Here is a 124,842-nt window from a genome sequence, read left to right as displayed (position 1 = left end):
CTATTTTGATATAGTTAATCCTTCAATAAGGAAGAATAATATGGTACACATGTTAAAGAAACCAAAATATAATCAACCCAAATAATTGCATCATGATTAGGCCAGCATGTCCACTGTTGTCTAAGTCATTCCACATTATTCATCGTGAAAGCTGCATGAAACTATAGTGAAAATGACCACAGCAAGTTTTGCACAGAAACTGTGAACTATTGATATTTGTTTTAATTTAAAGTGTGCCTTGGCAAAAAAAATAATTTTTTGTTCAATCTATTTTTAAAGTAAAATGGACACAAAAGGACAAAAAAGAAGTGCATGTGTTCGCATACTTTAAAAAGCATCTGTAAGTACTCTTCATGTGTATTGATGTATTTATCCTGCTCCACTAGCAAATAGTGATATGGACAACAGAGTATATTAATCTCTGTACCTAGTGAATCTCAGTCTATATTTTTTCAGGATGCTCAAAGTCAATTTACACATTATTAAGCCATGAACATTCATCGGCACATCCTATGGCGTCAGAGAAAAAGCTTAAGTGGCAATAGACCCGTATAGTTTTCGATGGTGAAATTGTAACCATAGGACATTTTGAGACAAAGATCAAGTGAAAACTCATTATAAAATAGGCCCAAAACATTTTTTCTCAGATTGGAGATGCATGATATATTTGGTTTTTACTAGACATTATCAATTCAACCTTAGTTCTAATATTGTTAAATGGTAAGCATTAACAAGTGATGGCGATACCTCAACTCTTAGCTGCATCTTAGATCCACATCAGTGCATCATCGGTGGTGATGCCATAGTTTTTTCGCTTAAGCACCAATAAGAAGTACAGACGAAGCCAAGGAAGTGCCACTCTAATCTAATTATCATTCACAAGATGACTAACTGCCACTTAAAAGAAAAGTGAACAACATTTTCCAGGATCAAATCAACTAAGATTCATTCATAATAACACACTTGGGATCCCCTAGATATTAGGTGGTGAATTTGGAAGCTAAATTCATCCACTTTCTTAAAAGGAGGGCTTGTAAATAACCCAAAAGATTACCAAATTTTTAAAAACCAGCATTTTTTTGATGAGATCTGGGCAGATTATACATTCCTCTTTTATATGGTAATTATTTTTTCCTTGATTGTAAATAACTGCATCTGAAATTTAATTAGTACAGATTTTGCCAGTGATTTGTGCAGTCATTCAATCCTTTAATATTAGTTTCTATTCAGAATTATCTTACATATATGAAACAACTAAGACTAGAGATATTCCTCTCATTATGAGAGGCATCAGAGCATAGCCTTGACAACTGATCACAGCATTCAGAGTTCAAGTCCATAAATTACTCTACGCTGGATGAAAAGCATCACAGGGTACATGGTTTAACAATTAACATGAAGGGTTCCCCATTCGTGAATAAGCATGAGCAGACCAGAATACTAATCGCAACTGATAGATCTAACTGTCCCTCAGTGAAAGTAACCACTATGCAGACATAGTGCATATATAAATAAAAATAACAAGAGTTCATGACAACCATACCCCAAAGTAAATAAGTCTCATGACCGGGTGTCCACCATCTACCGGAAAGTCTTCTTTTCAAGATCCTCGACAAAGATACAACTAAAAGAACCTTGAGTAATCATCATGAACACTCAAAAATTATATCAATACAGAAAAGCAAGAAAAAACTGATTGTGAGATACTATAAACTTAACTGATTTGTCTTAAATGTCAAGCTGCAACGGAATTTTTTCTTAGGAAAAAGGCTTGCTTAGTGTAATTCTTAAAAATTTGAAAATCAAGCTGAAGACCTTTTTTAACCCATAATGAATTACTTTATTAATTTGTACACAGAATTAGGGTCCAAAATGTTTCTCTGCCTTTAAATTCTGCCCCAGACAATATGAAAAATCAGAGGCTGGCATATAAGGATGCATCCTCCTTCCCTCAAAACAATTTATTGCTCACTATAAACCCAAAGCATGTACTGAAATGTGTACTCCAATTACAGTCATTTTTAAGGAATTATATCACATTGGCAAGATGATTCACATTTATGAGGTCTGTTCAAAAGGTATCCAGCCATTAAACATTTTGAGAAATAGCCTACCTAGGACAATGAGGCCTTAGTCCCCTTAAAAGTACTCCCCTTAGGACCACACAAACTCATCCCAACATCTCTTCTGCTTCTCAAAACAATCGGCAAAGTCCTTTTTCGGAATGGTCATCAGCTGCCTTGTTGCATTCTATTTTATCTCATCAACCAACTGTAGGGAAGACTGGCCTTCTGTCCCAGGGTCATAGCCATAGACCCATAACTCATCTCCAGATATGACCATTTTTAAGAAAACCTAGGTCATCTTGAAATTGAAAAGTAACCAAACTGGCTTTTCCACATGGAAAATTTAATTTACGGCCTAGGTTTCATTATGGTATAACATCTTCAGGTTAAAATACAGGTCAAATACAGGATATATATCTCTGGGCAGAGGGGAAGAAGAGGGAGGAAGGAAATGATTGCTTGAGGTAGGAAGAGAGAGGGCTAAAAGTTTATGGCTAGAAGCGGAGGAGGATTGATAATGTTGACAAATTGGCAGGCTGGGAGGAGGGATTGATACAATGTTAAAAAAGGTTTGCTTGACATTGGTCACGTGATTAAGTAGCGGGCTGGGAGGGGTTACTACATTGTTGAAAAGGTTTGCTTGGTGTCAGGTTAGTTGGCAGAGGGGTGAGGGGAAATACAATAATGGGGAACGTGAAGGCTAAAAAAAATTGTCAGTCAAAACGTCTTCTCCGTAATTCGTGAACTGAAGGATTTCTAATTGCTCCAGCGCATCGAGGCGGTGGCCTTTCTTCTCAACGTGCAGGATTTCAGGGATGAAATTGCTGCTTTGGCCACAATCTCTCAGGTGTTTGCCAAAGAGTGACGTGGAGATGTTGTTTCTAAAGCATGCTCGGTGCTCCTTTACTCTCGAGCCAAGTTGGTTATTTTTCAATTTCAATATGACGATTTTCCGCCAAGTCACCCCAGAAGCAGTTTTATTTACCAAGATCATTGTTTGTGGGTTGGTACAAATACCCAGCAACTACAGGATGAAATTCTTGATATTGACGAGATAAAATAGAGTGCAACAAGGCAGCAGATGACCTCTCCAAAAAAGGGCTTAGTGGATTGTTTTGAAAAGTGGAAGAGACGCTGGGATATGTGTTGAGATCCCAAGGGGATTACTATGAAGGAAACTAAGATCTCATTGTTCAAGGTAGGGTATTTTTATTAAAAATATTGCACAGCTGGATACATTCTGGCCCAACCTCGTATTCAAGTAGTCGGGCAGCCCTGAGAGTGGATGATATTCTCCATGGCGCAAATTATACATGCTTAAGAGGGACATCAGTCACCAATTGATTTACTGAGGATGAGCACAATCAAAATTTTCGGGGCTCCAGGGTGTAAATGCAATGCAGAAAACTCTCACCACCACACCTTTAACATGGAAGGCAATAGGAGGAGGTTGGAGGGCAAGTATTCATTAATCAATATTCAACCCATAATTCACAAATATGGCCCTGGGCAGAGCAAATTCCAATTTGGAGGCCAAAGGTATTGCAAGGAGCTACATAAATGGATAAAAATCAACTGTAAACAAAGCGGGCATGATTACGGACTATTGCACAAAATGGTGCCTTAATCCCCTGGGAGTTTTGAATATAGTATACCCAGAAGTAGAAGTGAACAAAACAACACATCATAAATCATGCAAGTGGCCAAATATAATCTTCCTTTTTCACCATGATTAAGCTCAAAAAGGACAAACAGAAATTTTAAAGCAATGAGTTACTTTACAACAGATAGCAATGAAGCTGATTATTGTATTATTTGTATTCCCATAATTAATGATTAGCTAATCATCAATAATCAATAAAACAGTATCAATACTTATCCCAGATCCCAGTCATTATGCACTGTATATGCAGTAATTCAATATTTTGCATTGTATTCAAAATGGCTTCCACTGTGAATTGACTAGAAGAATTGAGAAATGGGCCCCTTTAGGCCCAAACACCACGGGGTCTCTTGTTTAGGGGATCTTAAACAATAAATCAAACCCTGGCATGGTTTCAAAAACAAATAAAAACTCATGCATATATTAATTTATTCATTCGCCCAAGGCACATATGAACAATTCATAAAATTTATTTCAATGATTATAAAGCAATGCCATAAGTAAAAATTCCTATTAAAGATAAACTTCCTTTTCTTCATAACATGAAATAATGGCATGTCAAAATATTTTTATCATCTTAATAATTTTTCAACAATCTCAGATTTTCCGGCCACACAAAAACAATTCAGCACCAAATTTTTTTTAAGGCCACATAAGGCACATTTAAAGTGTACTAGGAACGTTTGATTGTATTGCTGGACTTTGAGTAGAAATATGCCATTCATCACCGGTTGCAGTTATTACAGAAATCCAATGTAAATCTACATGAAGATATACAAAACAATCAAAGCATCTGTATACGTTGTGCTTGGGATATGTTCATATAGTATCTTAAAAGTGTAAACAATGGCATATCACCTTAGAAGATGTAAATTTGTAATGCATAAATTGTATTTACAGTGCTATACACAGTAAAAAAACCATGGGTGATGAAAACGCAGCATGCACACCATTATCAGATTCACCAAAAAGGAACACAGCATCCATACTTCACACAAAACTCCCTGCTGTGAGTATTTTAGGATTGCAATCTGCAAACCCATTGTTCTTTTCAGTTTAAATGACACTCAAAATAAATTATAAAGTCAATAACTCGATCAATAGGTTGAAAGAGAAAAATATGAGAAACTAAGAGACAACATTTTTACCCAGACTTAAAAATCTATCCAAGAAATGCATGCAATGACTTAAGTAGAAAGCCACAATTACTCTGTAATTATTTGTTCAGTACTTTTTAAAACTCCATACGGTTTCCCAACAGTTCATACATTGAAAGATGGAAAAACATTGTAGAATTTACAAAATTACTTATTCACTGTGTGACTGGTTTTGTTACAAGGCCACTCATCAGGTACAATAACTTTATCGCTAAACTGCCAATGTGACAAAATCAATCATGCCAAAAATCATTTTGTTAAATGTGCAAAGATTTTTCCAGCCTTCTATATGAATTGCATAAAGTAAGCCTAAAAACCACACGGTTCATACATTTAGGACAGCAAGTAAATTATCTTATGACAATCTACCCATTCAATCACCTTATTCAATTTACCACCAATTACCTATTGTAACCAGCCCAAAACCATCTATCTCAGGAAAATTTTAAAATGCTTAAGAAGCATCACAAAGGCATTTAAGGCAAGTAATTTAATATCCTCACCATTCACAGTTTGATGGCGAGGAAAAATTTATTCAAAAAGAGAAATATCCCTCAACGAATTCTTTCATGTCCCACCTATCAAGTCACCAAAATTCCAGACTCAAATTTATGGATTCACTTGAGAATGAATCGCTGAAGTGATAAGGAGTATATGCAGGTCCCGGCTGACTTACACAATATCTCAGTTCATGTCATCGTTTCGGAGCAAAATTGGAATGATGGCGGACAGGGCCACACTCAAAAGACATGGGAACTGCAGGGGAAGGTTTGGCCTCGTCAACACAGGAGAGACAGTGACACACACACAAAAAAAGCATACGAAGACATTGTAATATATAAATAAACTTTGGAGTGAGTGAGAAAGGTATTTTTTTGCGTGCGGCCCTCTCCAGTCGGAAGGAAACCCCCCTCTGAGCACCAATCGCATGCAGCGAGGAGTCTCTCCCACTCTGCCCTTTCTCAAGCATTCACTGCCATGGCGGTGCCTACTTGATTAGAAAAGGAGGGAGGGAGATATATATATGTATATGACTTGTTGTGCTGCACACAAGTGATGGATGGGGACACACTGTCGCCATAAGTGTCATGCACATTACTGTGCATACTCAACTCAGACTTGACCCCCTATGGAGGGCAGTAGCACTTCCTCTAGGTCACCGGATGACCTAGAGGGTGATGAAGGTGCCGCCAGTGCAGAGGTCATTGGGGATGCCCTTCTCCCACCTCCATTCTCCTGAAGAGATACAAGTGAGCATCATTTACTATTACTAATGAACCCATAGGAGGGGGACTGCACACCATAAAAATACTATTTAAGGCAATTACTTTAAGTGAAAGAAGGAAAAGACAAGGGCAAAATCACCAGGCAACCACAACTGTTTAAATTCATAAACTATTGGCATTTATTTCCACACAGGAATCGTTGAAGAACACGGACATTATTGCCCACTATGCATTTCTGTAAAACAAAGCATGCATTTCAACAACTAGACACTGAAACAAAGTTGAGTCATCAAGAAATGTATAATTGAACAAATAAGAGGACTTCATACATTTTATGTCATGCTGCCCCACAAAATCACACTTAAAGTTAAGTCCACTTTACCATTGGTTGGCCATATTGAGATAGGTTTTCATTATGGATGGGAAAAAGCTTGTCATGATTTTGAATTTTATATACAGAACGGCTTTAAAAATGAGCCTATTATTATCATTAATCATAGTCACCACACAATGCTACGTCTCTAAATCATTACTAACAGGACACAATATACCTTTAAACCCTAAACCAAGTAATATAATAACTCATTCTTCAGTTTTACATACTCCTTACCGCCCTTAATTACATCCCAAATATTTGTTCTTTTCCTCCTTCCCCTCACTGTACACCATTCTACCCTTCATTATCATCTTCAACATCCTAATGTCTTGAAAGGTAGAAGATGGTAATATAGGAGAGAATACTGGACAGTTATTGATGACTTCACTACCAAAAGTGACTCCACTTTCCAGACTTCCCCATGAATCTTTTGCTAATTCAGTCTAGTGTATATGAGATCTGTCCAAAAAGTAACACAAATTTTGTATTTCCGCAAGTTACACATATGTGATTTTAAATTTTTTTGTGGCATTATGAATGGAACCTATGTCTCTCTGTTATGCCGAAAAGGTCAGCCATTTTGAATGTTCAGTTAATATTTGCCAACTGTTTTGCTGGGACGTGTTTTGAATTGTCTTTGATTTTTGCCTGTTCCAAAAAATGGATCAAAGAATCTGTATCAAATTTTGTGGGAAAAACAAAATTAAGTTCGTGGATGAATTCCGAATGTTAACTGTGGCATATGGAGAAGCTACCTCTGACCGAAGCAACGTTTATCGGTGGTACAAAATGTTCTCCGAGGGCCGAGAAGATGTGAACGACTAAGAGTGTGTCGAATGCCCAAGCACATCAACAACACAAAAATATTGATGAAGTGAAGAAAATAGTATTGCCCAATCGTCCAATCACCATAAGAGAAGTTGCTGAGGACCTAATCATATCGATTGGCTTGTACTATTCGATTTTTATGAATGATTTGGGCAAGACATGGGTCGCCTCAAAATTCTAACCAAAATTGCTCAATTTCGACCAAAAACAGCAACGCATTAACATTGCTAATGAGATGTTGGACTCTGTCCACGATGACCCAAATTTGCTCCAGAGGGTCATAACTGGTGACAAATCATGGGTTTATGGTTATCATGTGGAAACTAAAGCTCAATCATCCCAATGGAAGCTGAAGCACGAGCCAAAACCGAAAAAAGTACGCCAAGTTCAGTCGAATGTGAAAGTTTTGCTCACAGTTTTCTTAAATTGCAGGGGCGTGGTTCATCATGAGTTCTTGCCACAGGGTATCACGGTAAATAAGGAATATTACCTGCAAGTTATGCGCAATTTTCGCAAAGCAATCCACCAAAACGCCCGGATTTGTGGAAGAACAAAAATTGGCTTTTGCATCATGACAACGCCCCTGCTCACACATCGTTACATGTTTGCAAATATTTGGCTAAAAACAACACACTAATGTTGCCACAGCCACTGTATTCCCCAGCGACTTTTTCTTGTTCCCAAAACTGAAGAGGCTCATGAAAGGATGAAGCTACGCTACGATTGACGAGATTAAAACTGCATCGAAGGAGGAGCTGAACAAGATCACACAAATGATTTTTTGAAGTGCTTCGAGGATTAGAAAAAACGTTGGCACAAGTGTATAAGATCTAATGGGGATTACTTTGAAGGGGACAAAAGAGATATTCATGAATAAATAAATAATTTTTGAAAAACATATAAGTTGTGGTACTTTTGAACAGACCTCGTACATGCAAATACAAGTACGTTGAAAAGCATAGGTAATAGCGAACAAACCCCCTTAAACCCACTGCCTAATGCTGCCATTTCAACTCTCCATTGCTATTTCCACTTTTACAGTCTCAGACAAGTAGAGGCTTCAGATAAGCCACCTACCCCTCAAGTCTACTCATATCTTTTGCAAAATGTTTATTAATTCCAAGCAATTCACTCTTTGATTACCTTCTTAAAATCTATGAGGCAAACAAATATATCCAGGTTAGATTCTATGAGGGTAATTAAGAAAGTCCTTGGAATGGAATAGAAATAAACATCTTACCTCGGTGAAACTTTAATATTTTTCAATGTGGTGTCCCTGTAAACTAATTCACTAGGTCCAGCGTTGTTCCAATGTCTTCATCCCATCTCAAAAATTAGATTCCTTCAGGCCTGCAACATACCTGTCTACTTTGGCTGTTAGTTCTTCGGTTGAAGAGAATCTCTATCCAACTAGGAAAATTTTGAGCTTGGAAAAGAGATGGAAATTTGATGGAGCCAAATCAGGTGAATAAAGCAGGTGTGGTAACAATTCATATCTTAGTTCACGTATTTTTGCCATGGTATTGACACTTGCATGTGGTTAGCATGCATTGTCTTGATGAAAGATGATGTTCTTCCCTGCCCAACCTGGCCTTTTTTCACGTATCTTCTGCTATAGTTGATCCAGATGGTTAGCGTAGCATTCTCCAGTAATCGTTTCACCGGTGGGAATATGATCTATCAGCAGATTCCCTTTCACATTCCAGAAAACTGAAGCCATCACCTTTCCTGTTGACCATATTGCCTTTGCTTTCTTTGGTGTTGGTGAATCAACATGTTTCCACTGCTTTGACTGCTGTTTTGTCTCTGAGGTTTAGTATTTGGACCAAATTTTCATCTGTGGTAACAAACTGCCTCAGAAAATCTTGTTGGTTGCTCTTAAAATGGATTAAACATTGTTTGGAAAATTCCATTCTGATATGTTTGTGATCCTGTGTCAATAGTCACGGCACCCATCAAGCGAATAATTTCCTCACATCTAAGTTCTCTGTTAAAATGTAATATGCCCATTCTCATGACATCCCTACAGTTTCAGCGACTTCTCGCACTTTCATTTGGCGATCATCCACGACCATTTAATGCACTTTTGCAATAATTTCTGAGGTAGTGAAACATTTTGGCCGGACAATATGCCAATCATCATCTAACCTATCCCGGCCAAACTTAAACCTGTTAGTCCACTTGGAAACAGTTAAATATGAAGGAGCACAGACCCCTGGAGTGTTCTGAAAGGCTGCATGAATTTCCTTTGCTTTCATACCCCTTTATTTTCATACCACTATTTATGAATTATTTCATAACTTCTCGAATCTCAATTTTTTCCATCTTCACAAATCACTACAAGGGAACAACAATATTCAGGTGTCTGCACCACAGATCTCTTCCCAGAGCACTGACACATTATGTGTTTACTCAATAAGGATTACCTTATGTAAACTATGTAAACGAAACTCATTGCATTAGTGCTGATATCTGGTGGCGATTCCAAGAACCTTTCAAACTAACCCCATATATTGCTTTCTATTAGTGACCTCATTACTGCTTTGACATAATATCCCCTCATCCTCCTCCTGAACCTAAATGATCTTCTCTCAACATGTCCTCTTCTCCATGATTTTGTTGAGGATCCTGCTAAGTTTGCTGCATGTGAAATCAAACGTATTGCCATGTATTCCACACATAATACTTATACCTTTTTTGACAAGGGAATCAATATTTATCAAATGAAATCGTCAAGCCAAATTTCTTCATCATAAATATTATGAATAAGCCCTTCCTTCTACATTTTCCAAAGCTCTGGAGTAGCTCTACAAGAACCTATTCCCACAGCCCTGATCAAATTCATTTCTTTTGATACCTTTAAGCCTTGTAGTCAAGTCCTTGTCCTTAGCCTATCACATCAAAATCACATTCCTTTTCTGTATCTAAACTCACAGGCCTAATATCTCTAGCTTATAGTTACTCTATTTATCTCCCATCTGGTCAGAATCTCTTCTGCTTTGATTAATATTTCTCCTGTCACATCTATAATAATACAAATGGAGTTTCCTTTCTTAGATCCTAGCAATCCTCACTTTCATCTGTGCATATTGCATCCATTTCACTGCCATTGTTAACTCTCAATATCCTCACAATACTTCTTAACTTCACATTCCTTTCACCATCTGAATGTATGATGATTAAACAGTGACTGTTTCAGAGAAGACCAAAAGGAGTATGATCCCAGCAAAAAGTTGCACATAGGTTCAAAGATAAGCACACATAAACACTTTAATGCACACACAAGTTCATTACAATCTTCCTCAGAATGAATAATGTAATAACATATTTTGTTTGGTGCTTACAACACCTATTATTCAAAAGATAAAGAAAAGATTTAGTCCTCCAGTGATCTCCTTTCAAAAAATTAAACTCACCAATGGATTGCGGATAGCCAGATGAACAAGCAGAGTGGCCAGCTCCAATTCTTCACCAAAGCCATTTCTGAGGGGGATGCTTCGACAGCCAGTCCGAAGGCACAACACCTAAAGCATATAAAATTGTCAGTGAGCATTGCTTACAGGAGTGCAAAACGATATATAATGAATGAATACCAAAACTTACAGGATAAGTAGCCTGGCCAATGAAGTTGGAATCACCAAAAATATCTTCATCTTGGACAACAAATCGAAGTAAAGCAAAGTGTGGGTTGAACACATCAAAGTCGCATATTTCATTCCAGATAGGATTAAAGCCATTGTCAGCTGAAATATAGGAAGAAAGCATGTCACAAAACCATAAGCAAAACATACACATGCAAAGAAGATTGCAGTTGTCATTTAAAAAAATAGATTAACAATTAAAAAATGGATGCCATTTGCTTATTTCAAAGATGTGATGTGCTGTCCAGGACTATTGGAAACACGTAGAGTTCAGTAAAATGGCTTCACTTTTTATGTAAAAGGCATAAATACAACTTTAGCCAGGTCAGAATTGGCCAAATTGAACAGAGTCACCAAGCAATCCATGATTCTAGATCTGATTTTTGATATTTTCTCTCTTATCACAGGACAACAGTAGGCAAGCACCTGATTTCGATCTCTTCACATGCTCAAATTTAACTTTGATCAAGACATAGTGATACCTTACTCATATAAATACGCAAGTCTAAATGCTGCAAACATAGAAACTTTGAGAAAGTATTCCAAGATATCTTTATGACACTGCTGAGAGATAGAGAGAGGGGGATTCATGTTTCCCGAAAATATTTTGCACTTCTACAAATGGCAAGAAAATTTTCATTAATAACTTTAGACCTTAAATTTGCTTTTATTTACAAGACATAATTGGTAAAACTCATCAGATTAACAAAATCTTGCAAGCATTTCTCAAATAAAAAGCATGATTTCTTTATGTAGGACACTGTCTCAGGCTTAACTATGAGGTTTTTCCCCAAATTGCAAGGAATTGCAGTGTTTTTTTTACAATTCCTTCAAATGATTTCTATAATTATGCCATGAAACTTAATTTTTCAATATTAGTGGTTTTGAATATTCATTACTCAATGGTCAATATGGTTCAACACTAAATGATAATTTTGCAATCACTTTTTATGAAAGATTTTCACTCTTAGTAGTAAAACTAGATGAGAAATTTCATTTGGCTCAAAAAAAAGTTCAATGTAACTAAATCTGAAAAAAGCATGCACTAATCATGCAAACAGAGCATACAATATAATTTGTCCTGATTGAAACAAAGATTTTGTATTTTTGGGAAGAGATATTGTGACTTCTATTGACAGAATTATGCATCCATTTTTTTCCCACAATAAAACTCACATATTGCTTTCGTAGTCAGCTTCACTCCACTGTCGAAGTCAGCACCAATAACTTCCACTTCCACAAAAGGACTAGCACTGCCCCTGCCTGTCTTGCTCAAATGTCTAGCACCAATAACCTGCAAAGAAGAAGTATAAATATTAATTACTTCAATGTTAACTTGCCTCCTTTTGTCCTAAGCATGACTTCTGTATTAAACTATTTTGGAATATGACAATCATTTTCACTCCTTTTGGGAAACTATTAAAAACCTCTTCAAGATTTCAAGGGAGAAACTATGAGAAATTTTCTAGATTTCAGTATTCACTATGCAATCAAGTCAAAATTTTGTAAAGCCTACAGCTACCGAGATACTTCAGTTAAAAATGGTCCATCAACAATGGCTACTGAAAAAATACCTTGTTAATGCATACTATGCATTTCTCAATTGTCATTTGTCATATGGATTGAAACTATGGGGCAATTCCTTTGGTGTCGAATCTATACTTTTTCTGCAAAAGAAAGCTCACAGAGCAATCTGTAATGGAAATTTTAGCGATAACTGCAAACCACTGTAAATAGTGAATTGTATTATGGCAGTTTATAGTCTATATATTTACGTTATCTAATGTGATGCAAAAGAAAATGTTGATCTCTTGACAAGATCAAATGTAAATGTAATTATGAAATAAGAAACAGACATAATTTAAACACAGTAAACCCTCAGTTATCACGGTACGGATTAGGTATCTGTGTTGTTCCATTTCCAGCACCTCCAAATTTCAATGAAATTACAGTTCTAAAGATAATTTAATTTTAAAACTTTGATATCCTTTTTTAAAATTACAAGTTTGAAATTCCTTGGCATTCCTAAAAGTTTTTAATTTAACAAAATAAAACATTGTCGATAGTATTTACAGTTTTGATTAAGACATTTTTGTACTATCCGTACTTCCTGATTATTATTTCCCTCACACTCATTAGTCTTGAGAATTCCATATTCTTCTTTAAGGCAAGAAATACATAGCTTTACTACGCAACAAATGAGTCATTAACTATCCACATGGCATTATTTTAATCGGTATCAAATGAGGCATATGAATCAGTATATCAGCAATCCTTTGTCTGCATACATCATTTACCAACCATTTGTATTTTCCTTGTTATGTAATCAGTTTAGCTTTCTGAGAAAAATATGTTTTGCTTTTCACATTATGATAGTTCTGTGTAATTGTAAATTTTACCCTAATAAAAATGACTGAAAGGGGAAAAACTGTACTCTCCATTGCAAAAAAAATTCAATAAATCACGTGGAATGAAAAAGAAGGGTTTTTGTAAATATCCATTTATATCACAACCATATTTTCCAAATATTTCGGTTATATGTGTTTTTCAAATTCATGCTTCATTTTGCATTCATTAACATGGATAATCAAGAGTTTACTGTATTTGTCATTGGATTTCTAACATGCTTGATATCAAGTATAGTAACTATAGATCTTGGGTAAATAAAGCATTATTATTATTGAATACAAGCCAAACCACAGTCTTAACCCCAAAGGCCACTTTGATAGTGGATGAGAGCCCACCACTGGTGCCCAGCCAAGGGCACATGGGATTCACATATTTATGAAATATAGCATATTCCTTTATTGATCAATAATTAATGGCAAAAAAACTGCATGATGTGGTTCCTGGATGTATTCATTCTTAATTCATATTAACATGACCATTAAAAGATACCCAATATTCTCAGTTGAGGTACTGTGCACTTTTCTCCAATGTCAATTAATTTTTTGCCAGTTTCATTACCACACAATACTCCCTGAAATCTCATAAACACTTACTCGTATGGACAAGGCCAAAGGCTCCACACCAACCAAAGCATTCTTGTAGCAAGGATCAAACTCACTCCGGAACATGAAATCAGGTCTCAGAAGGTAACCACAGAAACCATTTTCACGGAATTTGGCTTGGTTTAGGTGCATGGGTTTATCTGGAATATGAAAATGTCATTGCCATCGATTATTAAATATTCCTCCAAATACTCTGACTGCTGAATATTAACTATAAAGAATCAGCAAAAAATTGAACGGAGTCTTAGAATGTGGTTATAGTTGTGTACAGAAATCATTTAAGTTAAAAATTAATTCCTTTAAATTCTATGACCATGTAAACATTAAAATATTTCAAAATATATACTTTTGACTCTTAATATTGCTCGTGAATAACCAGATTAAAACCCCACATTTTCACAAATCATAATCCTAATGACAATAATCTTCAGTATCAATTTCAACTTTGATATTAAATTGGGAAAAATAGACAGTTTTTCAAATTTGAAGTTTTATCAGCCAGCAGGCGATAACTCAAATGAGGGGGCTAAATGAAGAGGATAGATAAGAGGGTGGGTGTGGCATTATGGAGTAAGAGCAATAACTATGAAAAGGGAAGAATGGACAGCTACAGTTAACAGAGAACTAGTGTGAACATATAATGAAATATTAACTTTGAAAAACTAGTACAAGCATTCCCAAAGTGAATCTAATCAAAGAAGAATCAGTACTAACTGCAATAAATGGCTGATTTCAGTGGCAAAAAGGTAATGTCTTCATCTATTGATCCAGAGGTTGCAGGTACAATTCCCACCTGGTTAGGTATCCTCCATCAATGTTTTCAATGTTTGCAATTTTCATAGTTTTTATATCCTGCTTAGTAATCCAATTTAAAGGCCAAACCATCTCTATTTGAAATGGTTGTTTAACAAAAAAATGGTGACTCACCAGGAGTTTGGTAATTCAAGGCAACCATTTGGCAACCTGAGTTCCATGAAGGTACTGGGTTGTAGTTCGAGGAGTCAATTCGTTGACCCTTGGGATACACTCGGCTGAATTGATACTGAAAAGCAGATATTTCATATCAATGGACTGGTTTTCACTGAGTGAAATTACTTTTTAAACATGAACATAATCATCCATTTAACCTCTAATAAAATACCATAAAAATATCTCATTCACATATAAAGATTTACATTTTACAATCCTTTTTTAAATAATCTATAATGATGCACAAAATAAAAGCCCAGCAAAATATACCACCTATTCAAGTCTCTACCTTGACCAGGAAGCTGTGTGTTTGCAGGCAAATTGATGGGATTTCATTATTTAGCTTTCTTTCTTCTTAAACTATTCCATGGTACTTAATATCAATATTTAATATAAAATTTACAAGAAACTTAATACTTTTTTGGAGACCGTAAGCACTGCTAACTAATATGGTATACAGTTATTTTAAGCATTTTGTTTAATGTATTTAACACCATCATGAGAATATAAGGTTTTCTCAGCAGATATGCTGTGCATTATAATGTCCAAACATAATGTCAACCATCAAAAAAATGAGTCCACTACCTTTATTGATAATTTGTCAAAAAAATTCAAATTTGTACACTGCAAAGGAACATGCCCTTCTGTGCAATACTCAGCATTTAAAAAAAAACTGGGAAAAGAGAGTGCAGACACTGCTTTTGTTTCAATGTACAGTGGATTATGAAAATTATATAAAAACTAACCTGGTGATATTTCAAAAAGAACTTATTTTCTTGAGCACAAATAAGTTTCTCTGCTTTGGTTTCGGGGAATGATGACATTTCATAGAAGATAAAACCCTGTCTCTTGATCCGTTCCATGTTGAAGGCCACAGACCGGCAGTAAACGATTAAATTTGACATCTCCTTTGCAATGCGCCATGCTTTTTCCATTTCCTTGTGCTGACTCTCCTGGAAATGTTGAAAATTAAACAAATTTTAGAATGCTCATTAACAAAAATATCAAACTTATGTGTACTTTAAACAAAGTACAATATCCACCCTAATTATTTCAAATCGCTCTACCTACAAACTACAAAAGTAGAATATTTTGTTCAAAATTCATTCAAGAAATATTATCAATTAATCCAGATTAGAAGAGTGGAGAAGCTAAACAATTAGTATGGCATATAGATTATTATTTTGCATTCCATTTAGACATGATTTGGTCAACAATAAAATATTGAAATTAAAATTACCCTCATTGTTGAAATTTCACCTATAATACCATGGTATGTAGTGTAAATACCAGATGATGGAATAATTACTGATTGAGTTAACACTTCTTCTGTTGACTGTTGACAATATTTTATGTGCGATCAATTTAATTAGGGATAATTTATTATGACAAGAAATGCAAATAAGCTAGTGACTTGAAATAACCTGCTATCTTTACTTGCATCATATTCTGATGGTACAAACTGTAGCATACAGTCCGAACAATCTGAAAATGCATATTTTGCAATTCATGGAAAAGTAAATAATTAAATAGCAGGAAAATGCAAAGGATAAATGGGAATGTTAGAAAATAGCCAGTATGCTATCACAAGGACTGAATAATTCAGTGCCGATACTACAAAGCTTTACCCTCTTACTTTGGGTAAAACACACCGCTAAGGTTTCAAGACAAGCCTTAAAAAAAAAACTCATACTTTCATACTTTAAAATGAGTAACAAAAATGGATATAATGGTTTGAATTTTTCAAGTTAAGTTATGTAAAAAATATGAAGAGGCAATGAATGTTTCCTTTTATCATTTTTATTACCTCGAGGCCAAGAGCTTATTAATGTACAGTCTTATTAGAGCCCGCGACTCATTGGGCATTCTTTAGAATGACATAAAACAATAAATATTATGAACTCCTCTCAGGTGTATTTTTATTTCATTAGGAGACACAAAAACTCTTGAGCAATTAACATAATTAATCCTGGACCCCATTAAGTGGACCGAAATCAGTTTAAATTATAAAAAATTGGGAAGTGCTAGCAATTAAAATAACTTGACATTTTCATCAGTGGGTGTTGTCATCGAGCTTTAAATAATTAAGTCTACTAATTGACTGTACAACTAACACTTGCAAGCCAGTGTCAAAAAAAAATATCATATAGTTAAAGATCAAGCAGTTATTTTCATACTGGCAACTGAGTGAGAGGGACTCAATGACTGAATACAAGTGCAAAACCATAATCAAAACAATAACAGTACCCTAAGTGATTTTAGAATGTTTCTTCAACTTTGGCACTAATAATTAAGTGACAATAATTTGCATGGAATGTTTCTCTGAAAAATCTTCCAACTTCAACTCAATTTCATGATATCCCTAAACTAGGACTGCTCAAGAGAAATTATCACGGAGCCATAATTGAAGTGGAAGCTAAAAAATGTAACTATATTGGAGAGGAATAATATTATGACCACAGACAAACTAATATGATCAGGTAAAAGATTAAAACTGAAGCAATCCATACCCGGACACTGGCATTTTGCGCTGTCTCTTTGATGGCAGCCATCCATGAGAGGGCATCTTCCTCGGAATGCGCAACGGCCTCAAATGGTGTACACATGTTGGGATTCTGTATACGCAGCACCCACCACTCACGACCTGGCCCTGGAACCCTCTCTACCACAGCTCCTGTCATGTCCAAACTGCCCTTCTGAAGATTGCCAAGCAGTAAGGAATCTGCAGACTGCATGAAAGAGAGGAGGAGGGCAAGAAGTGTCAGAGCATAGTCAATTTGTTGAAAAATGACCCTTCTTAGCAGTGATGTGCACCTCAGTTACATTCCACACTCACAAAACAATTGTGCTGGAACACTTGTTTTAACAAGTTAACTCTTCACTTTTCCAGGTCAAAATGGATTCAATGAACAAAATATGGTTGGGTATTTTTTATTAGTTGCACATCATCAAAGGTCTTTTGCGCCATATTGGATAGTGGGGAACTGGATGCACTCACCATCCAATTCCATGATTGAAGGCATCTTATCCAAGCATTTGGTCACCTAACCCAGTAAAGTCTGTTTGTTGGACTGAGTAAAAATCAGAGGAGAGTGAACGTGGCTGGCAGATGGATACTCACATTCTCGTCCGTCCGATTTTCCTGTGGCTCAATCTCCTCCACATAGTTTGATGGGAACCAATGCTGTTTGTTGCCGCCATAATCTCCACGCCACCAACCGCCATCCTGTTTGCTCACATTGGTTATGATGGCATGCTTACAAAAGGAAAGCTCATCATCATGGCGCGCCTGGTAGTCATACACAGCCTTCACCGTGATCTGTAAATTGAAGAGGTAAGTGAGATCCAAGAACACGAATGATCACAGAATCAGGGAGAAGATTTCCATTCTTTAACTGGTGGAAGTTAATGTAGCAAAACCACTACACCAATGCCATTATATTCATAGAAAAATATACATCATTAGACTTACTTTTGAAGTGAAACTGCTGGGGTCCATGTAGCCGGGTGTCCCATGAACAGATCCATCATCAGCATCCTGGAAAAGATCACAAATAGAACCTAATGTGAATAAGAATGATTGATATAAATTCAGATAAAAAATATTCACACAAGAGTAATTGAAGCAAAGTTATTTTACAGATGAAGATAATCTGAAACCTTTTAACAAAGAAGACGGCAAATAAAATAGTTCAGACCATGGCACAGCTTTGGGATAAACATACAAATTTGCATAGATCAAGAGTGTTTGCTTTCGGTAATTTAGCCATCAATGTGACTAAAATGCCCCACAAATGGACTTGAATAGAGAATCTCCTCAAACGTGAAGATCCATCACCATCTTGTCCTGAGGGCGGTTTCATAGTTAATGGAGTTATTCTGAGGCAGTTAACTGGCTAATTGAAAACCTGATAATACAATCTAGTAACACCACTGATGATCATGCACTTTCTCATCATGGAATGATGCACAGGGGGCAAAGGATACATGACCCTTAAGTGGAATGAAGCCAAGCATCACAACAAGCTCACCAAAATTATATTGCAATGATGAGTGAAAAAATTAACCAAAGGAAAAAAATTTCCAGATTTCAACAAAAGCTGCACAAAAACTTGAAGCCTTTCATGCCATGTTACACAGGGTATGTAATATCCCAATGTCACCACACCACAAACAAGGGGAAATCCGTATTATAAAACAAATTGTAGTCAACAATGGTTTCAGGGAAATAATGACTGACAACATGTACAACAGAAAATAAACACAGATAGCCCAGAAATCTATATACCACACATCTAAACTTGACGAGCACAGATGGTGAAGAATTCCATTTCTTGGCCACATTTCACTCAAGATACAACAAATACTCTCCATAAACAAGATCTAGACAGAGTTTTAAAACATACACATTTTAGAAAAACATAATGGGCTCACCCAAAGCCAAAATTGACATAATGCAACAAAGCAGGGTTTATAAACTCAATTGCATGGACTGCAATGCCATCTACATTAGACAGACAGGGAGGAAATTCAATATTAGTATTAAAGAACACCAATCATGCTTCACAAAAAAAGGCAACAGATCCCAATTCGCCAAACACCTCTTGGAATAGAATCATACCAGTAACTCCACAGCAGACATTCTTCACATAGAAATGCTTTGGAAGAATTTGGAAATTTGGCAATCCCTTTGGTCTAACAGTTTTGAGGTGGTCAACGAAACAATATACCTCTCCCGTTCCCACCTCTTAAAATTCCTAAAAAACTCCAACATCTTTCCGCACCAACTCCACCCCCACCAATGCAGGGTCGACCATCGAACGTCCCTTAATGAAGGTCAAACCATTGCAGACAAACACCCCTTAATTAAAAGTAGAATACAATGTGTTTTTTTTCCGCTGCTATTTCTAAGAATGGTGGAGTGTTACATTGTGTTCTTTATTTAATGGTAATTTAATGAACATTAACTTCAACAAATTTGAGCCAGAAACCTTCGAATACATACACTCCCCCTCCCCTATCCCACTAATAGGTTGCTGCACTTGCACTCCCTCCCTTACTCCCCCCTTGAAGCCAGGCCATATAAGTTGAAAATTTTTTTATGTATGTCACCTGATGATGATGCACAGCATCAAAACAATGGTTGTGAAATATTAAATCTTTATTTGAAAGCACAAGACTTCTTTTATTACCCTAATCAGGTCAACCTAATGTAAAATCAGCAGAATATACGGATCTGCTCTAAAGAAACTTGGCTTCATTAAACATTGGTGGGGAAATGTAATTTGATAGTGAAATAGGTGTTATTTCACTTTAGTTAGGCCACATTTGGAATATGCCACACGTATTTGGGATCTTTGGGAAAAATCGTTGATTAAAGAATTAGCTAACGTTCAAGGGAAACCCACTAGATTCATCAAACATTTTTTGATAAGAAGATAGTGTGACAGATTTTTTTGTGGAATTAGGCTGGGAACTGCTTGAAACATGAAGACAACAACCAAGACTTAGACTTTAAGCATGGTTCAGAACACACAAGTTCAACTATGAAACAAAGGGAATCATTATCGTCTCACTATTTGGGTACGTTACACCGCAAAGATAATGTAAGGGAGATAGACTCAAGTACAAATAAATATAAATATTCGTCCTTTCCTTGGGTAATCAAAAATAATAATAAATCAAATTCATAATACAGAGAAATAGTAAAGACATTCAAATTACAAGTGACGATAACATTAAACACTACATACACAGCTGGCATTTCGTAGGGCGCATGTGCATTTGCATGTGTGTAAGTTAAAATGGGTATAGCATGAATATATGCATCTGCGTGGGTGTGCATAAGTATGATTTTATTTATTTTGCATGCATTTGCATTTTACGGGTCTTGCCTTAACACCCCTCGCCGTATTGCTTGATTGAGGGATATTGAGTAGATGTGGATGAAATAATGGGCCTCTTTATCACGACAAGGGGACTGCCACATCTGCGCTGGTGTCGGAGGAGGTCGATACACCAGGGCAAAAACCGCAAACAAATAGACTCGGCCCTGCATTGGGGAAGACGGGCGCTCTCATGCATCGCCTTCTGTCGCCGGCTGCCGTCGCCATTGCCCCCTTTCTTCGCCGCCATCCTACCTGTCCCGCGTTCCCACACATGCCCTCGCCAGAGCGCCCTTCCTTCCTCGACCATCCCACCGCGGCGGTAGGCCTTTCCGAGAATCGCTTAAGGCTGCTCAAGACTATCTCTCACAAACTCTCGCACATGCTGGACACTCAGTTGACTTTTTAACCTCATCCACGCGCTAATGAAGGCTTAGTGGGGGAACAATTGTGCGTACCGTTCGCTCGGGCACCGGCGAACCGTCGACGATCCTCCGTTAAGGAATAGCACACGCACAGACCCTCGCGTATATAAACATGCGGACACACTTACGGGCTTTGTGTCGCGCCACCCCTACTGCGACGGGGAGAGGGATGACGGACAAGAGGGAGGGGTAAGGAGGGTGGCGCCCATTGTCCCCCGCGCGCAATGGTGCTTTCTCCTCGCCCTCGTGAGGGAGAGTCACTATCCTCTTCTCCGCGGGGCGCGACTAAAACATTTCAGTTGTCCCTTCAAGCAGCGGAAGGTGAGGGAGGGAGGGGTGGGCGACTACTTAATTAGGGACCCTACATTCTTAGCATTTATCAAGCACGGCCTAATAGGGGGACGTCTCTTAAAGCCCTTCCATCCTACGAATGCTGCGGCGCCGGCCGACGCGACACAACTCGCATCAACGTCGCCCTAACCTCCCTCCCCCCTTCCCCTCCCTCTGACGACAATATCTCGCCTTCATCATCATTTCTATTATTCACACATTCCTCTAAAATAGTGAAGGACCATTATAATGAGTCGGTTGTTACTAATGTTGAAGGTAATGTTATCGTTGTGATAATAGAGTTTATCAAAAGAAAAATGCGGAAATATTAGAAAGTTGGCATTTAGGAGACATGTAATTTCGCGTTGGTTAGACGTCAGCTTGAGATCGCATCGAGTATTTGGGACCCTCCGCAGAAGGTTTTATTTCGGAAATCAATAGAAACGTTAGTGAAGAACCCTTATAAAATAGGTAATTTGTGAATGAGATAGGGATGAATTACGATTTATTACAGCGTATTGGGAAAATTTGACGTGAAGGTTACGGAGCAATGTTATCTTTCGCTGGTTAGACTTCATTTAGTGTGAGTCATTTTCTACGCGGCACCCTGCAAGCCACCGCCAGGATGACAAGTGCGTGATTACACATCAGGCATGCAACATAAAAAATTGCGTTTTTTTAGTTTTACTTGTACTCGGAAGGTACAAAAGAACAGATGAAGTCACAGAAATGTTGGATATACTGAAATGGGAGAGTTTGACACAGAAGAAATAGGAGCAGGTCAGGCGCGATGTATAGAATTGTTAAAAAGGATGAAGCGTGGGAAGATTTATGGAAAGGGATAGAAAAACCAAACTTTAAGGGAAAAAATTACCACAGTCCTAAAATAAAAATAAGAACGCAAAAAAAATAAGAAAAAATACTCTTTTGTAGTCAGAACTATTGTTGATTGGAACCAGCTGCCTGGAGGTTTGTTAGGGCCCTTTCCATCCAATTTTAGGAGTTTTAAGAATAAGTGTAAAGCAACCACTGGGCGATGAACTTCATTGATACTATTGTACTTATTAAAATATTGTGTGTGTGTGTGTGTGTGTGATGTGGACGGCATTTTGTATGTGATGTGAAAGTTTGTACGTAAAATAATACAAATTTTGCATAGCATAACAACTACAGGAACAGTCAATAGCATCTAAGTGACATAAGATACACTTCTCTACGCATATGACAGGAAATGTTAGCAACAAGAAGGACAATAAATAAGGCTAGATGAGATAATGACGACATATTAGACTGCTTAGAATGAAATAAGAAAAATACTTCTTTTTTTATAAGCGGTCGCTAATAGGCATTCTGATTTCTTACAGTATATGGGAAAAATGGCATCTTAAAACTATCTGTTCCACACAAAATCTCTCCATTTTTATTGACATTTCTCCTACCGTAGTTTGATGAGGATAATAACACATTTTCAATATCACTGCGAAAGAGACGCCCTTCTCATTTACGCAAGAGCTTGAATCAGTAATTTTACCTTTGCTCCGTGAGTGATTGCCAGGCTAGCTGCTCTAACACTTTTGATACGCTACTCCATTTATCATAACAACGTTTTACTAAGCCATCTCCTTGGCGCTACACGTGATTTAATTCGGCGATCGATTCAACTTAGTGAGGATCCCATATACAAGCAGAATTTATAATGAGGCCCAACTAGTAAAAGACAAAATTGCTCCTTAACCATCTCGTTACACTTCTCCAATACTTTCCAATAAATCCTAATGTTTTGCTAGTATGTCCAAATATTCCACGCATATCTTTCACACACGAGAGGTTGCGAGTAAGGGTAACGATTGGGCATTTAATCGAGTCTGCACTTTCTATTTCGAAATTTCTGACGCAGTAGACGTTCGGGGGGGTTTATCTATTCCAAAAATTCATCAATGCACACTTTTATAAGGTTAATTATAATTTTTAGGTGTCTCACAAATGTTTTATAGCCTTCAGGTTACCTGCTCAAGCAACTGTATCCTCATGACAACAGATATCACTGTAAATCACTGCATCGTCGGCAAATGAATATAGCTTACTACTAACCACGGGGTTATTATCGTGGCCTTTTGATATACCTATATCTTCATAATACCCCGTAAGCCGTTGCAAGGGCGTGTGGCGGGGGATGTTAGGTCATTACCCATACATGCAAATTGACAATTACAACACTTCTACACAAATATCAGCTCGATCATGCACTAGAACAAAGTTAATTACACGAAAGAAAGTACATGCAAAAATATTCAATTTTAGGATATATTCAAATCATGTGGGAACAATGTTATAAAGATGGGTGCATTTAAAATACATGCAATATATCTACAAAATATACGTACATACTACCAATACTAATTATCCCCTTCGGATCGACGGTTATATCTATTACGATATTAAATCGTGAGAGAAAAATCGGCATACCAAATCCACCCGTTCTAACATCTATCTCCCTGATTTTACGCAGGTATTTTACCATAGTAAGTTGGGGCCCACAATATTCCTTTAACACCCTCGGATAAGTGACCAGCTTCAAATTTATACAATAAATTAAACCTGCATTTTAACTTACAGTCAACCATGCCCCCCTCATAATTCTTCCAATAGTGCCGCAACAAATACCAAATTATATCTCGTGCAGCGTAGGACAGCTAGATATTTAAAACTTTATTACGATAAAATTAGTAGCATATCAAAATTATTATAGGAACTAGGTTGGGAATTTCTCATGGAGTTAAGGTTAAATTACAGATTCATTGTCTTGCACTAATTGGAAGATATCTTTTGCGATTATATCGAAAATGCATCATTATTCCCATCTAACTATGGTAAGAAAGATAATTTGAATAACATTACATATATTAAGATTAGAACAGATAGATTTAAGATGTCATTTTTCCCGCGAACGACAAGGTATCAAAATGAATATCAGCGACCACCTATAAGAAAATAAGTTTTATTCCTAGTTCATTCTAAGTAGCCTAGTATGTTGCCATTATCTCATCTAGCCTAGTCGCACTATTTCGTCTAGAAGTTATCCCTCTTCTTATAATCAACAACTCATTAAAAGTTGCTCCAAAAGTTGGGAAGCTACAGGATTCTACTTCTACATACGTGTAATACCCCGCAATCCGCCGCAAGGGCGTGTAGCGGGGGGTGTTAGGCCACCACCCTTGTGGTGATTGATACATACTATATATAATACATTGGATTAATAATTTTTCTACAGGCCGCGAGCAAAGGGTCGTCATAGCCGGGGTATCATCGGACACCGCAAGCGTAACATCGAGTGTCCCACAAGAAAGTTTCATCGGTTCGCTATCGTTCCTTTTATACATTAATGACACCGGGTCTCATGTTTCCACTAAATTTCGTCTGTTTGCTGACGATGCCGTGATATATAGGGAAATATCCAGTCGGGAAAAAGAGTAGCATCATTAGTTGATGGCCTAAATGTAATGCAAAAGCGGTGCGAGACATGGGAGCTAGAATTTAATTAGAATAAACGTGTTTCGATAAAGTTTGGAGGAAAAGCAGTTCACCAGAAAACACACTATACAGGGAACCAACATAACACGCGTGGAATCGGTAAAATACTTGGGTACAACGATAACTAAGGATATATCCACGGGGAAAACAAATTCGTGACGTTTGTGGAATAGCTAATAAAAAGTTAGGATTCATAAAAAGAATACATGGGAATTGTAATGAAAGGGTTAAGGAGATAGGTTATTTCACGTTAGTTACGCCCCACCTTGAGTGTGCTGCAAGCTTATGGGATCCTCACGAAGAAGGATTCATTTTGAAACTAGAGTGCAACGTAGAGCAGCTAGGTCTGTGAAAAGTTATTGTGAACAAGGTAGCAGTGTCACGACACTATTGGAAGAATTAGGATGGGAGCCACTAATTGACCGTAAGCTTAAATACAGGGAAAATTTACTTCGTAAGTCTGAGGCTGGTTACTTACTTGAGGATGTTAAGGACATATTACTGGCTCAACTTACTATGGTAGATCAGATCACCAACGTAAAATTAGGTAGATTTATTGTAGAGCGGATAGATTTTAATTGTTGTTTTTTCCTCGTACCATTAGAGATCAAAATGGATATGACAGCATTCGCAAGAATGATTGTGACTGGGAAACTCGATGAAAAGACTAAAAACCCCTTAATAATCCCACATGCCGATGACCAGACATCCACTACCAGGTCGTCAATTTTCAATTATAAATAATAATAATATAAATAATCGTGGTAAACAAGACTGGCGATAATCACCGAGTCAAGAGGTTGCTTGTGGAGTTGGCATTAACTTGGATTCCTCGGGAGGATAGAGGAGAGACAGCACTCTCACCGGAGGCAGCAACTCGGACAAGCCCCAGATTATAGTGAGTGAGATAAGCCGGCGAGGGAAAATTCGCCCAGCACCCCCCCCCCCCCCACCCTCGTGAACATTCCCACCTTCGCTTTGTAGCGTAAACCCCTTCGTACATCCTCCATCCATCAACAAATCAGCTTCAGATCCTCCAGGCGACGGTTACCTTCGGTTGATTGATTAATTCTTTTCCCACAGTTATCTCAAAGTATCGTGAACAAAGCCCAACACACCTTCCAAACTAAATGCTATGCAAACATCTCGCATTCTAGCATGTATTTCTTCAGTTCCTGGTGCTTTGTTGACTTCGATACAATGGAGCTGTTGTTATATTTCTATCTTGGGTAGTGATTTCATTCATGAGTGTATATGTCTGTGTCTACACACCGACATGTACACTCATACCAACATATGTTCTCTGGGAAGTTGTCGAAGCTCGTTGTCGTCGCTTACGCTGTCCGTAATAAATTTGCCATTTTCTCCATCCAAGGAATGTACAGTTGGGAGTTTACCCTGTATTTCTCCAACATCAGACGAGAATGATTTTGTATTTTCTCCAAGGTTCTCAAGGAAAAAAAATGTTCTCTTTTACACGTGGCGACCTAACACCCCCCGCCACACGCCCTTGCGGGGTATTATGTAGATGTAGATTCCGATTGGCGATAATTAGAATTGGTAGCGCATATATTTTCCGATATCCAGCATGTTATTTTTTTATTTTATAGACCCATCTTTTCAACAGTTATGCAGCATGATTTGAACATGCGTATCCTATTATTGAATATTGTTGCATGTAAGTACTTTCTTTCGTGTGATTAACATTAATCGAGTGCATGATTAAACTAATATTCGTATAGAAGTAACATGACTTAGATTTGCAGGTGGTTTTATTCTGTTTTACGTGTGGTGACCTGACATCCTGCGCCACAGGCCCTTGCGGCGGCTCGCGGGGTATTGTGTAGATGTAGATCGGCATAGCTATCTCTGAATGAAATCCCGACAATAAACTCACTTCCTAAGGATTGATTTTTGCCTGATTAAATGAGAATATACACCCATGTGATACCCTCTCAGTCGCTATAGGGAGACGTAAAGGTATTTTAATTTTACTTTAAAGGCGTTTTACATTTAGACAACGCGTTGGATATACTTGCTGTACAAATTATTACCATCTAAAATTAAAGCAAATAATGATAACTAACATCTGCCAACTTTAATTCTGATGCTGCATGTCCGGTATGGAATATCCCCCTGCCACACACCTTAGCGGTGCCTTGTAGGGTACCAATTAATTCAGTAGAGAACTAGCCTTAATCACGCAATGAAAATTAAGTATGATGATGTGTTCGTAATAGGACTGGCAGATCACCGATACTTATATTTTCCATCATTAGTTTTTCATTTAACTGGTTTTAGTTATTGGCCCATAACGACCAGTCTACTCTATCAGAAACATCTCTGATTTTTCCTAACTTTTCTCACATTAAATTACTTCGTACCTTTCAATATCACAGACAATCCGTAGCATTACCGTTATTGATAGGAATATCAAGTTTAATTTTAAAAGTTATATGTTTTTAGGAGTCACACGAAATCCACTTTATAACCGAGATTTACCCATGGTATTTAGCAGAATCTAAGAGACTGAGAAACCATGAAAACCAAGAATTTAGCAGGTTGCAAGAAATGTTATATAACCATGGGAAACCGCATTGTGGGGCTACTTTCAACTTGGTAGACAATGTGCAGCAACGGCCCTCCTGCCACACACCTTCGGCTTGAAGGAAGAATTTTATACAGAAGAAGGACAGGGTGATCATAAAGTACTTAACGGTATACATACCCAAAAACTACCAGCGACTACTTCTCCTGCTCCTTCAGAATTTTCCATTCTTTTAGCTTTATCCCGTATAGCTCGTTAAGTTAAAAATAGATATCGTAACTGCTGAAGGCGACAGAGAATGTCGAAACTACCCCCTGCCACATACCGTAGCGGTGGCTAGCATTGGTACCTTGTTAAAGCGAAACTAACCGCACTCCCGATGGCTTGAAGGAAGAATTTTATATGGAATAAGGACAGGGCGATCATAACGCACTTAACGATAAGCATCCCTAAAAATTACAAGCGACTACTTCTCCTGTTCCTTCGGAATTCTCCTTTATTTCAGCTTACTCTCATATAGCTCGTTAAGTTAAAAATATATATCGTAACTGCTGAAGGCGCTAGAAAATGTCGAAACTAACCCCTGCCACAAATCCTAGCGGTGGCTTGCAGTGGTACCACGTATAAACAGAAGATAACTGCACTAAATGGAAATCTTCACGAAATCAGAAGTATAGTTTTCATTCATATTTTGATTTTTGTGCGTATGTGTTTGAGTGCGTGTGTGGTGGATTCCACCATTCCATCCCATCCAAAAAAAACACAAGCACATTAATTAACTTTCAGCTTACCATCTTTAAAATTGAAATTAATCTTACAGCATTTGTTAAAGACTACAAAACTGGGAAATCATGAACACGAATATTTTAACGCGTTGTTTTCACGGGAAACTGCAGAATAATACAAAAATTTGGTTTGAAGAATTCTCAAGAGAAATTAAGTGGCCATTCTTTGAATATGCGGCAAGAATTCGGCATAAGTCATGGAGAGGCTAACTCAATGAATGAGATACACTTAACAGATGTGCCGCCGAATTTCTGAAAATTCGTGACAGAAAGAATGTATGTTTGAAACGGAGGATATGGAATGAGAGTCCCTCCAAAATCGACGATAACAATCGATACCAACGCGTTTAGAAAGGTACGGGCCACTTGAGTTGACTTGCGACACCGAGGGCATCATTAGTCCCTCCCTCTCTATCGGCAGATCGGACCGCCCGGAGAAATTCACTCCGGCACGCCGAGATTTAAATAATCATTCTTCCTTCGCGCAACCGACTATCACAACAAATCCAAGGTCAATAGCCCGAAAACTAAGAGAAATACTTAATTTAACCTGCTAATTCTATTACTAACACATCACCTTAACCTGAAATTATATAAAGGTGCGTGTCCCCACACCTCCAACCACGGATTTGGTAGGCAGAGGATAAACTGCCACAGCCCTGGTCGTAGATGTAACAGGTTATTTGCTGAGCAGAACGTTGACTAGCGCGAAGGGACTTCTTTCTACCTTCTACATAATGCCCGTAAGCCGCCGCAAGGGCGTGTGGCGGGGGTGTTAGGTCTGTTAGGTCACCACTTGTAAGAGAAAAATATAACCGCATGCAAAACCAACATAACAAACCCACCGCAACAGTGGCCGTATATTCATGCGAAACCCTTCTCAACCGACACTTATGCAAATATACGACTATCGACGAAAGCTATCTGATAGACGTGTGGCAGAGGGTGAAAGTAATTATTTAACCGAATAAAACGGGACTGACGTCCGTCCGTTTCTTGGAAAGTACTGTGGTTCGTGAAACTAATCATCAATTTGAATCACATGAATTGAAACGAATCACCAGTCCTGGTCACAACATCTGCATCTACACAGTAACCCGCACACCGCCGCAAGGGCATGTGGCGAGGGGTGTTAGGTCACCACCCGTAAACTAGAATAACACCACATTCAAAACCAAAGCATGTTTCCTCTACGCACATATTAGTTTGTTCATGCCCTCGACAAACCTTAATCACACGAAAAAATCACTTGCATGCAATAATATTTTATAACAAGAAACGTGCCTTCAAATCATGCTGTAGAACTATTAAAAAGATGGGTCAATTAAATAAAAATAATAAGATGCAGGCAGAAACACGCAAGATATCGACTAGTATATATACTACCGATTCTAATTATCTCCTATGCAAATTCTGTCATCTCTATAATGATCTCTAATGGAACGAGGAAAAACACATTTTAAATCTATCCGTTCTACAATAAATCTCCCTGATTTTAAGTTGGTGATCTGATCTACTATTGTAAGTGGGGGCCTGTATAATGTCCTTAACATTCTTAGATAATTAATTAACCTAATTAAATCTAATATTAAAAACACTTGAGCATATACATATACATTCCAACAAACATTACGCAATAATTAGTGTCTGACGTAACCATTAAACTTAAGTTTTTCAGCTACTTCTCCATTTTATAAATTATATAATTAATCCATTGCTTTTTTTAATTGCGAAATGATAAGCTTTTCCGCAATAACTATTGTTACGAAATTTTCAACTAGACGGGACCTCGCATGATCCTAGCAAGGTGTTTGACAGGAGGGGACAACATAAAAGACTTGAAAAACCAATATTACTTGCAATAAATTATGACCAAGATGACAGGCACTAGGCGTAAAAATTAACTTCAAGATTTAAATTTAAAAATGTAGTCAAAGAACAATAAATTTAAGGTGCATGTTGGCATGAATGCGTGTACGTGCACAAGTTATTTTTTATACTAGCTAATATATATTATAATAATGTATGAGCTAACATTTATGCCTCATGTTTCGGGGGCTGTCGGGCACCCCCAGAGTAATATTTTTCAGGTAAGATGCAATAATTAAGGGATTTTTGCATGAGAATGTGCGCCACTGTGGGTATAGTTTTGCATGTGTGTGTTATTTTGCATGTGGTTTTATTCCTTTTTATGAGTGGTGACCTAACAGCCCCCGCCACACGCCTTTGCGGCGGCTTGCGGGGGATAATGTAGTCGTATATGTATAATAACTTTGAGCGCCGTCACTCATGCCCAGGATAGACGCGAGCAATGAAAACTAGACACGAGTTAAAGTAACACATTTGAAACAAATCATATAATTTCTAGATACACCACGACGCGATATTTTTATTAGAGAATGATGGATTGCACTCTGCTATCCCAATTGAATGCAATGATTGAAGGAAGAATAATCAAAATCTCAATTTGAAAATGGAATTCAGAGTTGAGCAGCCACCACAGTAGTTTATATCGACAGAAATCTAAGTAAGAAATGTTATGGGTACGGCTGATGGGCTGGTTATTTCTTCACATTTTTAAAAGACAGGGCAACAATGCAGAGAAACAAAACTCGGCTACCGTATATGCCAATGATTCCTCACTCATACCCTCGAGACAAAGGGTTGAGATGAGTCTCCTTTCTTGGCTCTTTTCTTCAAATGCTGTCCATCTTTTCTACTCAGATTGGCTTGAGCCGTGGGGAGTCCACCGCCGAGAGGTAAAGAAAGGGAGAATGGGAAAAGAAAGGAGAAACTCCAGTGAGAATGCGATAAGGAAGCTAAAGTGTTCACCACTCACAATGGGCTGTTTGGAGGCGAAGGCCAGCTGGCGGTCCCCTTCCCCCTTGCAAAAAAGACGGGAAAAAAATTCTGGATGGACGAGGTCTGTGCTGAACTTTGGAGGGGTCCCGAGACCCCCTCGGCGGCCACGCCCCTCGCAACCAACCGACCAATCGTGAGCCATTTTTCACTTCCCTTCTCCTCCTTGAACCCTTCTTGATATACGCAAGGGGACTTGGGATCATTAGTACACTTCGACACTCAATCTACACCAGTGGTGACGGAGACTTCAACTCGTGCTCACGGAGACGCCAACGCTCGATCGTGCCCCCGGAGATACCAACGCTCGGAGGAAACGCACACGGACTTCGAAGGCCGGTGATACCTATTGAATCCACTGACGAGACTCGCTCTTTCCCGGAGTCATCATGCAGTCGCTGACGGTAAGTGGGAGTAACTTGCTTTGCCGGTGAGCGATTATAGCGAGATTACGGTGAGCGATTACGAGCGAGACCAGTACTCATTTTTTATGCTTTAGTATTGTATTCATTAGTTTTTTACATTAAAATATTTGTGCCTTTTTCGCGCTATCTGTAATAAGTTCGCTGTTTTCCATCTTCAAAGAATGTAACACTTCGACATTAACCCTATATTTCTCTGGAATGACTTTGGATTTTCCTCAAGATATTTGCACAATATTTTAGATTTGAAGGAGTTTAGGGCTTTGCGCAGGATACTTTTCCTTTTGCCACCACATTATTTTAGTTTCTGTTTGAATCTATTCATATAAACAACATCGTCACTTTTAAACTCTTTTTAAAATCTGATATTAGCCTTCTTAATACCGATCTGACTTCTGATACTGATCCGTAATACCATTTAGGTTCCTTTCTGTCGCATTTAAGTTTTGATGGAATGTACGTCTTCATTCCTTCGCATATAATATCTAAGAAATATTTCCATTCTATGGTTGTCAGGGTGATTTGTCTTGCATTCTGGTAAATCTTTTTTTTTAATATTCTCATAGTCTTTAAAAATTTGCCTTCAGAGTAAGTATATTTTACGCGTTCCTTGGTCTATTTTCACGACATTAGTTTTTAATTCTACAAGCATAGCTTCATGGTCACTAATGTCGTCCGTTATTTCGATACTTGTAATGATTTCGGACGCAGATGTCGCGAAGATATCAGGTATGTTGTGGCCCCGTGTCGGTGATTAAACAATTTGTTCTAAGGAGTGTTTTGCAGAGTTCTTGGCATGAATTTCTGTTTTTGGCAGATTTTCCAACGAAGTACAAGTCCCAATCAACTGACGGTAGATCAATATCACCAGCAAGTGCTAGTGTTTCAACCCACTACATATGTTTTCTGGTATACTATTTTGAATGTGGTTTTGTTCTCTTTCACGGGTGGTGACCTCACATCCCGCCACACGCCCTTGCGTAGGCTTGCGGGGTATTATCTAAATGTATCGGAGGGGATGACAATTAACATCGTCCACTAATATAAGGGACCACCAAAATACTAAGACATTTTATAGAGAACTGGCGAGCAAGAAGAGTAAAACATTAATAATGATATGGCCATGCAACTTGTGGTCCCCTCTTCAGTCACCACAGGTAAAAAAAGTGGCACCGTTCTGATGGCAGCTGACCGCATAAGGCATCACCCCCGCGGAGAGGGACAAATGGTGAAGGGGAGCTTTGAAAGAACAATGAAGAGAGAATGATTTAATCTGCACTACGTTAGATGTTATTTCAGGCGTATTCGATCATGCGGGATATGTTCCCCAACAAAAATATGAATCAGTTGAGAATGCATGCATGCAAGTTAAACTATTTATTACCTCGAAGTTTCTGGTATCAAGTGGTATTCCTGTTGGTTGTAACCCTACAGTTATTATCCTACATTATCCGTGGAAATAACTCTTTGAATAAGCTAGTTCGGGCATCTATCAGATTTTATATTCATGATCGGAAAGATCAATATACGACTGTTGCGATATAAATAATTGACGATACCTCCGTATTGAATCTAACGGCTCAGAATTTATTCATACACTTGCATACATAACTTTTGCTTATAAAAATCCTTCAATTAATAACAAAATTAACTTTCAGGTTCATTTCCTGTTCATCTCAATGCTGACAGCAGTAGCACTTGCTGAGAACGAAACGCCATCCTCGAGTAGTCAAGCATCATCATTGGATTATGTAAGCATCAATTAGATTATTCTGAATATATATTATATACTTCTTTGTTGGAACTCAAGGCAGTTAATGTCTGTAATCATACATCCTGTAAAATGCTTCAACTCCAAAAGTACACACAGAAGTAGTTACTGTCGCTATTGACTATAATTTAGGCTTTTCATACTGCATTTTTGATGAATTGTATTTTCAAACGACATTGTCATAATGGGCTCTGATCAGTGACTTTGTGGTGATTTTTAATAAGGCAATGGATAAGAAATACAGCCTAAAACTACATTGACTTGTGTTACTTTTCACGATTTTCTTATTCTTCCTGTTAATAAAAGTAAAATTATTCCATTATCTCAGCTATTTGGGTTTCGTGTTACATTAACATAAATCTGCACCTTTAAAATGTTTTCAGCGATTTTTTACTATGGACAAGGTTTAATTTTCAAAATTTTAAATAATTTATCAGTAGCAAAAAATAGTATATTATAATTTGATCTGTCACACAGCTAATTTGTATGATTGCTTTAAATAAGTAATTGTGGCAATAATAAAGTAAACTACCGCATTATCCTCGCTCCTGTTATTAGGATCAACTAACTGCACTCTCAATTCTTATTCTTTTCATTATGATTAGATTCTAATAGTCCACTTCCCTGATTATAGTTGTAAAATAATTATAATAGGGCAAAGCAAGAATTAATGGATTTAGGATATTAGGAAATACAGTTTTGTGCGATGAAAGGTCTTGTGATTTCCCGATGTGTGTGAAATCCTCTCGGGTCTTGCTCCAGGTTACAGTCTCCATAGCTGCTGACATTTCGATAACTGACTTAGTCATTGTCCTCATTCAGAACCCCTGAGGACATCGACCAAATCAGTCATCAAAATGCCGGCAGCCCAGAAGACTAACCAGGTGGAAGACCCGAGAGGATTTCACTCAGTAGTTTTACGTGTTGATTGACATGAAAAATAAATTCAGGAAGTACTTATGAAGTCTACATTAGTTATAGGCTGTATAATATAAAGTATTTTAAGTAAACACTTGCTACCTTAATGTTTTAACTGCAAGTCACCACTGATGACAGCTGCTACAGACATTGATACGCCGATATTTTGTATTCATTCAAGATTGCCCATGGAAAGCTTTAACGATTTCTTTCACTGGAATTTATTCAATGCTTATTTATCCAGATTTAATTGGAGACCCCACTACTGGTAACAAACACTAATTAATATAATTGAGCTACCTAGAAAGAACCTTATAGCTTTATTTGGCACTAATATCGCGGCAGATGAAAGTATCAGCAGTGAATAATCTGACTTCATCAGTTCCTTTAAAGATAAATGTCCTTTACATAAATGAGAAAAGAGAGGGATCATGCTTTCCTGCAGCATACTAGAGCCTACATTAAAATAATCAGCACTAATTCCATTGATATTTACTTTTTGCTTTCAATCAGAATGAGAAATACTTAACTCAGGTCACCAATTTGTCATTATTTCCAGAGAAGTTTGTAAACCTGCTAGGTGTGTTGAACTTGAATAAATTCTTTTTTGGAGTCAGAAAAAACAGATCAACTTCTCTTCCTATTTTGCAGTAGTCGGAGATGACTAACTCAAGTAACGTTTCATAAGTTCTACTCTATCAGATCAATTTTTTTGATAGAAGAAACTACGATTATCTAGGATGGATGCCATTACAATGCTGTGCTCAAGAATTATGCATGTGGAGGATCTTAATGATTTCCATCTGTAATTATTACCGTGGTGTTTTTCTCCCTCAATTCTCCCTCAATGATTTGGGGTGATGTAGGCAATTTTCCTGGCTTTCAGCACTTATGATTGATATAAACTGATTAAATAGCCCATATAAATAGAGAAATTTCCAATACCACCTCTATCTGTGCTTGCACCACTAAAAGAAAATAATTTTTAAGTTGAGAACTAAATGCTAATCCTTAACTACATAACGCTGAAAAACATATTCACTGATTTTTTCAAAGGCAATCAACTAAACCTGTATGCATGAGGTTCCATTTGATTCATCTAACTATGGAAATTGTACATTAGTGCCTGAATCAATACTTTCTAATAAATGATATTATAACCTCAAATGATTGAAAGGTAAAAGAAATGAAATGAAAAATTCAGCCTGGCATCTATGTTCACTGTCAGCCCATGTTAAAAACAAAGTGACTTATTTAATCTTTCTGAAATTAAGGGCATTAGTTATAGTTTCTGTTACATAGTTAGTAGAAATATGGTTCTAGCGCCATTTATGGCTATAATCCCTAGATTTTCAAATGTAGATTTTGAGAGCATTACAGTTCATTTAAATTGTCATAAGAAACTTTGAAAGAGCTATGTTTGTTTGAATATGTTCTTCTGTACACACAAGTAAATCCCTAGGCCTTTAATTCAAGTTCTACAATTTCAAGTCAACCAAAATACATACATTTCATTTGACATTTTAATGCATTTTTTAATGATTTTTAAAGTTATATTTCTATCACATTTTTTACACGATCTAGAAATCATAATTTCAGTATCTTCCAACTATTTTTATATTTAATACTCTAACCATTAAGTAGATGAGCTATTTATGACATTTTGAAATTATTTATCTCATAAACATCTTTTATAAGATTCTAAGAAACTGCAGGAGAAGACTAGCAACAGTAACTTTTAACAGAGTCATCCAAACTTAACAATTTGAAATCATTGCATTATTTTTTCATAAGATTTCGAATTCAAGAAATAAAACTTTTAAAATCTAGCTTCTTCTCTTTCCTATGAAATAAGACTGCTTTTTACATTAAATTATAATCTCCCATGCAGATAGATTCTGTACAAACCACATTAAAATCGAGGGCTTATATGTTTGCACAATATTCATGCACAATACTCATGCCTGACAACATCCAGTTTCAATTTCGTGCTCCTAACAATATATTATGTCAAAAAAACAATAGGATGCTAAGGGGAAGATGAAGTCCTTAGGGTTCACCAACATTAAACATACTTTGTTTGCATCATATTTTGCAGGCAAAAAATAGTTTCTGTTGATGCAGGTGTAATTGAATTGCTGCATTAATCATCACAATTTAAATTCATTCCCTCATAAAATTTTAGATCCACCCTCACAGTACCCTCTATACTAACAGCTAAGAAAGCGAAAAGAAGAAAATTTGCGAGTAGTGATGTTTTTATAATAATTAAGATAAAGATTTCACTTGATTTATTGTGATACCATGAAATAGTATTTTAAAATTTGCAGTTTACTTTTTCGGATAAAAATAGTGGAATATGAGTGAATAACTTGAAATAAATATCTGATCTTAACTTAAACAATGTTTAGCGTGAATTCAACCTTGATACTTTTCTCATTTGCTTGCCAGGTACGTAACCTTTCAACTGCATCAGCTAACCATGACTTGACTGTTACCTTAAATCTTATCTGTGAATACATCTACACTTAAGCTGTTATTTGTTTCTTTTGGATTAATTGTGATTAAGAGAGAGAGAGTGGGATGAATGAGGGTGTGATACCTTCATACAAAAATGTGTTATGGGATCTTCAATATTCCATGATGTTATATTCTAATGGTTTTTCTGTGCAAAAATATCCTTAGGGTAAATATAAGTCCTACACCTAATATTTCTTTAATGGTACCTAATCATTCCATCAAGAGAAAATTAATTTATTGGGGGACTAATTAAATAGTCCATGTATTGGTTTCAGATTTGATTGAATCCTTGAATTCTGACCCCCCATCTTTGTGTAACTCAATACTTGTCCTCCTGTGAATCATGAAATGACCAAATAGCACCTCAAGAGTGAGCTTTGATGCCGCAAAATCAAATGCTAAGGAGAAAAAATTCTTCACATAATTCTATAAGTTTTTTATAGTATCAATGATGCTTTCACAATCCCTTGATATTCTGAATAATAATGGAAAAAGGGGAAAACATATAAATAATGCCATATGTGTATGTGTCTTTATGTTGCTAGCATTACACTAACAACATTTTGTGCTATCGATTTTTTTAATCAATTTATCTCGACCCTCACTTTATCACTTCAATATGCATTTCTTGGTGAGTTGGTATTTAAAAATTGGATACCCATATTTATATAACTCCAATGCTACAGTTCAACATACGATATACTACTACTGTCTGAACTGTAGTTTGGATAGGGCATTTAACACCCTTGGCCATCATTTGGGATCCCTGATCCATATTACCATGAAATGCTTAAAAAGTTTATAAAATGCAATTTGATCCCTTACACTGTCCATTTATATGTATGTATTGTTTATCTTGGTTTGGTTTTAATTTTAATACAAAACCTCTTCTCCTTCTAGGCATATACAAACTATGCTCTCCGATACCTTGGATTGGGTGACAACTCAAAGCAACAGTCTGCTGCTGGCAGCACTAATGACCCAGTCACCCAAACTGCTCCCGATCAACAGGGTTATGTCAAATACATCACATACACGAGTGATGGGTCCAATGTCTACCAGGTCACAGTTCGTGTGAAGCCTGGAACTTATCCCGTTATATGGTCGACTCCAGTCCAGTCTGAGCCTTCTGCAACCGATGGAAAGCCTGATGATGGCAAAAGTGTTTCAGACCTTCAGCCTACGCCGACCAAAATTGAAGGCCATCCTTCCGAAGATGCACTCCCTATGACCTTGCCGAACCATTCCGAAGGGCATGTGCCTGAGGTGACAACTTGCCACAATGACAATGCTAATGAGGGAACAGAACGGCCAGCCACAGCAGAGTCCCACAATGAAAATACAGATGGGGATGACAGCAAGAAAGGAGACTCCATCAATGCCATTCCTGTAGAAAACAGCCTTCACAAGGACCATGCCACTTTCCAGGGTGTCCGGACGACACTCCCACGATTTTTCCCCGGTCTCTATGGAGCAATGTCCTTCTATCCAGTGGGCTACAATCCCTACACTGGCCAGAGGCAGTATATTGCACAGCCAATGGGCTCACTGACTAATGCCATATTGCCGTCCGCATCACCAACTGTGGTGACAAAGGGGGAAAAGGCTACAACACTCAATCCAAAATCCATGGCTTCCACCATTGGGCCAATGGGCATCACGACTGCTGGAGTTCCTGTGCGAGTCCAGCCTATTCCCTACATGTACCCATATATGTCCTACCAATCTAAGAATTCAGGGGTCATATACCAAGTGCCAGCGCAACCGATTAGTGCTAGCTCTCCACAGGTCATACGATGGGTACAAGCACAGCCAGCAGCAAGATTCCAGGCACCATATGCTAGCCCCCAAGGGTACATGTCATACCAACCAGCAGTGCTTTCCCTCCAGAGTGCCATGCCTCTTCCGAGCCAAAACACCCCAAACATGCTGCAGGCAAAACACACCCCTGACACTGCAGGGCCACAATAATTGTGTCCATCCACATTTTGTTCGATTCCACATTTTGATTGAACAAATTTCCCACTCATGTTCCTGTATTTATGTACATATGTAATTATATCTTATGGATTGTTCAGTGATTCATTTGTTAACTATTTGAAAATTTATTTATATTGATGCATACTTATTTACTGTGTGTTTATTTTCTGTATATTAGTATTATAGAAAAGTGTTATTGGAATAAAACCAGTGTTTGTACTTACTGCTCCGAGTCTCCTTACAACCTCTTCACTCACTGGGTACCATAATTTTATTTTCTTGTACAGGGGGTGGTGCTCGTAATAATTAACTAGCTCGACAAGGCTTTCAAACTGCACCGTTCCAATTGCAAATAGCCTCCCCTCCAATTTGATTTTGCAATGCTTGATCTTCTTCTCGGCCCTGTTTGTTGCCATTAAAATGAGAAAAATGTAATACAGTATTAATGGTTATGATTTTCACATCAAATTCTATGAATTTTCATGGAAGGACATGCATTTGTCTGATATTTACTGTTACAGTTGGGCAACACGGAAGTGTCGCCAAATTCTGCTTCATTTCACAGGCCCTAAACTAGTGTTACTGACCATTCAAATGAAAGTACCATCCTAGCCTCTTGCATTGTCATCATAAATTATGACTGTCATCATAAAGTTAAAACTGGGATATACAACGGAGATATGTAGAGACAGCTAAATTTGTTTCAACTGCACCTATCATGGTCAACTCTTTGCACATATCAAAAGGATGTCTAGCTAGCAACTTATGAAGAAAGGTAGTAAATGCATTTCAACTCATTACAAAAAGAAACATTTGCTTCATTTCACTGCATCATTTTTATATTTTAATGCAGTGCATAGTCATAATGAGGTGTGTTGACTATTCTTGTGCAAACCAATTAAGGGTATAATCGAAGATATCTGTATGCATAATTATTTTCCATAATTTTTAATTCCTTCTATATTTTTCTACGATTAAAAGGCATTAGGAGAGCACCCATTATTGTAACATTAGTAAGAGCACTTTCTGTAAGTGCCTATAAAGTGAGATATCCTTATGCAGTTAGACGCAATAGATCATTGAATAATCAAGCATAATCATATTTCTCCCACACTTCTGGTTGCATTGCATGTTTTGCCAGTAAAGGAAAGTCAACTAGGTGACAGTGGATCTCTTTTCAAGTCAAGTATCCAGGAGGATACTCCTTTTCTGGGCCAATTTGCAATATAAATAATTAACACATAAAATTCAACTTTTCACAATCTGAGGGATCCTGGTCAATGCAAATAATTTTTTCATTGTTTATCAAGGGGTTCATGAAGCCAAATGGTATTTTCTTAAAGACACATTACGATAATTCTTAGCAAAATAAAATTCTTTAGATGAAAATATATTTAATAGTGTAGGTCAATGGATAATTTCCTCAAGTGTTCGCCACTGCCACAAGTATGAATTTATTGATAGTGATATTCTGGAGGAAAACTAGGTATCTTATGTAGTTAGATCAATGACCATGTAAAACTATGGTAGTCAAGGGAAATTGAATACACTTTTCTTAATTAGCTTTAAAATGAGTGCAACTTTTTATGCAACATAAAATATAATACAGATTGATTAACAATTGCTTTACCCACAAAGAGTGACAAATACTTTTTTGGCAGTAGTTCAAAGTTTTATTTTTTTGTCAGTACATTTCTATTGTTTTACAATGGTGTTTTTGTTTTGCATTATTTTGCAATTATGCTGAGAAAATGTATATAAATATACATTTTAAAGGCAGAATATATACTTTAACTCTCAACTTCAATTTACATAGTATACTGCCTTATTGATTTCTCAAATACACTTCCATCCAAAAAGTCTAACTATGTTGCCCCTGATGGAACACGTGTTTTTTTTCCATTGAGTCACTCGCTGGTGATCCCAACCACTCTTTTCTCACAACTTCTAACTTTTCTAAAAGTGAGGTTAGTTGAAAAATTGATAGCATTCTTTCAAATTATACTTCTATTCTATAAAGTTTTAATTTAGTTTCAGTAAACACTTCTCACTACCACATTTTGAGCTATCCTTGAATTTACACATTCATCGCCAAGTTCCTATCAATTCCCAATGAGAACTCTGCTGGTATGTCACAGATTTAAAACATCCTCAAATTCATTTCTTCCTTATTTATTATTAATGCAAGCATTAATTTAATCCTTCCCGAGTACAATTGCTTACTCAAAAGTTACACAAATTACTTTGGATGTTTTCCGGATGAAATGTTTTCTAGAGGATTAAATTTCCTTAGTCACTACGATTGCAGTGAATATGGAATGGCTAAGAGAAGGGGATGCCCCTTAATGGGTCCACTGGATAATGGGCTATCAGATAATGGTAGCCTACTGTATACACCAGTATTAATAAAATATTAATGTGTTTATTTTATCAGAAAATATTTGGAAAAAACTAATGTTACATTACAGTTGAGGTTTTTCCTGCATTAATCTCTAAGGACGCCAATTCAGACCATAAAATATTATTTTAAGCTGAAGATAACACAATGGGAGAGAGAAGATAAAAACAGGGAAAAATTCTTTTGTTTATATATTGTTTTGCTTATGCTAACAGCAGATATCATTTCATAATCCTACCAAAATTATAGAAATACAGACGGGAGCATGTGATAATAGGATTAGAAACATTTGAAAATTTAAAGCCCTTATTTTAACTGCATCTACTTACTGAAAAATGCTTTTACTGACCTGAATGAAATGGCAAACGAGTTGTTGGGGTCCTTTTCACTGGGTCGCACAAGAAAAGCACCATCTGAGGGCACACGTCTCAGCATTTCTTCAGCAAGGGCTCGTGTTGCATGTGCATGGTACCATTCCATGCCCTCATGCTTCTTTGGTTGTGGCACAGACTCTTGGAGGGTGATTAGAAACTCCTGGAGAAAGAATTACAGCATCAGCAATACATGCCTAACATTCAGTAACATACCTGTGCTTAATAACTGAAATCCACCAATCTACATGTAAAATCACTTCATATATATTGGTGAAGTCAGTCCGACTATAGACTCGGTTTCTGCCAGGACCTGCAAGTGTAATGGTCTGCAACAAACATTATCTAATATCAAAATTTTGAAAAACATTGTTCTCATTAGGAATTACCGATTGTTTCACATTCCTGAATTGCACAACATATTCCAGGCTTTTTTCAGTAAATTCAGCTCTTATTCCACATTTTTTTAAAGAGATTGAGTTATTCTTAAATTTTCCTGACTAAATGACTCCATGGACAAATTAAATAGGGATTTACAGTTCCTTTTTAGGAAACTGTGATCCTCATACTCCATAAACCATGGGATTGCATATCTATTCATTTTTAAGCTGCTCATATGGTGATTTCAGCAATATATGCAGCTCATCAAATTGTTCATACCTGTTTTATGAATCTAAAATAAGTATATATGACACAAATTTGAACAGAATACAGTTTTACCTATACTGTCAGTTGTTACAAGTTTAATTCTCCAATTTATAGTCAGCCAATTCATTCAATCCTGTAGTTCCAGCTCATATTTAAAATTCAGTATAGTTCTTCACAATTTTAGTAAATGACCAAAAAAATCAAATAAATGGAGATATTCACCCCAAAAAGATATAAAGGCTATGATTTGCTCACCTGGCTTCTCAGGGGATGGTTCCTATAGTGAGTGATGAGGCTGTACAGGCTGTCGAAGCAGTTTGTGTCAATCATGAAGAATTTTGTTTGTCCCCTGTCCTGCTTTGACTTTATTCGGCAGTGATTAACCTTCCCCTGCCGCCTACGGATCAACAGAGAGAAGCTAGAGTTAATGAAAATAGGTGAGTCCTGTACACACCTTTATTATTCATTCTATCAAACTACTTTCACACTACCATATTACGTAGATGAAAATTAAGCATATCAACATATTAGTTGTCCAAAGGAAACATTTGATATTCATCTATATTTTGTCCCTTGAGAACAGATCACATTTAGAATAGTATTGTTTTACTACTATATTCAATATTTCATCGGTTCAGTTATACTTTAAGATGCAGTGTAAGTATTTAGATTAAATCAACAGGCATATCGAATTGAATGACCAGATCAAGCCATTACAAATGAAGCATTTACTCTAGGATAAATATCATAGTCACTTACATACCAATAAATATAAATGTTTTAAACAGTGCATTTTTACATGGCTGTTTATTTTTATCATGTCATTGAATCTCCAGACATTTAGAATAGAGAATAAATTATGCTCATGCTATAGAGTAGCAATAAGGAACCAACAAGATGCAATTTAATTTTATAATTAATTTTAGAGGAGGATATTTACACATCCCTTTGCTTGAATGGAAGAAATCGCTTTGCCGAAATTTCATGTGATGAAGTTGAGGAGGCAACATCAGATCTCACAGAAAACTTCACATACAGCATACACCAATAAAAGATCCAGTTTATCTTTCCATGTACATATTATGGTCATGGTATTTATTTTCGATAATTATCATTTAAAAACTCCATTGCCCTAAAGAATATACCTTCTTTTTGTTTAGTCAACAACCATCATGAAATAATATCAGCTGCATCTTAACCATGAATTGCTACACATTTTATAAATTATTTTAATACCTTTGATTGGCTATGCAGTAGTTAGTCCAACTGTATACCCATCTCCACGGAGGAAAATGGAAGAGAGCTATCTTATGGCCACACCTATGTTGGTCAGATAACTTGCCTTCCACTTTTATTCTGATGCCCCAACTTGGTCAGTGGATTTGGTGGATGAAAGAGAAGTCATGGTTGCCATACCATCAAGATGGAGGGAGAGGAGGTGATGCAGGCAGAAAACTCATACTGAAACCCTGAATGGACAACCACCAAAATGATTCCGGTGTATTTGAAGACAGTAAGGGTCAGGATTTCTTTCATTAAGTATCTCATCATGCTCTGTCCTGAAGGTGCAAGTTGGATGGGAGGAGGAGCTTTTAAATTTGCCAAATACTTGGTGCTAACCAATCTCTCAAGTTGGACAAAGAATTATAAAGCATGTGTCACCTCATTTAAAGAATCATGGGGCAAATTCAATGCATGCTCTGGAAAGCATTGTACACAAAATTTGAAGATACCATACTCATAGTAATTCTTTGGGTCTTTTAGGTGCTGCAAAGGCGAAAAGCACATCATTTCCCACTCACTAGGATGATAAATGTCATAATGGCAATGATAGAACTCTTACTTCGACAATTATAACATCATGAAAAAATCTGTTTCACAACTGTATTTTACTTTCAATGTGTGTGCAGGATAAAATCATCAGATACAGGTTTGTCAGATATTCCATACACCATAATAATCATGAAACGAAACATCTAAAATATATAATCCATTGGTGATGAATAATGATTATTTTTTATCAACAGACACCTATCCCTTGTCCATGTTGGGGAACAGTTCAAATTACTTACTAAAAAAGCATTTGAGGGGGGGCTGTTCATGAATAGATAAGTTTACAACAAGAACCGGTATTCACATTATTGTTAGGCATGGTGAGGCAGCAAGTTCTGAGTCAAAGGCAGAAGAGAACTTCATTGGGGAATTAATGAAGCTCATCAATTCAAACGGTTACATACCCTGACAGGTTTTTAATTCTGATGAGATTAGTCTCTTCTGGAGAAAGATGGTGAAGTGAACCAGTATTAGTGAACATAACAGTAGAAGAGAAAGCATTGCATGATCACCAGCTAATGAAAGGCTGTCTCACGCTACTAAGTTGCAAAAATACATGCAGTGATTTGGTGAAGAATGATCTGGTACTTTCCCGGCGAATAATGTTTGCCAAGATTATTCGGGTCTCCCACCGGGTCCACGTTCGTAGGTTTGCCGACGTTTCGATGGCCGAGTCGTCCATCGTCTTCAGGGCATGTCGGTACTCAGGTATTTGGCCGCCTTATATAGTTTGGTCGGGAGTTCAGGTCACGTCTGATTGGTCAAACGCTTTCCGCCTCTTGTTTTCCTTGATGTTCCTCAAAATGGGTTTCCACGCGTTACTGAGGGAGTATCCGCTGTCTCGGTTAATGGATTTGTTTTCGAGCCGGATCGCTATTGCTTCCTTAGTCAATCTTTCCCAAAATTTCTCTTCTCGGCAAAGGACCCTTGTCTCCTCCCACCGAATGCTATGGTCGGAGATGATGCTGTGCTCTGCAATGGCCGACTTCTCAGGTTGGCACAGTCTGAGATGTCTCCGGTGTTCTTTTAACCTTGTAGCAATGGTCCTTCCGGTCTCTCCCACGTAGACTTGGCCGCACTCGCAGGGTATTCGGTATACTCCAGGGGTCATGAGGCCACAGGGGTCCTTTGCCCTTACTAATTCGTCCCTGAGTTTGTTACAGGGACGGAAGTAGGTGTCGATGTTGTACCTCTTCAGTATTCTCGTGACCTTGCCCGAGACCATGGAGACAAAGGGTAGACCCACCCTTGCCAGTGGTTTTGGTTCGGATTCCTTCGGTGTGGAGGCCCGAGGCTTGACGGTCCTTTTTAGCGCCAAGGCGATTTCTCTCTCGCTGTAGCCATTTTGCCTGAAAGTCTTCTTAAGGTGCAGCAGCTCCTTGTGAAGACTTTCTGTGTCAGATATTGCTCTTGCTCGGTGTATAAGCGTTGATAGAACCGCCATTCTCTGGGAGGGGTGATGGTGACTTCTTCCGTTGAGGTAAAGGTCTGTGTGCGTCGGTTTGCGGGTTCCTTTGCAGGGATTTGGAATGGATACAGCGCTCATATGATCCAAAAAAGGGCCGAGAAGGAAGAAAAGAAGAGACAAACCACCGCTGTTCCTGACAGGGAGGAAGACTCCAGACTACGACCGAAGGCTTACGTCACCATCCCCTTCATCGCAGGGACTTCGGAAAGAATCGCGAGGGCTTTAAGGAAACATGATGTGGTGACCAGATTCAACTGCGTCACCAAGATAGCTGACACCCTACCCGGACCCAAGGATGGAATTTCACCGTTAATATCAGAAGGCGTGTACCAAGTGCCATGCTCCTGTGGCAAATGGTACATCGGTGAAACATGCAGAGCGCTGAAAACACGCATGAGTGAACACCAGAGGGCAACCAAGGCCAAACAGTTTAGAGCATCGGCCATCGCTGAGCACGCCTGGAGTGAACCTGGACACTCTATTCTCTTCGACGACGCTAAAATAATAGCGAAAGAAGGAAAATACTTCCAGAGAATAATCAGAGAGGCCATTGAAATCGTTAAAAGGCCAGAAAATTTTAACAGAGAGGATGGATATCCACTCCACAGTGCGTGGAAAAGAATTATTCCGCGCAAATATGAGGACGTTCCCTGATTGGCCAAGAAATTTCCCGGTATTGGCGCCGGATTTTTCCTGTATAAGACGGGACAACAAGCTTCTTTTCATCCTTGACCTGAGGACGCCAGCAGGATAGCTGGCGAAACTGTTGTACATTTAAACGACATACGCGGACGCAGCCCGAAAAATGTGGAAATCACATAACTATTTATTTCATTTCTTTTTTACTTTTACGAATTGCGTTCACATTCCTTGTTCCTTTATTCCATGATCGAAGAAAATATAAACATGATCCACAATCCTAAACAATGCATCTATAATGTTCTTTGAAAAGATTTTGAATTTGATTTATTATTTTGGCATCGAATGCATTATCATATTTCACATTAACTTATAAGTGAAAAGCTGCTTCACTAAATGAGTGTTTTATGTGACGTGTGCTTTATGAGAAAGATTGCAGAACGAATTAAGCTCATTGTTAATTTCCATTCCAAACAAGGTAAAGATATTATATTTAATTTTGCTAGAACTATACCCAATAAGTTTGATTTTACATGCACCTACAGTGGTTCTTTGGATCATTAACAAATGGAGAAGAGGGCAAATGATTTCTAAGGGGATGATCAATTGGGGTTCAAGAAGTCGAGAAGCACACTTGATACTGTAGCAGTCTTGATTTCACTAATAGAGAAGAATGTAGAATACAATACGGAAGAATTAGCTTGTTTGGTGGATTTTAAGATTGTACTCAGGATAAGCAGTGATAGAAAGGAAAACTAGACAGGGTTGTCTATTACCACCCAGCATTTCAACATACACATAGAGGAAATTGTAAAAGACGAATGGAATGAACTAAAGATGGGAATAGTCGTTGGTGATAGGAATGATTGGTGGCGTTTGAAATGTGAGTTTGGACAAGGATGGAAAAGGTTGATGGATAGAAAAAACTGATGAACTGAACTGCATATAAAATATATACCCAGATTATATTTACCAGAAGGAAAGAGAGTAATCTCCAATAAATGTTTCACTTTCTCGGACCAAGAATGTTCCATCGCCAAGGTATGAATAAGTCTGCAATAATTTCTCTGCATCAGTCCTGCCATCTGCTAACTTCCCATGAAACCATTTCTCACTAAAGTGCAGCTCATCATTGGGAACTCCCTGCAATAAGACAAAGAGAAGAGGGAGAGCCTCAGTGAGACAACAGAGTTGTATTGTTTTTATCACAGCACTGTTGAAAAAGCCAATGAATATGCATTATTATTCAGTATATCAGGTTTCCCACCTGGCCGGCATCAGGACCAAGAGATGTGCTTTTCACATGGTGATTTAACTCTCTTAAGGGTATTTTACAACCCCCTTGGGACAGATTTTTCAGCAATATGAACCATATGGGAGAAACAAATATTCACAGGAACACAACCTGCTCGGCACTAGCAGCCACAGCACAACTCAGTCGTGGGGCATGCTGTGGACTAACAGTGGCAAAGGTTTCCCATCAAATAAGTCATATTTTGGGCATGAACATCTACATATGTGCCTCATATGTTAAAAATAAATGCTGAGGGGCAATTATTTCAATATTTTGTTATTAATTAATAATAATGAAATATATACTATTTTATTACTATTAAAGTGTCCCAATTACTGATTCACCAAAGATTACAACACTCATGCTAACTTGGCTGGATAATACTAAAGATGAGTTTGGGGGTTGAGAATGGGAGCCTTCTTCCTCCCCCCAGACGGGGAGTAACCAACACAAACCTCTTTGGGTCGGTGGAATGCTGCTCCCCCCTCCTCCTCCTCCTCATCCCCCTCGTCAGTGCCGTGGTTCTCCGGGAATGTGTCTGTGTAGAAGAGCTTGTTCTGAGTGAGAGCAAAGAAGTGTGGATTCCAATCTTTGTCAACTGGGTCCTGGAGGTAGAGAATGCCATTCTTCACGGTGGTACGAAGGTCCATCTCCTTTGCTGCAAATTAAACAACAATAGAACATCTGCTTTAAATGCTAATTACCTGGAACTAGGCCAATAGTTTAAAAAATTAAAGATTTCAAATCATAATCAATTGTCAAATTACAGCGACATGGTGTGCAATTCACTGCATAAATTTTATAATTTTATCTTTAACCATCAGATATATTCTTAACAAATTACAGCAGTTAAAGCTATGATATTCCATGCTATGGCATAATATTACACACATCATCATTCAGACAAAACTAACAGAACAAGTCCAAAAATCATTAGATAAAATTTGAGTGTTTTGCACACACAAACTATCTAGCACAACAGACTCAGACACCAAAAAATATCAGTTACAGAGTTAGCATCTGCAAGGAACAACACGTAAGAATATGGCACATTATTAATGATTTTACCAGAAATGATAGAGGAAATCAACATAAATATCAAAATCACTTCCAAATATTTGAGTCAAAATACTGTATGAACTTCCTCATGTTGTATAGAATACATTCACTGCCCAAATATCTCATCATCATATACATAATAATAACAATTATCAAATGGATATAAATATTTACTTCATTAAGTTTCACATTCATGGTAAACCATCATGGTTATATTCATTCCATATTCCTTCTAATGAGGATGCATAATGGATCAAGGAATGTTTGTGCAATTTTGGACATATTTTATAGAAGCATATTAGGAATGGCATTAACTCCACGGCCCCAAAATAACTTATTCTTAGATCATGATTTGATTTAGAACTGGAGGCACTATTGTAATATCACTTCATTCATGTTTCTAACCAATAAAAATGAAGCCACCTTAAGGGATACAATGCCAATAGTTTCAAATATTTAAATCAACCAGCAGAAGTATACCTGTAGATTTCAAAGAAACTGCAGGAGATGCCACAACAGTAACTTTTAACAGTCATCAGCCAACATGCATTTCAATGCAACAATTTCAGTGCATAAAAATCATTAGCCTTGACTGGGATTCAAACCCAGATCCCTCGATGTCCAGCAGAGTGCTTTAGCCAGTTCAGCTATCAAGGCGTCCTCTAAAACTCCAAAATTTTAGGGGCTTTAAAGGAACAGATGTTTTGTTGTAAGTTTAACAAATGTTGTTCCTTTAAAGCCCCCAAAATTTCAGAGTTTAATAGGATGCCTCGACAGCTTGACTGGCTAAAGGACTCAGCCGACATCAAGGGATCCAGATTTGAATCCTGGTCAAGGCAAATGATTTTTACCCTCTGAAATTGTTGCATTAATAATTACAGATCTTCAACTGTGAAATGCTTAATTTTAATTTACAGTTTGACCTTTTTCTATTTTTGTAGACCCAGTAGATTCCATTATAATGTCAATTCGGCAATTTATATCATGCATTTAGTATCCTCTAATACACTAAAATCCAGGATTTATATACATAATGGAATAATATTTATTCACCCAATGTAAACATTTAGATGAAGGATAAAATAGAAAGGGCACATGATGAACATAAGGCAAGAGCATAATTAGGCTTCCTCTCCAATAACCTTTCCCCACCCCAGTTGGTGCATGCATCTCCTATCATGCACCCTTTCAGCGGATCATGGGATATTTATGTAGATGTAGGTTAATCATATTGCATAACTTACTGAGGCACTTTAATATAAAAAAGAAAAAACCATAGCCCTAAAAAAAAACATAAACAACAGTAGTAGTAGTAGTTTTAGGGGAGGCGACTGACAGCTGAGGTCATTTGTGCCATTAGGGATGAATGGTAAAGGAGGAAGAGTGGAGAGAAACCCGGCATCAGCATTAGCCTACTCTTATAGTAAGGCACCAAGGGGTCCATAGTTTAATGTCCCATCCAACAGTCGGCATACTCTCTCAAAGTGCTCTTCACAAAGCACTTCAAGAAGGGATTGGGTTACCACTGCAAAATATCTGCAATCACCAGGATTCCAACCTGGAACTTCTGAGAGGGAAGCCAGTATGTTGGTCACCCCCCCATCCCTATCCCCAATATGCATAACATAACTTTTAAAAATGTCGAAAGTATATTTGAAATAAAAACCTTTTAACTTAGGAAAAATAATATTATCTTTGCTTTCTACAGAGTAAACTTTATTCGTTGACTAGTTTTGTTTACACTGTAACATCATCAGGACTAGTCTTATTCTGTAGAAAGCAAAGATAATATTATTTTTCCTAAGTTAAAAATGGAATTCTACAAAGTTAAGGCCTCAACCATTCATTGCATAAAAACCTTTTACCTTATTATAACATCATTTACACTTCACATACAATTTGAATAGCTGCACCCATTCAACCATTGACTGATTTTCCTCTATACTCAGTCTCAGTATTACTTATTGCTCAGGAAAGAGCTACTTGGGTTATGAAACTGTGGAATTTCATAGTCCAAGAAGCTTTTTCCAGTATCTCAGATTTTTACATTTGGCCAATAAATATCAAAATAATATAATGAAAAAAATTGCCTCATTTGAGTTTTTAATTATTCTTTGATCAAAAATAATTCAATCAATAATAGTGAATAACTTCATCAGAAAAAAAATTTTGAATTACTCACACCTGGTTGTAATATATCTTTATATTAATGAGTAATGGCTATGAGAGATGGAAACAATTCCCCAAATTTAAAAAAATCCATGGTAACATTTCTTTTGGTAGTTAACTAATTATCGGTAATGGATGTGTAAGATTCTTCAATTCCTGGTACCTGAGATAAGAATTAGAATAAAAATTAAAAACATTGGTTTCAGAACCAAGTTTGATTCTAAGGTGAGAGGTTTGAATACAACGAATCCTCTCGTCAGATCATTAGATCCACTCAAGAAAATTTTGGGTAATCAAGGATTAGTTTTGAAACTTAAAAACCATACAGATTGTGTATACTTTAACCTTAAGCTTTGTACTAGTATGATAAGTCTGAAAATTTCTAATATGGTGATAATTTATCTTAAGGTGATCAAGCTTCAGTTAACTATTACAACTGTGGATAACATGATATATTTTCATCCATCAGAACTATTGGATACTAATAGTCATCCCTCAGAAATAATAAATTTGTATTTTTCCATGACCATTAATTACATACAATGTTTCAATGCCAGTCCATCATCATCAAGCATTAAAATGCATTGTACACAATAAAGTAATGCGAAAAATTAAAATTTCCATTATTTCAGAACTAACAGTATTGAGAACTATTATTCGGAACTGAAGTGACACCTAACCAAATACAAGCAGAGCTTACCATCTGAATATTAATATTTCATAAAATTTAGTCACAGCGCAAAATGCATGGGCACAAAAACAACCACACAAAATTACAGCCTATGAACTGCAAATGAAAACTTACTAGCATAGAAGCACAATAGAGATGAATAACATGAAAGAATACAAACCATCATCATTTTTGATCATGAAAGATGCTTCATCAACACCCTCTGGAAGTTTTTTGTGCTTGAGGATGACCTTCTTCCGTAGTTGGTACGGCGACGGAAGTTGTGTTTCATTCTTTTCCACCGGATGTGCAAGCAGCATTTCCCCAAACACCTCTTGCATAGCAGAGGCCATCTTCCGCTGTTGTGGCAGTGAACAGTTGTCTTCAATTGACAGAATCACAGGATACCTTAGAAATATAGATTATAATTAAAGATCAAAAAAGATTCTCAGCATGTCCCACCTGCGTTTAATTAATCAATCTTGAAAAATGTTTTGATGAGGGTGAATCAAAATTTTAGTCCAAATACAGTGAGGTTCTTCCATGCATTCTTTCCTCAAGGTAACTTTCTCCTTTGTTCGAGAAGATGATTTCATTATTTCATTGATAATATACTGCATGCATGCAAGAACTGAAAAAACATCACTCATTATTGTATTAAAGAGACAATAATAATCATGACTGGATGACTTATTGTTTTAACCTGACATTCATTTAGTTTTAGACAACTATACTTATGCAGGAATGGGGGACAGTATAAGTGCGTAAGGAGAAAATCTGAAATGCATGGCGACTGAAATAGTGCACCTGTTAAATTTATGTTGCATATGCAGCAGAAGATGCCAGCATTACATATTTGTAATCACAAAAGAGAAGTATATCAGAATGTATAATGATCTACACTTAGAAACCCAACTGTTATACAATTAATATACAAAAGACTTAAGTGAGGAGAAATATGCCATCCTCCAATTAATCCTCAGCAAATGTCTCAATCTAAATTCAGCAGTTTATTTTTTCATTCATGTATGATATGATGGCGACATGAAAGACAAAACAGCTCAACTGGAACAGGTACCAAGCCAAGTATTTCAGAACTACTTTGCTCCCTCAACTCCAAGAATTACCCATTATATTTTTAGGTCCATACACAAAAATACACAATGATGGAGAGTTGTGATATCAGTAAAATAGTCCTCAATTAAGAGACATGATCAAAACCATTTCACCATGAGCAATAACCCATTATAACGTAAAACAAGTACAGGGGAATTCAAAATTCTATAACAAGTGATACCAAAGTTTTTCTGCTGACGTTTTATTTACTCATCATTCTAAATTCCTCATAGGAGCAATTGATTAAAACTAGATGTAACATGAAACGAAGTTCATTTTTGGTATATTCATTCCCAGTTGAAAGAGTTAATTTTAATAAATTATTTGAATTTTATAATCATACGAACATCAAGTACAATTCAGGTGAGCGCCATAATAGTATTTATAAATACCTAGCCAAAGGAATCAACGTATCAAGGATGACTCATTGAATTACTAATACACATTATGCTGAATACTTATACATTAATTAAGTCACTATCTCTCTCTAATCCATTCAGTTACCTCTCTTTTCTGTGTCAACAAATGTGTTCCACTTACCCAATGGATGACAGTGATTCCCTTACACAGCGGCGGTTACAATATAGATTAAACTTATTAAAAACATTTAAAGATGGGTCCATTTCCGATGACATCAAGAGCATAATACGAACCCCAACGTATTACAGGCAGTGGGATCATGAATATAAGATTAGAGAGATTGACTGCAAGACAGACAGGCTTAAATGGTCATTTTTTCCTAAAACAATAAGAGACCAGAATGCTTGTAATCGAAATCCCCCAGGAGCCATCTGGACATAATAAGTATTAAACTACAAGGCAGCGACTGCTCATGGTTATACGATTATAATTATATATTTTTTTGCAGGTTCCCCTCACCTTTCCCCATCCATTTGAAAAACCCTAACTCCCTCATCCCTTACCCTTTCCTCCTGGTGCTGCACCCCCTGCCACACACCTTTTTGGTGGCTTTCAGGGTATTGATGTAGATGTAGATGATAGTGGAATATTTTAAATTAAAGTTTCTTTGGCATTCCATATTTCAATTAGCTGTACCATGATAAAAACAAGGAGGCTTGATGCTGAAGTACTTACTCAGAGGTAACAAAGGCGTGCTCCTTAATCGTTTTGATTACATCCAAAAATTTAATCTTTGTGGTCAGTGTGTGACCGTGGTATATAAATGGCATTCCATCAGGGCCATCCCAGCAATCCAGCTCAATGCAACGACAGCCCATGCGCAGACACCTTGCATACGCCTCCACTGATGACTCACTTGAAAATTGATCTCCAGTCAGGTACCTGTAAAAGATTCATCATAGGAAGGCCAAGAATTAGATGGTTCCTGAATACTGGTTTTCAAGGATAAAAATTCTTTTTTCCAGGTTTAGTGCTACCATTTTCATCACCTTGTATTCATGATGCAATCCAATGAACACAGCTTAAGTTAAATGAACCAATATCTCAGCATTTTTTGTGGTATCATAGGCATTCACGTGCAGATAATTAATGGATAAAAATAGTTTCCAAAATCTGATGACTTGCCTAAGCAGAAATCCTCCTTATTGATGGAGAAATTACTTCAATACAAGTTTTTGATTCCTGCACTGAAGGTTTTGACTTTTTTTAAACAATATTAATGTTCCAAAGAAACTGCGGGAGATGCCGCAACAGTGACTTTTAATGGAATCATCCACTAATATACATTTCAATAACTACAAATGCCTGTGACATTGTATGTACGGCATTTCGTCACAAAATTTTGTTCCTTTAAAACCCTCGAAATTTCAGGGTTTGAGAGGACGCCTTGATAGTTTAACTGGCTAAAGCACTCGACCGGACATTGAGGGATCCGGATTCGAATCCCGGTCAAGTCAAATTATTTTTACACTGAAATTGTTGCATTGAATATCAATGTTATTCATGTCATGGCACCTTCTTGAGTATTTGTATTACTATCATACAGGAAATACAAATTTATAAACAAAGGACAATACGGGAGAATAACAGCAGGAAGCTGATGTTAGCAAACAATCATTCCTGTTAAGGAGAACTTATTCATTTAAAACTAAAAATTTTCAAATAACTAAAGCCAAAAAAATTACCATTGCCTTGTAGATAAGATTGAATTGTTGAAAGCTAAGGGAAGGAAACCTGCAGAAAAATTTAGCAGTCCCTAAATGCTCGGAGTTCGCCATTCATTCCTCAACCCTATAAAAAAATAGCATTGCTGCATTATCTTTTCAAATGCGTCAGATGCCAGACAGAATTGTGTATCATGGACCTAGGTCAAAACATAAGACCTGAGGTGTATGAGAATACATGGCAGGAGAAGAAAGGCTGACCAAAGGAATATATGGGAGCACATCATAATGCAAGCCGAGACTCGCAAACATGAATAAAAACAAGCATTAGAATGATAATAACTTGAAACCAAAGTACGAGTACTGATGACTTAAATTTTAAATTTTATTGCATTAAATTTTTAAATTGCAATTTTTATTATTGTGGAATAAAACTTTAACCTTTACCTTAAAACTCTACAAGACCTCAACTATGGTTCAATAGATACTTAATAATACTGAGCGAAAATAATAACATGTTCATTCACTCATGTGCTAAGTACAACTCCTCTTTCTAATCATGTCATGACTCTGATCAATGAGATATCTTTAAGTCATTTAAAGAAAGAAGAGAAAATTTGAAATGTGAAAGTACTGAGGCACATGGGCTATAAGTTGAAACACTAAATCTAAATATCCCAATGGATATCCCTCAATTCATTTAAAAAATCAAGTTCAACTGCTATCAGGTAAACTTTTTGGTTGGCTTTTATCAGGATGTTACAAAAATAATGTTATTACTCATTATTCAGGAAACATCTCCCATTATACTTTGGTGAAGTGAACCATTTATTATTAAAAATCTCTCCAAACTAGATCATACATACGTGTTGTGTGATGATGATATCCAGTAATGTGCCAGTGGACGGGTCATATCTTGATACACATGGTCAAATTGGTGATTCCAAATTTCATTTTGTTTTGAAAATAAAAAGTCCATAAACTGTAAACAAAATGCAAAAAAATACACAAAATCAGTTTAAAAAAATGGAAAGGAATTTTGAAAATTATGAACGAGGGAGTTTCCTTAATTTATGTGTATGATTTTTAACTAAAATATTGCCTGAAGGATAGAATATAAAATAGCCAATCGAAATCAATATTGCCCTAGTCAGTCAGATTATTTCTCTTTGAGTGGAATATGTATAAAACACCAGCATTGAGGAGGTAGGAAAGAAAGTAACAGGATATTGTCTCTTTTTGGGACCTATGGATAATTTGCCAATACGATAATGGGACATCAGATAACCAGGGCTCCACTTTTATGGATTTGATATTGCTAAACTTAAATAATTACATATGTCCTGTAATAACTTGATATCATAGCCCAATTTTAATGCCCTTCAATTCTGCGTACTTCAATGTGAGGCAAACATTTTTTTCAATATACTTATTCTCGTTTTTCTGTTTGCTAGTTACTAGAAATGAATGAGTCATGTGTGTCACAATTTTAGCTCAGTTACGAGGGTGGTCCCAGAAGCACCCGGCCTGACCTAGAGATGGCAGTAGTTGTTTGAAAAATATCACCGTATTAGAAAGTATGCAATCTATAAAGCATTTGAGGGGGGACCCAAAAATAACAGGAATGTTGTTATATTGTTTAGTTTTCAATATATTTACATTAAATTTTGTTCACCTTCAAAGTATTCCCCATTGACCACAATTCACTTCTCCAAACGATGCTTCCATTGTTAGTAACATTTCTGAAATTCATTTATCGGGATGTCCTTCAGGCCTTCTAGTGATTTTTGTTTTACCTCCTCCACAGTGTCAAAACGCTTTCCTTTCATGTCCCTTTTGAGTCTGGGGGAACAAAAAGAAGTCACAGAGAGCTAAATCTGGTGAGTAGGGGGGGTGTATAATCGATTTTATGCCGTTTTTTGTCAAAAACTGCATCACAGAGAGGGTGGTATGAGCCGGCAGTATGAGTTGTCATGATGGAAGAACCAGTCACCTGTGTGTCAAAGATCTGATCTAGAATCCTCTGAATTGATCTCTATGACACTACATCTCACAGAGTTGATCAATGATTCTGCAACGGTCGTCACCAATGAGGACATTGATTTTGTCGACGCTATCGTCAGTTCTTGATGTTGAAGGGCGGCCTGAATGGGGTTGGTTTTCAATTGACATTTCACCAATTTTAAAACGTGTGAACCACTCGTAGACTCTGGTTTTGCTTAGGGCAGCTTCCCCATAAGCAGTCTTGAGCAATTTGTCTCTCCTGTCCATGGCAGCATTTCTCGAACATAGAAGCCATAGTTGGAGGAGTCAAATAATCTTACTGATCCATCAGAGTTTTGTAGTCAATTACCAAAGCATCCAGTCTGGATTTTTTCATCATCTATTTGCTCCGCACTCTATCTCCCCTACTTTTACCATAAATACTCATCTGACATTCTGGTGAGTCAGTGCTCTGCATATAGCCCATTAGTTGTAGATCATGGGCGATAGTGGCTAATACTGGCTATTAAAGTAGTCTCTTCAGGAGTGATACTATGTCACTTGTTTAAAATAGTTAAAGCAGGCTTGGGGTTATGTTAATAATCTTTGGCTTGGCTTGTGACATGCAGGAAAAATGGGCAAAAACTGTAAAGGTGTCGCAACTCTTTGTCTCACAAATCTTTGCTTCATCATAACCCATTAGAACCCAACTAAATCTTAGGGAGATAATATAGGAGATTGTTCAAATAAACAGAAAGAGGGAATTGAAATGCTTCACCTCAGCAGTGGTGAAGTATGGCTCCTGAACGTTGCGCTGGGCGTCCTGAAGATAGTCCCGCATGAACTGAGACACTCCTCTCTCATCATTGCCCAAAGGGTCCCGCTGCTCCTGGACCAGGAAGCTCTGAAACTCTTGGAGGGTGACAGTCACCCCATTCTCTGAGTAGTTCCGATAAGATTCAAAAATCTCACGAAATGTCTGCAAGAGAAATAGAAAAAAGGTTATGTCACATGTTTAACGTTTAAATGCATAAAAACATTTATCGTTCAGCAGTATTAATTCAGCTCATTTATTCATTCAGCGGCAAAACATTTATCTACTCTGTTGTTTATGTTACTGAAATAAAAAATCTTCTATGACTGCTACTTTGTTTCTAGGGTTTAATAGTAGACCCAAGTTTCATCTGTGGTCACAAACCAGCAAAGAAAGTCTCATTGGTTGCTCTTAAAATAGGTCAAAGATTGTTCTGAAATTTCAGTTCTGATGCATTTCTGATCCGCAAAAGTTGCAGCACCCATCGAGCAGATAATTTTCTCATACCCAATTCTACTCTTTAAATGTGATATGCCTGTTCAGATGACATCCCTAGAGCTTCAGCAATTTTTATGCGCTTTCAGTCAGCAATCCTACATTGCCATTTTACGTAATTTTGCAATAATTCCTGAGATAATGGCACATTTTGGCCGACCACTACAGGGATCATCATATTAGCATTCCTGAACAAACAAACTTGTTTTTCCAGGCAACAGTTGAATATGAAGCAGCTGAGTCCCTCTGAGTGTTCTGCATGTTGGCATGGATTCCTTTACTTTCACACCTTTCTTTATGAAGTACTTAATCATTGCTTAAATCTTAACTTTTTCCATCTTCACAAATCACCACACAGGAACAACAACAGAGAGGCATCCGGACCTCTTGGATCTCTTCCCAGAGCACTGTGTTTACTCATAAAGAATTTCTTATTTGTAAATGGAAAACTGATTGGGCTACGGCTGACATCTGATGGCGATTCCAAGAAGCTTTCTAAATACCCTTGTACATAATTGTTCCTACTGTACCGCCTTATTGTTTTTGGCAATTGAAATTTCAAAAGCCTTAGAGTTACCATTATTAAGCATCAATGAAATTGAACCCTTCTAGACACATTAATTCAGACTTATAATTAGCCATATTCATTTATGAAGGCTCAAATTTTTAAGTAACTTTTAATGCATATAAAAAGTCCATCAGCTATGAATAAAAATTATGATATAATTTAGTGTAGCTAATTTTCCCTTGAAAAGAAAACAAGACATTTCTTCAAATGATAAAACTATTTCCATTTTAACCTCTCCACATAATTCACCGCAGATACCACAGCATTGTTGGCTCGCTGTACACCCAACATGTAGCAAATTTAGATACTATAAGAAGGTTTCCATATTCAAATAAATTAACTGACTGGAAGGATTTAAAATATATCTGTTTTCAAACTTGATGGAAAATTATGAACTTTAACCTCAGACCAAATGTAAGCATAATGTACTTTTTATCTAAATATGTAGTCATAACACTCACATGCCCATCAAACATCAGCTTGTGGTAAAGGGTTGCGAAGTCATCAAAACCCAGCTCCATCCTCTTTCTGGTGTCCACTTCTTGGAACAACTCCCTCAGTTTGCTTGTGGGCACTTTGCAGTTCACTCGGGGTAGGAATGCCTTCATATCTTTTAATGTGACCCTTTAAGAATAAGGGAATATTGTAATTCAAACCATGCATACATAACAGACTATATAAATATACATACATATATATGCAAATAGAACAGACTCAGACTCCTAAGTACAAATAAATGATTCGTAACTACAAAAACCCTATCACAAATCCATGTATTCTTCATCTCACAATGCATCAAAAGGTGGTTACAGTCGGTTTACTCCGTTAAAAGTTATTGTCACGGCATCTCCCACAGTTGCTTGGAATCAAAGCAGATGATCACCTGTAGGGGTTTCCATCACTTAAGATTCAATAAACCAAAATAAGGCTGATTCAACAACTGATATGAGAAGATGTGAATAATTAATGCAGATTGTTTGCATCAGTAATTAAAAATTTAAGACGAAATTCTAAATGATGACCCTGTTACTGATTTGGAGACTATTTTGTGAATATAGAGCTACACAAACCCACTGTTTCTATTTCATAATAATTTGAATATGTATATACATCCTTAAAATCAGGTTGAAAAAAAATCAATGACACATCTTTAGAGTTTCAATGCAACAATTTTAGAGAGTTTTAAAAATCATTTCCCTTGCATTCGAAATGCATATTAGTGGATGACTCCGTTAAAAGTTACTGTTGTGGCATCTCCCGCAGTTTCTTGGAATCTTTGGAGAGTTGTCTACAACAGTTTGTTTGTATGATGCCCTTTGGTATGGTGTGAGAAAACAAGTACATATCATGTGTGATCCTGGTACTTAATTACTCACATTTTCCTTCTTCATTTTTTCACAAAATCACAAACAGAAATATCAGTTTCACCATTAATCACTTTAAAATTAATTCTTGAAAGTTCTAACAAAGATAAAAAATACACAAGATAAGTAAGAGGGACTAAACCCTTAGGTGAACCAACCTTTTTTTAATTAAATCTCCCTATTTTCTATTAAAAATTAGTTGTCGGTGAAGCTCATCTAGACACGGCATATTTTATTGCATGGAGGAAAGATAGTTGGTAGGCATGTAACCCTAGATACAGTTGACATACCTTTCAGGATGTGATTCAATTTTTGCTATTTCACTTTCAAATAGAAAAGACAAACGCTTTCCTCATCCTCACACATTATATTTACTAAAAGTTTAACTATGAGTAATTAAATAAATGATGATAATATAAAAAAGTGTTATGGTTTCATGACAGAGAATGCAGTTAGGTTTTGAGTTAAACTGATAAAAAAAATCTTCTGCTGATATTAAGTTCAATGTATAGTACTGGTGCCACATTTGATTGCAGGATGCTTCAATCTGTGGCAAACTCTGATCTATTCTTGCCATATCTTCTTACCCCATGTTCAAACTCATTCTTTAAAAAAGGTGTTTTCATGTGGAAGGAGGTAACTTGGAGCAACCTGAAAAATTTTAACCCTACTAATACCACCCCAAAATATTTATAAAGGTATTTTTTAAATTCTATGTATGCCAAGGATCACAAAATACATACATTTCCCTCAAGTTCTCCATTTCATAGAACTCTTTCCTTAACCACCGCTCAACTTGCAAGGGATATGGTGCACTCTGAGTCTCTGGTACCAAACTCCTGAGGCCACGGATCCACAGCTCACATTCTCTCTCTGACAAAGCTGAAAAATGGAACAGAAAGATGCATTCCACAAACATATTCTGGGATACGTCCACAGTGAACAGAGTCATTCCTTACATCAATACATCTTAGAAAAAAGTGGACACCTTAATCAAACTTGATAGTCGAGATAATTTTAATGAGATATTTCATTAGTCATATTACACAGAAAATAATTGCATTTTGATTTAAAAATTAAATAGTTGTACAAGAGCAGGAGGAAAATCAAGTTATCTAAATGAAGCTAAGAATTCATTAAAACTTTGTAATGATCAATTAAATCTAAGGCTTTGGGTTTCTAGCTTAACACAATATATTCAATTCAAATAAATTAAATTAATTTGAAGGATAACTTTCAAGCGCCCACTATGTATAGTTTAAATGTTGCTGGCTCTCAAAATGCAAGACATAAACAGAAATTATTATTCATGGAAAAAGAGTGAATATATGGAATACATATTTGACCGATATTAAAATTTTTAACATTTGTTAAGCATGAACATTTTTTTTAATTCGGTAACATGCTAAATAGCACAGGAACAAAGTGTTACTACATGACCATAGGCATTTGCTGACCCACAAGGGAATGCATTTCTTTGTAATTACAGTGAATGTAGCCTCTATTCATATCTCTGCTAATTAGTCACCATAGTTGGTGGCCACATTTTCCAGAAATAAATGCAGAGCTTTCCTGCATAAACAATTTAAATTAACACTCCTCCAAGAGCAAATGGCCACTACTATTGCTGCCAGTTGCCAAAAAACAAATTTTTTAAATTATTTTACACAAACAGCAATATTCATCAGTATTCTGCAAAAATCAAGTAAATGATTCCTTCATACTTAGTTGACAATTGTTACAACATTTACCATCACTAGGAATTATATTCTTTGTCAAAAAATCTCATACTGCTTGGGATGGAATGTCAGAGAACTTCTCTGGGTCCAGTCATTTGCACTCAATAAAGGAACCATTTGACCAAGTGTAACATATGAGATGGTCCTATCTATAAACCAATCCTAATTGCTTCTCTGCATAATGCGGGACCTATTAGTTAGCACAATATTGGTGCTCAAGTCATTTCTATGGGGCAATGACACCCTATAATTTTACACTTCTACTGCTACTGTATTTTCTCCTGGAACTACAACTGGGTATTCTAAAAGGAAAATATAATGACATTTTTCCAATTTGTCATTGATTTCCCTTCGCATTCTCTACTGAAAAGTCAGTCACAGAATCTGTGCATTTGTCTCACGCAGAGCAATAAAAGAAATGAGGGCCAGAGCAAAGTCTTGCTGAGTCTGCTGCAAAGAATAAAAGTACTTCTGATATGAAACATTAATTCGGCAGGTAAAATGACGGAGATTTTTAAACCTAGAAGTAAGAAAAAATAGCCTATTAATCAAAAGTGATATTTTGAAACTCTCAGTACAGCAAGCATGAATGTGATCACTTTTCATTGAGAAGAACCGCAAGATTCTAATGGGAATCATTTGCTTAGAACAATGGAACCGGGAGGATTTGGATTGGCACTATCAGTAGTTTACTGACTTCCAACCTAAGAACTCAAGTTCAAATAATGGCAGTGGTAGGATTTTTCAGCGGTACTTTGATCTCCTCTTGGGTGGAATGCAAGCAATATGAGAGGAGTATCCCTTCTCTAAGATGGGACAATAAATTGAGGGTCCTTTGTCACCCTAATTAAGAGTAGGAAGCTGTCAACATCTGGATTCTCCCCACCCTTCCCCCATTCCCCAAAAATCCTGCCTCAACCATATTATTCACCATAGGTAAATTATATGGTTGAGGTCCTGATCTTGCAAATGACTTTGACCTCCCCTAATAAATACTACTATATGAAGCCGATATGATTGCGAATAATAACTAATGTGATTTTTATATACTGGCTCTCATTCAAATGTCAAACAAAGAAGGAAATTCATGATTCGTTCTGAAATGTCCCTATCCATGAATGTAATGTGTCCAGCCACCCTATACACATTGGAAAAACACTGAAAAGTATCATTACCCAATAAATTAAAAAATAAATGCATTATTTTTCAAACGAACATTTCTAACGGGTTTCTAATTTTTCATAAATTTATTTCATTAATGACGTTTTTAATTATTTTAAATAATTCTTTAAAGGGCTTTGAGCAGGGGAACAAGGAAATCATGACAACAGGTTGTGTAAGCCAATTGTCAAAAAAATAATAAATAGATGCTGCCAATGCTTCTGTTAAGTGGTTTTACCAAATAAATTATCTCTGTGATGTAACAGACTAATAAAATGTATGTGAAACCAATGACATGCTATGTGGATAAATGCAGGAATCCTCATCTGGCATCACAAACTAATGACATGGATGACCAATGTTTAGCCGATACATGATGGGTAACATATATCCTTTTAGGTTGCTTTATATAAGTCACACTTATTGGAGAAATGTTCACAACTTTGTATTTACACGTTTTACAATTTAACTGGTATGCAATTAAGCTTAAACGAACATCACCAGGAACTTACCTGCAATTGAAAGAGACTTCAACCGAAATTCCATTCCATAGTACACCACAAAACACCTAAGATTTTCAATTCTTTTAGCTTCTTCCGACCATCGTTCAAAATCTTTGGAATTTTTTCCTACACGGATCTCTCTTACCTCTCGCAGATCAACTTAAAAAAATATTGCGCAAGTCAGTCACAGAAATATCGTGTGTTTAAAGCATCAGCCACAAAGTTAACCAACAGTAATGAACAAGCTCAGGATGTCATAAATTAAGTAGGATGTATATTTGACAATAACCAATTTCAAAAGGTCTTATAGAAATACTTAAGCTTAACATACAATCAACGATTAATAAGGCGAAGACGTAATTCTATATATTTACCTGCCCCTTCAAATGTCCTTGTCGACGCAGTTCTGGACCAGACTATTTGCCTAGTCTCACGACGCACCATTAAAGTCTTTCTTTCCGGCCTTTTTCTTGGAAAAAACTTGGTTACAACTGTGCCTCTTTCCAGCTGACAAATGATTTGCTCCATTTCAGGAATGAAGCTTCCCAATGATGGTATCCCATTGCTCATACCCAACATTGCCATCGTTATATATTGTCCCGTATGTTATAAGCTAGCCTATAATAGAAAGGTTAGGAAATTAGAATTGAGGAGTTGGAGAAAATTAATACTATTTAGCATCCTACTCTTAACATACTGAAACTATGCCATAGATAATTAGTAATTCATAAACTAGGATCCGAAAGGACTACACATTACATAATTTAACTGTCCCTAAAAATCATATAGAATGTCTTCAGCGATGAAACGATATTCTCTCAACATAATTAAAAGGCCTGTCAGTAACTAGGGGAGACAATAAATGAATTTCATCAAGGATTATCAATCGAGTTTTCAGTACCTTGACCATCCTGTGTTCAACAGATTTCCTTAGCCGGAGAAAGACAAACAAAATTACAAAATAAATTTTTTAAATTTAACAATAAGGATGATTTTTCATTCTGTAGCTAAATTGTGACAACGATGAATAAGTAACTCATTGTAACAAAACACTGGAAAACAATCTCTCTGACTTTAACCGAACCAAAACAGACGTTCATGATGACTTCGGAAATTCGGATATCAGCTGTTTTCGAAGTTCATTTGTTTGAAATTTCCATTAATCGCCACTAGAGAACGCAAATAAACAAGTGTTTTTTGTAAATGTTGCTGATTGGTTGAATTCTCTCTCCTTCATCCACTAGGAGTACCACATGTGCAAAAGTCCAAAAAGCTGATGCAATATTGTGATTCAGTAGTTTATGTCTAATGAGCTAATGACTGGGTCGATAGTAAACATTTAAAAATTCTAGATTAATTTCACTTGTATAAGTTTTACAGTTATATCTCATTATGGCAGAAGAAGATGCGGTAAGAAAAGTTCCTCTAAACGCAACCACTATGTTGTTAAGTGAAAATTACTCCGTCCTTACGTATGTTACAATTGGTTCGATCAATGAACCCTATGTGATACGGTGATCTTTATATATTGTTTCTTACTTGCACATTGAGAGCTGAGTGTACTTCAAGTGATATGAGAAAGTTCATGTGAGGTTGCCATATGCCAATGAAGCAGAATGTTTATCCTACAATTATGTTTGTGTGCAACGTGCATTTCAGATTTTCGACCCCACAATGAAAAAAAAGAAGAAGAAAAAGAAGACTGCATTTGATATCGATGCAGCTTTGGCTGAGGGTACCACAGAAAGCAATGAAAACGCAGAACCCAATTTCACAGATAAAGAAAATCAAGAGCCGGCTGTTGCGGAAAACGAAGGGAAGGATAAAGACCTAGAAGGTGCGTTTACTGTAGTAACACATTTGTCTTTGCCGAATGCTCTCAAGCATCCGTTTATCAAATTAAACTATGCAAGAACGTTGCTGCCAATCTTGGGCTGAAAGAATTCATGTATACGATGTTAATTAAATTATGCATTGAGTAGTAAGGGTTTCCATATATTTTGTGTGTATATATATTGTGCTGGTGGTGTTTCAGATGGAAATTTTGACATTGGTATTAAGAAAAGAAAAAAGAAGAAGCCTTTCAGTTTAGAAGAATTAGAATCTGCATTGCCGGAGTCGGGTACTAAGGGTAAAGAAGATGGTGGAGAAGAACAGAATGGTGCTGCAGAGGATGGTGTCGTTGAGGTTAGTCATTTTGTTATCATTTGGACTTAAATTCTGTTCATTATTGGGCTAGAGGTCTCATATATTCATATTTATGCAGGATAGTTTCGATCTCGATATGGACTTCTCAAAAACCAAGAAGAAGAAAAAAAAGAAAAAGGATTTTGATGAATTGATGGCCGAAGAAGAGAAGAAAGAAGCCGAAGAAAAGGAAAATTGTGAGTCCCGATTCTGTAGTATCTTGTGGAAATCTTTTGTGTCCTGAATTTCTCCTCTGACACAAGAATTTTTGGTAGTTGAGGTTTGACAATTTTTTTGATTTTACCCAATATGCTGCACTGAGGTGGAAATGGGCTCTGAACCTGGTAAGAAGTTTTGTATTTGTTATTGTAGGCTGCGTAGTCTTTTGTGTTTAGATTTAACTGTGTCATATGTCTCCCTATTAAGCTAAATTTTGCCTATTGTATCAGAAATGTGTTGGTTGAAACTTTCACGTTGTTTTAATGCTTTTTCGGGTAAATGTTTAGTCGTACTTAAATTGCGTTACAATTTACACAGTTCCAATTTCTACATCTCGTGGCATGTAACACAGTTCGAGTAAGATCACATGCTTCAGTACAAAATTTTGGATCTCATCTGGAACTTGTTAATTGTTAGCCTCTTTCAGAGACAAATTTAGTGTTGTAAAAGCTGTCATGTGAGACATGAAATATTTCTAACATAAACTTAACCTGGATATTATAATTGCAGAGCATTAAAATATCTGTTAAACTATAATATGTATTTTTAAGCATATTTTGTGTATCAAATTCGCACCTCGGTACATTTCTGCTTAAGAATTTGAGCCACCACCAAGACTTCATTTGTTTCGATAATTTATTGCCACCAACTTAAATGCTTACTGTTGTGGTGTTGAATCCATGTCGTGTTGAATCATATCTTGCATATGTTCTTTCGACGCACATGTATATCATGTAACATCCTGCAACCTATGCAATCAAATATCTTCCATGTCAGTTACATAGTTCAATGTATGCACGAAATAGCATATGGCTCATTTTCAATGAAGATCCAAGAAAGTATTCATAAATCTAAATTCTGTTTACAAAAATTTTTCAATTTAAAAAAATTTGCAAGAAGGATATCACCTATTCTTTCTCAGCAGTATTCAGTAGCATATTGGAGGTCATTGTAAATATCATTGTGTCATATTTAAATGTTTGTGCTGCATCCAAATGTTATGATTTTTTTCAAAGGTTTGTTTATCCTAAATGTTATAAGGCATTATTTAAATTTTGACTTTGCCTGCCCCAAAAGGGAATGGTGTGAATGGTATGTATGTACTTGTTTATTTCACTGTACAATTATTTATCTTATCACTGCTTACACTTTTCACTGTGCATTTTAATAGCATAAAAATAATACCATAAATTATAATGTGCTTATGTTAACTTTTGCTAATTCTAGGTTAAAAGGGTGAGGTAATGTTGGAAAATGCATTAGTAGTATTCATTAGAGCCCGTTATCTCATCTTTATATAATGCTTTCACTCATTTCCTTTTGTTCTAGTAGTGTTGAGTTTTAATTTGTTCTATTTTAGTAGTGTTAATTTTTGCACTATTTACTGTGATGTAAATTTTTCTGTACAGAATTATATCTATGGTCTCATTCCAATTTACTACAGTAGTTACAGTCACCTCACAGATAGTAGCACAATAATAAAATGTCTTATTTTCCTTGTCTTCCAGCTGAAGAGACCAGCCACACGACTTGGTCTGGCTCGGACAGAGATTACACATATGATGAGCTTATCACTAGGGTATTTAACATCATGCGAGAGAAGAACCCTGACATGGTTGCTGGCAAGAAACAAAAGTTTATCATGAGACCACCACAAGTAGTTCGTATTGGTACAAAGAAGACGTCCTTTGCTAATTTCACAGATATATGCAAAACGTGAGTAAAATTCCTCTTGCTGCATGGATTCTATTTTTATGATTTATTTAAAATTAAAAAGCACTAGAACTCTTTAGGAAATAAAGTAGGTTAATCTTACAAAAGATATTTGCAGATGTTGTCTGGAAAGTACTCGCTGGATGTACGGAGGTGAATTGAATGAAAGTTCAATTTAATCAGTGAGGAAACTGTCTATAATTAAACTTTTCAACACTATATGGGGGGTCACTGACCAAGCATTTCAACAGTTCAGGGTACCATTCATAAGGACTTAATTATTTCTTGACATCTTTCGTAAATATAGTCTAATGTCAACATCTGAATGCCCTTTTCCTCAATTCTCTAAAACTTGTATTGGGCCATAACAGGACAGTATACTATGCAGAAATTTCCACATCAGTGACCTGCAACAATTTGAAGTTACTAGTTTTTGTGTTGTGACACTTGAAATCTGCCTTCCTAATGAGACTCACGTGACAATTCCTCATACAAATATTCTGATTTTCGATTATTTTTCACGTGGGAAGGAAGTAAATTAAGTCATGATTGTGAAAAATGAATGCATCTGGGGTTGATTTTTGTATGTGAGTGCTAGTGTTTGCAAAATATCGGTAATTGAATTGGTTGATGGTATCTCATTCACAATTCCTCGTTAACATTTCCTAGTTGACTGAATCATGTGGCACATGAGGAAATAATTTTAACAATTAATGAATATCATTTGTAATATATCTTCAATCTCCCATCAAGGTGTTGCAAATTATACAGTTCAGTGAGTGTATCACAGAATCAGTTGGTGTTATCAGTCGTGTAACATTTTACTGTAGAGCATTTTTGTTGAAATTTTGTGTGGCACGAGTGTTTAATCCTCTGTGACACTTCTATTTTTGTTCAGCATAAGAGGTAAGTAGGAATCTAGCTTCAGATAATAGTCCTTGCAGCGATCCTATTACTCTGCACTAAGGGCACAAGGGGAAATCCAATTCAAAAAATCTCTGTCTTTATGGTTTCCAAATATTTGAAGACATTAAGGTGTGGTCTTAAAAGGATTTTGATATGGTTAGTTGGCTGTTGATATCAACTATATATTTTCATAAACTTTTAACTAGGGATTTTGTGACAAAACCTTGCAATTTTCTGTTCAATAGGTAAATTTTTTGTCCATATGGTCCATATGGTTGTCCATATGTCCGACTCCAATGAAAATTCGAATGAGGCATGTTATTATTCTTTTGGAAATGAGAGATTTAAGTCAATCTTAGCAGATTGGCTTTCCCTCCTCAATGTTCACTTATAATTTTTATTAACAAAGAGATGCTACACAATTTTATATTGATTGACAGGTGTGATGGTAAAAATGCAAGAAAAAAATGTATGGTTATGCAATAAGTATTTGTATTTTTTGGTACATTAAGTAGCATTACTTGTTTCCTTTAATGAATACTCTACCTTCAGCATTATATTTGTTCTTGGAAAGTAAATTATAATTGATTAGTATTGGTTATGATTCAACAAAAAAATTATGCATGAGCATTCACATTTGATGCAGAATTATTCAATCAAATAAACTCTGGGGACAAGGTTTCCCACAGAGAATGAGGCTTTTGAAAATGATATATTTATTTTTTTGATCTCATACGATTAATGCTTGTAATATACACTTCCTCCTCCTTGAAGCATTACATTTACATCATAACTTTAGATATATTGATACTTTACAACATAACAATTTAGATATATTGATGATAGCTATGATTCTTAGATATCATAAATTGGAATCATATTTAGTAAATATGTACATGTATATCTCATAATGATCATTGCAATTGTTTTGCCGCAGACTTCACCGACAGCCAAAGCATCTACTCGACTTCCTGCTGGCTGAGTTGGGTACCAGTGGGTCTGTGGATGGTAACAACCAGTTGATCATCAAAGGCCGTTTCCAGCAAAAGCAAATAGAAAATGTTCTCAGGAGATACATCAAGGAATATGTCACATGTCACACATGTCGATCCCCTGATACTATACTCCAGAAGGACACTAGGCTCTTCTTCCTTCAATGTGAAACGTGTGGATCTAGATGTTCTGTGGCCAGCATCAAGTCTGGATTCCAGGTGATCATGTCCCACCTTACAAATCTCAAGTTCTTCCTGTTTTAAGGGCAAATGAGTTGGGTGTTGATAATGGTGTTGTGAAACTCTTCATGAATGTACCTAACCAATTTTCCATTGCAGGCTGTCACCGGGAAGAGAGCTGCCATTCGAGCGAAGACAGCTTGAGTTAGTTAATGAAGTTATTATGTGCCGTCTATCTAAATTTCTCACTTTTGAGACAATTTTTCTGCTGAGAACCTTGCGTTTTTGTGTGAAGAGTCAATATTTAATCTCTAGTGATCACGTCAACTTATATTGCTCATCTCTTCAAGTTATCCCTGTGACTTTTAAATGGCATATTGTATGATCCACGTCAACATGATTGTAAGTAAAGCAGTATATAGGTAACAAATTATTGAATGACTATGTTGTTTCTATTTATAACTGAATTTTAAATTTAATGAGGCAAAAGATATACAGTTAATCGTGCATATTGTGGTATTGAAGGATGCCTATGTATAATTGATGACTTCCCAATTGCCAAAATTGGTGGTGGTCTTGTGTAATAATTAATCTGGTCACTGTTTAAATGTAGGCAATTGTAATAAGTTCATAATAATAAAATGTTACAGGATAAAATTCATTTTATTTAAAAATTAACCTTTATAAAATTTCAACAATTGCTAGGAACTACTTCATAGAACAAAGAATCAACAGGCAAAAAGTCAATATGACGTCAACTTTTATTTTTTTGTCTCTTTTCTCTCATGCATTTTCCAAATCAAAATTAATACACAGGATGGAAATCCATGTGAATTCATTGGACCATGTCATTCATTCCATGTGCCTCATTAAAATTTCCAAGTTGGGAATCCTTCCAAAAAGATATAATACTTTGATAATAACTTTCTGGCTCCAGGATTTAAGTTTGTCATACCTAGAAAATGAAAAAAGTACATGCAGTAAATGGACCCACAGCTAAGATACAAGAATTGTAAGGTACACAATAGATTTCAATTAAATAAGAATTAAAAATTGATTTGCATTTTCATGCATAGTATCATAGTAGAAGAGTAGACTAAATAATAATGGTTAACCAATCATTTTTCAATATATTAACAATTTAAGTCTATTTTCTAAGGACATATATATATATATATATATATATATATATATATATATATATGTTTCTGTATATATGAGTATATATATATATATATATATATAGGACATATAAAGTATGTACATATTTTTTTTATAAGTAGGAAAGGAGCTTAATGTGCAGTCTTATTGAGAGGTACATGGAAACCCCTTGAGCCTGTCATTATTTTTAGCAATTGCATTCTTGATCATTTTCGCGAAAATAATTTTATGATCCACAATTTAGTTTCTTCATTGGAAAGATGATTAAGATTTTCACCATGTACTCACTCTTGAGAATAGGCTACGTAACAGAAATGATCATGTAGAGCTTACTCAAGCATCCTCGTAAAATAACATTCCAATCACAATGTATTTCAACATGAAATTTTTAGAGAGTTAAATACCAGTCAATGTACCCGGGTGAGTAAATATTCCTCTTACTAATGAGAGCTGAAATATGACGATGGTAGAAACAAACAATACAGGGTCATTCCCTGTCAGTTCATGCCTGACATTGGGATGTTCATTAAAGAGATCTTGCATTTCTTTATGCATAATTTGTGCAAATTTTCAGTATTGCCTTTACATGCAATGTATAAATGGAGAATTTTCATTAATGACTTATCAGACCATAGTTACAGCCATTGCAAGTTGAAACCTATTCAGTTAACCTATGCCTGCTTCTGATGATGACACTTTTTTCACAAAGGTGTATGTTTACAATAAGGATTGAGAAAAAGTGACATTTAGTTATGTCTAGACTTGGATGATAAACTCAGCAAAAATGTTTTTCATGATATATTCAGCACTAGCAATGTGCATTATCATGGTGCAGTATTTAAGGCCATGGCATGGAAGGATGAAGGACTAAGTAATGGTATTATATAGCAATGCAAAATATCCTGCATTTGACCATGATTCACTAATTCAGTTTTAGCTTTATATACCTGTTGTGGCAACATAACTTCCTTTCTTTTGCTTTTGATAGCATTTGGCCTTTGAAAAAAGGTAATTATGTTGCCGCACCCAGTATGAAGTTTAGTTTTTGCATTCCTACATTCTCGGTCGCCATTCATATTTATCCCCAAAATGTGGAGTGTTTAATTCTGTTGGCCTGGTCAATAGACTGTCCAAAGAGGCTCTCCACCATTAATGCATGGAGTATGCAATGTACATGAATTGTCCCAAAAGTAGTAGGACTGAGAATATATAGACAGAAGATATCTGATGGGGCAATGTCCAAAAAAATTGAATCCTCTCTCACATGGTCAAGAAACTCTTGGCAGATCCACGTGAGTTTCCTTTTGTTCATCAAAGAGCATCAACTGCAACCTATATCGCACTAATCTTTCTCATGCCCATGCTTTTGCTCCCAAGTCAATAAACATCACTTTTAGGGATACCAAGTTCATCAGAAACCATGTGAGCATTTACTCTGCGATCCCTGTCCAACAGTCTTCACTCTTGCAAGATTTTCATCACTTTAAGAGGTCGAAGTTCAACATTTTCAAAATCTTCTCAACCTTTCCGAAACAACATGTACCACTCAAGAATACCCGATTTACCCATGGTATTATCACCATAAGCTGCCTTGAGCATGTCATGAATCTCTTTCCCAGTTTTGTCATTGATGCAAAATTTGATGGCATAGCAAGGTTCCATTAACCAGTTCATGATTGAGCGTAAAGAGGTAACATTATAGAGGTTTCGCAAACTAACGATCCTCATTCCGTGAAAGCTGGTAGCCACTGGCCTCCAGCCTTCTCTGAGACTTCCCGCCCTCACACTCAGCCGGAGAAACTGCCACTCTATATCCAGGAAAAAATAAGTCATACTACTTTTGGGACAGGCCTTGCATATGTATTCTTACCATACTTTTTCCTCAAAAGGAGGTAAAATGGATCATAAATAGTCTGTCTTTATAAATATAATACTAGAAAGTCACTATGTTCTTCCCTCATAAAATTACTTCCATTTCTCCTGAAAATGGCTTTAAATTTTGAATTACTAGATTACAAAATTAAGACATTGTATGAAGAATGACTGGGATTTGGATGTCAAGGTAAAAAAGGTGGGAACATGTAATTTTATTTTGAAGTGATTAATTTGGCTCTCACAATCACGAAGTCCTGCTTACATGTAAACAAATAAATTTCACATTAAGAGATGGAAACTAAATCTTGTCATACTGACCATAATCTGCATTCAAAATAAGTCCTTTGATGGATGCTTTTAACAAATTTGATCAATCCCCCACCGTCTCTAACTGCAAAGACTCCTTGTGTGGCACTTCGTGCCATGATTGTGTACCGATCCACCAGATCACCATGCTCTCGGGTGATAGCACGAATTGTGTTTATGTTCCTGCAAACAAAATTAGTGCCCAAATTTATTAAAACAGACATAACAGAATGACATTTCATTGCCTAAATTCGGGAAGCGGGAAATAATTACCTCATTTTTTTAAATGTCATAGTTGACAACCAATAAATTTGATAAGCTCTTCTAATTATTTTGATATCTTTTGTTAAATTTTGCATTTGATAAATCTTTAGCCTTTTAAGGTTGATAGCAATGAAAATGTTTACATCCTACCACAGTATCCTGTCTCTGCAAATCTACCACTAAATGCAGAAAATCCCATTGACTTTACCAACAATATCTCCATTACCATAGGTTTTTCCATTTTGATATAGAATAAAAATCCTGTTGAATATGGAAAACATCCTACCCGCGTGGAGGATACAAGCATTACATAACACACATCTTGACCCTGTCCCAGCTTTCCTAATTCAGAATCATTTCCTCATCCATCAGCCCTCCAGTGAACACAGAAAATGAAAAGGGAGTGAACGGAAAGTTTTATTTTCCAAGAATATAGGTATCTAAGTGTGCACATGAAGCAATAAGACAGCTTGACAAGTGATGGAGAAATTTTGAAACAAAATATATCCCTAATTATGCAATTAACTGCTGGAACAAGTATTCTTCATAGGATGAAACAGTACACCAGCAACATAAATGAGGGAAATAAATCTATTTCTAATTACTTAAAAGACACATTTACCACTGTTTTTCATGCAAACATTTCAAACCCCTGTCCATTCTCAAATTTCCATGTCTTTGCAAGTAGCATAATGTATGGCATGCTGTTCATATTGTTATTGATTATTACTCACACAAATTTACACCAAATGTAAGATAAAAGTTATTAAAAAAATTAAGAGGGAGACAGAGAAAGATTAGGAATTCATGGAAGTACTTAAGGGGAAAATATTACACCAGTAGATTTATGATTAGAAAGGGAATGTGCTTTGGAATGTGGATGTCTTGGGTTAAGTATTAACACTTGGAAGTGCTAAATTAAATTCCTATAGGAAATAATATAAACAACAGAGTTTGAATAAATATTGTTCCCTCAGAATTAGAGTTGAGGAATCAAAGGAAAATAAGGGAGCATTAGATGTGGCACTTGTAGTAACAAGAACATTATTTGGAAAGAATGTACTATAAGGTAAGGTTTTACTTGCTTGTTTCATAAATGTTGAGATCTCTAATAGATGAATCCTGATAAGAGTGCCTTAGGAAAAATTTGGCTAGGTGATAGGCTGATGTGTAATGTAGGAGCACCTGCTATCACTAATACCTAATATGCCAAAGAAATAATTTTGGAACATTGGAGACAGGAGAAAGAAAAGCAGCTATATAATTAGATTGTTGACTTTTCATATGTTATAGCTCATAGTTGACCATGCAATTGCAGTCATTTTGGAATGCATTTCAGATTAAATGCTTGAATTTCTGATGGAATTAACTCTCAAGAAGTAAGGAAGCAAAGTTAAACATTAAAGTGGGAGGGTATAAACTGGACCAGGTTCGACTGTATTATGTTTTTGGTAAATATGCTTGAGGGCAACAGATATAATTAGGCTTGTATGGAAAAGGATAACTGTGATAAGAAAATAAGTTATTGGTAGAAATTTGAATGAGGCAAAAGAGCAGATAAGAAGGCAATGGGATGTCAAACGTTCTTCTTAGGATTAGGTTGAATAAGCAAAGGTAGAAGAGGAAGAGAAGGATCATTTTGGAGAGAATAAAGAAAGATATAAGTAACTGAATACAGAAATAATGCAGGACCAACACTGTTAGGAAATGACCTTGGAAAAAGAAGGTATACATGTAACATTCAGACATGGATTAAAAATGATGAAATCATCCTTACAAACTCTCCTGCTCTCTGTCATTTAAGCATAGTTTTCAAACAAAACATTTTGCAATGTGCAAATGAGAAATAAATACACAATGAATTCTGACCCAAAGAATCTCAAAAGATTTACCACTGACCCCCTGACTTGTGTGATGCAGTGTCAACCACCACAGCATTTTCTCTTGCATAATGTATTTCTTTTTACATCGGAGTCAATGAGTTCAAAAAACTAATGTGATTCATGTCCAGCAACAATCAGCAAGTAAGAATAATAAAACTAGGTGAGAGTTGATTTTTGAACAGATAAGAGCATGAAAATTTTCTTTGTTATCTTAAAAATGCCTGAATGCGAATATCATGATTAAATAGTATTCACAATTGGTAATATTACAGAACCATACATAGAATGTTTTACTTGCCAAATGGTCAATTTTTAAAATTCTTTCGAAACTATTATGTATGCCTAACAATAACAAAGAGTTATTAAATTATTTCTCTTCACGGATATTAAAACTTCAATTATAAAGGTTAAGTCCTATATGATTAACCACTCTAAGGATATGTAAGATAGCTAACTTTTCACTTCAAGTACCAACTTCCTTGCATGAGGTCCCATGATGATATTTCACAAGACCCTTGCTGCTTAAGAGAAAATAATGGATGGAAATTTCAGCAGTGTTTTCTCATGACTAGGATGTGAACATCAAGACAATAAAAATAAACGAGACGTGACATTTGCTAATGTTTAAATGATTGTACTTTTAAATGCTTATAATTTTATTTCATTTAAAATGTTAGCAAAGTCCACTGAAAAGCCATGATAATAATAAAAAATAACAGTTTTAGCTGAGCAATTTTATAGATATTACTATTTATGCATAGTTTTTCACATCCATATCATTATGATTTCATAAACTTGTATGTTACATCTTTCTATATATTCAATGAAAAAACGAGGAGTTTTTCCTGAAAATTATCAACATGAACTTTTTTCCTCCTAAAAGGAAAACCTGAAAAAAAAACAATATCAACTCTGAATCACTAAAAAGAGATATTTTCCTACAGCCCAAAGATGGTGTCCCAGGATCTAAAAATTGATGTGGAACTCACAGTTCCTGATTTCACAAGGCACCTCATTTCGAATGGATTTATAAAGAACTTGATAGGAAAAGTAACTTTTATCAGGCATGTTATGTATTTATTTGATCCTTGAATTAGGTATAACATTAAACGTTTTATCATCACCTTTTTCAGATGTAATAATCAGGCATTTTAAAAGGTTTTGTGACTATTTTTCTTAGATACATAATGCAAGTACACATAGATTATAAAAATTTTAAGTTTTCTAGATTCTACATATTTTAGGTTTTGGCAAGGATTTACGAATGCGAATGTAACTTGTTTTAGAACATTTTTTTATCAAGGTTTATACTGGTTTCAGAAAATAGTTAAGTAGTATACTCTTCAATCACATATCTACACAGTTCATTTTCCTTAGTTGAGCCAAAATCAAATGATTTGGTGAATCCTGGATTTGACATTGGGATTGCAAATTGCAATGCTAAAACAATATGCTTATTCACAGATAGAATTAAAGACCAAGAATAATGTTTTAATGCAGTCTATGCACTGTAAATCAATTAGAAGTAAATACCCCATATATAATGAAACCCTAAAATTATTCACATATTTGGAGCACAATATGTAACTCTCATCAGCTACCATGCTTTTCAAATGGCCTTTTTCACATATAAGTTAATTTACATGGCCAAATTCTACGTGCTATCCAATTGAAATAAGTCAAGCCTAGTGAGATTAAAAATCCAAAAATAGTCTTGATTATGCTCTTGTTCCCAGTAGCTCATCATTTTAACTCCACCTACCTGATGACTTGTAACTCCCTTACATCTTCCTGTGATATCTCTTTAATCAAAACTGCACAATTAATATATTCATTATGATTTTATAAATCAATAATATATTTAAATAATTTTTAGGCAAAATAAAAAAAATCTAACCATCTTTGAGAGGTTAGAAGTTATTTAATGATAGAGTAAACATAAGAATGAAAATTTCCAATGGACTCCCATTCTTTTTCTATAACTCCTCAAACTTTCATAGTAGTTTTAGGGGATGCAACCAACAGCTGAGGTCATTTTCGCCATAGGGAATGGATGGAACAGGACAAAAGGTGGAGAGAACTCAGGATTAGCCTACTCTCAGTGAAAGAAGCCAAGAGGTCCGCAGCTTAACATCCCATCTAACAGATGGCGTACTCCCAGTGCTCTCCACAAAGCATCTCAAGTAGGGATCCAGATACCACTGCAAAAATCTGCTGTCTCCAGGATTTGAACCCAGGTGGGAAGCCACTATGAAGCCACTATGCTAGCCACTGCACCATCTTGAGCCCCTCTAACTTTCATTATTTTCAACAAAATCCAATATAAAAAAGCACACAAGAGATGGGACATAAAATTCAGCAGCCATGAGACCTAATGATCACAATCAAACAAGGTACCCCCAACAATGAACCAGCTTTCCCATACAGTCTAATGCAGTAGGGTTCCAAAAGACAAAATTTTCCAAATGAAAATCTAAGAAAGATGAGTCCATAATTAATACAGAGATAGATATAATAGTAGACTACATAACTACACTCATTCAAAGTACTTTGCCTCAACATACCGAATGACCAGAAGCATATTTTTGGGCATGGTACGCAGAATACACATAATCTTATCAAATCGCTGAAGGGCCATGTCCTGCATATACTGGAGGTCCTGCCCGGTGAGTTTAGTGGTTAGTAGGAGATTGTGTTGGACAATTGGTCTCTGCATTAGGATTTCACCAAAGAGGAGCTCGTCTGCAAGAAGGAGCAAACATGTTAAGTCCCAATTAAACATCCACACCACTAAGCACACATGGAGTACAAATGCAAACATGCAACCCTGTTTGACATATTTGAGAACACATGGATAGCAAGTAGGAATTGACTGCCACCAGCAGGATAACATTAACATTCTGTTGGGAGTACACTTAAAAAGTTTTCGCTCAGGAAAATAATAATTTCTATTGCAGAATTGTAGGCCAACAATTAGGAGATACATTCATAAGGCTTGCACAATGGCCGTTCCAGGATTTAACATTACACTTTTAGGATATGTCGTACGTATTATATGTGATATGTTGAACATGTTACATGTATAACACATCACATAGTGGAGTCCATTATGCCCAAACTTCTAAGGATAAGCTATCTATAATGGTAAGATAATTTTACAATTTGATGACAAATGCAATAAAATTAAGACGGAGGGGTGCAAATGCATATACAACTGTCAGTGTATGGGATATCATAAAATAGATCGCGAAAGGCAGCAGAGGGAGTAAGTAACACAAATGTTGTTTATTAACCTATAATGTCCAAGGACTGCACCACACATTCCAAAGAGAAATAATTATGATCAAATTCCTCTAATAATACTGTTCATTCCCCCAACAACATTCTTTCTTAACACTAACTGACCTTAAATTACAGAGACCAAAAAGTGAAAGCACATCAAAATAAGAACTTATCACTAATATTTGTCTCAAGCAAGGATATTAAATGCACTAATCAACTTAAATATAAACATTTTAATAAAACTGCAAATTAATGTAATACCTCTCCAATTAGAAGATTCATCAGTTATGGAACCTTGAATGCAATCACTTTAACTCTAAATAATCTGTTGAATTAATTACTCCATGTCTACCTTTAATGATCATCTTCCAAATATGCTTGGGTTTTAGATAGTTTGAGTTCAAGTGAAATTATACCCCTCAGCCTAATATATCAACCAATTTCATGGCATTAAGTACAAAAAAGGGAAAAAATTACTAAAAGTTTCATTAGTACCAATTCAATCTTGAAATCATTACCAAAGAGTCTAAGGATATTTGGTCACGGGGTCAGCTTTACCTATCTATCCAGAATGGATCATGGATATATGTAGGTAAGGGCACGCATTTTTACATTGAATATAAGAAATGCTTGGAAACTCTTGTTTTCCAATCTCTTTTGGGAAAAATGTGTTGTGTGTAGCATAAGACCCCACATTAATACTGACCCATTTACTCTCCCTTAGTTTCTCTATGGAAATTTCTAGTAACTTTTAATTTTAAGTGAAGTACTATGTAATGGAGATGCACATATTGAGATTTCACTTCACAAACATTTTATGACAAGCCTAAATTGTAAGTTTCCTACAAGCATATGGTATGTATATTTGACCATAACTTTGACATAAGTATTTATTGTACTGCCTAATGTATTGTAGCCTGCAGTTAATATTCCAAAGAGCTACATCTCTTTTCTTGCAACCTGCAGCATATTTTATAATCATACAAGTCAAGTGTAAAATGTCTCTTCACAAGGACTGAAATGGATTAATGAATTTTCCTTTCACAGATTTAATTACACAATAAAGATAACAACATACAAGGGATACATAAAAAGTATCCGTAACAATTTCTTCTTTACATGCATTGGATTCAGACTGTTGGTTAAGTGTGCGCATGATTGCAGATCGTATTGGGGTTGATGACAGTTTACATTATTATCACTGAAAATTTGGCATTGTGTGAAAGATTTGTGCTAAACTTGTCCCGAAGGTCTTGACGGATGAACCAGAGTAGAGTGTCTGCTTGCTAAGACCCCATGCAACTGCATCGCAGCGATTCCCTAACCCCCTTACAGTCCTGACTTTGACACCAGCAGAGTATTTCATATTCCCAAAAGTGAAATTCTACCTCAAAGGACATAATCATGGGACCCCTAAATGCCATCAAAGAAGCTGGCACGTGTATTCTTAAGGACCTTCCTGGATTCGCCTACCAGGGAGCCTTCGAGTCATTAAAAAGATGCTAGCCAAAATGTGTCGATGCGCAAGGGATGTACTTTGTAGAATTTTTAGGCATTGTTGCATTACCTGAAATAAATATATATTCCAAAACATTTCCCGATACTTTTTACACAAACCATGTTTACTACTTTATTGTCATGATAATTAATATTTATTTACCAGAGTCACTTCTATATGAAAATTTCACCCAAGATCAGAGTAAAAAAACTCAAAACTCACGTTTTAAACAAGCACACTAAATGCTTATGTGAACTCAATTTTGACTATACTTGCATCTGACAAATTATAACCATAAAAACAGTAATCAACCCGAAGGTCGGTTTAGTAGGTGATGGTAGAGATCACCCAGTACTAAGCCCTATACGGCGTGTGAGAATTCACACATCAGGGTAGGGGGGCCAGTTCCTTTCCCTGTTCCGGTTATGGTTTCCCAGGAAGATCTGGTACCCGAAAAATCACATAGCTTGGGTGGAGCTGCAGGTGCCCAGAGTGCCTTACCCGGGAATCGAACCCGGGACCCTCCGATCAGTAGTCCAACGCTCTACCCACTGGACTACCGCGACCCACACTGACAAATTATATATTCTTAAATTAAGCCCAAAAATAAATGTAAGCAATCAAAGAGTAAATAGGGCCATATCATATTTACATAAACTGGCCTCTTTCTACTTGAATTCCCTGGGGTACTATTTTGTAGTGAAATGAATTTGACCAAGCCCAGGGAACAAAACTATATGAAACAAAATTTCCATCAAATGTATGTAATTTCTAACAACACATTCATAATAAAACAGCAAAGGTCTTCTGGTACTATCAAGTCATATTAAATCACATTTACACAACTATAAAATTAAATGTTCTTTAAACCCAATGGTTCCCCTATTGATATATGCTTGATGAATGTACATATTCCTTTTAAGAATGAATTTTAAAAGAAAATTCTTCTGCTCTAGAATATATAGCCAAAAATGAAAAAGTCAACCCATTTTGATTCTCAAGAAAATAAATTGTTATCTCTTCTTAAATAGATGACTGTGTACAATTACATTGTGTTTGTCTATTAATAGATGTTTTTTTTAATATTATGAGAATAATTCACTTCCAATTAAAAGTTATCTTACAATATAAATAATTATTAAATAATTATAGAATTTGTGGAGTCAAACAAAATCTTCTCACTCCTAACCATAGACAGGGCCAGGCCAAGTCTCGACTCCTGAATCCTTTTAAAGCCATGCCACATGTGCCTGCTTTCATACTCTGGTTTGGATGCTGTACACATTCCCATTGGTGAGCCTTTCACCTCACCTCAGCATTTACTCCATCACCACAAAGGACAGAACTAACTCAACTGAGTGGCCTGGGTACATCTACTTCAGTTTCAACATCAAATCTTGATATATGTGCCGTTTTTCCATCTCTTTCTCATCCATGTTCTTAAATCAATCATAAATCTGGTATGCACAACATAAGCAACATAGCATTGCACTTGGTCACCAGCAGCTGTTACATGATGGGTAGATGAATAGTTTCACCAAGTCTTAAAATGATTTTCTTACCAAATAAGGAGCATAGAAGTTGATTTGATGTCATAATGGTGTTACACATTGTAGTTTATGACACACAAGAGAGTAATCATGTCAACCAGCAAATAGATCTAGGATAGAATTCTGATTAGGCATAGCAACTGGAGCCGGACAACAGGAGACCCAAAGGCATTGGTGCATTTTGAATCACTCGCATCCACTCTTAACATGAGACAGCACTACACACATTTTGACATCTATCATAAAATGAGAGAATGAATTTCCATTTTGGATTTCAGTCCTGCAGGGCATGTAAGACAAAAGTCAGCTACTTTGACAGCTCATTTATTTCCATGCTTGGCCACAACCATTACCATCAGTGTATTTCACCTGGTTTTGTTCACCTGATTTTTCACCTGGTTTTCTTCACTTAAGGACATTTTCCTTCAATAATAAGATGAATATTGTGATTTTGGCATTTCATCATGGATGGAGATTCAAGTCCCAACTAAGTCCACCCAATACAATACAATACCCTTTGCTGTAAGAATGACCCTAAACTGGTAGTCTCACACTCTCCCAAAAGGTGCAATACATCCTGTGCTGTTGAACCATCAACATGCTTTGCTTAAAGCCATTCTGTTGCAGAAACACACCAAGCACATTAGCCCTCAAGTACTCCACACATGGAAACTAAAAATTAATCATGTGAAACATTTGCAAAGGATTCAATGTTCTAGGCTAATCATGTCCCTGTCACATAGCCATCAAAACCTTTTAACATTACCTCACGCTTAAAATCACACCAGTTAGCCATGAATTTTACTGTATTTAAGAATCTTTTTGACTTTTCAACAATACATATCCATTACTTATTGTTGATCAGTTATGAAGAATCTCTAATGGAACAGGCTTTTGGTGCTAAGGGCCAGTTAATCTTTAAACTAAGTCCCAGGGTATAGTCACTCTTGGGAGAGAAGCAGATCGGAACACTTAAATTCCCATGCAAGATCGACTTCACAGAACTTCACATGACAATTAGTGTTATTCAAGAAAGATACTAAATATTCCATGATACTAAGATAAAATTAAGGTTCTGTGAAGTTAGAGGTGTATTTGATTCAACTAGATTATGTAGGTTGGTGTCAAATGTGCCAACTCTTAAGGATCTACTACTTGGTGGTTAAAACAAAAGTGTCACAACATTTCAACTAGTTCAATAATTCCAAAATCCTACCTAAACACCAGCAACAACTTGCTGGGAATTTTCTTGAAAATCTCTAGCAACCGATCATGGATAGCCATTAGCTCATGCTGTATCTTATCCTTTTCCTCTCTTGGTAGTTGATTGTATCTATTTAACTGTGGACCTTTCTGATTAAAGAACAGACTAAAAATGTCATTCTCTTGGGTATTTTGGCATGGTATGTACCGCTGAGCAACTGCTGTACAGAACAGGTGGAAGTCATCTGGAAGTGAAACAAAGTTTCACCACCTGATTGACAACATATTAATGAACTAAATTTTGTTCTTTCACAAATGCAATCAATATTTCTGTTTATAGTCATTTTATGAGCATAGACTTACCTTCCACCCCTAATTCAGATGAGAATTTCTTCATTCCACTGTAATTTCTCAACACAATCGATTTCCAGAGGTTGCATAGAGATTTTCGAATACCAGATGGGAGCACCTCATAGAGCCCATGATCCAGCAACACTAACTCGGCTGCCTCAGTTGTTTTGTTTCTTCTGATGAGAACTAACAGAGATAAGAATTACACAATCTATTAATCAAATAATACTAAAAAGTGTTCGACAGCTCAACCATGAAAACACTGGCATGTTAGGCTTCTGTGCTCATATCAACCAAATGTTTGTCTTTCTACAAATTATTTTCTTCAAGCATCTTTCGCCCAATTTATATTAGGCATTAGACAGTTAGGTTTTTAGCTCAGCCTTATGAATAACAGAAAATCATGCAACCCTGATAATTAATTCTGAGACAAAACCATCTTGCTCATATTCATTGGGACTTGGATGTAAATTTAATAAGTTACTACAGTCAAACCTAATACTTTCAAAATACAAGGAGTCAAAAAATTGGCCATTGAATTATCCATCTACATAATAAACAAGTAAAGAAATAAACATTATGTTCCATATGTTCTCTTGAGTCAATTAAGAAGTATCATATTTTCACAGATGCTCTCAACGTTGCTACAGTTACTTCTTTTAGTTTTCCCTGTTCATTAAAGTACATACTCCTTTCCACCTGAACCTTAATTTAATTTCTCTCAGTAGAGACCTGCTTAACAGGCAAAACACCTGGCGTAAGGGTTTTTCTGGGACAATACCCTTCCTTTAGTGTGTTTGTGCATGGTTGTTAGTTTCTTCTTGGAAGCCTTGAGAGTATGATTGTGATTCAAGTCATGAGTCACTGTGTTACACAAAACCAAGTGGGAGAAGTTGTGTGATTTTGATTATATGTTCACCCACTCTCTTTCCTTCTTTCATAATACTGTTCCTCAACAAAAATTATAGCCTAGGTGGAGGTAGTGAACCTAAGGCACACATGCCCACAGCGGCATGCAGAGCTGAGTGTATTCCATGGGCCATTCCATTGTAATCAATCGATGGGCTGGCATGCAAGTCAAGAGTATAGTCTCACTGCGTACATAAATGTTGGCCCTAAATTGCCAAAAGGCTTGCCAACCCTGACCCAGGGCATTCATCCCAACCATTGATTTCACAGCCACTGTTACATTCTGACAGCTGGTATGATATATCATTCACTGTTTAGCTACAAAACCGGTGAGGGTAAAAAAGAAACTTTACACTTCCACAATAAAGATTTAACATTTCACAACCATATTTATTGTGGAAGTGTAAAGTTTCTGACCATGAAGGAATTCCACAAAGTTAAACCTGAAACTGTTATGTTCACAAAACTGGCATCGACACAGAGCACAGTTAATTATTTCCATGGGTGTAAAATGTGACTTTCAACACCATCTTGAAGCAAACATGAAAACTACAGTTTCTATTGTTTCAGGCCACCAACCATTTAACATTATTGAGAAAGGTGAGAGTTTCTCCTGAAACATGAGTAAAATGAGCTTGTTCTACTAAGAATGTGTTAATAAAGAATCAGGGAGTTTAATATTCAGCGATGAAAATATTTTCTAAGTTTTACAAGAAAATATTCCGATTTTCTAGGGTGGGTGACATATTATTAAAAAATGATCCAACTCCACAAGAATGCCAAAAATGACAATGGAAAGTCCAGTCACATGAAAAATTTCTTAATACATACTGTCCAATACAGAAAGCCCAAAGAAAGCATTTCCAAGCAACTTGAGGACAGAGTAACAAAGTTCTACATTCCTTCTAAGTAACAAAGCAAACCAAACATCCTGCCATTGAAAGTAAAATGAGAATAAAAAGATGAAAACACAACAGTCCCGGCATCATATATTTTTTTGCCACTATGATGATTTTCAGTGAACTATGAGGGATACTCAATAAGTTTCAGTGGATTTTAAAATCAACACCTTTTGATACAATATTATGAAAGCTATGCCACACATTTGTACTGCCCTTCTTCTATCTCTCCAGATAAACATTATTTCACCATAAATTAATGTGCAAATTTTGTAGCCACAAGTCAGAATGAATCAATGGGAGTGTCCATTGTTTTCCATTCATTTTTAGTGAGAATTGCAATCTTTCATTTGCTGTGATCATGGAAAAGAGGGAAGTCTTAGACTGTTATGTGCTAAAAGTGAGAACCAGGAGTGTCTGAAAGTTGAAAGATATTGCAAACTGTTTAAGTATATGGCTACTTTGTAATGCCAGAGCAAGTAATGAAAAGAAGGTTTCAGCTCTTTGTGACAATTGAATCAGTTTGAATGGTATCAAGCAGGCTGCCCATCTACTCCAACAGAAATGTGGAACAAATGAATAAAAAGATCCAGGAAAAAAGGTATGTCAAAGTGTATTTTGAGAGTAAGAACCGAACATTCCCATAGGGCTTTCCTATTGCATTAAGCATAATGCTCTGGCCTACTAGTCAATTCTGTCATGCTAACCACCTCCTCAACTCACTCAGGAGCAATGCAACTGCACTCGTAGAATAGACATCAGCCAGGAACATCTAATTCATTTATCCAAATTGTTGACGTGGGAACTGGAAGTTTAGCATTTCTCTAGCAATAAAATGGTTCAATATAATGAGCTTCCAGTTACTGCATTAAATTTCCTCCACATGCTGGGCACACATCTCTCCACACAAGAATTTTCAAAGTTGGTGCACCAATATACGGCAAATGTCTGAATGCGACAGTGAATAATGAACAGATAGATGAAGGATGGCACTGTTTATTCATGTACCTCTCATTTATATCATGATCAAATGCTTTTGATTTTCTTAGCCACCAAAACTTACTTGATTTACCACCCCTCATAATTATGCAGCTAAACATGACATATGGATTATTCCCTCTATTCCTACAATGAGTCAAGAAGTGATTTATTTCACAAAACCCACCAGATTTCCCAAGTTTTCCACATTTCCCCATTTTCAGGTTAGCAGACACCCTGCAAGTGGCTATACATCATAGCAGTTGCTTTTTGATAAGATGCAATGCCCACAATTTACATTCACTTCACAGGAGGAGGTCGGTTGAAGGAGTAGATTCAAGTCCGACATTCTCACTGCCAAGGAGGTGATGGCATATTCAAGAAAGGGTATCAGGTCAACATCATAATCGATAATGGCTAATCTTTATTATTTCTTAACTAAAGGTCCTATATAAGCAAAGATGTAATTCCCAGATCCCAGTGACCAATGTATCTTTGTTTTCGAAATGCAGCAGGCATACACACATACCACACCACATGTGTGATGTTTTCTCCATTGTGAACCAGCCAAATGCATGCAAACACTACACTTCCCTCATTGAGTAAAAAAACAAGGATGAAGATGAAATAAATTAAAAGATGTTTTTAACCACTTATCAAACTTGACAGGGCATAACATACCATTTAATCATTAATAAGAGCCATAAATAATTGCTTTTTATTAACTAGAATTGGAGCAATGAGTGAGAATATGAATTGACACTCATCTGTAACTAATTTTTTTTAAATGCAAAAAATAAACAAAGAACCACATTGGAGTGTTTTCTGACTGAAAATTATGGTAGGTCATCCTATTTGAGGGAAATAACTAAGCAGAATATTGAGGAAAATCAGAGTTGTCATGGGAAATAGCTAAGCAACATTTTCTGAACAGGAATTTTGTAATGATTCAGGTACATCAAAAACCCTAGAGGGTGAGGCATTGAACATGACACTGGAAGCATTAATCACTGATTAATTAGATACAAAAAAATAAGTAAAGAAAGTATACATATTAGATATGCACACAAATATGAGCTGTTTCAACACCAAGGGGTGCAGGTCTATCTCTCTCTTCTTACAGATAAGCTTCTTGAGATCTCCTATCATGGCTTAAATGGAAGAAAGCACCAATTGGTCTCAATTTTGCCTAAATGAAGACCTATATCTATCATGCAACTTTTTTCTGTTCCCTGTAGCTAAATTAATGTCAAGTCATATTTGAATAATCTATGGCTTGAATAATTCATTCCCAATGATATAAAACAATCTTAAATGGTAAAGAATGAAGCCGAGAGAACATGAAATAGTAAAAGTGAGAAAGAGGGTGATCTACTTTAGTGCTGGCCTTTAGGTTAGTGTGCAGTTCCCAATGCAAAAGCCAACAGTTCTTCTAATTCTAAGAAGAAAAACTGAGTTTAACTCAACAAACAATATAAAAGTTCACCCATTCTTTTCTTTGCAATAATATGTCTGCTCCATACACCAAATGATGATGATTTAAATAAAAATAATTAAGATGATATTAATGAAATGCTAAATATATGCAAAACATTTGAAAATTACTAACTAAATAGGAAAAATTAGGAAGTGATTTGAAAGTCAGATAATCAGGATCCGCACACTAGAAAATGCATGAGAATACCAAGTCATTAAGAACAAGGATTAGGTATGGCTAATTTATCTTCGACAAAATTAGGATAATTCAGCCTGACTGCAGAAAAAATTATTTTTTTCAGCATAACTAAGGCCATCTGGTCAAATATTAAGACACACATGTTCTCATCACTTGTGCCACACAAAACTTGGATTAAAACCCAACAGAAGTAGTCTCCCTTTTCAGATACATTCTTTTACTGCAGTAATTGAATGCACTTCTGCACTTGAATAACAAAAATCAACATGTGATGCACATCACTGTGACAATAATAGGTTCATGTAATAATAGCAGCAGCATGTAAGCCCACTCGTTTTTGGGAGTGTTCAGCTACTGACCCTAAGATCCCACATTCAAATCCAGGTGATGACTCTGGCCACTCTCAGCTAAGCATGAGCAGAGGAACTTTCAAGAAAAACCACAGCTCACAGAAAGAAGCAGCACCCTCATTGCACTAAAAACAAGATTTCATACTCCAGAGTCAATATGAGATAAATTCTATCTTTTGGGTTATATTTATGTAAAGAAGTAACGGTAACAGGTTATCTCTGTTTGCACTGGCATTGGCTTTGGGAGACAAATTGGAACTACAAACAATTTGAAGTATGAAACATGAGGTGACGTTCAGTGTGAGAGACTATTCACATTTAATCATTTTCACACATCTTAGAGACTAAGAGGGTAGATCAAGTTATTTGTCGAGTGGGAAATGTAGGATGTGACTTTTCCACCTACCAACCACAATGAAGTGAGTGGGGTCTAGTCTCTTGAAAATTCACTCCCATACCTTTGTGTTTCCTTCAAGAATCTGTTTTCTACTCAAGCCATTCCTTTGTTGGCATGATTTTCCCCAGTGGTATACCTCTCTGGATCCCCCCCCCTCCCTCACCTGGGTGGCCCTCTGGGAGGAGCCGCCCACGCATCCTTCAGAATTTTGATCCCGGGTGCAACCACAGGCATTTGGATCACTCAGGACTTCCAGCCCAGTCTTGCCTCGCTTCTCTTCTACCATCTCCCAGATTTGCATTTGAAATCAATGGCAAGGCTCCTTCCTCCTCTGTGCCCCCTACTGGGCCCCCAGAGGCCCCTATACCCATGCCTCCTGCCTTCAGGTGCGTGATATTGCAGACCTGACTGCATAGGACTGACATTCAATGAATGTAGTGCTTGTTACAATTTCGCTTGCCCTGCTTTGTTGTTTTCAAGCTTCTTCCATCCCTCATCTCTGTGGGGGGGGACCCCATCTGCTGCTAGCAGAGGTGTGTCACATTCCCTACAATTGTCTTTGGGGGCAGAGACTATAAGTTGAATGTCCATGTGATGATGGAATTTCCCCTTTTTACTTTTCAGTTCTGCATGACCTATCTTATTTTGGTGGAGGCAAGTCGTATGGTAGCAGTTCATTTTTATTCCCTTTTTCGCACAACAAATTTATTACAAGAATTAACCCTAGTTTTGAATTAAATCATCCTACTGCATTTATACAAATTTGCATGGTATTTGATAGTTTTTCACTGAATATTTCTCCCTTTTCCCTTCCTCTCCCATATCCTCTATAATCACTCACCATTCCCACCTGGTGCTTTCACCCCCTGCCAAACACCTTTTTGGTGAATTGTGGGGTATATATGTCATGTCAATTCCTAGCACTTCATTCCTTTTCCTATTCTCTGTGGCTCCACCATTTCTTCATCTCCTCCTTTTCTTCTCATTATTTCTTTATTATCATCCCTCGTCTTTGTTACTCTAACCATTATCACTCCTGATTTATCCTCATCCCATGAGCATACTGCTTCAAGAAATAGAGCATACATTGCAGTGTCTAGTTTGACCTATGATGCTTACAAGCTGGCCATTACTTGCTCTCAATTGGTTCCAAGCATGCATTTTCCAAGATATTAACAAAAGCCATAAACACAGTAATCAACCCAAAGGATGATTTGGTAGGTGATGGTAGAGTTCACCCAAAACTAAGCCCTATACAGCTTGCGGAATTCACACACCAGGGTAGAGGGGCCAGTTCCTTTCTCTGAGCCAGCTATAGTTTCCCCAATCAGCTTGGTTAAAGCTAAGGGTGCCCAAGAGGTATGCCCGGGAATCGAACCTGGGCCCTCCAGTCAGTAGTCAACACACTACCCCTGAACTACCACATCCCGATTCCCCAAAATATATGAAACAGTAACAGAAACAATGTATAATACAGAAATATGCATAACTGAAAATGCATTAGAAGATGTATGCTGTTCAGGTGCAACCAAATGAAATGGCATATACTGCACGTAGGGTAGATTCATTACAGACAATGAGTAAAGCCGGTGTCCTGAGATAAATTTCTTCATTAACTTATCCTGATATAACATAAAATATAATTCAGAAATGATTGTGGTCACACTCCTGGTGATACGTCATTAATTTTTTCAACTATGGTAACCTTGAAAACTCCATAAAGAAGCAAATGAGTGATTTCACTGTCCACGCCTGTTCATCTATCTTGTTCATCTTGGTATTGAATCCACCATCATAGTTGATGACTTACATCATCAAAAAAGATTAAACAGTGTACATCATACTTATCATTTACCATGGTAAAAATCACCTGTTTGTTCATTACCGATTGTGAGTAGAACCAATATTAATCATTTGGTCCTCAGGCTGTAATGACGACATTTTCTGATGAATCAATTGATTGATTCTTTTGGTATTTATCCAAAAGGAATGAGCACTACTACATCATTCTGTAATGGTACTACAACACATGTACTACACCTATACTCCATTCAATACATGTAGGCAAAAGTAGCTTTTCTTTGAGACCATTGTATCAACACTAAACTCATGAATATTCCCCACTCTATGGATTTGCTGCCATTCAAAACCATAAAATTAGTTCAGTTTCAAGCTTCAACTTTTGAAAGTAATCCATAGCTTGAAAAAGTTATATAATTTACTTCTTAGATAAATAAGTTCAATGAATCTAAATTTTGGGTGAGAATTTATGAAAAAATTTACCTTTTGACACCAGCTTTGAGACAAGAAGTGTCACTACTTCAGTACCTAGTCCAGTCCATCACAAACACACTTCACATTCATTTTCATTGAAATCAAGGCAGAACGTACCATTACCAGCATGTGGATCTGCATGAACAAATCCTGTATGAAAAATCTGTTCAGCAAAGGCAACTATAAGTTTCTTGTCAATGTCAGCCAATGAATAACCTTCTTTGAGAAGAGCCTGAGTGTCACTGATCCTGATGCCATGAATGAATTCTGTTGTCAGCACTCTCTGTGAAACGGTAAGATTGGCTGTTTCAAAATCTTGCGATTAAAATATTAGCACTGGAGAAATGGTCTGCAAATTCAATATTAACCTCAACAAAGCTAGTGAACAACATTAGACTAATGAAACCTCCTTTTAATATATTCATCAACTAAACAAATTAAAATGACACTTGATGGCAATGCATTTTTATATATTTCCTAAGCAATTAAATAATAATGTTCATGAGTTTTGTTTAGCTGCAGTGCAATTGAAACAAAATTATCAAACAAGTGAAGAACTGTAAACATGATAAATATAGAGGTTAAAAGCAACAAACAATACAAAAAGTAAGATCTTTGTTTTAATCAGAGATGCTGAGGTGAACTACAAACCAAATGATAATAATATAATGAGCTTAAATAATGACAAAATTATGAGGAAATCAACTATACAACAAAGTTTCAATTAAATACTTTTATTAAATAACCACAGACATTTCAAATTGCAGTCAAGAGAGTTTTAGGCAAGAAGAATGCCCATCTCATCGCATTACAATATAGTGAATGTTACTTGGAAGTAAATTATGGTTAAGTCTCTCTAAACTCTCCAATTTGGTAGCTTCAAAGAGAATCTGGGGAAATAGAATGATGCTAGAAAGATAAAAGCACAAAGTCAGTAGCTGTGGTAATAAACATTAGGGAAGGTTACTGAGAGCTGCAGTTATTTCTGTCAATAAGGGACAAGTGGTTGTTTTGGTACAGGTATGATTGTCAGGGAATGGCAGAAGGGCAGAGAGAAACAAGGTGTCAATATTAGCCTACTATTGACAAAAGGCGCCAAGGGGCCAACAGGAGGAAGGGAAGCTGTCAACATTAGGATATGAACCCAGATCCTCAGAGTAAAAACTAACCACAGCAAACAATCATTAATTAAGAGTTAAAATTTAAAAAAGCAACAAGTCAAAAATGTTAGAATACAGAATGGACACATACTTGAGGATACACAGAACTCAATTAAGATACAATTGGATGGCTGCATTGAAAATTTGTGTGTGAATGATGTTTAGGAAAGTTTGAATTAAATGATTTTTAAATGCACTCAAAGTGTAAATGGAAAAGATGTGGGCGGGAGAATGAAAGATGATGCCCAGAGGAATAAATGAGAACAAGATTCTGTGAGTGCTAAGCAAGGCACACATCAAGAGGGTGACTGCAGCAAGGTGACATAGTTCAAAAGATAGTATGTGATCTTTACAAAGATAAAAAGGATGAATTCAAAGATGTGATCAAGGAAAGTAAGGAAAGCAATGATTGGTAAGAGAAAAAAATGTACCATAATTTTTAAAGAAATATTAAGCTTTTTTGGAAATAGACAAAATGGGGAAGCAACAAGAGGCCAAGAATTTATGCAATGAAAAATAAGAGCGGTCATGATGTGAATTGAGAATGCTGAGTCAAAGACTTTTGGAGGGACTATTTTAAGAATATATATTCCAGTATAGAAGATAATTAAAGCAAGCCAAATGTATGAGAGAACTATGTACAATGATTCTGGGGAAGTTTATCTAAGAGAAAATAAGATTGCATCAGAAGTAAAAATTTAAAAAAATAGAAAATCTAAAGGCATAGATGGAACATAAACCTAAATCTTGGTTAGGATACAAATCACTGATGGCTCACTCGTGCTAATTGCTCAATTTATGTTTGTAAACTTCAGTTATGCCATAAATTTGGATAAACACAATAATTTTTTCATTGCATAAAGTGAAAGGTAGCACAAAAATGTGGGTTTGATCATATTGAAAAAATATATGCATGAAAGTCAAATCACCAAACTGATTTATGAAAGACGAGTAAATAGGTAAACAGGACGGAGTCGACTATAAAAAGTCATGGTTCAACACAGCTGAAAATAGACTAGATGAGGGGTATAATAAGTCTCATAAGTGCAAGAGTATTTCTATTCCAAATTATGAGTGTGGCTGAGGCAAAAGAAGTATGAAAGGACAATGAAAATGCTGTACAGAAGTAATTATTAAAATTTTAAGCTACCTATTATGACAATATCAGCATTTTCCGGTGAGAATGATGTGAATTGTAAGTAGGCAGTAAAATGCTCAGACTGTACCAACATCATCAGCCAAACACTGGCTAGAAAGATGAAGGTGCAGCTTGTCTCCAATCTTGCCATAAAACATGCAAAAATCAAACATTCAGAGAGCAGATTGGGGCAGTTCCTTTCCCTGTGCAATCTGTAGTTTCTATTAAGTTCTAGTGCCCAGAAAATCATGTATCTCAATTTAAGCTAGAAATCTCCACAGACATCATATTGAACCAGGTACCGTATAGTCAGAGGTGAATCCTCCACCCACTTGATCACTACAATATCAAACTACCTATGCAAGGTATCCTTAAAGCTACATAGTACAAGGGGCAAAGTTACCCTTCCCATTCATCTTAAGATCAACAATTAACATCTTTTAAAGGACTTTACCATAAGGAAAATTTATTACCTGAAAGTATGACAAGAAAAATTGGAAAAAAAGAGCATTTATTCACATTCAAATGCACATGTACAACAAAAGCTACCCTAAGACAAGGGGTATTGACAGTATTGGAGTAATGGATATGAGGAAATGGGTTTCAAGGGATTGCAACGGGAGAGGGTTGTAATTTCATGTTATTCATGGGGAAAACAGCATTAGTTTTGTCATCCACTCCTATAAAAAAAACCATAAACACAGTAATCAACCCGAAGGTCGGTTTAGCAGGTGATGGTAGAGATCACCCAGTACTAAGCCCTATACGGCGTGTGAAAATTCACACATCAGGGTAGGAGGGCCAGTTCCTTTCCCTGTGCCGGTTATGGTTTCCCAGGAAGATCTGGTACCCGAAAAATCACTTTAGTTTTGGTGGAGCTGCAGCTGCCCAGAGTGCCTCGCTCGGGAATCAAACCCGGGACCCTCTGGTCAGTAGTCCAAATACTCTACCCCTTGGACTACCGCCACCCACATCTACTCCTATATAATTCAATATTTATCAGCCAATTACAAACATAATTTGGGGATTATGTACGAGCTATTGATTGCATTTCACAAGTAAACCCTCCTCCATTATCATTACAATGGGTTATCAACCCAAGAATTAGTTCGTAGAAGCTCTCAAACTACCCTGTTACCTGCCAACTTAATTATTCCCTTATAACTCCCCTTGCACTGACATCTTCCTCTAACTGCTTCTAGTAATTCATCCATGACCTTCTCCCATACGTAATTCTTCCCTGTGATTTTTCTTGGGTAATGTAAAGTTTTCTTTATGTATGGTTTATAATAAAGGCCTTCCATAGGTTTTTCCCTTCACCCACATTCTCAATAATTCATCACCTGTTTACCTATTTCGTTTTTATTACTCTAATGTAACCTCATATTTCTGTTGATTCTAATCTACTTTCCTCTGCTGCCCCTATTGTTCATATCTCACAGCTGCAGAAAAGAAACTCCATATATTAACATTACAATGCAACAATTCCAGTGTGTAAAAATCATTAGCCTTGACCGGGATGATTTTTAAGGCAAATGATTTTTACACTCTGCAATTTTTGCATTGTAATGATTATTAGCGGATGACTCCATCAAAAAGTTACTGTCGCGTTATCTCCTGCATTTTCTTATAATTTTCCATACATAGGTTTTAATGAATGCTTCCTTATACATGTGCTAGTTTTGGGTGTCATAAGTTGTTGCTTATTCTGATAGAAGGCCTTCTTCAACAATCATATTGTGCTTACGATTATTCAATTACTTCCATCATCTTGCTGCTTTTTTTATGAGAACCTCCTTAATCCATATTCAGCAAACTTGATCACTCTTTTTATATTTACTGTTCTTCTTCTACCATATGCTTAGTCACAAAAACCTTCATCCTCTTTCATGCATTTTATCTAGACCATTTCTTCCAAATATTTTCCTTTTTATCATTCATGCTAGTCTCCAATTGTAACTGGGTTTCATGCTCCTCTAAATTTATTATTACTTTGGTGGTATCACACATCATTAGCACCACAGTTCACTGCATCCTCCATCCATCAGCATCATAGTCCATCATCAGGATGTAAATTTGTACCACCCAAGTATCTGTGGGTTTCATTGTTTTCTTTACATTAATGATCCCTTCATTGCATTAACGAAAGCTCTTCACTCTTCTTACAACACACTTCTGCAATAATACACATACTTCACATTTCCGCTGACACAGCCTGTGTGAATGATTCTATAGCTATCAATCCAAAGTCTACTTCTTGGGGCTTTTCACTTCACCAACATCTAAGATGTCTAAACCCATTCTATGTATCCCTAACTTTACACTTGCCAATTTCTGGCATGCCCAAAGAGAATGGACATTCTAGGCTCCAATCCTAAATTGAAAGACATATTTCAACGATATATTCTCACAAGTATTCCCCACATGGAGATCTGAATGGAAGATTAGTTTACCTCAAGAATATTACACAATAATGTCCCATTACATTGTTTATTTAAATCAATAAAAGAGAGAAAGAGAATCAGTGTTCTACTGTTCCTTTTGGATAATAATATAATGGTTTCAAGATACCTTCCGCACCAGTGATATATCCACTAAAGTAATTTTCACCATACATGTGGTCACAAACACTCAGGTCTCAACCTTCACTTGCATAAAGGACAGCTCTGGCCCCTTCCACCAGGTAATTGGAAGTCTTTTGTTTGGCATCATCCACTTGCTATCTAACAAACTATCTTACCCAAGGACAGACACCTACATTCTCCATGTACCACCATTTATTTCTTAGCTGCCTATTCATCAATTCCACTTTACTTCTTTCACAGCTTACCTTTTTACATAAAGGTGAGCCCACCATTCACCACCTGGTGAACTCACTCAATGGTTTGAAATTCAACCATGAGATAACCTATGCATTTGTTCAAAAATCTCTATATAATTTAAAAAATATTTTCCTCAAATAATTCCATAGGTCTGTAAGCATGATAGGAAAGGTGGGAATGGGAAATATAATATTTCATCATTTACTATCACTACACAAATTTATTAATTTTCCCTCTATAGAAAAAATACATAGTTATCAGCTATGCTTAACACCACAACAAAAATAATTTTGTCAAATTATGGTAAATATATGACTACTGTGTCTGTACACAGAGAATAATTATCTCAATCTTGTAAAATTTTGTTTTTGTATAACACTAGCCATTAAGTTCATCAGAATAGGTTTAATATCAAATATCTGCTACACATATTTTGATGTGATTCGAAAAAAGGGAAATTATACAAAATTCTGTCAGAACCACAGAGATTCTGGTGGTTCAGCCTCTTTGTCAGGAACCTCAGGTTTTTGGTGGGATAGGGCATATGAGGCTACATAAATCGGATTTCTCCTACCCTGAATTAATGGCAAACATTCCCAAATGCTACCATAAAATGTATAACACATTATCAAGATCACCGTTTCCTAATGCAGAGCCAATACCCCACAGGTTGCAAGGTGGGGCAATTAGAGAATGATGCTGCCTTCATCACGGCATCACTTAAAGGGTAAAAAATAAATAAACCATTGGTAAAATTTACATTCACTGAATAAAGCAACCTTAAAAGTATGTAGTTTTACCCCAGTTCTTTTTTTATTTGAAGCCCCCTTTTACATTCCACTATTTCTGTTCTTGATTACCTATTATGCTAGAGGTTAGCATCTAAAGGTGGGGGACAATACAAAAAAAGACTAGGAAACATTGACCTAAATGAATCTAGGGAGAAGAGGCAGATATGGGAGGAAACACGAGGAAAAGATATTACAAATTAAGACAGCAAACAGCATGAGTAATTGTTAGAGGGTGAACATTCAAATTTATTCCAATTGCCAGGGCCAATAAAATTATAGCATAATCAGTCAAATGAGTCAGCTCTATTTCACACCAGGCAAAGGGACATGTACCCCTTGACAAGTCCAAATCTGATAATTAGCAATAATATATAAATCCTTTCTAACAAAAAAACAAAACAGAATATGCACAATATGTAAATTCTTCCGTTTGCCTAGAGTATAAAACTCTACTTGGCACAGGTAAGACATTTAATAGGTAGGTACCTGTTGCCCTTAAGGGTATACTGCCTGCTCATTGGGATAATTACTCAACAATGCGTGTCACCTACCTTGCTTGTTTTCTCCCAGAGCACCTTTGGGACATATATGAATGGGAAATGGGCCAAGTCTTTGGAACACAGTTCAGAATTCTTGCCTTCATTAACAAAATCCAGCTCTTGTTCCAGGTTTTCTTTTAAGTCCTATAAAAAACATCACATTTGATTAAAAATCACAACCATTTTAGGACACAAAATTAAATCCACAAATAACCTCTATTTCATTTAGAGTAGAGGTACTAAACCAGAGGAGGATATTTTAAATGACTCATAGAATCGTCGACCCAAAAATAAAGGTATATATCATATTTTTAAGGTACTTACAGATTTAATTTTTACCAATTCCCCAAAATTAAATCACACCAAGGTATCCCATTACTTAAATAAATTTTACAAGCTCATTTTTTTAATCTCCCTTTCAAGCCAGTCAAAAATGGAAAGAGAAGTCACATATAACACACAATGGCAAAGATGAGAAGGCAATCAATACAGGTTCAAAATTACTGATTTATGCACACAAAATACACTTTCTCATGTGGTTATAGCATGCCTTACGATAAGTATTTGAATAGGAAGACCAAAGCAATGTTCATGTTTGTATTATGTTAAAATTTAATTGAAATATGACTCTGAGGTGCAGGGGAAGGTTTAAATCCCTAAATGTGTACTTCTCAAAAGGGTCACCGTTGATCACAATGAGTGGGAGAGTGTGCGCCAATATTTTGAGATTTTTCTTCTTCATTTTACATTTTTTGTACAATTGATGAGTCTCCACAATGGGGAGACCACATAAAAACCAATTCCTGCCCCTTCCTAACTTGCCTAACATTCTCCCCTCCATCATAGTGCTCAACATCCCATTGCCAATCAAACGCTCTCCACATATCTTCCCCGTCTCTTTTGTGATAGATTTTAAGACAATATCAATTATTCGAATTAATTGGTTCATCTCGCACACCCAAGAGTGAAACGTAAGCAGATTCCAGCATTGTCTCAAGAGATGGATCAATTGTTGGTGATCGTTAAGACATAATCATGTGTTCTGAGAGCAGTGATGTGATTGATGATGGGGAAACTTCCGGAAAAACTGAAGAATAGGTTATGGTGACCAAGAAGAGTAAAAAAAAATCAGTCAAGTTTTCCAAGGTGGATAGTGAAAAGGTAGATAACCCCAATCTCCAATCTAACAGAATGGTGGCTATGCATCATACCCACCACAGGGGTGAGGACCATGTGAAACCTGGCAAGACCTACCATGAATTGGCAGTGGAAAAAATGCATCGTCAACAGATCTTGTTGGTGTAAAAAGGGTATGGTTATATCTTGGCAAGCTGGTGGGTGGAACTTCAAAAAATACTGTCAGCAGCTTCCTGGGAAAGACCTTTCCTCATATCCCTATAATGGTGAGTAAGCTTGAGTCCAAGGGTGTAAATTCCAGCTTCAAAATTAGTGGCATTTCATGCCCAAGATGAAGTGCTGTAGAGTGATAAGTGGAATGTGACCTGACCTAGAGGCATTTTTTATTCAAGTGCAGAACTGCGGTGGAACTGCAGTAATACAAAGTGGCTAAGATAACAAAACCCATATCAGTGCTCAGTGTAATAATAAGAATAATAATACATTTTATTTGTCCAGCGATCAAGTTGTTACAACTGTTACACTTGATATAAAACACGTCAGGGGAAAGTAACAAAATACATACATGGATACAAGACGCATATCAAGCATTATCAAGAAATTCAGCAATTGAATAAAACATTTTTCATTTTAAGAACCTAAGTAGATTGACTTTAAATGCCACCTTTTTATGGGCCTTAATCTCAGCTGGGAGTTTATTTTAAAGTCGAAGGCCCATAAAATTTGGGCCAGCACCTGCATTTTTTGTATGTACAAATAAAACGTGCTGCTGCTCATTCTGCCTTGTAGAATATTTATGGATATCCCAATTTTTCACCTACTCAGATAGATTTCTTTTTGTATGTACTACTACATGAAAAATATAAATACATGGCACCGGCAATACATCCAATTTTTTTAAACAGGGGACAGTAAGAGATCAGGATCCCAGTTCTCAACATTGGGTCTTTATAATAAGCTACAAAACCTTGAAGCATTAACTTAAATAGAAAATCCAGAGATAATTTGCCTTTGTGAACATTGGATTAGTGAACTGGATGTCACAAATCCAGGGAATGTGATAGAGGAATGTTTATAATGTAAAGTGAAACGCCATGTTGGAGTGTTGATTTATGTAAAAAACAATACGGTGGATGAAAATCAGAAGATCAATCAGAAGTCCTTGAACACTGAAGAGGTGTTTGAATGTTAAGTGATAAAACTTACTCTCAATGAGCTATTTTTTATTATCTTTGCATTTTATTGATCTCCCGTAGAATCCTGTAGCGACTTCATAGAAAAATTGGGCAACTTGCTCTATAATCTAACAAATTATTCCAGGAGGCCTGCAATAATTCTCACAGGAGACTTCAATCGTAACATTCTCACTGATGGTATAAATCAAAGAGAATTACTGACTAAATTATTCTCCTCCAACATAAAACCCTTGGTAAATAATCCTACAAGAGTTAAAGCTAGTTCAAAAACCCTGTTGGACAATATCTACAAAAATTATTCCTGAATTCCTAGTTAATACAGTTTTTTTTGGCCCAGCTCTGTCTGATCACTGTGCAGATATGTTATGTTTTCAATGTTTCTGGGAATAGTATATCTTCCATTGTCTCTTCCACATTAAAGAGGATCTTTAGGGCCCGAATGTCAGCCACTTTCAATTTCTATTGAGTCAAGGGAATTAGAAGTCGTTGAAAGAGAATAACTCCCTGAACAGTAACTTTGACCTGTTCTACAGAAAGTTTTTCTTTCACTTTGACTCAGCCTTTCCTCTTGAACCAATTAGGCATCCTAAACCCATTAAAAAAAAACTGGACCTCTCCAGAAAGTAGGTATTTGTCCAGGGTAACAAGAACTATACCATACAATATTATGTCCTCCAAAAATAACACACTGCACCACCAATATTCTAACTTAAAAAAGCTGTACCGCAGTAACATCAAGAGATCAAAGAAAGAATTTAATGATAAACTAATTTTCAATGCTCCAAATAAAACTAAAATGACATGGGATATTATTAAACAAAATTCTACCTCGAAAGTAATGGAGTTACCTCCCAGTTTAGTGATGATAAAAGAAAACCAGTGGATTCAATAAAACTGGCAAATGTACCAATGGTTAATGCACCTGATCCTCCTCATGATATTAGTATCTTCTCTGCTGCATCTTACAAGTCTATTTTTCTTAAACCGTGCAGCATATCAAAGCTTTGCTCACATATTACCAAGGTAGTGAAGAAAGCCTACACTGGCATAAATGGTACATCAGGAAAAAGGTAAAGGTAAATGGTATATCATAATTTGAGAGATGGTATCTATCCTGATGCCCTCAAATTGCTCAAGTTTATACCAATATATAAGAACAAAGGGGAAATAGACGGTGTGGGAAATTATAGACCTAAAGCAATACTCCCCCAGCTATGAAAAGTATTTAAGTATGTGTTCAACAAAAGATGAATTGACTTCCTCAAAGTTTATAACCTGCTATCCCATAAACATTTTGGATTTGAAAAGGAAAGAAAACAGTGCATGCAATCTTCAATGCAGTAGACACCATGATACATCAAATTGACCCCAAGCAAAAAGTAATGGGTGTATTCTTTGACTTGTCTGGTGAATCCAAGGGCATAATGATTAGTGTTTCAGGACTATATTGCCTCAATTAAAATTTCTCTGTAGATTATTCACCTGATAGAAATCCACCATTAGTATAATTATCAATCACAATTATTCTACAGTGTTTGCTGTAGGAATGAGCTCTTTCTTAATCATTTCATTGGCTACTTTCTTCTCCTAAACAAAGAACTATTTTAATGAATCCCAAAGGGCCTGCCTGTGTAAATATATTGAGAATAAATGGATAACAATTTATACAGAGGTAAAATATAAAAATAGTTGCTTAAGTAATTAGTATGGCAATAAGTATAAAACCCTAAGTGTGTGTAAGCATACTTTTATGAACTTGAATGTTGTAATTGATATTCCAAGAAGTAGGCGCAAATGCTTACTAATTGTTCACAGCATAATTTTACATTCTTTTGATGCATCATTGGATTCACTGTGCAAAATAACGCTTGACGGCCATGAGTTAACGTTCTTGCCTTCTAATACAGAGGTCAAAGGTGCCATTCTCACTTAAGTGCACTCCCCTCTGAATTGGTGATCTTTAAATTTGTGAAACACTTGAGTCAATGAATGCAAATGAGTTTATTCCTATGTGCATTTATTGAAATATTATCTCATAGCAAGAAATTGAGTTTCCAGCAGTGACAGTATAAATGGTCAGTGCTTCAAAATAAAGCTATTGTTACAGTAACGTGTGGTTTTTTTTAACATGCTTCCAACAAAAAAAAGTTGTACATGTAACGACTAGTTGTCTACAAGAACAGACAGTGGAAATGTAAAGGAAACATGCTCGCAAGTTTTTTTAACTCAAAATCACACCTAAAACGTAGGTAATTAATCTGATTATGGAAATATTATTATATTAATAGCTGTGTAATTTAATAATAGTTTTGTTTCAAATTGGTATATTGGAGGCTTTTAGATAGATCAATCACCGAAGAATTGAGCACAAACTTGCGGATTTCACAAAAAATATTTGTTTCAGTTGACCAGTTTCATCCTATCGATATATTCAGGCGAAAGAACAATGAAGCCGGTTGTACCACAATAAATAAATATCTGCGCATTCCACAAAGTTTGTATTCAATTCTTCAACATAAGATTACGCCAGTTGAACCATTGAGGTCCTTCATTACATAACAATTTATTATTTGGCAATTTGTTAGTGTTATGAACACATACCGACGTACAGACAATGGAAAAGGGCAACTGGAAATCAAAATTTCATGAAGTTACACCAGTTGAACCATTGAGGTCCTTCATTATATCACAATTTATTAGTTGGCAATTTGTTAGTGTTATGAACACATACCGACGTACAGACAATGGAAAAGAGCAACTGGACATCAAAGGGTAGTAGACAATACTACACATGATCTTTAGTTTGGTGATTACAAAGGGTTCTATTCCTCCTGCCGTACCCTCTTAATTAGATTCCATTTTTCCTTCAGATCATGCATTCCTCCTCTTAAGATTAAAAAGCAAGATAATTCTAGATGTGCCTTCAAAATTTATCTCGACAGAAAGAAAGATAAATGTATTAAATACCTTTAAAACCCATTCAAAGTTAAACTTGGGGTGCATCCAGCCAATAATTTTCAGTAAAATTTCAATTGTGGTAATATCCCCTTTGAAACGATCTTGTAAATCTATGTACTGAACTTTTACTGCGACATCCTGTCCGTCGGCGGTTTTGGCGTGAAATACCTGCAATGAAAATACTACTGAAATTAGACTTTGGCGGCTTTACTCTGCATTAGAAATTAAAGTCACAGCAGTCGTAACAACGCAAGAACATTTTATTCTAGATTAGCGGAAGCAAATATCTTGATTACTTGAGCTAGACTTGCAGCCGCGATTGGATCTTCATTAAAGCTCTCAAACATCTCGGTGTGCAGAATTCCAAAATCTTCCAGAAATAATTTCGCCACTTCTTCGTTTCCACGGGTTAAACATCTGTCTTGCAAAGACTAAAAGAAAGTATCACAAAGAAAACATACTTAATGAATAATATAAGTTACTTTATGAACAATGTAAGTTACTTTAATAACAATATCACTTCATTCATGAACAATATAACATGCAGAAATATTACTGAATATTTATAACAAGGGTCCCTGTTCTAACTTTACCCTTAGGGTTGCGAGATACTCCTTGGGCAGAATGTGATTCAGTGATACAAGTCCCTGCCCCAGCTTTATGTACAACCCTCCGTTCTGAAGACATCCCTTCAATATTCTGTCAGCAGCCCTTTGATGAACTTTGGAAATTGCCAGGTCATACTCGACTGAAGGTTCTTCAATCCCTCTCAATGACCACCAGTAGTCGATAGATATAAACGTGCCTATTTGCAGCGATCTGATTAATGTAAGAATTCAGCTTATGAGAACATTTCGTTATTAAAGAGACTAAATGACAATTTCAATATTTGAAAGCTTTCTTTTATCTAATGAAAAATCTCTTTGGAGTATTACCTCAAAAACCGAGCGATTCCACCAACGGTGACTTTCAATAACCTTTTCTCCTTATTATTTAATGATGTGTAATAGAACGTTATACCGCCTAAACCAGCAGCAATTACGCTATATTTAGCATACTTTCTGTAACCGCTACTATTGATCGTTGAAAAATGTCTATGGAAAACCCTCGTTACCTTAAAGCGATTGAATAACACAGACGACCTCATAGCAACCACGTATTTGTCTCCAGATATATTGAAGGTAACAGCGTTGATAGCACACTCATACTTATTCTTCCGTCCGGAATGAAAATTGGAAATTACTTATCAGCGATATCTTATAAATCATTTCCAATCTTCAGCAGTTGGGCACAATGAACATGTACGTTAGGCATCGAGTTTCTCGGGTACAACGATTCATTCGGAAGACGACAGCCAAGGTTCATTACATATATTAGTCGTTCCTTTATTTGCATAGTTTAAATTCCAAATACAGTTCAAATATCCATTTAATATTTTGTTGATCGATATTTGGAAATAATTGGATGGCATTGGTAGTTTCATGAGAACTACAATTGCAAATAACAAGATTTCGACATTACGTTTTTATACAAAAAATAATATGTTGTACGTATTTCATTGGCCCAAAGCAGCCAATGGCGCCATCGTAGGTTGACATCTCATCCAATGGCTGACAATCAGCTGCCATTTTCAGCCGTAGCTTCGTAAGAGCGTAGGTTGTTATTGTTAGGGAAAGGATTAACTGGGTAGCTGTGTAGTTGCTGGGTGCTAGCAAACCGTACCACTAAAGGTAAGAAGGCTTTTATTACTTATTCAAAAATAAAGTGCACACTTTTATGAATACCAATTGCGTTTATGCTTGTAGTAATCAGCAATTCTCAGTCAGCTGGTCGCTGTTTGTTATTGAAGTGACGTTAGGATACAACAGCTGATTGCCAAGGTTGCTTTTCGTGTGAGGCCCATAATGTTTCTCTCTCTAACTGCCTTGTTTGAGTGTGTTATTTTGCAGTTCACATTAGAACATTTGAGTAGGAAATATAATCCAAAACTAAAATCTAATTCTAGTTTTTATTTTCAACTTAATAGTAAATGTATATTCTTCGTCCTGAAAAGCTTCTCTCTATTGACCCTATTTCTGTCACTGGGCGCAGCCTTAAGCTCAAATAAGTGGAAGAGAATCTTTGAATGGTCATGGGAGAGAAGTCGTAGGCAGATATAATTTAAGCACAGATATATTTTAAACCGATAACTCGAAAGTTTTAATTACACGAAATATACTCTGATATTTTAAGTAATACAATCTCCGCATTTGACGGCAATAATTGGGATTTTATGTTTTGTGAAGGTCAGGCTTGTTAGGTATTACCTATTGAGTCAGGTTTCATTGTAAGTACAGTAATGGAACAAGACAGAGTAATTTTGTTCCTCATCATATAATCAATGTTCGATTCTTGAGTGACTGACTTTATGCTGAGTATTTCGTAACGTTGCGCTAACTTGGGGGTAATTTTAGCCATGACCCTTACATTTTGGCAAGCTTCAAATCGTTGCAAATATATTCCTCAGATGACCTTCAGAATGTAGGTGGTTGTTAGGGACGCTATAATGCGAAATATTGAGTGTAAATGAAAATGTATTATATCTTTAACGATCATTATTTCTGAATAAGCGCGTTTGCCTGAACGTTTTCTCTGATATCTCTGAAAGAATTCTATCATTCATTCTACTGGTAATATAATTGTACATTCCTTTTATTTCATTCCGCAGCAGTTTTGTAATAAACGCTGCGAAACTATTGCGAGTCTTGAAAAGGAGTAAAGAAAACGTCCCAAGGGCAGCCACTACCACTTACAAAGTCATCCGTTTCGCTTCGTGCGGATAATTAACGATGTGCTAATTCTCCCTGTGCCTTTAACAGCACCGTACTTAAAAAGACAAAATTGAGTTAAAAACGAAGACTGCTTGCTGTCAGGTGAATAAACTTATTTAAGTCTTCCCAGTGTTGCGCGGTCCGCTTTGCTTATCAACACGCACATATCTCTGTGGTTCTAAAGGTAAAAATTGTACCATCGATTTGTCTGTAGAACCACCCCCGCACACAACTTACATATTCTCACTACCATCACCATATCCCAGGGAGCTCCTTTCGATGTTTTCTCCTTCCAAAATATGATTGAGTCGTGCCTAAAGAAGTAGTGACCTACCTACTCAAGTTTTTCGCCAACGGTCAGTTTGATCGCGCATTATTTAAATGACTCATCATTTGCGTCATGTTTTTCCGATGAGGAAAGAGTCGACGAAATATTTCCCTGCAGTTCTTACGAAGGCGATTCATCTGCTCAGCCTTGTTCGCTCCTTATTTCCGAAAATTATAGTTGGGAAGTATCGTATTTATCAACCTTAAGTCACCGTAATCTTTATTTGGGCTTCTCAAGAGGCTTCACGGCATTGCAGCTTAGGTATGTTTTAAAAAATATATTGGGCATTTCAATTTCATTTTTCATATAATATTTTAATGACATCGACCAATTCCAATGACTCGTACTTGTCCATGGCCTCCGTGAGGCGCGAGAGCCACAACCAAGGTAGGTAAACTTATTGCGTTATGCGCTGGGATTGACTGGCTTAATTCAGCGACATGGTAGGTATATAAATACTTGCATCCAAGATTATCCAAAAGTTATTAGCTTTTTTCAATATGGAATGCGTTGCAGAATCTCTTTTTTTCCAATTTCTACCAAAGGTTTATTCTTCTCCAACGGCTAATTTTATCATAGGTGATTTAAAAGGGATTACGCCAGCCAGCAAGTGGTATGCTAGGATCGTTTGTTTTCAGTGGTCTATCCACATATTTTGCTGGTAGTGTTCGAGGCCGCTAGAAATATTCAAATATTAATTGAATTGGAGCCTGTGGACCATGATTATTTTGCTATTGATGACAGTCGTTGCTGGTCACGACTATGGTTAGGAACCCTGTCGTACTAGATTTTGAGGTAAAAATCACTGAAGGTTTTATCAGTTGCCTTGAAAAGGAGTTGTGGTAAGGTACCTTGGAATGATGTTTATTGGTCATTTTATTGAATTGTAAATTTGAAGTGGATGGATAGAGGCATATTTAAAAGCACGGGGAATTTATGTACTTAGCCACGGGTTTTAATCGTGAAAATACGGCCTCTAAGATCCATTGAATCCATTTTTTGAAGAAGGTCGATTTTAGATATGGCACTGTGTTCCAGCCGTTCCCACCCACTAAATTTGTTCGAAGTTAAGGATGACGTCAAACTGGATATTTTTCCCTGTGTTGTCATATTTCGTCGTTTCTCCGCGGGTTTGCAAACGGCCATGGCATTTGTGTATCATCAGCGTCAGTGCTGCCGTAATCGTTTACCACAGCTCACTGCCAGGGAGAGAACGATACCAGCGCCCCAATACTGGTACTAAATTGTTTCCTGGAGTATTGCGGTAATTTGAATTCAGTTAAATGTATATGGTGGCACCAGTAGATCGACGCCAAGGTGATTATAAGTATTCAGTAAGTGCATTCAATTTTAAACAATTAATTGGACCCCATTATTAAAAGGAAAAATAGCTCAAATATGTGCACTTTAGAACAATTGATATTTTGTACATTTGTGGTATGTAGAGCATTGATTACAAAATCACTCCCATTGTAGTGAATGTATAGAATGTCTCTGAAAGTATAATTTGAGTAGCTTCATTTTCGATAGAAAGACTTTTATCAATTTGAAACCTCTTGGTCAAATTAATACGGATTTTCATTCAGTTGAATGTTTAATGAATAGCAATATGTGGTGGGAAAAGAGAATAGTGTAGAATTTCTGGTTAAAATGTGCAGCATAAAGCCTGATTTTGACAAATGGAGGGAGGATAATCAAACAAAATATGCAGATGTAATGAAGATTTGGCTCAGTGTTCCATAAAAAGGAATTTTCCAAAAAGGACCTTCCAGTAGCTGAATCTCGGTGATGTTCTTAATTCATAGGAAAGAGAAATTACTACATACTATTACTGTCATAATTGAGACCAAACAGATTTAGTTGTAGTTGTAACTTTATGTATTTGGAGATTTCTTAATATTTGAAAATTTTTCAGCTGCAAGGATATGATCCACAACCCAGCTTATATGTTACCAATTTTTTATTCATCTTACTTGAAAAGGTAGGGTAGGGTTTTTAAAGCAATGTCTTGAAAATAAAGTGTTTTATTACGAGTCCCTGGCTATAATTTGTTACCATTCCTTTATATCATCTCTACACTGTGTACTGTTTTCCTAGGGTTACATTGATGACGACTCAGCCATTCTTTTATAAATTAGATTTCTCATGGTGCATCATCAAATCTAGCATTTTATAATTTGGAAGTTGATGTTTAGAGCTGAAAAATATTTCTAAAAAATATTATATAAAAGTCATAGTCAAATGTTTTAATGTAGCTTCTTGTGTGCTGGTCTTGCTTCTTGGAGGAAATGTTTCAAGACTGAATACTGTAAATATGAGGAAGCAGTTTACAGAAAAGTACACTACAACTGCTTTCATTTAATTTGTATTATAATTTTTTTGAAATTGACAAAGGATAGAAATTCACGAAGAAAAATTCATCCGTCGAAATTTCACTCACAATTGGTGTGCTGGAGTCTCAATTTTATGTTTATTTTATTCATATTGTGAAATTAGGTGGTATTTAATTTAAAAGAAAGCACTTCTAATCAAGTTTGAATTATAAGATTTCCTATTGTAAATATATGTGTTGACTAGATTGGATCATTCATTGACTCCTTGACTTCATTGTAATATTGAAATTATACTTCTTCATCTTCAAGAGTTCTGTCTGGTGTTCTTTGCAAATGCTATCTGAAAGCAACAATGAGAAAGTTTTATAATTCTAATTGTGGAATTTGTTTGTGAAAGGGCAGCATTGTGAATGAATTTTTTGAAGCCTTAATCTTTTTTGAAATTATGTACGTTTGACTATCTTGATGGAAGCAAAACCTCAAGAATATGCTATTGGGCAAAACATTCTTATGTGATTGAGTTCACAATCATTTTTCATAGTTATACTGATTGCGCAGTGTAATTCAACAGTAATTGTGTTATTAAAGACAGATAATGGAGATTAAATCGTATTGCGTTGGATGCATACAAAATAAAGGTATCGTGCTTATCCTCAGTAAGCCCATGAAAATGATATCTTGCAATGAATTTTATGCTTCAACAGTGGAATAAACAGAAATTCTAACCTTGCACAAGAAATATATTTCACGATTATAGTTATGAGCAATCTATTCATAGTTCTGTTGTCATTTGAAGCTAAGGAATACCTCAAAATATTTCTGCTCATTAATGTGTACAGAAAGATCTTTAACAAATCGTGTGCCAACAACTGCAAAGCAATTAATACTGAAATATTTTACTCATGATAAAACTTTTGCATCTTCGTGGCCTCGATAGATGCATTTAATGAGACATTTGTTTGTCTTTTAAGGATGAAATTTAATCTATGATATATCGATGTAGCCAGATAAATCATTGTAGGTAGGCTTGGAATTTCATGAAAATTAACACTTTTAAATTGAGTGTCAATCCATTTATGAAGTTTGGGGTTATTGCAGTTGGAGAGAAAATTTTTAATCATCCAGGAATGGGTAAATATGAAATCATGGTTGTCTAGTCAACTCAAGTGCATCATTTTTTTTATCCGAGTCCACAGCTCAACAACTTCGGCATCTATTATTTCGTAGGTATCAAGAATGTCGTACTCCGACCCACTATCTCTATCCTCCTATAATTTTCCGTATTTCTATTGGTATTACCCAGCGCATGGTGTGCGATCAAAACAGAAGAAAAGATGGCGACTATTTAAAGTATTGAATCTAAAATATCGCTCATTGTCAGTTCGCTTCAAAATTTCTTGAACAAATCACGAATCGCCATTAATGAGTGATGACCCATGTCATGCGCCCTTCGTTGCGGCCCGGAGGATGTAGGGCATTGATGTCTCGCGCAACTTTTTATCTCTTTATCCAGGATTTTCTCTCCTTAAAATTTGCGCAGTCACTGTAGAATTGTATTTTTACTGTCCGGAAGGATAATACTTGGGAGGTTAATGGTTTCGGATATCTCATTTTCTCATAATTTTCATTTTTTTAATCCGTGACATTTCTCGCATACACCATTGATGGTCTAAATACTCAATTTCACCCACTTTTGCACGAGCTAGGTTTCCGCGCTTCAGAGAGTATTGCGTAGGGTGCGTCAGCCCCACACTTGTGCTTCCCTCCCCTCCCTCCGTATCGCCCTCCCCGCCTGGCCCATTCGCCCTTCTCCCCGCCGTGCCCTCCCGTTACTTCCCACTCCTCCCTCCCCTCCCTCCTCCTGCTTCTGCATCACACCACCGTTGACAGCAGCTGTGGCAAGTTCCTTTCTTCTTCGGATAGTCCAACAGATAATATTTATTCGCGTCCTAGCTGCGCGCTTAGCGAAGTTATTTGGGGCGTTGAATGTTTTTTTTCCAGCTCTGTCGGGAGGATAAAATACACAGATGCATGGAGTTACTTGGAGGCTCGGTCGTCTCCGAACTAATTTTTATGGCGCATAATGGAGCGTGCGATAGTATTATTTTTTTCGTAGAGCATAGCCAAAGGAGGAATTAGTGAGGAAAACAGCATTCGGACTTAGAGAACTAAAAATATAGTTTCAAAAAAGTCCTAGTGTGTTTAAGTCCACATTTGAATGAGCACCTGTCAAAACATTTCTCTCCCTAAATTAGTTGCCTGTCCCATATGCTTGCGTATTCAACGCTCCAATGCGATATGCACCAAGACCTTTCACGTTCACCAAATTCAACCACACCCTCATCCACAGAGTTTATACATTATCCGGTTGAGTGTACGTGCAAATTTGAGGATACCGAAATTGTTTAATAGAGGTCTTGCGCAGCGCTATTTCAGTCCATTGGATTCGTGCCCAATTGGCTCCACGCAAAACATTGCGACAGGAATTGCAGAGGAAAAATAAGTTGAATATTTGTTTTCCCCGTTGATACATACACTGAAGTTATTCGGGATACCTCCATTCAATAGCTACTCAACTTCAGGCGTGACTCCTCACATATGCTGAAAAGTGTTCAATGAAGAGCCACAGTTGGAAGTAAAGTCGTAAACTCCAAAGTCCTAATCTCCACTTCATCGGCAGTGAGAATACCCAAATGTGGCATGGTATCACAATGGTCAGCTTGTTAGTTTATTTGATGGAAGTTCAGTCCAAGGTTATATCCCGGTGATACCTCTGTACACGCTTTGTGTACCTTAAGTTTGGGATTATGCGAAATGGACTTTCCAGTATCGAATATCGACATATACTAAATATCAACGTGGTGACAATATCGCCCGCATTGAAAGTATATTCCATACATTGACGAAAACACCCGAGCACTGAACTCTAGTCAGTCACTGAACTCAAGTTCAATGTCCTCGAACTACAATTTATCAGATTCCAAGAAACTGCGGGATATACCGCAACGGTAACTTTGAACGGAGTCATCCGGTAGTATGCATTTCAATACAACAATTGCACAGTGTATAAATCATTCGCCGTGGTGTTTAAAGTTTGCTTTAACTTCGTGGATTGTGGCGCGTCTCATACGATTACGAATGCCGGTGACATTGTATGTACGGTATTTCTTCACAACATCTTGTTCCTTTATAAGTCCCCAAAATTTCAGAGTTAAAGAGGACGCCTCGATGGCTTAACTGGTTTAAATACTCGGCTGGACATCGAGGGATCCGGGTTCGGATTCCGGTCAAGGCGAATGATTATTACTCTATGAAATTGTTGCATATAAATAACGATGTATCAGGTTCTTTTAATTTCTCCGTATCGTCATGAAAAACTGACAATAGTATTGATGTATGGTCACGCAGCGCAGCCCTGCATCTGTTGGTCGGTGTGGTTTCCCGGTTGAGTCTCTAAAAGTTTTGGGTACGTGATGCAGAGAAAAATCCTTACTGGCTACCATGTTTATGAATGAATTTCACACACCGCTCTCCCCTCCTAGATCTGCATACAGGAGAGACAGAGAACCTCTGTATGGCCTCCCCTCTTTATCTGCTCTGTCGCACAAATGATAATCTTCTTTCTCCTTCGTTTGATCTCTTTAGTTTCTATTTACACGTTTTCCCCCATGCCTTTGAGTGACAGAAGTCAATCTCGATATCATTTCACCTATCGGTTTACGGTGTTTATTTCAACAATATATATTGCCATAAGTCGTGTGATTTTTCGGGTATCAGATCCTCCTGGAAAACCATGGGTGGCACAGGAAAAGGAACTGCCCCCCTACCCTGATGTGCTAATTACACACGCCGTTGGACTTAGTTCTGGTTGAGCTCTACCGTCACCTATTAACCGACCTTCGGGTTGACACATGTTTTTGTTTCATTGATATAATTTAGTACGCTACGAAATAATCCATTGAAGAAGGTTAACGCCGATACCTCAATGATGTTCATACTCCTCAGTGATATGACATCCAAAACTTCTTAGAACTGAAAAGTTAATAAAATGCGGGCATTAAATTAATTCCATTGCTTTCAAAAAAAACTTTTTGGCCCGTAACATTCTATATTCGTTTTAAATATTATGATTCTTTGTGTTGTCGGTAGCCATTTTAAAGGTTAAGCTGAAAAATTGCCCGTCGTCCCTATTTTCTCTACCTGTGTGTCCATCTATTACCGTTAGCGCTATCATAATGGCATTTAACATCCTTTGCGATCTTCTTTGGAATCCCAATTGACGTTGATGTTCACGAGCTCCATCAGGTTTAAATCGGGTGTGGGAACGAAGAGAGGAGTGGGCGTGGATGGGCGAAAGACCAACAAAGCCTTGTCGTCATTCAACTCCTTTCCCCATCATCCCTCGTCTTTTCCAGGGAAGTTAGGTAATGTTCTTGGTATGTTTAAATGGCTGGGTTAATAGTGTAGATCGTAGTGCACCTGCAATTCATGAAAATGCTTAAAATTTATTCCAGGGTGGTCTCAATGCTGCCTCCTCCCTTTCCCACTGCTGATTTTAGTCTGAAAACAACTACAGCCTACGGGAAAGAATCTAATTTGCCGCTGCTCTCGGAATTTTGTATCCTCCACCCATATGCCGCACTTCCAGGGCTTCCTTCCAACAAAATTGCCAATCAGCGGAACTGGCGCCCTTACGATGTGCGCTCTTCGTTTGTACCCTCTGTGAACGAAATAGCCGAAGGGCATATCGATTCTTAATAATTAAATGCGCATCTGGGCTGCAATGAAAAAGTTCTTTTTAAATGGATCGAACCACCATTTCCTTCGATGTTTGTGTTCTACTTGATTAATTTCGATGGAGCAACTTTCCTGAGTTATGCGAGCGAAATGAATCTCCCACATTAGAAGCGAAATCAAATTACGTTGAACCAAGGCTGACAATATAGTGCTTCCTGTTTATGAGACACGAGCGCATCAAGGTCAGCCTGGTCTCACCAGGGCCCGTACCAATACACATTGGAATTCTGTACATTGAAAAGTTGAAATGGTAGGTTTAACCTTGAGTAGGCTCACCAGCCCAGATGCACCTTCGGCGCAGGCAATAGAGACTGATTGACGCCTTTTCATTTAAACTTTTCAGCAATAGGCGACCCACTGATTGTCATTAAGTAACAGAGATTGGTAGATTAAACCCCGGTTGGCGGAATCGAACGAGAACGCTCAGTAAATTCTATGGAGCAATTACATTTATTGTACAAATTTTGAAAGAGAGTATATTCGAAAATAGCCCGTTTATAACGCTGGACTGACACTTCTCCGTATCAAATTCTTTAGAAGGAAGGTTTTTTATGGGAAATAGACTAGCATGGAACGAAGTTATAAAGCGGTGAGAGGCATCTTAAATAAAAATTTACGCTGCCAACTAAATTCCGCAACCACTCGGTTGTTGTAGCGGTACGAAACGTCTGGGCGTGGGAAGATCTTATTTAGACGCAGGGCGTGGGGGAGACGGCCCGTGAGCTTGGAGTATTATTGCAGTCCATGTGATTACGATTCGAGTCGCGTTTGTTTGCATCTGCATACATTTCGAAAACAGGAAAGTCCGCGGGGAGAGTCAAACTTGCCCGTTAGAATACGCGAAAAATTGTGTTGGAAAATTGTCCGTCCTATGAACTCACGCCCTTTCCAGTCCCTAAGAATTATTAAACTTTAAGGAAGAATAGTTATATCTTGACATTAAAATTTATGGTTAACTATAAATTCAAAGATTCTTAAGGGCGCGATAGTTTTAACTCCATCTGGCCAAAAAAGTAGACTTTCACCCAGCATATCATGATATATGAAGACAACATATTTTAAAAATATGGAAGGTTCTGTTATCCATCCAAGGGATTATATCTAAAGGTGTGTGGAAGGAAGAAGGTAATTGAGTGATATTTTTTCTGCTCCTACATGTAAACCATCAATGCATGCAGGGAAGGAATTGCCACCGGAAGTCATGCAATCCCGAGCATTTTTTTTTAATATTGACAATGATTTACTCTTGGATAGTTATTTCTTTGTTTCAAGACATATTAACTCAATGGCTTGATGGAAGTAGTGTCCCTCAAAAGATATTTTCTTGCTGTTTAGCTTATGCTCTTTAAAACATACAAATACTAATTTAGGAGTTAGTATGTCAAGTTATTTGTGAAGTTAGGTCAAAAGATTTATGGTAGATAAAATAAATTTTTGGGGGGTTTTCTTAGAGAAAAACTTGGTGGAAAAAAATTTGTATTCACCTTTAAATGTCCTATGTTTGATAGTAAAAAATTCTCAAATTTTCCCAGAAAATTACAATGGAGATGATTAAAATAATTTACAATTAGAATGATAAAATAATGGCAAGTGTCAGCATTTGCGGTACAGGAGCCTTCAACCTGTAAGGTCTGTGTTTGATTACAAAATAAATTGATTTTAGCTCAGGAGAGGATCAAAATGGATAAAATACTTGTAGTTCAACAAAATATAAGGAATAATGATTAGCATCTATTACCAATGATTATAGAATCTAAAAAAATCTCCAAATTAATAAAATAATTGCAAAAAAGTTGGCACTAGTTTTATAAAAGTTGGCATGTAAAGTGTATTAGCTGATGAGCTGTCATTTGAATGGTTACAATATATAAAGTCACTCCAGAGTTTAACTGTATTTTTTAATGACTTGTTGTGCCATTGTTAAAATGAAAATATATGTGAAATTCATGGTGAAATTTGCATAAATTCTACCCATCTCAACAGTGAAATTACTTTCTATACAATATCTGATAAAAGCACTGTTGGGAATTCATAGCTGCAGTTGAGGAGTGAAATGGAATGAGTGAACAAAATTTACCTTTAATTGTGGAATGTACTTGATTTGCATATTAGTTCCTTGGATATATTTTTTTTAACACTTAAAGAAACTCAGCCCATGAATATGACTTTGATTGATTATTTTATGGTTGTAGCTCTACTTATAGTCTTTCAAAAGATATGTTTGCACTATATTTCCACATTTTTGTGAAGATAAAAAATTCTATTTCACTTAGAGTCAAATCTTTATAGTTAAACGATTCTTTATTTCAAGTACATAATATTTTTACCCTATGGTGACCCACATGGCTGGTCATCCTTTGCCAAAATCTAATCTAGTTCTTAAGGTAAGGATATAAAATGTGATATTTTTGTTGCTAGAATAACAGTTTTTTACACAAAATACTTGAGTGGGGAGTCGTTAAAATTGTTTGTGGTACCTCCTTCATTTATTACCTACATGTTCACATCTTAAATATATGAAGAAGGTAAAATTCACAGAGCAACTGACCTATTATTAACCAAAAAAATATGAGTGTAAATACTCCCATAAGCTTGCAAAATGTGCCGTAGTTCTAGTATTTTATATGCTCTATTTATACATTCTTGGTGTTTCCAAAAGTAATATGGATATATAATGGATCAAAATGTGTTGGTAGTGTTGTAAAGATTACATTTCAAGGATTTTTTTTCAGGTAAATATGTTCAGCAACATTGCCAATTATCTACGAGGAGTGAACAGCAGTGAAGCACAGGAAGAAATACTCTCAGTCAATGCTGAAGTTGGGCCAGCATTATTTGAAGGATCTTCCATCTGTGATTACAGTTCTGTGGACACTGAAGATGATTGGGTCCTAGTCAACAAGTCTGGTAATTTTTTTCCTAAATGTTGAATGAATAAATCCAGACACATGCACTCTCTACTCCTTAGAAAGACTGAAATTTGTACCCAAGGCTTCTAATACTTGCAATTGATAGGATTCAGGACATTGATACATTGCAAGTTGCAAGTTTAATTGCTAAAATATTAAATTGGGAGTTGTAAGACAGCAGTTAAAAATATAAAAACAGTGCTTTAAAGATGGAAACTGTAAATTTTCCATGTAGTTTCTGAGTTACGTGTTGAAGATCAGTGTAGCATCTTGTAAATGTTGATCTTGAAAAGGATTTTTCAATATTTGTCATAACATGAACATCTTTCATTGTATCATCATGGTGATACATCATAATTGTGTTATGGAGCCTTGTCCAAAGGATATTTTCTTTCACTCTTGCCTACACCAGCAATGTACCGGAGAAAATATTTAATTATTCATAACAGTGTCAGTGTATGTTAGTGGAATGCTCTCATGTTAGCAGTATTATCGTGATTCAAATTGAGAGAAATTGTGACTTACATGTACTATTTGTGATTTAATTTAGAACGTGAAATCTAATCTTTATCAAGGAAATTAAGCAAATTTTCTGGAGAAAATATGTTCATCATCCAAGTGATTTTGTATTGAATTCCTGCAGTATCTAACTCCATCTGGCACATTGCTACATGTGTTGTTTGCTGGAAAAGGAAGTTATATTCGCGTTTCTCAGAAATATTTTGTACCAATCTAAAAGTTTAAATCATCACTTTCCTAAAAGCTGGAATCAATGAAAATTTCATAACTGCAGATAAAGGTTCTGAATTATATTGCAGTGATGTTTTTTTGTTTGCCTAGAACTGAACCAGCTTCAAGCAATTTAAATCTCTCATTCATAATCAAGTGTTGTCAGTTTCCAATAATTACGGCCTATTCCATGTCCATCGCTCTACTAACAATATAGTATTGGTAAAAATTCTTCCATTATATATTATATCAGAACCATTCATTCTATTCTAAAATTCTTGGCCATCAACAACCTGAAGTTAAAAAAGTATGCCGCTGTGCAACTTCTCTGGCCATACAGAGATTGTAAGCAATAAAAAATAATGTTTATGTTGATGGGAATACCATTTTGTCTCAATATCTGAACAATTAACCCCAAACCATAAGATGCATTCCATTTTAAACTATCTATTTCAAAAGGATATGGAATGTCAGGAAGTTACAGGGACAATTAAGGGAATCATAGGGATGGGTCCCAGGCCACATTTTGATATGGGGAAAGAGTATTCTTCGTAGAGTGTTATTAATAATGTGCCTCTATGTACATTTTCGTACATATACTTGGTTTGAATGTGGACTGCATTGTATGAAAACATTTTTATTAACCTTCTCTCCTCCCTCTCTTCTCAGACGATAGTCCAACTCCTACTCAGGGTAGCTTGGAATGCATTTCGCTTCGCATTCCAATGCACTCAGCCGCTGCGGTTGAGGTAAGGCCGCTGCATCGCACGCCGTCCGCTTCCTCCCTGCCCTCTTCGCTTGAGGAGTCGTGGTTCCTGACGCCCCCTCCCTGCTTCACGTCCACGGGTCCGGTGCATATGGAGACGTCATCCCTCGAGAACCTGCTCATTGAGCATCCTAGTATGTCCGTCTACCAGCAGCGACCCCCACACCCCTTGGTCACCCTATCATCATCAGCATCTAGCCCCGCCTCTGCCCCTTCCTGTCTGCCCTGCCCCTTACCCTTCCTCGCCCCACTGCCCCCTTCAGAGGATGCCACCAGTCCCATTGAGATTGTTGGGTGCGAGAGCGTCGCCGAGTTTGATGAGGGGGACAGCAATAGTGAGCAAGAGTTGGTGCTGAGTGGCAGCCTGGTGCTCATGGTGGCAACTTCATCCACTGGTGCCGAGGGGACAGGAATGGCAGCCAATCGGGAAGCAGGAACTCTGGCTGTACGGCGACAGGGTGGTGGTGCTATGACGACGAATACCACGTCTTCCCATGTTGAATCTCGAGACCATTGCGTTCTTCAGCTGCGGTCTGCTCAAAAGGTCTGCTCATAAAACCCATCCATACCTTAATAAGTTCATCTTGCTCATTAAACCCATCCATACCTTGATCCCATTGAGGTATGCATTTAATTTAATTGAATTTGGAGTGTCAGGTCTTGTAGAGAACTCTTAGATCCTTAAAAGCAGTGATTTTTTAATATCTGGTAGTGTTTCAGTTCCTCTAGCATATGATTCCGAGTATTAGAACAGATGTAATAGAGTACACTTTTATTTTAAAACCAACCTCCTTTTTTGTGTAAATTTTATTGGGCATGATGTGTAATAAATATTGCACTCATCTTATTCTAACTTTCATGTGCTTTCTATTTCTCATAAAGTAATGAAAAGACCAATTTCAATAAACTGGACACATCCTGGTCAAGGCGAATGATTTTTACACTCTGAAATTGTTGCAGTGGACACATCATGTCCATTTTAATATTTTAGTGAGCATTTGTAGTACTTCATACTATGTTGGTGGTGACAGTCAGCCTCTGAACCACTTGCAAAGTTTCCTGATCTGATCTATCAAGCAATGCCATTTCATTATTTTAATTAACCTAGCTATCCCATACTTGAATAAAATGATGCATTTTGGATGTCCTGAGTGAATTATTCCAAATATTGACAAACTGTTAAATCTTACAGGCTAATTCTTCTTATTCTTAGCATTCATCATCCATTGAAACAATTCTTCTTCCAATTATGAATTATTTGACATTTTAAGACTTATTTTCTGTGACAAAACAATCGTTTTGAGAATCTAACAGTTTCAGGCTTAACTTGGTGGAATTCTTTCATGGTGAGGTGAAAGAAAGAGAAAAAACAACTTTGCACTTCCACACACTTTTTTAATATAACACGACCATGGTTTCGATGCTGCGCATCATCTTCAGGTACAACATAACAAAATTATTCAACTTATATAGCCAGGAGCCAGGTAGGGGAAGTCAGGGAGAGGGGTGGTAGCAATCATTGGTGGGTGAAGGGAAAGGGAAAGTGAGGGGGAACTAATGGATGCAGACGGTACAAAGGGGGGTGGTTGTTTGCAACGGTTGAACCGTTGCAAACAACCACCCCCCTTTGTACCGTCTGCATCCATTAGTTCCCCCTCACTTTCCCTTTCCCTTCACCCACCAATGATTGCTACCACCCCTCTCCCTGACTTCCCCTACCTGGCTCTTGGCTATATAAGTTGAATAATTTTGTTATGTTGTACCTGAAGATGATGCGCAGCATCGAAACCATGGTCGTGTTATATTAAAAAAGTGTGTGGAAGTGCAAAGTTGTTTTTTCTCTTTCTTTCACCTCACCAATCGTTTTGAGCCTTGATAATTCTCTCCCAAGCCAAGTTAATGATATGAGTGTGTAATTTTCAAAATCATCTGATTTTTTTTCAAATTTTATTCAACCTTTTCTTTTCTGTACTTTTTTTTAACTTTAATTTCACTGCTAATTATCATGGATTGAAACACTCACTTATCAGCTATAGCTCTACATTTACATCAATGCTTGAAATAAATGGGTTTGTGCAGTTTAAACTATGTGACTGGCAATGTTTTTCATATTTCATATGGATAATGTTAAGGAACTGATATGGTGATGGTTGATATTCAGGTATTTATATTTCTGTCTCTCAATATACCCAAACATTATTGTCATTTTGTCTAATATTACCCCCTCTGTAATTATTTTATGTAAATAGAATTTTGAAAAATGAATATCACATGCAAGAGCACTTGTGTAATCTGAACCTTCTGTTGCAATGCGTAAACAGTAACAGAAATTATAGAAACCCTACATAACCAGTTCTAAAAGTGCAGCTTTGAAAAGCAAGGATCTTAGAAAGACATGCCTGAAATCTACTGAGAAGGGATCTTTAAGAGAGCAGTATCATCGTAACAAGAGCCATGACTCACCTCCTATGGACAGCAAATTGTTTTGCAAAGCGAATCCTGAGAATATCCTTCCTTTTAGCTAGAGATTTTTTCTCAAATTTGTTGAAATGTTTAGACTCAGATGGAAATTCATCTCTACTACACATTTTATTAATTACACAAATAATTATTTTGAATTTATACAGTTTTGAGCTTTTAAATTAAATATTACCACTGTTGATTATGGATTTATGCCAAAATTTTGGTTGAAAAAATTTAAGTTGCGATTGATGAATTACTTGACAAATATTATATCTAAGGTGTTAAGGACACCTATAGAAGTAAAATTTTTTCTTGAGTTTAGGTTATTTATGTTCTAGGTAGAGTCTTTTGATGGCATCTTAGACTTTGTATCCCTGTTATGGAAATAGCATAATCTATCATTCATGTTAGGGAAAACTTACTTTTGTTACCTAGGAGGAAGGGTGGACAACGCTGCATATTTTCGGAGAAGAAAAATCAACAGATCACATAATCCCAATTTCATTCTGCCTTAGTACTCAGAAATAACTGTTATATCATCGTATGATTAAAAAAATACAGTTGATATTAGCATATCTCATCAGGAAAAATATAGTATCTTTGAATATTTTTGTCAGTGCTCAAATATTATGTTGATAGCAATGAAATATAAAGGTAGCTACCGGTTAGAAGCAGCCCTGTGTCAATGACGTATAATGATATCACTTGAAGAGAAGTTTGCTCAGCCAGTGTGTACATTTGAAAAATGGCCATTGCCCTTTCATTTCTGTCACCCAAATTCTTACTCACGATGACCTTTCCTGTCTCTTTGTCTTCCTCGACCTCAATCTAGATTCAACAGAAGCGTGCTTGCCAGGGAATCAAGCGCAACCAATTGGATCGCAGCAACAAGGCTCGTGAACTCAACTCAAGGAACAAAATCCAACGTCGATCCGATCGTATGCTTCGACACTCAGGGGCTAATAATAATCGAAAGTGCTAGCTGAGGAGGTGGAAAGGCATGCATGCGTGTGTGTATGTGTGTGTGATTGACTGGAGAAGATGGGTAAAAAGATGCTGCTTGTGTATTTTTCCAGGGCATCACAAAAGATTAATGCATGGGGGAGGACACCACCTTTTCAGCACTTTATTATTTTGTATTCAAAACTCGCACTGTCTCGTGCACATGGGAGAGAGGGTCGGAGAGGGAGGCATCATTGTGGTAGGATCAAGAGGATTTCCCCACCTCTCATGTCTCCCCTCTCCCTTTCCATCTGTCTGTTAAGCGTGCGTACACGTGGAAACTCTTTGGTAATGAACCCACCCTGCTACAAACTGGATGCTATATGTTAAGTTAAAAAAAAAGAAGCTGAAGTAACTTGGCTTAATCTCCAAGATCAAGTTAAAAAGTCCACAATGCCACTTCCACCTTCAGAGGTAACATTTGGCATTGAATTACAAATATACTATGCGGTTACTTTTTTAGACATGATACAAATAATTGATTAAACCATTACAATAAATTAATAAGCCTAAGATATGGTTTGATTGATCTATGTTAATTAAAAAGCACTGTTGTGATTTGTCTAGGATTTGGGTGATATTTTCCTGTCCATTTTATTGAGGTAGCCAGATGAGTAAGAAATTGTACCTAATAATGCTTAAAATGCCTTACAAAAATGACTGCCAAGGATTGATTGCAAACTATTCGTTTCAGGAATTAAAGCAAATCATTCCTTTGAGCAGCAATGAATACTAGCATAAAAAAATAAAAATACTTACAAAGAGGTTCAGGGAATTTTTCTTAGAGTGCATGTGAATTCTTATATCAATAACCAAGACTGGCATGAGTCTTAATTTAATGAATCTAGGCCAAGAAACCGGAATAAATTTTTCCCATTGTATTTCGGCAAAAAAAATGTTTTTTTTTATATTACAGTATGTTAGCCCACACCCATTTTCTGAGGTAGGGTATTATTTGAAGTTAGAAATGCTCAAAGAATGCAACTGTTTATGCAGTTATCTTTGCAGAATTTGACTCATCGTCAGTTAAACCTATAGCCATGTAAAAATAGTAAGTTAATAAAACTTATTATAAAAACAAATAGGTAATGCATTGTAGTGAGGAAATACTACTCTATGAAAAATTATCATGAAAAATATGATTTATGAATACCATGAATTTTCTCTTTTTTTTGCAAAGACTGATAGCAAAGAATTATTTCCCCCTACAAAAAAAAATTATATCCAAAATGGCCTCATTAATGGAGGCCAAAAAATATACACATTTTATGTTGTAATTTTACTCTGCTATTTTATTTATGGTGTGTATTGTAGTTTTTTATGCACTGAAGCCAACCATAACCAGATGTTGCTTACAGGTTACGTAGTCGATATCACAAAAAGAAAAAAGATTAATATACATAAATATTTTAGTGTGGTCAGTTGACTTCTTTAAAGTCTGTTTATATTTCCTTCGATATGTATTTAAAAACAAATATCTATTTTCAGATGTTTTCAATTACTTGTAAGTACTATATTTATTTCATATCCACCCTGCATTAAAAAAAACATGCTGTTTGCAATATCTAATAGTAGAAATGTTTCTCATTGGAGCAGTGATGTATGTCTTCTCATTGATGCTTGATAGATGCCAGTTTCATTTCTCTTGAGTATCTCTGTCTAATGGTTTGAGAAATGACATTTGAGGAAACTTTATGCATACGTACATACATAAATTAGGATGGTTTTCCTTGGTTGGAAATTAAATTTTTCTTCGTTTTCATTGTCTCACCCCCCCATCCTAAAATTGGCACAGTTAATGAAAAAATATTCTAATTGGATATCAGTAACAGCTAAAGCAAATGGCCTTGAATTAGAAAATCATGTGTGTATTTAGATTCAAATACATTTTAATTAAGTGTCATAAATATCAGAAAAATTAAAGTGAAAATCATAACATTAAGCATGATATGAAAAATCCATCTAAAAAACAACACAAGTGTTTGGCGAAGCTTTTTGTATTGATGAAACTTGTAAATGTAATATTCTTATTGGTCGTTTTGTCAAAATTTTTTATCCAAAAATTCTTTTAATAGTTCCTCAAAATGGATTAAAAAGTTGGTTATCCAAAAAATCTGAAGCTACAACTTTATTAGCGTTCTTTATTGGTTTCAATTTTAAATATCCCATTGGTATGATTTGGTGACTATATAATATTGGGGAAAGATAACAATAATTTCAAAGTTTCCATTGAAAGCCACCCTACTACACACTATTACATTTTTTCTAAGATCTCAAACGGCAAAACTTTGCCTTGTGTAATGTTTAGGTATATTACATTTGATATTTCCCAAGACATTTTAGTTTAATTATGGGGAAAATTAATTACTGCATTTTCCATGGAGTGTCAGCAGCTGATTCTTTAACTACCAGCAGTGATAATTAACTCAGTCATTATATCCCTTATTTTAAAGGAGTGTTCCTTTATTTTTTTGTACACAGAAAAAAAAGTTATTTTTATTTCCTCTTTATATTGATGATAGATTATGAAAAAGAGGTATATTGTTAGATGCTGTTATTTTATTGTGTTCATTACATTAAAACATTGTATCAACTTACAACTCACTGTGCCCTTAAGGTTTTGTAGTTTTATTAAATCATTAAGCCAAACAAAACTTTAAGATTAGAGAGAGATATGATATAGAGTTTATTATTATTTATTCAACCATTTTATATGGCTTCTTGTAAAATAACTTATATTGTTGCAATCAATGTGTGTGGAGCTCAAATTTTTATTATTCCTCATTATTTTATTTTTATTGCTGCAACATGTATTTTTTATGTTGTGTGAAGCAAGGTGACAGACAACTATTGTTTGTGCAACACTCCCTACCTTTATAAATTATGTGAGTGTGAAAATGTGAGTTGTTAGGTTAGTAAGAGTTGAGTGTTATTATTGCACCCTAATGTGAGCATTGGAAATGTTGTTTAATGCCTAACAGTGAAGCTATTGTCAATGGGTGGAAATATATCTGCCATAATATATAGTTGCAATATTGAAGATTGGTGTGAACCACAGGCATTACTTTTGAGTAATGGTGACTCAAATATTTTCTTGAAAAAAATTAACTTGAATGAAAAAAGGACATCAAAATGTTAACAGAAGTTCAAGAAAATAAAAATAAAGTTATTAAGCAAAATCTATTGGTATTTATTGTTTTCCCTCCCTATATATTTGTGATTGGACAAGCACAAAACTATAATAAAGTAGAAAATTAGACACATGGTTTTTCAAAAGAGAATAAAATGATTAATCCATCAAGCCTTGAAAATATTGAAATTTTGTATTAATTTCATACACCCATTTGGCACACTTACCATGTGCAAAATATGTGTTTATATGTGCACGGGAACGCTCAAAACTTTATTTAATGAAAGACTCAGTATAGCATTACAATATTTCTCTAAGTAGACCCCCATCAAATATAATACCATAACTACAGAAATAAACCTGATGTTTGGTTTGGTAGGTGATGATTGAGTTCACCCAGTACTAAGTCCGACGGCGTGTGAAATTCACACATCAGGGGGGCCATTTCCTTTCCCTGTGCCAGTTATGGTTTCTTAGAAAGAGCTGGTACCCAAAAAATCATAGCTTTGGTGGAGCTGTGGATGCCCAGAGAGGCATGTGCGGAAGTCAAACCCGGTCCCTCCAGTCAGTTGTCCAACACTCTACCCCTAGACTACCATGGCCATCAAATATATGTGTATCAAATGAAATATAGCTCCCACTTCATTTCTGAAACCAGTTTTAGGAAAGGAAGAATTCCACATGGAAACTAACTTTTAACATCCATGTCCAGTTTTTTTATCAATAAAATATTCATGGCCCAAAATTACTTTTAGGCAATAATGTTACCAAATGTAAATATACTATTGATTTATTGATGCTAATAGGTCTAAAAGACATGTATGTAGACACAAATGCAATTGGAGTTCAAGTACAAATGATAGTCACAAAAAATAAAACAGTTAACAGGTGCAGTAACAGCATACTCAAGAATAAAATTATTTATTAACAGAAGGAGACATGGATTTATCCACCCTATAGAATTGATTTTTGGACAGGAACTGATAAAGTTTAAATTTAAATGACAACAATTTTATATTTCCTTTAGTTTTCTAGGTATTGCTTTTAGGAATTTGACACCCACATAACAAGGGTTCTTAGCAAACTGAGCAGAGTTGTGAGTAGTTATCCATGGCTATGTCATGTGAGTAGTTACGGAGAAGGTTGGGTGAGTTGTTTCATCTGCATACATATACGAGGGCTGTCCAAAAAGTAAGCTCCGTTTTTGGTAACGTGAGGAGTGTTGGAGGGAGACAAATGGTCACTGCATTGACATACACTGTAGGTCAGTATGTCTTGAGCTGCAGTGGTTGTAAGGTTGTGCTGCTTATCGTTTGTTTACAATAGCAAGCCTAAATGAGCAGTGCAATTTCAATTCCCACCAAATGTGAAGTCTTTATAGTGATAAGGTTTTTACTGATGAAAAAACTTCTAAGCTTCTGACATTCATCAGGAAATTTGTCCTCTGTACAGGCTAAATTTGATGATTGACCAGAGTTGTGCATCAGTGTTGTTG

At 36.4% G+C, this 124,842-nt stretch overlaps 4 protein-coding genes across 9 annotated transcripts; 2 read left to right on the top strand and 2 right to left on the bottom strand.

Moving 5' to 3' along the window:
* Nucleotides 1-4,181: 4,181 nt before the first annotated feature.
* Nucleotides 4,182-64,350, bottom strand: sl (small wing phospholipase C gamma 1). 2 transcript variants are annotated; one of them, XM_071590383.1, is made up of 24 exons: nt 64,189-64,350; nt 63,662-63,905; nt 63,297-63,446; nt 60,628-60,766; nt 58,982-59,144; nt 57,422-57,622; nt 55,527-55,642; nt 53,672-53,878; nt 51,642-51,868; nt 48,018-48,220; nt 47,242-47,411; nt 42,584-42,725; nt 41,659-41,843; nt 39,136-39,313; nt 18,410-18,475; nt 18,059-18,256; nt 17,448-17,666; nt 15,684-15,890; nt 14,896-15,010; nt 13,960-14,108; nt 12,134-12,251; nt 10,920-11,059; nt 10,733-10,840; nt 4,182-6,122 (listed from the first exon to the last, which is right to left on the bottom strand). In XM_071590383.1, the coding sequence occupies exons 2-24, from the start codon at nt 63,870-63,872 to the stop codon at nt 6,000-6,002; spliced, it is 3,735 nt and encodes a 1,244-aa protein (XP_071446484.1). In that variant the 5' UTR covers nt 63,873-63,905; nt 64,189-64,350; the 3' UTR covers nt 4,182-5,999. The 2 variants fall into 2 exon arrangements, with proteins under 2 accessions (XP_071446484.1, XP_071446485.1); XM_071590384.1 differs by lacking the exon at nt 4,182-6,122 and adding an exon at nt 6,259-6,347.
* A 160-nt stretch (nt 64,351-64,510) lies between these two features.
* Nucleotides 64,511-70,141, top strand: eIF2beta (eukaryotic translation initiation factor 2 subunit beta). 2 transcript variants are annotated; one of them, XM_071590561.1, is made up of 8 exons: nt 64,511-64,697; nt 64,947-65,124; nt 65,323-65,474; nt 65,554-65,672; nt 65,787-65,818; nt 67,202-67,409; nt 69,250-69,523; nt 69,644-70,141. In XM_071590561.1, the coding sequence occupies exons 1-8, from the start codon at nt 64,680-64,682 to the stop codon at nt 69,686-69,688; spliced, it is 1,026 nt and encodes a 341-aa protein (XP_071446662.1). In that variant the 5' UTR covers nt 64,511-64,679; the 3' UTR covers nt 69,689-70,141. The 2 variants fall into 2 exon arrangements, with proteins under 2 accessions (XP_071446662.1, XP_071446663.1); XM_071590562.1 differs by lacking the exon at nt 65,787-65,818 and having other exon boundaries at nt 65,554-65,671.
* A 41-nt stretch (nt 70,142-70,182) lies between these two features.
* Adck5 (aarF domain containing kinase 5) lies at nt 70,183-103,471 on the bottom strand. Of its 3 annotated transcripts, none has more exons than XM_071590558.1 (10): nt 103,016-103,466; nt 102,674-102,899; nt 102,377-102,511; nt 102,090-102,248; nt 96,802-96,933; nt 90,457-90,622; nt 82,870-83,043; nt 82,520-82,751; nt 72,839-73,009; nt 70,183-70,439 (listed from the first exon to the last, which is right to left on the bottom strand). In XM_071590558.1, exons 1-10 carry the CDS (start codon nt 103,225-103,227, stop codon nt 70,337-70,339), a joined length of 1,710 nt encoding a protein of 569 aa, XP_071446659.1. In that variant the 5' UTR covers nt 103,228-103,466; the 3' UTR covers nt 70,183-70,336. The 3 variants fall into 3 exon arrangements, with proteins under 3 accessions (XP_071446659.1, XP_071446660.1, XP_071446661.1); XM_071590559.1 differs by lacking the exon at nt 82,520-82,751 and adding an exon at nt 77,538-77,715; XM_071590560.1 differs by lacking the exons at nt 70,183-70,439; nt 72,839-73,009 and adding an exon at nt 77,577-77,715 and having other exon boundaries at nt 103,016-103,471.
* A 220-nt stretch (nt 103,472-103,691) lies between these two features.
* Nucleotides 103,692-123,396, top strand: TP53INP (Tumor protein p53 inducible nuclear protein). 2 transcript variants are annotated; one of them, XM_071589629.1, is made up of 4 exons: nt 103,692-103,810; nt 115,081-115,255; nt 116,656-117,296; nt 120,048-123,396. In XM_071589629.1, exons 2-4 carry the CDS (start codon nt 115,087-115,089, stop codon nt 120,195-120,197), a joined length of 960 nt encoding a protein of 319 aa, XP_071445730.1. In that variant the 5' UTR covers nt 103,692-103,810; nt 115,081-115,086; the 3' UTR covers nt 120,198-123,396. The 2 variants fall into 2 exon arrangements, with proteins under 2 accessions (XP_071445730.1, XP_071445731.1); XM_071589630.1 differs by lacking the exon at nt 103,692-103,810 and adding an exon at nt 105,335-105,479.
* The last annotated feature ends 1,446 nt before the right edge of the window (nt 123,397-124,842 follow it).

Source organism: Hetaerina americana, unplaced genomic scaffold (assembly GCF_022747635.1).
Source record: "Hetaerina americana unplaced genomic scaffold, ioHetAmer1.1.p SCAF_4, whole genome shotgun sequence".
Taxonomy (NCBI): Eukaryota; Metazoa; Arthropoda; class Insecta; order Odonata; family Calopterygidae; genus Hetaerina; species Hetaerina americana.
Note: the sequence above shows the minus strand (reverse complement) of the source record. Positions and strands in the feature narration are given on the sequence as shown.

Bases quoted from the DNA above. Each gene is read 5' to 3' on its own strand.
- TP53INP (XM_071589629.1), top strand. From the start codon at position 115,087: ATGTTCAGCAACATTGCCAATTATCTACGAGGAGTGAACAGCAGTGAA. The intron at 115,256-116,655 runs GTAATTTTTTTC...CTCTCTTCTCAG, and splicing joins GGTCCTAGTCAACAAGTCTG to ACGATAGTCCAACTCCTACT. The intron at 117,297-120,047 runs GTCTGCTCATAA...ACCTCAATCTAG, and splicing joins AGCTGCGGTCTGCTCAAAAG to ATTCAACAGAAGCGTGCTTG.
- eIF2beta (XM_071590561.1), top strand. The intron at 65,475-65,553 runs GTTAGTCATTTT...ATATTTATGCAG, and splicing joins CAGAGGATGGTGTCGTTGAG to GATAGTTTCGATCTCGATAT. The intron at 69,524-69,643 runs GTGATCATGTCC...TTTCCATTGCAG, and splicing joins GCATCAAGTCTGGATTCCAG to GCTGTCACCGGGAAGAGAGC.
- Adck5 (XM_071590558.1), bottom strand. From the start codon at position 103,227: ATGAGGTCGTCTGTGTTATTCAATCGCTTTAAGGTAACGAGGGTTTTC. The intron at 102,249-102,376 runs GTAATCAAGATA...TTTTCATTGCAG, and splicing joins CGGCTGCAAGTCTAGCTCAA to GTATTTCACGCCAAAACCGC. The intron at 70,440-72,838 runs GTCAGTATGACA...TTCATTTTCTAG, and splicing joins TATTTTGAATGCAGATTATG to GTATGACAAACTTAAATCCT.
- sl (XM_071590383.1), bottom strand. From the start codon at position 63,872: ATGGCAATGTTGGGTATGAGCAATGGGATACCATCATTGGGAAGCTTC. The intron at 53,879-55,526 runs GTATGTATGATC...AATCTTTTACAG, and splicing joins ATATCATCATCACACAACAC to GTACCTGACTGGAGATCAAT. The intron at 47,412-48,017 runs GTTTGTGTTGGT...GTCTTATTGCAG, and splicing joins CATTCCACCGACCCAAAGAG to GGAGTTCCCAATGATGAGCT.